A 144,179-nucleotide genomic window follows, 5' to 3' on the forward strand; every position below is an offset into this window, starting at 1 on the left:
TTCCACTGCAATAGTAAAAAGTAGGTGCCCCTCAGATGGAGAACAACTGGACAAACTGGACCATATTCGTATAGTGGAAGATTACTGTGCAGTAAGAAATGAGGACTATAAGGAACTCCAAGAAAAAGGGGCAAATGTACATGAGCTGTTGGGAGGGGAAGAAAGCAGAACCAGGACAACAGTGTCCACCATAACTCGCAAGTGCTAAATACTCCCCTGGATCGCTGGTGTTTCCATATCTAGCAGATGGAAGCGGTCCCTGCCTACCTGTCCTGGGTGATTCCCTCTGAGGCCTCCTGACCATCGGGATACCCCTGGAGCATGTGCTTTGTCCAATGCTTCTCTCTCAGACACACGACAAGCTCATCTCTGTTTTTTTTGATCGTGCATTTCTCCGATGGCCTCCTTTTCAACTTACACACAACAGCTACAATCATACAAATAAACACAGCACTGACAGATGTAAAAATAGATCATGTGTGACGCTGATCTTGATTACAGAAAAGAAATGGTGAAACAGACTTCTATTAGTAGAAGTGGTAAAGTCTGGGTACAGATAATTACATACACCGAGGACACAGTTGTGTTGGTCTTTGGTTTTGTTAAATTGGGGGGGTGGGTTGTTTTTGTTTAACTTTTTTATGACAGGATGTTCTGTGAAGTATTTGGGAAGTGACAAAAAGCACCCAGAAGACATTTTAAATAAATAAAAATAAAGGGCATTCAAACTTCTCATAAGTGGAGGGAAGGACTTCGCCAAGCACCAGGGCACTGGAATGGCCCCATCAGGAATAAAGCCTGAGGGCATGGATGGCATGGATCTTAGTTATTTCCCTTCACCGTGGCCGCCCCCTCCTCCACTGCCTGATTGAGCCAGCAGGCAGGGAGCAGCAGCCACATCTCTGTCACCAGGTATTAAGTTACAAGGAAAAATGAAAGGTAATTTCTCTAAGAAAGTTCATGCTGAGCCAGAACGCGTTAGGTCATAAAGAAATGATGCTTTACAAAATGTTTTTAAGAGAATGACATTCTTATTTGACCTGATTCAGTATGGACAGTGCCTGGCTTTGGCTCCCACACCCCTTCCCACTTGGATTTCTCATGGTTCCTGTTTCTCACACCCTTCCTTCTAGACCAATTGACCAGTAACTCTTCCTAGGCATGGCATCCCATCTCACCCATCTGCATAGGTGGTCTGTGTCACACATCCAGGCTGCCCTCTGTCTTCACGTAGACATGGTAGAATCTCTGGTTTCCCTGCATAGCTCTCCTCCCCAGGATTTTCCTAGTACTTCTCCAGTTCCTGCTGCCATCTACCTCTCACCATGATTTTATATCACTTTATACACTTTGTGTTTACTCACCAGGATACTTGGTATGTTCACACTCCCACTAGAAAGTAAATCCTTAAGCTTTTTGTCTTTAAATGTTCCCCCCACCCCTAGAATGGGGTGTTATACACAAAAACACACACACACAAACACACACACACACACACACAGCATTTGGTCCATGTTTGTGAATCTGAACAATGGTAGACAGAACTTTGGATCCAGTAGAATCCAGTAGAAAGTCCCTGCCGGTGGGGACTGCTCGCTCCTCTTCAGTCTCTGGCTTTCCTCTGGCTTTCCCCTTCCCCTATTTGCCTCTAAAAGGACTCAGGTCTTCCCAGTCCTAAAAGAAGCCTTCTCTTCATTCTCCCAGTGTATCTAGACACTCTCCACTTCTCACCTCCCCCACCTCAGCTCCCCCCTCTCCTCCCTTTCTACTGAATCTTCAGTCCCTACGATTGAGCTCCTGCCCTCAGGACCACCCCATTAAAACTGTTCCCTCTGTTTACTCTGAGGCTTGAAGGAAGCCACGTGGCAGAAATGTGGAGGGAGAGGCTTCCCGTGGAAATGGCCAAAGCTGGTAGATGGGAATGTGATGTCCAAGGGACAAGAAGAGGCCACCACGGCTGGATCAAAGAGTATGCAGAAGGGTCTTAGGCACATGAAGACTGGGAGGAGGGGAAGGGGACAGGCAGCCTAGGAAAGACTTAAAAAACCAAACCTGGGAGTTTACACTTGCTCCTAGAGGTAAGGGGCAGTCATTGTGGCACCCCCTGGCTGCCCCTTTGGGCCCTGTGCTCCGGGCAGGGCAGCCTCTTGTAACAGCTACATAATGATAGGTACCAACCCACCCCCCCTCCCCAGGACCTTGGGCCTGTGCCACTATCTTGCCCAATCCTGGCTATGCAGTCCATCCCTTCATCCCTTGTTCAGTTTTGACATCCATGCTAGGCCCTGCTTTGTCAATCAGCATTCTGAGTTTTGGCTCATGACCATCTCTTATCACCTTGGCTCTCTGGGACTCATCCCCCCTTCTCTGAATCCATGATGAACCCTCCCCAGTAGAGAGGAAGCAGCCCCTCCTCCCGTGGGCACCCATGGCCTGACTCTCCACCACCTCTTGCTAGCCTGTGGTTCCTTCCATCTTCACGGTGCCAGTGGGAGGCCATGGCAGCACCATCCTGGATGGGCCAGCTCTTCACAAGGAGTGGTGGGCAGCCCGGTCTTCTGCCTTCTCATGGACTATAGGCTTGGAAGGGCTTTGGAGACCATGTGGCCAAAGCCATCACCTGAGGGAAGGGGACCTCCTCGAGGTCACACGGCCAAGGGCTCCTTGACTCCGACTCCTGGGCTGCTGGGGCTCGATGAGGACTGGCATTTATAGAGCACTTTGTGGTCAGAAAGTGTTTTGCATTTGTTATCTTATCTGTTCCTCACAGCCCCAGGAGCAGGTGTTATCAATACCATCCCTTTTGCACAGAGTGGGGAAAGTGGCAGGTGGAGGTTAAGTTACTCTGCCAAGGTCACACAGCTAGCAAGTGGCTGAGATCACACTTAATTCAGGTCTTCCTGACTAAAAGCCAGAATTCTGGGCACTCTGACCTTACCATTTTACATGGACTTACTTGCTAAAGGTCTCAAAGGTAGTAAGAGGCAAGGTGGGATCTGGACTCAGGTGCCGAGTATGAGTTTAGCGAAAAAAAAATAAGTGGTGATTCTGACTCAGAGACCATCTGCCCTTGGCCACTTCCTACCCATGTGACCTTAGGTCAGTCATGCAATATCCCTCGCCCTCCTCAGCCCTGGGCCCCTGACCCCTGGTCCTGGTAGAGCCAACTGTGGCTCCCACACCCAGGTACCATTCAAGCAAGCTCACTTGGTTCTCCAACAAGGTGGGTCTCAAAGCTTCAACAGGAACCCTGTGCTTTTGCCTACCCCCATAGCTTCTCCCTAATTAAAACCCACCTGAAGCCCCATAGAGGGCCACTCACTGGCTGCCACCAGCAGCTGCTTTTCATCCCAGCCAAGGGAAGGAAAACAATTTGTAGCTTACCGGGCTCTCTCTTTCTTAGAAGAAAACTTAATAACATCCCTGAAGGGATTCCAATGCAAAATTATCTGCTTGGAGACCCATCGTTTCTTTCAAAATACAGCCAGCTGCCAGATTTGGTTAGCAGCAGCTCACCGGCCACCTCAGCCTCGGCCTTCTCCACGGCAGCCTCACAGGCATATTTTTATCCACACTGACACACCAGTTTTGACAGTCCAGTCTCTAATCACAGGCTCGGTGACATTCGTAAAGCTGGGCCATTGTGCCACTATTGAAAATGGCAATGCTGATTCATCCCAAGTTTGAATCTCATCACCAGATGGAAACACTTGCCCACAACAGCTAAGGATGGGCCATGGACACACAACAGCTGGTCCAGGCCCTGTCTCTTCAGAGCCCTCTGGATTTCAGAAATGCCACATTAGCATTTTATTGCTAAGCCAACGTATGATTTGTCAATCAGTGGATCAACACTGATTAAGCTTCTACTATATGCCAGGTACTGTGCTAAAAAAAAACGCCTTGGGAGAGATAAGACAGAACATGACAGAAGCTGAGCAACCCTGGAAAGGCCAAGACCTCCCACTGATGCATTGAGACAATGGATCACTGGGTTATTTGTTGAGATGTTGGCCAGGAGCCACTGAAATCCACCCAGAAGACAGGAGTTTGATTCCCCAACAGAGGAGATGCACTCCCATGAAGCAACTAAATTTGGGGGGAGAAATGATGAAGAGGAGGATAATCCCAAGCTTTTAAAGCTTAAAACATTAATATTTTGGGGACAAGCTGTAGGACAGTGACCTGGCCTGGGATCCAAAGGCTAATCCCTGACTCTGGAAAGTGAATTCTGTGTCCAGTGGAAGGCCAGAGAACAGGGTTATTCAGAGTAAGGACATCATGTTGAGGCCCAGGGAGGGTACAAGCCAGCAATTGGTGAAGCCAGTAATGCTAGGTGATGAATGGAAGCCATGCCAGTCAATGTCCTGCTCCCCTCCCCCGTAGTCTGAGCCTCATTCCAGGGCTGGAGTGGACGAGGAGGAAGTGCTTAGTGAACAAGGAAAGAGATGCTGGCATGGTGGGGGAGAAAATGCCACCTAATGTGCTCAGAGGAACAGAGCCTAGATCTTGGCTTGGCCACATAAAACTTGTGTGACCTTTGACAAATCCCATCTGCTCTCTGGGCTTGAATGTCCATACTCCTGAAATAAGGAGATTGCACCAGGTCGTCCCTAAGGTCCTATTCTAAATGGATCTGATCTTAGGAAAGGAACCAGGATTCCCTGAACAAGCATAGTCCAGAGACAGCTGACTTATCTCCTCATTCCCCATTCACACTCCTCTACCAGTGAACAAGGAAGGAGTCCCCCCACCATCTCCCCCAGACATGAATCAGCTGTCAGGAACATTCCATAGCTCAAAACAGGGCCCAAGTTGTAAAAGAGCTTTCTCTTTCTTAAGCCAACTTGTCAGAAGTCAACGTAGTATGGCACATACCACAGGAAGCAAAAGATGATCCTGTGACTCAAATACAAAAGGATGAACCATAAAATAAATTAAAAGAAAACAAGATCAGATATCTTTCACAACTATGGCGGGAGGAGAATTCTCAACTAACAAGGGATAGAGACGCTGATAAAAGATAAAAAAGACCATTTTGAGTACATTAAATTTTAAAAGCTTTTCCAGGAATAAAATCAATGAAGCTAGAATTAGAAGATAAACTATAGAATGGAAGAATATCATCAATTAAGTGCCTGAGATATCCAAAATGTATAGGAAATGGATAGAAAATATATAAACCAGGCAGGAGTCATTCCCCAATAAAGATATGGTCAAAGGCTACGAATAAACAGCTTTAAAAAGAAGATTCACAACATGTAAATGACAACATAGAAATACGCTCAAAATCTCTGATGTTTAAGAGAAACACAAATTAAAACAATTCTAAGATGTATTTATATTGCACCACAAAAGCAGGTAAAGCTAGCAAAATATGGGAACAGTCCAACCTTCCGATGCTTTGTGAGTGGAGCTATCCAGTACTCCAATAATTCTGGATAGCAAGTTGGAATTATCCAAAAATTCACTAAATTTCCCATAACTTCTGACTCAGTGGGTCTATCCCTGGGCATGTACCTGAAGAAAATCAAAGCTAGAAACCAAGGCTAATTCATACCAAAACCTTCATAGGAGCCTCTCTTGGAGGTAGCAAAGAACTGAGAAGAAGAAATTCTGATCATGCAATAAAGAAGCACTAGAAGAAAAAAAAAGCTATGGTTGTTAAAATGTAATTAAGTATTCTGTGAGAAAGGATGAATGTGGAAAGTCAGAGAAACATGGGAAGATTTGCAGGAACTGATACAGAGTGGAATTAGTACAACCAAAACAACAATCTCAAGACTCCAAGAGGGCTCTCAAAGTGTATACTGAAGCACACTCTAATGCCTTAAGTTTCACTAGATGCTCTTTGAAGTTTGGGATATCATACCATTGCAGCTAAATATATAAATCATGTTGTCTAATAACAATGTTACTCCACTTATGAAGTATGGCAAACGGAACATTCACATCATAAATAAAATTCGCCTATTCTGTATACACACAGACTTCAAATACCTCAGACGCTGAATTCTCAAAGAACTCAACAAAAAAAATGGTTGCTGTTATTGAAGGGAAACTCTGGTTGTATGACTATTCCAACTCTCCCACAGTGTTGGAAAATTAAATATCGATTATGTCATTATTCTTTATAGAAAATCATATTGTACATTAATGTGCCTGTTTTCCTATAGCCACTCCAACATTTGTTATTTTTCCTTCTTTGTCATCTTTTACAATTTGATGAGTATAATGAGGAACTTCAGAAGTGCTTTAATGAGAATTTCTGTAATTATTAGTGATTCGATGCATTTTATATGACTATTAATGACTTGTTTTTCTTCCTTTGAAAGTTGTCTGCTCATATCCTTTGACCATCAGTCAAATGGGGAATGAATTTTATTCTTATAAATTTAAATTGGTTCCTTCTATATCTTGGAAATTTAACCTTTATCAGAGAAACTTGCTGCAAATGTTTTTCCCCAGTTAACCATTTCTCTTTTAATTTTAGCTGCATTGATTTTATTTAAGCAAAATCTTTTTTTTAATTTTATGTAATCAAAACTCTTCATTTTACCTCCTTTGAAACTGTCTCTTGTTTGGCCATGAATTCTTCCCTTATCTACAGATCTGACAGGAGATTTCTTTTTTGCTCTTCTTATTGTCTATGGAACTGTGATAGAGCTGTGAATTTTGGAAAGCAATTTAAAACTGTGGCCAAAAAGTCAGCAAATTGTGCATACCCTTTGATCTAGAGATATCACTACCAAGTCTATACCTCAAAGAGGTCTAAGAGAGAGGGAAAGGACCTATATGTACAAAAATATACCAGCTCTTTATAGCAGCTTTTTTAAAAAGTACAAAAACCTGGAAACCAAGGGAGTGTCCATCTATTGGGCAATGGCTTTAATAAATCATTTTATATGAATATAATAGAATTGTATTGTATCAAAAGAAATGATGAAGGGGACAGTTTCAGAAAAATCTAGAGAGACTTGGATAAACTGATGCAGAGGAAAGTGAGCAAATGCAATAGAATGATTTATATAATAACCGCACTGTAAATATAAACAACCAGGAAGGATTTAACCATTCCAGACAATGAATGGTAAACCATGCTACTGCCTCTTGCTGGGGAGGAGATGGAGTAGAAGATGAAGTAGGAGATGCCCATTTTTGGACATGACCAATTCAGGATTTTCTTCTGTTTATCTGTTTGTATTAGTTACATAGGTTTTGTTTTTCCTTTTTTCTAACCAGTGAAGAGAGAGTGGGAGGGAGATAAAATAAGAAAAAAAGTATAATAATAGTTATAAAAAATAAAATGTGATGCCCTGGACAAAAGAAGTTTGAGAATCCAGGGGCCACAACTTTGTAAAAGAAAATGCTCCTAAAAGCCAGCCTGAAAGCAACTGAAAGCCTAGAGATGGCCCTAGAGAACAGACAATCCAGGAGACAACTGGGACAGAGTAGCATTCATTTATTTGTTTATGCAATTAACACAAATTCATCTCTCTCCTCCAGCTGAAAAAGGATGGGAAACAAAACCCTGTAAGTACTATGCAAAACCAAGCAGAACAAATGGTTGCATTGGCCATGCCCAAGGGCCATGTCTGGATCCTCACTCTGGTCCATTTCTTCTGTCAGGCGGGGGTAGCATCCTTAAGTCCTTGGGAGCTGTGGTTGATCATTACACTGAACAGAGTGCTTAAGTGTTTCAAAATTATTTCTTCACAACATTGTTGTTACTGTATAAACTGTTCTCCTAGCTCTCCTTGCTTTGTTTTAAATCAGTTCATCCAAATCTTCCCAAGAGGCTTCTCTGAAACCATGAGGGGTCATAGATGGGCAAATAGTAAACGGCTAATCAGTGCTTGCTGATTGACTGACTGACCTGAGTAGAAACAGAGGACGTTAAAGTTGGGAGTGATCCAGGCTTGGTATTTGGTGAGAGAAAGGACAAAGGGGCAAGTGATTTGAGACAGAAGGACAAGAAGGATGTCCCCTTTGAAAATGAAGGACAAACACCAGTACCACCAATACCAACATCTACACCAAGGACAACCGCACCAGCATCAGCATCAACACCACCATCACCAACAACACAACAACACCAACACCAACATCTACGCCAAGGACACCAACACCAGCATCAGCATCAACAACACCGCTACCAACACCAACACCAACACCAACAACAGCAATGCAGATGATAAGAGATGGTCAAAACCAAAGGGCAAGAAGGGAATGCACCCCACTTCTGGCGGCCTTCCCACAGGTCAGGATGGAGCAGTGGTATATATAACCAGGCCCCTACCTCCCAGTCTCCCAGGGATACCAACCAAGCGCCCACACCTCTCCCAATCCCAGCAGCTTATTTCCCTCTGAATCTTTCTCCATAAACCACCAAATCTACCAAAAGCTGCCTCAAGCAACAGCTTGCCTGACCCCCAGGCAGACCAGTCATGGTGGCACCAGAGCCAAGGTCTTCTCCCTGCCTTGTTTTCCCCAGCTGTTGTGTCAAAACAGAAAAACAATCTGGGCATCATCTGGAATGGCAGCCAACCAAGTATGTGCCACGTAGTCCCCAGCCTAATAAATAAATGGATTGATGTTTGCAGATGAGATAACTGAGGCTCAGAGAGTTGGAGCAACCTGCCCAAGATTACATAGGTTGTCCTTCTCTGGGGTAGGATTTGAACCCAGGTCCTTGGACTCCAGAGCAAGAGTGATTTCTGTTATAGCTGAATCAGAAAACACAGGATGAAGATGAAGGTGGGTCAATGCAGGAAAGTGTTTCTAAGGAACATGGGCAATAGCCTTCTCTGGGGGGTCCTGGGTGTACCAATGCTGGAGGGGCATCTCCTCTAATCTGTGGACATGTCCAGTAACAGAGGGCTTCTTTCTATTGAAAGATCATCTGTGGTTCTCATCCCCCACTTCAGACTTTCCTTTTTCCACTTGTCTAAAAAAAAAGCCCATTATATTATTTTTAAAAGGGGGGTGACCACTTGGCTCTTTGGCCAAGCAGGATAAGTCTAATCCACTTCCCAGTGATGCTCTTTCAAACAGTTGAAGACAATAAGAATGTGTGCCCCTAACCCTCCGGTCCCCCAGGCTAACCGCTACCCCCCCCCCCCCCCCGCCACCAGTTCCTTCTTCTGTTCTCTTCTGGCACAGGTCTAGGTACTTTCATCATCCTGCCTTGTTTCTTCTGGTCAGACTCTGGCTTCTCAGTGCTTGTTTCAAAAGCATGCTGCCCAGCCCTGGAGACCACAGCCCGTTTGCCTTCTGACCAGAGCAGAGTGACACGGGGAGATCACCTCCTTCCTGCTGGGCCTTATGCCCTCCTGAATGCAGCTCCAGATTCTGCTAGCTTCAGAGGCTGCAACACCTTTCAGGTCCTTTGAATTAGATTGCTCCCTGCTAAGACCCCCAGATCTGAAAGGATTATTTTAAAATAAGTCAATTCTCAAAGAAATGAAGGGGGGAGAAAACAACCTTCTACAAATAAGAATAATAACTTCGAATACAATTCTCTATAATCAAATGCCAGTGTTTTCATAGCACCTGAAAAACCATGATACCTTTGGATCCCAATTCAAACTGCAAGCCTGCAAACTGCAGGTGGACATATATCACTTAAATCATTCCATTCCCAGAGAATGGAAATCAGCTTATGTAGCACGAGGTGCCCTGAGCAGGCCAGGAGATGATGGAAGAAGCCAGCAGAGGGTTATGGTATAGATGAGGAACTGAGGAATGTCAGGCAGATGACGGACCCAGGAGGAAGGCAGGAAACTGAAAGGGAACCAGTGGTGGTTCTAGATGGGCCAGGGAGCCCAGCAGCAGTGCGCCCTCCTGTAACCAGTTCAGGGTTAATAACAACAACCATAACAACAAGAATAACAAGAAGGATGTTCACTGTCTTTTCTTCCCTTCCAGAAGCCTTAAAAGAAGACTCCAGATTCAAATTCTATCTATACTTCTTTGACCATCCCTAGAATGCAGTCTTGCTGAGAACAGGCAGCATCAGGCCATTTTGTGGGGGTGTCTTTGTATCCTGGTGCAGTATGTAGCACATGGCAGGCACTAAATGCTCCTTGAATCCATGGATGAATTCCACAGAACCTAGACTCAGAGCTGGAAGCAAGCTGACCCTAGAGGACAACTAGCATTAGCTCTCACTCTACAGATGAGAAACAAAGACCCAGCAAAGAATGAGTGACCCAGGTGTTAAGAAGCAATAGCCAGGATTCAAGAGCAGACCCTGTATCTTCAAATCTAGCACCCTTTCTGATATAAATATAGACATCTACATATGCATATGCATATGTAAATGCGAATACATTCAGGGAGGAGTTGAGGGCTGCTCACCCACTTTTGGTGTCCACTTTTACCTGACTCTCAACTGTGACTCCAAGAAGCTGCAGCACGTACAGTGGCCACATCCCAATAACCATCTTGGCAGATGGGCTAAACCAGGTTGAGGGTAACCAACAGGACTCAAGCCCATCAGTGAGTTAGGGGGCTGTCTACCCCAAGCATGTGAAGACTTCCCCCACGGAATGGGCAGATGAGAACAATTTGTTCCAACAGCCATGATGACAGCTGAAGCAGGAGCTGTGGAGCACTTAGAGCTTGGTCAGACATTGGAGATGCCAAGGTTATCCACTGCATCCTGAGCCATTGCCAGTCATCTTTGTCTAGGCACTGAACTTTGATGACTCTGGCAAAGAGAGTGAGGCTGATGACTTTGTGCAACTCTGCCCCACTTAAATCCAATACACTCGAAAGTCAGGACATCACTCCATGATGTCCTCTTCAAAAATGAAGGACAAACAACAAGATTTCAAGATTTAGTGTAAGCTTGGGGAACTTAAAAATAGATACCAGTGAAGTCCTCCCATCCCTAGTCACGTCCCATGGCATTCACCACCTCCTTCTCCCACTGCTTCCACCCAGCTACAAAGCAGAACTAACCAAACTAAAAAAAGAGACAAAAGACAGAGTTGTATTCTCCACATTGACTTAGATTGCAGAGTTGATGGGGAGCCGATTATGAAGGCATAGAGAATTTTGCTGCTCAGAGAGGGAAACCTCAGGACAATGGGCATTGGCGTGGTTTCTCAAGAACTATGTGTAGGTGGCCCTCATGGAAGACTTGGTATAGGCCATCTGTCAGAAAAATGTAAATGAATTCTTGGCAATGTCTATGCAAAGTGAAGGGATGGTTGAGCAATTATTCACTGAATTTAGTCCTTGCGGATGCCAAATTCAAATCATTCTGCCTCTGTCCTTGTCCTACTTTTCTTCTCCCTAAACACTCCAGGTCTCTGTCTCCATCCTGCACCTCCCAGAGCCTGCCCAAAGGAAGCCTTGCCACATCAGAAGTCAGCAGACATGTACAACAAAGGTAGCTTTTTTTTTGGCTTGGAGGTTTAAAAATAAACATTCCAAAAGCCACAGTGATCACAAAATTAAGAAGTCGTAGAGAACTTGGAAATCGTCTAGGTACCGTCATCGTATCATTTTACAGATGGGAAAACTGAGTATCATAGTGATGCGCCAAAGGTCAAATGAGTAAGAAGCTCAGGAGGATTGGAATGCGATAGAGTGATGTTTTTAAGAGTACCTCCTGCTTGGCACGGGACAGTGGAAGCCAAGAGATGCTGTGAGTGACAAGAACACAGCTATTTCATGAAGGGATCTCTCATAACCAGCCAACAAGCAGCTGCCCAAATAAAGGCAATCCAAGAGTGTTCTGTAAACATTTAAAAACTAGCTGGTGGTAGGAAGGGGGAGATGAAGTATCCTCAAAGCACACTTTGAAGTTTCACCCAAAGTATTCACACTGTCTCCTTCCCTCTCTTAAATTTAGACATTGAACAAAACAATCAAGCCTTGATGATTTCCTGAGGTGTGAGCGCTCCCGCTGAAAATTTAACAATGGGCTCTCACCAGCCCCAGATCTAGCGTACCCAGCCCCACAGTAATGTCACTACTCTGCAATGCCTTTCAGACCCTTCTCCTGACCTCAGGGCTGGTGTGGGTGGGTGGACTGTTTTGTTTTCCTTGTAAGTTATGTATGTCCACATCTCGAAGTGGCTATTCAGGGAGGGAGGCAATCTCCAAATCTCCTTCCTCTACCCTTGGACAAGGAAGATTTTGATTCCTGCTAGGAAGGGAAATGGGAGGTTGGGGCCAGAAGCCAACTACTGTTCTTTTCACAGAGAAGGAGGGATGCTGGGCCAAAGTCATATCCATCCACTCCCTTAAATATTGTAAATCTAGGGGAAGTGATTTCCATGTCCAAACTGTATTCCTGATCTCTACATATTAAAGGAGAGTTCCAAGCTATATATCCAAGGTTTGACTACCTTCCAACCAAATTCCATTTCCGCGATGAACACACATAGCAAATAAACCCATTTATCTATGTCAGTATCAAAATAAAAATCAGAGAAAGCTGACATTTGAAAATCTACACCAGACAATACAGAATGAATGGGCTCTATTGTCAGCAGGATATAACTGAGCTCGTCTAAGAAGGGGTCTCAGCTCTCCCCACAGAAGAAGTTCCCTTCAGTGTCAGAAACCTGGGGCAGGGGGGACCTGGAGACTGCCAGCTTCACTACATGTTGGCTTCTCCGAGACGTCTCTCTCCTCTGAACTCAAAAGAAGTCTGGAACAACCCGTCTCCTCTCTCAGAGGTGGAAGCCAGAAGAAATTCGATCTGTCTTTTCCCCAGCTCTCACCAATCCCTGTATTCAGGCAGCATAAACAAAACAAAAAGGGGGAAGGCCCATGAAAAGGGAGCAGAGCTAAGGAGTGAGCAGAGATGGAGAGACAAGCCCTGGGCTATTGTTAGAGCACAGAGGGGGAGGGCCAAGCCTGGGGAACGATATTTCTGTGGCTTCCCTAAAGCCACGAATGTCAGGAATGGTCCGATGCCCCTGGCTCTCACTGATCCAGAACCTCAGCAGCCTTTGAGTATGACCCCCCCACTTTCATACAGAGGAAGAAACTTGGGCCAGAACATTTAAGTGCCCAAGGTCTTTGTGGAACAAAAGTGAACTTGAGTCCTTATAAGGATCCAGTGGATGACCTTTTGTTAGAGCTCTCCACTCTGACCTGTCTGTTTTGGGTTATCAGCCCTGCACAGCATAGCTCAGTGTTGTTGAGATAGGCAAGCCCTGCTGCCATCACAGGGCAGTGATCCAGAGGGAAGATGGAGGTGTTGATTCTTCCCAAGTCATAAGAGCAGTGAGTTTGAGCTGGAAGAGAGCTGTAAAGTCATTTGGTCCAAACCCCTGAGGTCTCAGGAAGTTAAGTGACTAGTCCAAGGTCACACAAGAAAGAAGCTGAAGAACTGGGATTCAAACCATCACCCTCTGGCCAGGTCACATAATGCCCAAACCAGTGGAAAAGCACCAAGGAGCAAATCATGAAAAAGGAAAATGAAATCTTAAGGAAAAAGATCACTTTCTATCGTTCCCAACATCTGCTCTCTCACCCTGAAATATTTTGCACAAAACATATTTCACATAATCCATCTAATCAACAGAAACAAATGTTAAGCTGGTGACAAAAAAAGCAGAAAAGAACAAACCAGAGCATCCCTTCTGATCTCCCTCTGACCGCTCTGTAGGAGTCCTCAGCAAGGGGCAATAGCTGGGTTACCACATAGCTAATACAATTAAGAACACAGTATCGTTTTCATTAGTGGGAACTATTTTAAAGGGGATTATAGTTTAGTCATTTCAGAAATCACATCAGGACAAAATAAACAAAATTATGTGAAGCAACAACAAAATTGACATGGGTTTTTTTTTTAATATCTAGGAGGTGGTTGCCCTGCTATGCCCATGCCCTGGTCAGATTCCATCTGAAGTGTTATGTTTAGTTGTGGGGATGACATTGTAGGAAGGATCTTGATGGTCTGGAGAGAATCCAGAAGAGAGTAACCAGCGTTGGTGATGGGCAGTGAATCTGTGCTATCTGAGGATGGGGTGAAGAAACTGGGTGCCCTTAGCTGGAATAAGAGGAGATGGAGGTGGGGGTATGGCAGGAAGGCAATACTATGTATCTTGTATGTACTTCCCAATTCACATGTTATGTCCCCATTAGAATGTAAAGTTCTTGAGGGCAGAGATAGTCTTGGCTTTTCTCTGTGTCCCTAGAACCCATGTCAGTGTCTGGCACATGGTAAGCACTTAAATGCTTTTCAACTTGACACGGTGACTATCTTTAATCAGAGACTGGTCTTGTTTGCCTCCGCCCTACATAGAATAGAGAGGCAAAGTTGGATTTGAAGTAAGGAAGATTTTTTCTACAATCAGACCCGTGCTGGGTCATGGACTGCCTTGGGAGGTGGAAGGCTTCCTCCCTTTACTGGAGCTCTTCAAAGGAATGAGGGACGGCCACTTGGTCGGATACTATAGAGGTGATCCATCTTAGGTACCAGTTGAACCCAATGTTGGCTGAGGCCCTTTCCAGCTCTCAAATTATCTGATTCTGATGCTCATTAATGTTCTCCTCCAGTTCTCTTTGTGACTCTGGATCACAGGCTCTGGGAGGTTGGTTCTATCATGTTGGAAATGCTTTGGGTGTGACACATTGATAGTCTATATCCCTTGTCCCTAGACCAGCCCGGCTCAGTTCAGAGAGCTGAGAACAACAATGAGGTGGGCTGCAAGAGGATGAGACTCTTCCATGGCAGTTCTTGAGAATTTTCCAAGTCCTAGAAAAGGGAAGGGCTCTGATCTCTCTGAGGAGGCAGCATCCATGCCCACACAGATTCTGAAAGGACTCTAGTGTAGGGGGAAACATCCAACAGTGTAGTACAGTGGAAAATGAGCCCTGCTGACCCAGACATCACTGTCCTTTTTTTCTTTTTTTTTTAAATTAATTTCTTTATTTATTTTTAGTTTACCACACACGGCTCCACACAGTTTTGAGTTCCAGATCTACTCCCCCCCTCCCCCCTCCCTCCCCAAGACGGCATGGAATCCCATATAACTGTCATGTATAACTTTGCATTGAATTAACCTATGCACTAGTCAAGTTGTGGAGAAGAATCCCGACCAAAGGAATGAATCACGAGAAAGAAGAAACAGAACCAAAAAAAAAAAAAAAACCCAAAAACAAAGACAAGAGAAAAGCAAAAAAGGCGAGCATGTAGTGCGCCTCGATCCGCATTCAAACCCCAGAGCTCCTTCTCTGGATGAAGACAGCATTCTCCATCCTGAGTCCCCCGGAGTTGTCCCTGCCCCTTAGGTTGCTGAGAAGAGCGCAGCATGTCAGGGTCGGTCCTCACGGGATCCATACATCTGTGGCTGTGAACAACGCTCTCCTGGCCCTGCTCCGCTCACTCAGCATTATGTCGTGTAGGTTTTTCCAGGCCGCTACGAAGTCTGCATCATCCCCACTTCTTATGGCACAGCAGCACTCCATCACCTTCACACACCACAGCCTGTTCAGCCACTCCCCAATTGATGGGCATCCCCTTGATTCCCAAATCTTGGCTACCACAAAAAGAGCTGCTATAAATATCCCCGTACATATGGGTCCCTTTCCCGCTTGTGTGATTTCTTTGGGATACAACCCTAGAAGTGGTATTGCTGGGTCAAAGGGTATGAACATATCCATAGCCCCTTGGGCATAGCTCCAAACTGCTCTCCAAAATGGCTGGATCAGTTCACAACTCCACCAGCAATGCAACAATGTTCCAATTTCCCCACATCCTTTCCAGCATTTATCATTTTCCTGTTTTGTTATTTTAGCCAATCTGTCAGGAGAGATGTGGTATCTAAGAGTTGTTTTGATTTGCATTTCTCTAATCAGTAGTGATCCAGAGCATTTTTTCATATGCCTACAGATAGCTTTAATTTCTTCCTCTGAAAACTGCCTGTTCATATCCTTTGACCATTTCTCAATTGGGGAATGGCTTGTATTCCCATATATTTGGCTCAGCTCCCTGTATATTTTAGAAATGAGGCCTTTATCAGAGATACTAGTTGCAAAGATTTTCTCCCAATTTTCTGCTTCCCTCCTAATTCTTGTTGCATTGGCTTTTTTTGTACAAAAACATTTCAATTTGACATAATCAAAATTATCCATTTTGCATTTTGTAATGCTCTCTATCTCTTGTTGGGTCATGAATTCTTTACTTTTCCATAAATCTGATAAGTAAACTATTCCTTGCTTTCCCAAATTACTTATAGTATCAGCTTTTACTCCTAAATCATGAACCCATTTTGACTTTATTTTGGTATATGGTGTAAGATATTGGTCTATGCCCAGTTTTTGCCCTACCATTTTCCAATTTTCCCAACAGTTTTTGTGAAATAGTGAATTATTAGCCCAGAAGCTGGCCTCTTTGGGTTTATCAAAGAGTAGATTGCTAAACTTGTTGATTTCTCCTACCTGTGTACCTATCCTATTCCACTAATCCACACCCCTGTTTCTTAACCAGTACCAGGCAGTTTTGATGACTGCTGCTCTGTAGTACAGTTTAATATCTGGTGTGGCTAAGCCACCTTCTCTAGCATGTCTTTTCATTAATACCCTAGATACTCTAGACCTCTTGTTTTTCCAAATGAATTTTGTTATTATTTTGTCCAGCTCAGTAAAATAATTTTTTGGTAGTTCGATTGGTATGGCACTGAATAGATAGATTAATTTAGGTAAAATTGTCATTTTTATTATATTAGCTCAGCCTAACCATGGGCAACTGATATTTTTCCATTTATTTAGATCTGATTTTATTCGTGTGAAAAGTGTTTCATATTTGTGTTCATATAGGCCCTAGGTTTGTCTTGGCAAATAGACTCCCAAATATTTTATAGTGCCATCAGTAACTTTGAATGGAATTTCTCTTTCTATCTCTTGCTGTTGGGCTTTGTCAGTGATGTATAGGAATGCTGAGGATTTATGTGGGTTTATTTTATATCCTGCAACTTTGCTAAAGTTGTTTATTATTTCAAGTAGTTTTTTACTTGATTCTCTAGGATTCTCTAGATAAATCATTATATCATCTGCAAAAAGTGATAATTTAGTTTCTTTTTCTCCTATTCTAATTCCTTCAATTTCTTTTTCTTCTCTTATTGCTACAGCTAATGCTTCCAGTACCAAATTGAATAATAGGGGTGATAATGGACATCCTTGTTTCACCCCTGATCTTATTGGGAATGCATCTAGCTTATCCCCATTACAAATAATGCTTGTCGATGGTTTTAGGTAGATGCTATTTATAATTTTGAGGAAGGTTCCACTTATTCCTATGCTTTCTAGTGTTTTTAATAGGAATGCATGCTGTACTTTGTCAAAGGCTTTTTCTGCGTCTATTAAGATGATCATATGGTTTCTGCTAGTTTTGTTGTTGATATGGTCAATTATGCTAATAGTTTTCCTAATATTGAACCAGCCTTGCATTCCTGGAATAAATCCTACCTGGTCATAGTGTATTATTCTCGTGATGAGTTGCTGCAATCTTTTTGCTAATATTTTATTTAAAATTTTTGCATCAATATTCATTAGAGAAATTGGTCTATAATTTTCTTTCTCTGTTTTGACTCTACCTGGTTTGGGTATTAGTACCATATTTGTGTCATAAAAAGAATTTGGTAGGACTCCTTCTTCACCTATTTTCCCAAATAGTCTACAAAGTATTGGAATTAGTTGTTCTTTAAATGTTTGATAGAATTCACCTGTAAAACCATCTGGCCCTGGAGATTTTTTCCTAGGGAGTTCATTGATGGCATGCTCAATTTCTTTTTCTGATATGGGGTTATTAAGAAATTTCACTTCCTTCTCTGTTAGCCTGGGCAGTTTATGTTTTTGTAGATATTCATCCATATCCCTAAGGTTGTCAACTTTATGGGCATACAGTTGAGCAAAATAACTCCTAATTATTGTTTTGATTTCCTCTTCATTAGAGGTGACCTCACCCTTTTCATTTTTTATACTGGTAATTTGATTTTCTTCTTTCTTTTTTTTAATCAAATTGGCCAAAGGTTTGTCAATTTTATTGGTTTTTTCATAAAACCAGCTCTTTGTTTTATTTATTAATTCAATAGTTTTCTTGGTTTCAATTTTATTAATCTCTCCTTTGATTTTCAGTATTTCTAATTTGGTATTTAATTGGGGGTTTTCAATTTGCTCTTTTTCTAGCTTTTTCAGCTGTATGCCCAGATCATTGATCTCCTCTTTCCCTATTTTATTCATGTAGGCATTTAGAGATATAAAACTTCCCCTAAGAACTGCTTTTGCTGCATCCCATAAGTTTTGGTATGTTGTTTCATTATTTTCATTCTCTTGAATGAAGTTATTAATTGTTTCTCTGATTTGTTCTTTGGCCCACTCATTCTTTAGAATTAAATTATTTAGTTTCCAATTAGTTTTTATCTTATTTTTCCATGGTACTTTATTAAAAATGATTCTTATTGCATCATGATCTGAAAAGGATGCATTGACTACTTCTGCTTTTCTGCACTGGATTGTGAGGTTTTCATGCCCTAGTACATGGTCAATTTTTGAGTATGTGCCATGTACTTTTGAGAAAAAAGTATATTCCCTTTTATCCCCATTCAGTTTTCTCCAGAGGTCTATCATACGTGCCTTTTCTAAAATTCTGTTTACCTCCTTCACTTTTTTCTTATTTATTTTGAGGTTAGATTTATCAAGTTCAGAAAGGGGGAGGTTGAGGTCTCCCAATATTATAGTTTTGCTGTTTAATTCTTCCTGTAACTCCCTTAACCTCTCCTCTAAGAATGTGTATGCCTTACCACTTGGTGCATATATGTTAAGCAATGATATTGCTTCATTGTTTATGGTGCCTTTTAGCAGGATATAATGTCCTTCCTTATCTCTTTTAATTGAATCTATCTTTACTTTTGCTTTGTCTGAGATTAGGATTGCTACACCTGCTTTTTTTACTTTAGCTGAGGCACAATATATTTTACTCCAGCCTTTTACCTTTACCCTATGCGTATCCCCCTGTTTCAAATGCGTTTCTTGTAAACAGCATATTGTAGGATTGTGGTTTTTAATCCATTCTGCTATCTGCTTCTGTTTTGTGAGAATGTTCATCCCCTGCACGTTCAGGGTTATGATTTCTATCTGTGTCTTTTTCTCCATCCTAATTCCCCCTGTTTATGCTTTTATTTCTTCCTTTCCCCTTCTCCTCCTCAACAAAGTTTTGCTTTTGACCACCGCTTTCCTCAGTTACCCCTCCCTCTTTATTCCCCTCCCTTATCTTACCGTTACCCACTTGCTACTTCTCCTCCCCCTTCTGACCACCCCCCTCCCTTTTTCCCCCCTTACCCTCCCACTTCCCATAGGACAAGTTAGACTTCTAAACTTATCCGAGTATGTTATTCCCTTCTTGAACTAGATCAGATGACAGTAAAGCTCAAATACTGCTCTTCTCCTTCCCTTCTTTCCCTCTACTATAATATGTTTTTGTGCCACTTCATTTGGTGTAATTTACTCTTTTCTACTACCTCCTTACCGCTTCTCATAGCCCTCCCTTTATATCTCTTACTTATATTTTATATCTTTACATCAGTTAATTTATACAGGCATTCACAACCTATGTATATCCCTTTCAATTGTCATAATAGCTGTACCATTCACACGAATGACTTATATATGTGTGTGTGTGTATATATATATAAAACATACATCAGATGATATAATCCCACATAAAGATGAAAACAACCTAACCTTATTGGTTAATAAGGTTTGTGGGGTTTTTCCCCCTGGTTACCTTTTTATGTCTCTCTTGAGTTTTGTATTTGGAGATCAAATTTTCCATTGAGTTCTGGCCTTTTCATCAGGAAGGTCTGGAATTCCCTTATTTCATTGAATGTCCATCGCCTTACCTGTAAAGTTATGCTTAGTTTTGCTGGGTAGTTGATCCTTGGTTGTAGTCCCAGCTCCTTTGCCCTTCGGAATATCATATTCCAATTTCTCCTGTCTTTTAATGTGGAAGCTGAGAGATCCTGCGTGATCCTGACTGTAGTTCCACGATATTTGAATTGCTTCTTTTTAGCTGCTTGCAGTATTTTCTCCTTGAGTTTATAGCTCTGAAATTTGGCTATAATATTTCTTGGTGTTTTCAGTTTGGGATCTCTTTCAGGGGGTGATCGGTGAATTTTTTCAATGACTATTTTGCCCTCTGGTTTTAGGACCTCTGGGCAGTTGTCTTTGATAATTTCTTCTAAGATACTGTCAAGGCTCTTTTTTTCATCGTGGATTTCCGAAAGACCAATAACTCTCAAATTGTCTCTCCTGGATCTATTTTCCAGGCCAGTTGTTTTGCCAATCAGATATTTCACATTTTTTTCTATTTTTTCATTCTTTACGTTTTGTTTTATTACTTCTTGGTGCCTCATAGATTCATTAGCTTCCACTTGCTCAAGTCTAATTTTTAATGAGTTAGTGTTTACATTTTGCTTTTGAGCTTCCATTTTCAATTGGTTGATTTCGCCTCTCAGGGTGTCCTTTTCTCTCTCTAGATTCTGAATCTCCATAGCCATTTCGCCAATCTTATTCTTTAGGGACTTGATTTCATCAGTGGATTTTTTCTCCCTTTTTTCCATTTTTTCCATATTTTCTTTTAGCTCCCTAATTTGGTTTTTAAAATCCTCCTTTAGCTCTTCCAGCAGTGCTTTTTGGGCAGGAGACAAGTTCATATTAGCTTTTGAGGTATCTGATGTATCTACCATGTCATTGCTATCCTCTTCTATGTTGATATTTTGATCCTGCCTGTCTCCATAAAAAGAATCTATTGTCCTCAGTTTTTTTGTGTTCTTCTTCATGTTGGTTTGCCTTTTCCTGGCTTTACAACGAATTTCTATCTGTGGGTCTCAGGGCTTTCTGTCCCAGCTTTCTTATTCTGGGGGTTGTGAGTCTAGAATTATAACCTTCAGTTTCCTGAGGTGTGGGTGAGGGGTCTGGCTCCCTGGCGTCTCACTCCCTGTGGGTGCTCTCCAGCACTTGCTTTTCAGCAATGGTCTCAGCTGTTTGTTGTCTGAGCTGATGTCTGGCACTTCCCCTGGGGGAGCAAGGTTACGTCTGGGCTCCTGGCGTTGACCCCTGCAGACTCTGCCCCTCTGGGACTAATGAGCTTCTAGTATTTGTCCTGTGAGGCCCCACTACTCTCTCCTCTGTTTCAGTTCTCTTTTTTTTTTCCCCGAGGAATTCTCTGGGTGAGGTGGGGAGGGATTAGAGCCGTTTACCTGGCCATTGAGTCTTCCGGAAGTTCAAGAAGCCGAGTTCCTGGGTTTTGCAAGTGTCATGAGTGGGTGTTTTCACGGCCGGTGGCGTTGCGCTGCCTCTCGTCGCTCCCACAGACTGCCGTCCTGTGTTGGGAGGCCTGGGGATCTCCGCCGGTTTCGGGCGCCCAGCTTTCTCCCAGCCCGTCTCCCACGTGGATTTCCCGGCCAGCCGCTTCCGCCTTGGTCTGGAGCCGCTCCACACCGAGCACTCTCCGAGCCTGCAGGTTCGTTCCTCCGGCCTTTCAGACTCTCCCGGCTCGGAAATTTGCCCCACGCACACTGCTCGCGGTTTCTGATTCTTTCAAATCTGCTCAAATTCTCTTTTTTATGGGAATCTGACAGACCTTGTGAGAGAGCTCCGGTAAGACGCTGCCTTCATGCGGCCATCTTGGCTTCGCCCCCCACTGTCCTTTTTTCAAACATACCAAACCAGGATTTCACAGCTCCTAATTAATTTCCAGGGCTCACATAACCATTAATTTTTAATCAAAGCTGAATGGGTGTATGTGAGGGCTGGTGTTTTTTTTTTTCAATGAGCTCGGTGGAGGTTTTCTTCATTTTCATTTTTAAGACTATTATTTTTATTTGTTCTTTCATAACAAAGATGCTAGCTTTGACAGGATGGGCCAGATGCAGCCTGTGATCCTAGCTAATTAACTAGGGGTGATGGGGGCCCAGTTGTATATTTTTATCATTTTTTAAAATGCCAGTTTCACAGATAATTAGTCATTGACATAAGTGCGGGATTTGGGGCTTTACACACCTTGAGGTGTTATGCTCAGGAGGCATGTGCTGTTGAAAAGCAATCCTTCCTGATGCCCAAGGTGAAGTCTTTACAATCAATTCTGCATCTTTATGCTTATCAGTCTATGTTTACAGAGGTCCCCGGGGAACATGGTTATTCTGCAGCCAGGGAGCAAGCAAGGTACAAGTTCACAGGACTTTTTCAACATAAAAACCACCAGATGAAAACATGATTCCAACCTGGGCATAGAGGAGCCCCAGGCAAGGGATGCTTTAATTCAACATCTAACACAGCACAGCAAGAGAGAAGGAAGCCAATACTGGGCCACAGCCACTTGGAAAAGGATGCTCCGGGGAAACTGTTTCTGTAACTGAAGCAGATGTGCACCTGCAAATCGAGCAGAGGTGGTGCTGCGTTGTTGTGTTGTGGTGGTGGTGTGGTGTTGTGGCTGTTCAAGCTGCCTGGATCACATGCTTTGGTAGCTCTAAGCTAGATGTAGGGTTGGTTTAGAGAAAAGAGGTCGACATCTGTCACTGATGGACCTGGGTTCAAATCCAAGTTTTCCTAGTTACTGTGTGACTTTGCACAAGTCACTTGTCCCTTGGGTCCTCAGTTTCATTGGATGTGAAATTAGATTATCTCTCAGGTCCTGTTCTACTCTAGGATGAGACTGCAAACTTTAGAATATGAAGGATTTCTCTGGGATTTTTGCTAATTGTTTGATCTCCAATATTTAAAAGCATGTTCTGTGTCTGGTCCACTGGTTTGGCATGATTAGATGATCTTAGAGGTTCCCAGCAAAGGTGAGATGAGGCCTCAAGCCCCAGAATTACACTGACCAATCAATATGCTGCATACAGAAACCAATAGTTCATGGGGATGCAGTTTTGTGGGATGTGGACTACATCTCAAATGTTAAACTGTTCAGCCACCCAATCAGTATACATCATAAGTACAGTCTAATTCTTCATGATCTCGGCCAGGGCCAGCCTCTCTGGGTGACAGTTTCCTATTCTCTAAATTGAAGGGGTTACCATAGCTGATATAGCAGGTCGTTGCAATTCTAAAGCTAGGATCATATGAAGATACAATTCCACAAAGTCTCTGCAGACATTTCTCACTTTATAATCAAGCTTTACACTCCCAAGCCCCCTAAAATTCAGAAAAAATATTCTTCACCATATGACTCATGCAATTATATAATCACAGAATTTTAAAGTTGGAAAGGACCTTGGGGCCTTTGCTTCACTTCAATTCCACAAACCCTCATTAAGCCCTTTTTGATATTCTAGGCTCAGTGGCAGAGGTGGAGGATATAAGACCAAGAGAAATCGGTCCCTGCCTTCCAGGAGCTTCTTCTCTAGTCAGGGAGGGTGGCCATCAATAATGTAAATAGATACACATATGCAAAGTAATGGAAGACAGTTTCAAAATGAAGAATGCACTTAGCCTGGGGAAGGGGGAACATGAAGTCTTGACCCAAGGGCAGCTGAGCTGTGTTGGGAAGAAAGCCAAGAATTGTCAAAGTTGTGAATGAGGCAAATGTCAATGAGTCACATCAACCAGCATTGGCCAAGCACCTACTACGTGGCTAAAGATACAAAGAAGTGGAAACTGTCAGTGTTCTTAAGGAGCTTGGAGTCTATCGGGGGAGACAAGTGTGAAGAAACATGCTAAAAAGCAGAGAAATAGAAAGGAACAAGAGAGGGTGGAGCATCTGGGGGACAGTGGAGGTTTCATGTATGCGATGAAGTCAGAAGATGGGTGGGAAACTATTCCAGGCTCAGGGGACCTCAGAACGAAGCCCCCTGGCTACATCAAGGCAGACAGCCACCAGGCTTTGCTTGCAGACTCCCTTTCTCCTGAAGCAGCCCAATCCTCTTTTGAATAGCTCTGGTCTTTAAGAAGTTTTTCCCTCCCTAGCATGGTGTCTTGAAGGAACGAAGGACTTGAAAGTTTAGAAAATGAAAGAAAATGAAAAACTTGGCTTTGCAGCTCCCCAAGGACACTAACCAGGTTGGGCAGCATGGACAGAACACTTAAACCTCTCAAGGGCTTCGTTTCCCCATCTGTAAAATGACTGTTTTCTTGGAGCTCCCTTTCAGCTCTAAATCCAAGATCCTTTGACTCATTAGCCAGGGGCAATATTTCAGAGAGCTTTTCAAATCAGCTCCAACGGAGCTGTAGCCCAATGTCCAATCCAGAAATAGTTCGAGGAAACCGAGGTACCCCAAGGAGCACTGAACGGGAATCTTGTTCGAGGAGCCAGCAGCTTCTTAATTGACTTCAGGTTCTGATACAACCACCATACCTTGCAGGGAAGCTCGCTGAATTTTGCGTTCATTAGGATAAAGCAGACATTATTCCCAACCTCTCTCCATCAGGCATTTACAGCAGGGTCCTTATTATCCAGCACCAAACCCACGCAGTGGCAGCAGGTGAGAGTCAGGCAGTTGTGGGCTGCGCTACAGTAACTGCCCCATGTGATAGTGATTGCCCCCTCCACTGCCCCATCCCCACCCTCTCTGGACAGCAGAGAAGCTTCAAGAGATTTTCCCAAATGCGGGTGTTCACACCAGAGAGAGGGGCACAGCAAAGCTGTAGAATTGAATGGAGAGTTTAAAATTCCAGCCACAGTGGCCGACTTGCTGCTCCTCAAACACAGGACTCCATTTCTCACCTCCACACCTTTGCTTTGGCGGTCCCCCATGCCTTGAGTGCTCCCCCTCCTTGCCTCCATGTCCTGGCTTCCTTCAAGACAGCTTAGATTCCCCGCCCCCCGCCATGGCTGGCACTTTCCTTGGCTCTTCTCATCTGAGATTGCTCTCCACTTCCTCCAGGTGTATCTTGGCTGTATCTGGCCGTTTACCCATTGTCTCTCCCGTTAGAAGGTAAGCTCTTGGACCGCAGTTAACACATTTTTGCTTACCACAATGCCTGGGAAACAGTAAACGCTGCATGAATGCTTGTTAATACCCTGGCTTAACGACTCCATACAGGAGGCCATCAAGCCGTCCGTTTGTCTTTGGCACTGTCTCCATGCGAGGGCGGGGCTAGTGCGAGCTGTGAGGTCATATGTGTGGGAGAACATGTGTCCACTGGAGCTGTGACCGGTGCGCATCCGTGTGATTCTCCCGCAATGTTGTCGCGGTCTGCGCGAAGGCCGGTCTTCCTCCGACAGGAAGATTTCCTTTATCCGGAGGCTCGGAGCCTCAGGAAGGGGCTTGATGGGGGCGCTCCAAGAAAGGAACGTCGGCATCGAAGGGTTCTGCCCCAGGGACCCTGGAGGATCTAGATCAAGGCAGGAGCACGGCCTTCCTGGGGTTACCAGCCGGCGGGGGCACGGGAAAACAACAGCGGAACGACGCTCGCGTCTGGAGGACTTCAGACTCACAGGGTGCTTTCCTCTCAACGACCAGGAGTTGTGTAAGATTGTGGACCCCATTGAACAGACGAGGACACGGAGGCTAAGGACTTCTCTCTCATCTCCCAGCCGGCTGGTGACAGAGCTGAGCTTTAGACTCGGGTCTTGGGACTTCCCATCCAGGGCTCTGTTCACTGGAGCGTGCCACCGTGACCACCCACGGACAGCCCACGGGCATCGGGGAGCTATCAGGGAAGGCTTTCTTCAAGAGGGAGCATTTCAGCTGGACCTTGAAGGACGAAGAGAGCTTCAGTGAGCAGAGAGGGGAGTAGGAGGACATCTCAGGAAGCCAAAGGATTCAGAGGCAGCAGCAAAGATGGTTCAGACAAAAGGTAATTAGGCACGGGAAGGAAGGGAACAATCATTTATTGAGCACCTACTGTGTGCCAGGCGCTGTGCTGATTGCTTTACAAATATCATCCCCACTGATCCTCACAACAACCTGGGGGGTAGGGGTGGCCATTATCCCCATTTTATAGTTGAAGAAACTGAGGCAGACAGCAGTTAACAATGACTTGCCCAGGGTTGCATAACTAGTACATGTTTGAAGCTGGATTTGAACTCTGGTCTTCGTGACTCCAGGCCAAGGAGTCATTCCAAGGCCCGCTGAGCCATCTCTGCCTTCTGAGACTGGATGGCTCAGCTCTTGTGTAACAGAAGCCAGAGCCCACTCGGGCATTGAAAATGAGAGCACCGGGCACACAGTAAGGAATTCCTGGGTCTCAAACTCGCTTCTGACATTAGCCGGGTGACTCTGGGCAAGGGGCTGAAGCTCCCTGGTCCTCAGTCTCCTCGTCTGTAAAATGAGATGGGACTAAAGCGGTGAACTCCCCAGTGAGAAAGCCCTTCCACCAGTGCAGGTCAGCGCCCACTCCTGGCCTCACAGGGCTGCCTAGGCCCTGAGCGGAGCACAGGCTCCCCAAACAGGATGGGCCTGAGGGGAGGACCCCCCTCACCCTGCCCAGTTGTCACGGCCTGCTCTCTGCCCCCATACCTCCCCCCTCCTCATTGTAAAATGGAGATGACAGTGAATGGGGTCCCTCCCCTCCAGGGCTGCGCAGAGCCCATCTGCATGCTTGGCCAGCTATTGCTCTTTCTGGGCAGAAGGGAAGAGCATTAGGGTAGTGAGGGGAGCAGATGGTCAGCTGTAACCCCGAGAGGGAACTACAGAATCTCATAGAGAGGGCCTCACATGTCATCTGGTACAGCCCAGACCCACACAAAAACTCCCCTGTGACATCCTCTCTAAATGGAGCATCGGAGCTTAGAGCTAGATGGAGCTGGGAAGCCCAACGAGGGACAGGAATTTCTCCAAAATTGAACAGGGAGTGAGAGGGGGAGGGAGCTGAGCCCAAGGCCTCTCAGTTCAAACCCCGTACTCATTTCCACTACAGCAGCTCGCCTCAACGGGCACCACCTGCCTTCAGGAAGGTCCATTGGTGGGTCGTAGGTGGGTGCCCTTGAAAGCAGAGGAGCCTGGGGGAGACAGTAAGTGTGAGTATAGACCGGCACTTGATGTCCAAAAAGTCCAGCCATGGGGAGCTCAGATCACCCCCTCCCAGCCTGAGGCAAACTGACAAGAACAAGGCAGGGCCCTCGAGTTCCAGGGTGATTTAGGTCAAGGACCAGTACCAGGGTAGAGTCTTTGGCATGAGGCATGAAGATGTGGGGGTTGTGGTCCAATCGAGGGCTTGTTCTCAAGGAAGAAGGCAAGAGCCCAGTTGCTAGAACCAGGGTGCAAGTTCGAGGCAGAGCCAGGAGCCAGGGGCATTCTATACTGAGCTGCCTAAGCCCTGACTCTGTGAAGTCTTTGAGGGGTGCCTTAACTAGGGAGGCCCCGGGCCATCCAGGCCACCCCCTTTATTTTATAGATGAAAGGGGTGAGGCCCACAGAGCTCAGAGGATCACAGAGGCAGAGCTGTCATATTCAGGGTCATTGTAGATCCCACAGGCCATCTGACACATGCTGAAGTCACTTTGACACCTGAGTGGTAGATGGATTGAAACAAGGGAAGAAGAGGCAGGCAACTCTCACTGGGACTGCCAGCCCAGGAGCAGAGATTCTAGGAGAAGGGTGCTGCCCAGATGTGGGACAGTGTCAGATCTGCATACAAGTCAGCTAGACTGGAACTCGGAGCCTTGAAATGAGGAGTGTCTAAAAGCGGGAAGGTTCCCTTCAAACCTCCAGCACCTACGTTGGTCTCAGCTCCATCTGCTTCAGGCCCGGTGATGCATCTGGGCTAGAGGAGACCCGAGGTCCTAGGACTTTCCAGGCCTGGAGCCTCCAAAAGTTCCCTTCCAAAGACTCATGTCTCATCAGCATCTCTCATAGAGATCTCGGCTCTTGTACTTGGTGAACTTCCAAACGTCCCTTTAAAAAGAAACTCTGAGGGAAACTGAAAGGATTTCTGCTACATGTGGAAAGAAAGGGTCAGAATTCTCTTTTCCACTCTAGACATCTCCTTAAAGTCCATTCAGCTCCCACTTACCAAGCTCCTACTGTGTGCAGAGTGCTGCCTGGGGTTTGGGTTGGCTCTGCCTTCGTGGGGTGTACAGTCCAGCAAGGTGATGACACACACACAAACATCCCCAATCCCTCAGATCCCCATGATGACACCACGATGTTGCCATGTGCCATTGTCACAGTAAAGGTCATTGTAGGCTGGAAAGCTCCTCCCCACCATGGCTACCTTCAAAGTCAACCAACCTCTTCCTGGACAGTGCTCCAGTATCCTAGGTTGTCTCCTCTAGTAGAGTATAAGCTCTCTGAGGGCAGGGACTGCATTGGCTTCTGGATTTATCTTCCCTCCACTCAGTCTAATGCTTGGTATGCAGCAGACACCTAGCACATGCTTTTTCATTCATTCACTTAATATTGCAAGATAAGTTTATTTCAGAATGCTAGATGAGGTGCATGGCACATATTAGGTGCTTTATGGATGTTTACTGATTAATTGATTGATGAAATCTAGAGAGCCATTCCCAATTTCTCTTCACTCATGGCCTCACTCACCCCTGGCCTAGCACAAGGCTTCCTCCTTGTCTCTCAGGTTCAAGTCTCACCGTGCTCGGATTCATTCTCCACAGAACTGCCAAAGTGATTTTCCTTAAATGATCTGGCTGTGTCACTTTCTACTCATTACTCTTCAATGGCTCCCTATGGCTTCTAAAATGAAACATAACCTTCTCTGGCTTTTAAAGGTCTTCCCAACTTGGCCCCAGCTTCTCTTTCCAGCCTTATTATAAATTACTTCCTTCCTCTTCAGACTTCCTGTATGTCATGCATGGGGGGTGGGGTGTAATTTATATCTAAGCTTCTGACAGGGAAATCAGACTTCTATGGGCAGGGATATCATGATGAGAGTTTGAGGGGAGGCAGCATGAGCATTCTGCTTGCATCTAAAGTAGCAAAAGTAAATGGGGAATCAGCAGGATGGGAAGGACGGGGGAGTGCTATTCCCCAGTCTGTAGAGCAGAGCATCTGAGTGGGATCCCTGAGACCCTTTTGCTCCTTCCATGAGATCAAGGCTGTTTTCCTAACCATACTAAGATATTATTTACCTATTAGAATACTCCACACCCCCCTTTCCAACTACATATCTGTGAGGCTGGATTATTTTTCATATGCTTCAATAAAACAATATATCACAACCGATTGGAGGCAGAAGATAGTAGAATCCAGCTGGCTTCTATTAAGACATTACAAAGATTTGCAAAAATGTGTAAAATACCACTCCTCACTAATTTTTTATTTTGGAAAATGCAGATTTTCTATAAAATATGATTTATGTTAACATGTAAAGGTTTTTTTTGTTGTGTTCAGATGAATTAATAAACATTTTTAAATGATAAGTTTTAATTTTCATTACCGAAACAGATATATACATATATATATATATATATATATATATATATATATATATATATATATATATACATATATATATATACACCATGTAAACAAAACCTCTTGGGGGTCCTTGATTAATTTTAAGAGTATAAAGGGGTCTGAGGCCCAAAGCTGGAGGAGCTCTGCTCTGAAGGACTTGCCCCAAAGGTCAAAATGGCCCAGGGAGCTGCTGCTTTCCTTTCCCTTCCCTTCCCTTTGATGACAATGTCCATAGGAGGCAATGGGCTCTATTAAGTACTGGGGGATAGGGGTGGGGAAGGGAGAAAGGGCTTGGGGAGGGGTTGGTTAAGTGAGAGGGGCCCTTAGGATTAGAAACCTCTCACTCTAAGGAATGACCCTGGATGCAAAGGCAGGGGATTGGGGAAAAGTACACTGGAGGTTGGAAGGGGGGCCCGCAGTGATCTACCCCACCCACCCCCTCCAACTACTTCTCTTGGTTGAGAACTTAGCTGTTAGGCAGTGTTTTTTTTTCTTTCTAGCAGCCAAACAGTAGTGACTGAGGGCTTGGAGGAGATAGTTTACTCCTTCCTGCTTATCTTAGAAAAGGGGCAGCAGAATCAGTGCCAAGTGGTCCTACTGGGCCATAATATGGTTAAGGACTTCAGGGCACCCAAAGGCTCAGAGAAAATGCTTCAGTCACCTTAGGACCGAATTCCAGCAGCTTCTTGGTGGTACCACCATTTACTTTTATTGCTCCCAAATATATCCTTTTATAAAAAAGTCCTGCTTCTTAGCCAATTGAAGAGGATGGGAAGTGTGTGAAGTGTGTGAAGTGTGTGTGTGTGTGTGTGTGTGTGTGTGTAAGCACACAATGGCAAATGCCAGGACTCCAAAGGTATTTAGAGAGGATAGGTGACCTGGAGTTTGGGTCCCAGCTCCCTCGTGACCCATCTTTCCATCTTCCACATCTTTCTGCCTCTGTTTTTCTCATTTCCTTCCCTCATTCTCCGTATCTCTTTCCCTCTTACTCCCTTCTTTATTCACTCTCTTGTTTCACTCCTCTCTCTCTCTCTCTCTCTCTCTCTCTCTCTCTCTCTCTCTCTCTCTCTCTCTCTCTTTATTCTCATCCTTCTTTTCTCTCCTTTCTTTCTCTCCACAACATTCTTTTTCCCCCTTTCCTACTTTTCTTCTTTCTTGCTTCTTCTGATTCCTCCTCTTTCCTTATTGTCTCACATATCTCTCTCCTTCCCCCACTTATCCCTCTTTTTCTTCTCTTGTTGAGGATCATTGCACAAAACATACCCACAGTTGCCATTACTTGGAAGTTGGCAGGTTGGTAGGAGGGGGGACGAGGGGGGGGGTGCGGAGGTGTTCTGATTCTGTACATGTGTGGCTCATTGCTGAAGGGCTTACTCTTTAAGATGGCAGATGTACAGTCAGAAAAACTGAAGATGCAATGGATATTTGAAACAGAGACATGTCCACTCATCCATCTCTCTCAACTACCAATCTCTGGGGTGGATAGTATGCTCTTTGCATTGACTTTGCTGTACTGGGATAGCCTTTGCTACAATCTCTTAATCAATCAACAAGCACTTGTTAAGGACCCACTCAGTACTAGGCACTGTGCTAAATATAAAAGTGAAATGGTCCCTCCCTTCAAGGAGCTTACATTCTCCCTCCCCCTTTATTGTCTCTCCTCTTACCCTAAGGAAATAAAGTAGAGTTAGACACATTAGAAAGTTGTCTTGTCACCCACAATGGGGGTTGGTGACTAGGGCAGAAATTTAGTGTACCAGGAATGGCATGATTAAGACTTATGTAGAGTTTGGAGATGATGGTTCAAAAGGCTGCCATGGTCAATTATTTTGCCATGATAAATTATATTTTTGTTTTGCCTGTCCCCCAAAATCCACTGGATTCCCATCATTCAAACCCCTGTTTTGGTAAAAAATAGTTTTAAGTTTAGCTAAAGCTTCATGGGAAGGTCAATTTGCAATGCCCCAGATATCTGTTTTAATGTGATTATGTGTTATATAGTGCCTATGTTAATTCTGTCCTACATGCAGGCTTGGGCACATTCTTCATAAGCATGACCTAAGTGTCTTGCTTCACAATAACATCATTAATTCATTGTAATTAATCCCTATGATAAAGCTATAAATCCCTGCTATATCATTGTTTGGACATGTGCACATTTACATTATTATCTAATGTTGTTCTTATGAACCCCCATGGTGCTGGTTTTGCCATTGGTCAGATTCTTGCAGAACCAATTAGATAGCATATGTCTATATAGTAACAGCCCCAAGAAACAAATCTCTGTCTAAAATGGAGAACAGCAACAAAAAAAGTACAAAAGAGGTGAGAACTCAAAAAGCAAAACAGTCTTGAAGTTGAAGGAATGGGGATAAAAAGCTCTCTCTGCTCCCCTAAAGGCACAGCCTTGTTACAGGCCTGAACAAGTGACAATAGCAGCTAGCGTTTATAGTGTTACAAAGGATTTTTACATTCATCATCCTGCTCATTCCCCAGAATAGCCATAGGAAGCAATTATTCCAAGAATTATTGTCCCATTTTTCATATAAGGAAACCAAAGCTCACAGAGATTAAAAAGCCTAAATGATCCCCCCACTTAGTAAATAACCAGTCCTATACTACAACCCTGTCTTCTAGCTACAAGCCCAGTGTGCTTCCCATCACATCACATTGAGTCCAGTGTGAACTGGTGTTTGTTCAATCAAAAGTGAGTCAAAAAGAAAAGGTTAAATGTGTCCCTTTTGCTCTATTTAAGAAGACAGGGAACTATGCAATACATTTGAGAATGATTTGCTTTTAAAATGGCTGAAAATTTGAAAAGTTTCAGTGTTTTTCAAAGTATGAAACAATGCATGTCAGTTGCTTTCTACAACCAAAATATGGTGTTCAGGTGTGAACACATCTACTGAAGGAAAGACCCCTTACTCAACCAGGACAACTAGGAAAACTGGAAAGCAGTCTGACAGAAATTCGTTTTAGATCAGCATCTTACAGTAGACACCAGAGTACATTCCAAGTGGATATGTGACCTGAATATAAAAGAGTACAGTATCTCCTCTCCAGCCCCCTCCCCAAATAGAGAGGAGGTACCTTTCACAACTATAGCTGGGGGTGACGAGGGATTCTTAAACAGCCAAGAAGCGGGTGGTCATAAAAGACAAACTAGATCATTTAATTTACAGAAAATTGAAAAGCATTTGTAGGAACAAAATGCAGCTAAAACAAGAAAAGAAACTGTGCATTTAGGGTTAGTTGGAGAGAGCATTTAGGGTTAGAATCAGCAGGAAAAAGCTATCTTTGTACCTCTGATAAAGGAAAATGGCCAAGATGTTCTTCAGAAAGTCCTGTTCTGACTTGCCGTTGTTGCATGGAGTTAACCCTAACTAGCTTCTCGAAGGCTCGATGCGGTCCAATGGTGGTTGGACCACAAACTCTCACAGCTTCTACCATGCCAAAAAGGCTCAGAGGATAGTCCCAACAACAAGCTGAAGCTGCTCTTTGAGGACCCACCTAGCTAAGTGCCAAAAGGCTTATCACCTATGAGCTGGATGCTTGGTAATGAATTCTTTGCCAATGGCCACCCATGAGACAAAGGAAAATACACAATGATCCCTAGTTTTGCCATGGAAAGAAAACCCTTGCCTTTATACTGATGGTGGTAGAGAGACTGAAGGGGAGGGGCAGAGGGCCTAAGAATCACACACTTTTCAGATTGTCTATAACCACCTTAGCTGTTGGTCCTCAAATTGTGAGATGCTTGTCTAGTTGCCAGTGAACAGACATACTGCTGGAGGACCTGAAGCAGGTCAATCCTGACGTTCTTACTGGAAATGGAACCAGAAGATAGAATGTGCAACTAAGGGGAAGAGATATCATAGCCAAAGCAATAATGGCTTGAGACGTGCGCTCATTCACAAAACCTTTTGAAAAAGGATGGTGGGTGATTATAGGCAGCGACGTTTCATAAAACAGCAAGAAGAGGCAGAGAGTTAAGGTCGGCTTGTAAGTAGCTCAAAGAGACATTCAACCGGGCCAAGGTATCCCAAGGGCATTTGTGGATCACAATGGAAGGGAGACAGCGCAGAGAAGAAAAATGGAAAAGATCAGAACCCATTTGTAAACATGTGTCTTCACCATCGAGGACAACGGAGTCCCCACGTTCATTTGACCTTGTTTCTGCTTTAGTTCTTGCTCTCTTCTTAGGGAGGGGAAGTTTTCCTTACCTTGTCCTATTCTGTTTTTTTCTTCACATTTTTCTTTTAATAATCCACATATATTCAACCTTCTGCTATAAAAATATGCCCAATAAAGTGGGATTTTGTGAACAGATTCTCATTGAAGTATGATAGTGACTTTAAAAAACCCCTTTCTTATCCAGAGACTGCACGGTGAGGAAGTTATTTCAACAAACATTTATCGAGTGCCTGCTCTGTGTCAGATGGGGGCAGCTAGGTGGTGTACTGGGCCTGGAGTCGGGAAGATCTGAGTTCAAATATGGTATTAGACACCTGTGTGACCCTGGGCAAGTCACTTAATCCCTATTTGCCTCAGTTCCTCATCTGTAAAATGGGACACACTGGAGAAGATAATGGCAAACCACTCCAGTATCTTTGCCAAGAAAACCCCAGATGAGTCCATGGGGTCACGAAGAGCTGGACATGACTGAACAACATGTATCAGATGGTGATCTAGGTATGGCAATGCAAAAACAAAAATGAAACGATCCCTTATATTCTATCATCAGGGGAGGGGGACACAGAAGAGTAACCACAAGGTATCTCAAGGAAAGAACCGAAATTTCTGGGTAGCAGGGGATCAAGAAATGCTTCCTGTAGAAGGCAGCACCTGAGCCGGGAATTAAAGGAATCCAGGGGGAAGGGGGTATGTATCAGACCTAGGGTGCCACCTCTGCCAAGGCCTGGATGGAAAATTAAATGCAGGGTCCCCCCAATGCAGACACCAGGGTGAATTAACGAGGCTGACCTCAGTCTTTCACAAATGGGAATGACATGTCCATGAACATGGATGCTTTGTTTCCCCATGCTCTTCCTTGCGTCATCCCCCTGCACAGACCCATTGGAATGCCCAGAGGAAGCTGCAAACTCCAGGTGTGAGAACAATGTGACCCTAGAATGATGGGATCTCAATTTGGTTACTGGTTCTCCCAGTCAGGACCTGGCCGACCTTGAACTGGTCCTATCATTTCCATGCCTCGGCTTCACCAACTGTAAAATGAGCGAGTTGCACCAAATGATCTTGAAGGTAACTTCCAGTTCAAGATCTATGGGCCTAGGAAGACAGGAAATGGCATTTCTTTTTTTCTTAATCTTCATCCCTAGTGTTACTTCTATTTGAATTGTCTTAGGGAGATTCTGAAGATCACCTGGCAGGATAAGATACTAGACACTGAGGTCCTTTCTCGAGCTAAACTACTAGGCATTCAGACTCTATTGTAGAGAGCTCCAGTATGAAGGGCTGGCCACATTGTTTGAATGCCAAACGTACATTTGCCTAAAAGATAATTTTACAGAGAACTCACACAGGGCAAGTGTTCGCATGGTGGTCAGAAGAAGCGTTACAAGGACACTCTCAAGGTCTCTCTGAAGAACTTTGGAATTGATTTCGTGACATGGGAGACACCGGCACAGTACCGCTCAACATGGTGGGCCCACATCAGGGAAGGTGATCCGCTCTATGAGCGAAGCAGAAATGAGACAGCTCAAAGAAAACGCAAGATGCTCAATTTAGAGAATTCACCCCAAATGTTCACAAGGACTATTTTTACCTGAGCATTCCGAGCTCATATTGGTCTGATCAACCATGGTCAGGCATTCTGTACCTTGACTAACACAGTGATATCATCATTGTCCTCCTGGAAAAGGAGGGACAAGGGCCAGCCAGCATAACACCTGGGGCATTCTCCAGACTTCACCGCCATGCCCCGGGGGCTTTCTCCTTCTTCTCCAACCAAAGCCCCCTCTCCCATTGGTAAGTTCTTCCCAGAACCTCCATTCTGGACAAAGTTCAGATCAGGCATCCTTCACTCTCTGGGCATCACCACCTCACCCTGTCGAGGCACCTTCCCTCCTCCACCCTCTACTTTTTGTTTCTTGTATGTCTTGTTTTGTGACACCTCCCACCCCACCTCCCCACCCCATCCCCAATAAAATGCTCCTTGAGGGCAGGGTCTGGTTTTTTTTATACGTTTGTGTGATGCTGGTGCTTGGCATAGTGAGTGGCACACAGTAAGTGCTTCATAAATGCTAGTTACTTGCTCATAATCAGAGCTTAATAAATGCTTGTTGGAATGAGTCAAGCTGTAGGTCTTTCATTTTTATGCATGTCCATGAAAGTGGACTTAGAACATTTTACCTTTTGTTTTGCAGGGAGGACTAATCAGCTTCACCCAGGCTGCCCGCCCCAGGATCTGTGACAAAGATCCTCGCGTGGCCCAAGGCACCCAAGAGTTTTCCACCTTCTTTCTCCCTCTATTTCTTCAGTCTTCCTGGCATTTTTCTTATCATGATTTGACAGCCACAGGCCTGCGACTTTGCTCTCTATCTCTTCTTGCTCTGGAAGGAGACTGACAAACATTTCATCATTAAAGATCAGTTTCCAGAAAGTCAGATCCCTGTGTTACTGAGGAAAGTTCGCAGTTGGTGGCTTGAAAATAGCCTGTTAAATAATCACCATGGAAATAGCACGTGGAGGAGGAGGGATGGAAATTGGGAGCAGATGCGATCTTTGCAACCTTTCAAATCACTTTTAGTCTCTGCTTTGGAAGTAATAGCCACGCACATCCCAAGCTCATCCCAAGCCACTTCCCCACCAGTCTTATCTCTGGCGTGGATGACCGGTCATGCCCAGTGGCCCCAACCTCAGACCTCTGAAGCAATGATTTTCAGTGAGGGTGGCCAATATCCCAGCGATGGGGAGCTCAGTGAGATGAACGGCCAGGCTCTAAGGCCTTTGTCTCCACCTGGGCTCAGGCCTCCGGATAGTCCTTATCTCTTGGAAGGTCTGGCTGCTCGGCTAAGAGATAAGGCCTCTCCTAAGAGCTTCCCCACAGGCAGACATCCCTCGACATTCAGCAGAGGGACAAATTCTGTAATTCAAAGGCTGGTCCAAACAGCCAAGGATCCTCATCTTTCACCATCTCCATGGCCCGAATACAGCCAGTGTTCATGATTCTGCTCTCACTCCACACTGTACAGAACCAGTTGTCAGAGAGGAAAGACGTGCCTGCTCCGGGGCCATATACACATGGAATTCGTCCAGCTCACAAATCAAGTTTCCACTCCTCAAGGAGCCCTCTGCTTCCTGGGGAAAGCCTGTCACAGAGGAAGGGGAGCCAGCCTTGGAGACACAAAGGGCCTGAGTTTGATTCCCGCTCTGGGCTTATGGCCAGGTCATGCAACTTTGCTCTACTATGGGCAAATGACTTAACATCTCATCTTAACATCTGGAAAATGGGAATAATGATAATTTCTTTTATCTTACCTCACACAGGCTCTGGCAAGGCCCAAGTAAAGTCATGGAAAAAGGCTTTGGAAGCTGTAAAGCGCCATCTAAATGTCAGCTGTTTATTACCTGAGGAGATGCCTGGCACTCATCAGACAAGGGACCTCCACCAGTCACCAAGCCCTGTGAACTCAGAGAATAGTGGGATAAGGTGGTCTTCTTCTAGTGTCCAAGAGCCCAGACAGCTTGGGCCAGTCACTGCATTTCTGGGAGGGAGGCCCCAGAATCCTCTTCTGTGAAATAAGGGGATAGGAGATGGGTGGGTTTTAAAGACCCCTTGAAGGTCTCCATCCATGCTCTATGCTCAGTGTTCCAGGGGGAGACTTACAAGGAATTTTAATTCATCCTAAATTTTTAAAAATTACTTTAATTCATTTTTAAATGAACAACTACTAAGAAAAAACAAAAACAAAATACTTGTAACAAATGTGCATCATCAAGCATAAATTCCCCCATTGTCTGTGCCTCAAATGTGCTTCCCCTTCTGTACCTTGATTCCATGACCTCTCTATTGGAGTGGGCAGCAAGCCTCCTCATCAGTCCTCTGGCATCATGGTCAGTCATTGTGTTGATGAGAGTTCTTAAGTTTGAGCTGACCTATTCAGGTAGTCTCAGGTTCTAGGAGGCAGAGCTTGGGATCTTGGGATCACTGATTTGGAAGTGGGAGGAACCTTTGGGTTCACTCAGGCCAATCCTCTCCTTTGACAATCATAGAGAGGTGACAAGTCCTCAAGCCCCAAATCCATCATTCCTTCCATGGCACCATGTTGGAAGGAGCCAATGAAACAATTTATCCAGAGATCACTCTGCAAGCTCTAAAATGTTTGATCAGTTCACTGTGGGGGGGAAGAGTGAGAAGAGGAGGCGAAAGAAGAAGAGGGGGAGGAGGAAGAGGAGGAAGGAGAAGGAAGAGGAGGGGGAGGAAGAAGAGGAGGAAGGGGAAGGAAGAGGAGGGGGAGGAGGAAGAGGAGGATGAAGAAGAAGAGGAGGAGGAGGAAGATGAGAGGAGGAGGAAGAGGAGGAGGAGGAAGAGGAGGGGAGGAGGAAGAGGAGGAGGGAAGGAGGAAGAGGAGGAGGGAAGGAGGAAGAGGAGGAGGAGAGGAGGAAGGGGAGGAGGAAAAAGAAGAGGAGGAGGAGGAGGAGGGGAGGAGGAAGAAGAAGAGGAGGAAGAGGAGGGGGAGGAGGAAAGGGAAGGAAGAGGAGGGGGAAGGAGGAGGAAGAAGAAGAGGAGGAGGAGGAAGAAGAGGAGGGGTAGGAGGAAGAGGAGGAAGGGGAAGGAAGAGGAGGGGGAGGAGGAAGAGGAGGAAGGGGAAGGAAAAGGAGGGGGAGGAGGAAGAGGATGAAGAAGAAGAGGAGGAGGAGGAAGAGGAGGGGAGGAGGAAAAAGAAGAGGAGGAGGAGGAAGAGGAGGGGAGGAGGAAGAAGAGGAGGAGGAAGAGGAGGGGGAGGAGGAAAGGGTAGGAAGAGGAGGGGGGAGGAGGAGGAAGAAGAAGAGGAGGAAGAGGAGGAGGAGGAGGGGGAGAAGGAAAAAGATGAGGAGGAGGAGGAAGAGGAGGGGAGGAGGAAGAGGAGGAGGAAGAAGAAGAGGAGGAAGGGGGAGGAAGAGGAGAGAGAGAAGGAGAGTAGGTGAGAGACAACATGGAATGATGAAGAGAGTTCAAGTCCTGTCTCTGCCACCTCTTGGCTATGTGGCCCCCGGCACTCTCTAAGCTGTCACTGTGCAATAGTTGTCCAACAGTTGGGTAGCAGGAGTCTCCTAATCACCAAACCAACACCCAAAACCAACTAACCAATCAACCACTGGATAGAAGACAAAATCCCAAATTCCCTATTTAGTGTCTCCATTTTTGTGATTCCCTCATATGGGGGAAAGAGGGAAGGTGATATTTATGAAGTTCTAGGTACAGACATGCTTGGTGGGATGAGGCTTAGAACTGGGTGCCTGTGAGTGGCCCTGTTCCATTACAGACTGTCCTGAGACACCCAGATATAGAATCAAACAGCCAGAAATTCTGCCCCGATGATGCAGTCACCATGGCGCATTCAAAAAGCTACAATATAAGACCTGTCTTATAATGGTTTCTATTTTAATCAAAAGCAAGTCTTCAAGAAAATTTCTCTTCAGAGGACTTCTAATAACCAAATTTCCATTATACTTAACCACATAATGAGAGTTCTCTTTTTTTCTTTAATGAACAATTATATATTGTTGATGGGGATGGGCATTAATCTGGTTATGGCTCAGCAGAACAGGATATGATGAATCCACCAACTGAGGACTCTTCTCCCTTTGGAAGTACTTTACCAGCCTCATCTATGGGATCTAGTTTCCAAAAGTTAAGCAAGACAAGAAACTCCTTAATGAAATCTTACCCAAAGAACAGGGACCCAGGGATATAATGGAGCCACCCCAAACCAACTCTTGGAGCCAGTTGTTAAATTTTTATTGTGAGCTTTTTCACATGGGAAATCAGCAAATGATATAAATCAGGACTTGATTTATTGTTTTGTTGATTGTCTAAACTTAAGAAAGTGATAGAGAAGATATCCATAATACAGATTAAACTTAAAATTGTGTCAAGGGCACATAACTTTTTTTTTTCAGAGAGCCGGTTGTTAAACATTTCCTGGCATACTGCTAAGCACTTTGGAGCTTTATATCTTACATATGCTATATAGTATGCTATATATAGATATACATACATGTGTATATATGAGTGCATATGTATCATAAATGGAAGGGGAGGAGAGGGGAGGAGAGCAGGCATTTATTAAGCCCTTACTATTTGCCAGGCAATGTGCTAAACACTGGGGCTGCAAAGACAAGTCAGAAAGTCAGCCTGTGCTCTCAAAGAGCATACATTCTGATGAGGGAAGACAACCTTAAAAGGGGGCTGCACAGGGAAACTGGGGCAAGGGAGATAACTGCTGGCCAAGGAGTGAAGGAAGGAGCTGGGCATGGAGTGAGCTTGGCCTGGGCACCTCATGTCCTGTCAAATCCAGGCAGGGGATGAGTCAGCCGGGTAGAAGCAGCATAATCACATCCTCAACAATGAGCTCCTTGAGAATGTTGTTGCTGTTAAGCTGTAGTCAACTCTGTGTGACCCATTTTGGGGTTTTCTTGGCAAAGATATGGGAGCATTTGCCATTTCCTCCTCCAGAGTTCCCACCCTACAGTTGAGGAAACTGAGGCAAACAGGGTCAAGTGACTTGTCCAAGGTCACACAACTAGTAAGTGTCTGAGGCTGGATTGAACTCAAATCCTCTTGACTTCGGGCGCAGCACTCTATCCAATGCTGAATATGGCCAGCTTAGCTTATCTAGTTGTATCTCAGGCATTTAATAGTTTTCTTTGCATACAGTAGCATTTAATAAATGCTTTTTCATTCATTCTTTCATTGATTCATTCATTCATTTGCATTGACTCTAAGGCCATCTTTGTATCCACTATCTGCATGGCCTTCATTGAAAGTGCCAGCTCGTTATGATTATTGTAGACGGTGATAAGGCGCATAGTTCTTAGCACCCTTCATCCCTGTTTGCATCCCTGTTCCATCACTTCGGCAGGGCAGAACTGAGAGTCACTAGCATTTCTATTTCATGGGTCACCATGATGAAAGGATTCACTGCCTAGCAGCCAATCTGTGGGGAGCAAGCATCTCCATGCTTGGCTGGACTGGCCCTTGGACAGCAGGCCCAGTCTGGCCCCAGGCCTGAAGCCTTTCCTCCTTGGCAGAGCCAGAGGTCAACTCCACTGATGCTGTGCTCTGGGAGCCAGGGCACCTTCACAGCCCAGGAGACACAAGAGGAGGTGTGTGCAGAGGCAGAAATCTATGAAATGCTATCAATCATTGAACTCTTAGCTGCAAGAACACATGGAATGTGGGGACGTGTCTCAGATCTGTTACTATTTTATGTGGATTTTTAATAAATGACTGGAAGGAGGTCACAGGCCAGGAAAGAGGTGACTTTGTTCTGAGCTCTCTTCCAGGACGGTCAGAAATGCTACCGTTCCCTTCATTTGTCCTTACCTTCCTTCCTTCTTTCCTTCCTTCTCTCCTTCTCTCCCTCCTTCCTCCTCTCCTTCCTTCCTTCCCTCCTTCCTTCCTTCTTTCCTTCCTTTCCCCCTCTCTTCTTACCTTCTTCCTTCTTTCTTTCCCTTGAAGAGGATGTCCAGGGTCATTCCTGCAAATAGATGTTGTCTCAGTTGTCTCACTACATATCCCGTAGTGGTTCTGCAGATTTATCCTGCATTATGTAACCTCATGAATTTCTTTCCATATTCCCTTAGAGGATTCATATTTAATCATCCTTCAGCACCACAATCTTCTATTACATCCATATGCCACCATTTATTTAGCTATTCTACAGTTATTGGAATTAAAATGTTTTTGTTTGTTTTCATCGAGAGCGGCTTCAAACACTTTCGTACATATGGGTCATTTTGCTTTTGGGTTTTTAGGTTTTCAGGACAGAGTCGTTGAAATGGAATCCATCTAACAAGGTGTAAGAAGCGCTCCCTCTGGAGTGTGAGGGCATGGCTTAAAATAATGACTTTGTGACTTACTGCCTCGTGACCCTGGCTAAGTTGCCTGACTCCCTTGGATGTCAGTTTCCCCATCTGTAAAATGAGGAAGCCTGAGGACATGGCCGCTGGGGTCCCTTGAAGCTATAGATCTTTGAGGCCTTGAATCACTGCATCCAAAGGTGTCATCCCTGAAGAATTGCCTATTGACATACTCAGTGTAAGCTCCTCGAGGGCACGGCTGTTTTTCTGCTTTCCTTAGTACCCCCTGCTCTCCCCTCAGTACCCTGCTCCAGGAGCACTTAGTGAATATTTGTTAATCGATTGGCCAAATGAGTTCCAAAATATTCACAGCACCCTGGGAGCCCCCTCAGCAGTGTAACAGAACCCCTTTTCCCAACAGCGCCACCAACGTTGGGCTTTGCCTTTTCAAAGTAGATTTTTGCCATTCTAGCGGATGTAAACTAGATCTAGAGGATGTTATCCCTCCCCATTATAGTCAAAGGGCTGCAGAGGTAGGTTAGTGGCGCCGCCGTAAATAGGGCGTTAGACCTGGACCCAGGAAGATCTGAGTTCAAATCTAACCTAGGACATTTGCTAGCTGTGAGATGCTGGGGCAAAGTCATTTAACCCCTGTTTGCCTCAGTTTCCCCGCTGTAAAATGGGGATACTAACAGCAGTAGCTGCCTCTCAGGGTTGTTGTGAGAATCATTTGAGATCATATTTGCGCAGCGCTTTGCACACTTGACAACACTCTACAAGTGCCGGCTATTGTTATTAGCATTTCGTATCCTAGGCAGTCATCCATACTATTTTTCTCTTGATTCAGGGATCAGTGTTTATAATGTACTTTTTCCCCCAGATGTCCCAGGTTCTTCAGAACTCACCAGGGTAGACAGAGGCTTAATCATTATAACCCCATGACATATTGCCAGATTTCTCTCATTGGGATCGAGTCCTCTGATGGTGACATTTTGGTTCTTTAATCCCTGCTGTACTACGAGTAGTGTGTGTACCAGCTAGACAGGCGAGTCGGAAGGAGACGTCGGCTACAGCACTGAGTGCCAGGGCCAAACACTTACCTTCCCGAACCCAAAGTTGTCACTTGTAAAGTGACCTAACAATGAAGCCGGAACGGCTCCTTCACTCACTGGTCCCCTCCCTGAGTGTAAAACTCACATGACATCCTGGACACTGAAGCCCAAGCTTCGCCCAACCTTGGGAGTGCTCTCTAAATGTCAGCGATTAGCCTTCGTGCCTTGGGCAAGGTCAAGTTTGTTAAGCCGTTGGAAGGATGAACATTTCACCAGCCCTTCTCGGCGCTGCCAGCTAAGTGTGAATCATTCTGAACCTCAGCTGTAAAATGTATCTCATTTTTGACCGAGGGCTGAGGGGATTTCTTGGGACTCTTCTGATCTGCCTTGTAAAATGAAGCCGTTTCATAAAAGCCTAGAGAGGATTTCTCCTTTGCTGCAGGAGATATAATTCAGTTAACCCTTAATGAAGACTATACCAAAGCACTGGGCTTCTTCCCCTTCAGTGCTAGGAATGCCACCTTCACAGTTCTCTAACCAAGGAGTCATTTCCAAAGGCTGTCGGCTGAAACAAGAGCCTGAGAGCAGAAGTCACTGAAAGCCCCATGTTGTGGCAGCCGAAATAGAACTAATTCTTCCTCAGAAAATCCTGTGCCCGGCTCCCCAGGGAAGGATCATTGTGTTTGTCCTTCGCTCTCGAAGAAGACCATGGCATCAGGGAAATGATGACATGACTTGCGGTCCACTTTGATTTGAGTGAGCGAGGGCTGCGCAAGGTCACCAGCCTCACTTTCTCCTCCAGAGCCAAAGGCAAGCAGCGAAGGAAGCTTTTCGGTGAACAAACACATCGCAAGATTACCAGCACTATCAGTTTCTCTATCTGTAAAACACTTCTACTGTATGATCCACCTCCCGGGCTTGGTGGGGGAATATGGAGGTGTGTGCTGAAGTCCGCCGTGGCTGGAGGCATCGCTGCTGTTGTTCTACAGAGTGTGAAGCCGATCTCACTTTTGTTTGCTCCGCTCAGCACTTACCACAGGGCCAGACCCAGAACTGGAAACGGCCAGGACTGCTTCACGTCTTGGATCCGAGAATCTAGTACAGTACTGGGAACACAGCAAGGACTTAACAAGGCTCACCAAACCCAACTATGCTACGGCTGCTATTATTGATTATTATTGTGAATCTCACTGTAAGAATTCCCCAACAAAGTCTTCCTCCGATGCCTTGTCATAGTGTGGAAGACTCCTGGACTCTTAGCACAGACTCTGAAAACCAAGCAGGAGGCAGGCTGTCAGTTCTCTGGACCTTAGAAAGGGCATGGACTCTTGAGCTTGAGGGCCTGGGTTCAAATCCCACCTTTGGAACTTATTCCTTGTGGGATGTTCAGTAAATCATTTCCCTTCTCTGGGTTCTACTTTTCTCCATGCACAAGATAAACGCAATGAATCAAATGATCTCTGAGGTACTTCTGGTTGTAGCTCCAGGATCCTAGGACGAGTCTAAACTATTGTTTTGTTTTGTTTTGTTTTTTACTTATATTTTTATTTATCTTGTTAAATATTTCCCAATTATGGTTGGAAAAAACTAACATTCATTTTTAAAATTTTTTGAATTTCAAATTCTCTCCCTTCCTCCCATTTCTCTCCCACCTATGTAGAAGGCAAGCAATATGATATCAGTTGCACACACGCAGTCATGCAAAACATGTTTCCATATTAGCTATATTGCAAATGCACAGAGAGGAAGTGGGGAAAAATATGCCTCACTCTGTACTCAGAATTCATCCATTCTCTCTGGAGGTAGATCACATACTTCATCATGAGTCCTTTGGAATTGTCTTGGATCATTGCATTGCTGAGAATAGCTAAGTCATTCACAACTGATCATCGTACAATATTGCTGTTACTGCGTACGATGTTCTGCTCACTTCACTTTGCATCAGTTCATGCAAGTCTTTCCAGGTTTTTCTGAAACCATCCTGCTTGTCATTTTTTTATAGCACAATAATGTTGCAACATAGTCATATACCACACTTTGTTCAGCCATTCCCCAATGAATGGAGATCCCCTCCATCTCCAGTTCTTTGCCCCTACAAAAAGAGTGTCTGTAAACATTTTTCTACATATGGGTCCTTTTCCCTTTTCCTTGATTTCTTTGGGATGCAGACCTAGTAGTGGTATTGCTGGGCTCAAGGGAATGCATATTTTCATAGTCTTTTGGAAATAGTTCCAAACTGTTCTTCAGAATGATTGGATCAGTCCACAACTCCATTGACAGTGAATTAGTGTCCCTGTTTGTCTACCTCCTCTCCAGCATTTATCATTTTCCTTTTCTGTCATATTAGCCAATTTGATAGACGTGAGGTGGTACTTCAGAGTTATTTAATTATTCTCTAATCAATAGTGATCAGAGCGATTTTTCAAATGACTATAGATCGTTTTGATGTCTTCTTCTGAAAATGCCTCTCCATCTGCTTTGACATTTATTAACTGGGGCATGGCTCTTATTTTTATAAATTTGGCTCAGTTCCCTATATATTTCAAAACTGAGGCCTTCATCAGAGAAACTTGCCATAACTTCCCCCAGTTTCCTGCTCTCCTTCTCGTTTTGCCAGGCAAGCTATTGGGAAGAAGCTCAACAGCAACAAGTTGGCCCCCAGGGGATTCATGGCCCCACAGCTCAAGACCATGACCTTGATCTCTTGGACGCCTCCTCCAACCCCCCGGGCAGGGGAGGGGGCAGAACAAGAAGCAATGGGTGGCTGTGACAGAAAGTCAGAATTAGACTGGTTATGAGGGAAATCCTCCTATCCTGGTCAGCTGGGAAAGCTTCTGGAGGTAATGGGCTCCCCTCACTAAAACAAAGCCTTCAAGCAAAGCCGGGCAACTCTGGCTGAGTGTGTTCTAGAAGAAATAATCCCCCTGGTTGGACTCCTCAGAGGAGTGGAGCAGCCGTAATCTGCATAGGCAGCAGGGGTACCTGCCCCACCATAATTAGGGAGCCTTTAAGGAAAATGTCATTCCCTAGAAACTGTTTTTCATTTTCTCTATTCCCAAAAGAGCATTTTCCTTTTTTCTCTTTTGGGTTTGATTTGGTTTGTGTTTACATTTGGCACAGCCCTGGAGGACTCCCAGTGTGGGCATTCCTTCCATTTGGTGCACCTGCCTCTGTGAACTGGTTCAAGCTTGGGAATGATACCTGGGGCACTGAGAGGGTGAGTGATGGGCAAGTAGTCACAGAGTGATTCCCAGATTTAGAGCTGGAAAGCCCGCTAGAGGTCATCTGCTCCAGCCTCTGCACTGTTAGGTGAGGAAACTGAGGCTTGGAGATGGTCAGTGATTTGCTCACGCTCTGTCCAGGCAGTGAGTGCAGAACCAGGGCTCAATATAGGTCCCCCAGTTCTTCACGCACCTAGCTGTCTCTCTGCTACACTACAGATATGACACAGGGCTCAAATCCGACTCTTCCTAATCTCAAGGATGACCCTGTAAGTTATGCCATGCTACCTCTTGCCTTATACACAGTAGATGCTTCATAAATGCTTGGAGTACTCCCAAACCAATCAATTGGCAAGCATTTATGAAGGGCCTACTAGGTGCAGGCTCTCTGCTAAGCTCCAAAGTCAATGATTCATAACCGATTTCTAAAACCCAGATTGTCTCCTGTTCAGCCAGATTGAGGGTTCCTGCTGTCTTACAGAACCAGCAGCTTCTCTCATCCTAGAGAAGTAGCCTGACATGGTCAGAAAGCCTCCTTATTCTAGAACGAGAGGACCCAAGTTCAGATCTGCTTCCAATAAGTCCCTCCTCCTTTCCATGCCTCATTTTCTCCCGTGTATCACTCTGGGCTTAACATCAGCAGCTTCTGAAGTCCCTTTCAGGTCTGAATGGGTCATCCTCTGAGCTCTCATTCTTGCTCCCTCCATGGTCACTGCAGAACTCTGTTGAATCAAAGGACTCTAAGGGAATAGGTGGTCAGGGAATCCCACAAACCAACCCCTCCGCTGCCAGAACTACATTGAAAAGTACTGGCCATTTAAAATGTCAGAACAATGTGAGTCAAGGGCAGGAAACTTCACGTGGGCATCCCCCAGGGTGCAGGTGAGCTGAGGTTGGGCAGAGAGCATCAGGGAGAGAGGGCAAGCCTGCTGGGTCAGCTTTCCTCTGGTTCTGTTCTGGCTCTTTTTTCGGGAATGTCTATTTTGAGATTTCTCTCAGGTGTCTGTGCACTTGTGGTGCTTGGCGAGGGAGAGTTGGGGATGTCAACAGCTCTCAAGGAGACTGTTACTTCCCGGAGGAGACTCACACAAAGGGAAGGCAGAGAGTGGCAGTTCATTTTAGCAGGAGGGAGGCAGACAGGCAGGAAGCCAGCCAGCCAGCCTGACTGGACTCCACAGCCCTGCAGTGTTGGCAAAGAGGCTGGAAACGCCCAAGGGGCTGCCCCAAAAGCTCTGAGGACTGGGCCCCAGCTGCTGGTCCAAGGCCCTAGGCCCTCCAAGCCATTCTCTGGCCCCACAGAGGACTTGGGGACATTGATATTTCAATGAAATCGTCCTAATTTGGGCCATCTTCAGGGGCAACCCAACACAGAGCAAACAGCCACTGTCTGCTCCTAGTAGATGCCCATTATACAGTCTAAGCTATGGAGAATGGAGCTGCCTTTGACCCTCAGAGATCGCACCCCTCAGCCACAGATGAGATCTTCCTGGCCATTCAATACAAACTCCTCATTTTACATTCTGGGATTTCTCTGAGCTCCTGAGGCCTCTTTGTCCTGAAACCACCAACAGCCTCCCTGCCTTATGTAAGAAAAAGTCACTAAGTTGTTCCTGTCCTGCTCCTGAGAGCCAACTGCTATGGGCCTACACCCAAAGAGTTCAAAGGAGTTCATGGAGGCATAAAAAGCAAAAGTGGAATGGCGATTGTTCTCCCTCCAAGGTTTCAGGAAAGAGAAGAGGAGAATCTGGAAACCCGAGGCGGTCAGTTTGACTTCTCTTCCTGGTGAAAGGCCAGGAGGTGTTAGATGTTAGAGAAGGAGGAGAAAAGGCAGCCAAGATGCCAAAGGGGCTTCAAGAGCAGGTCAAAGCTTTGAGAACAATCACACAAAGCCAATGGCACTAGCTTTTTTGCAAGATCACTAGCCTGGTCAGGTGGGGGATTTTAGTGAAATAGTTGACAGATTCTCTTGTGGTGTTCTTGTGAGAAAGGTAAGGGGAGGTAAGGGCTGGACAATAGTACAACTAGATGGATTTGGAAAGCATGGGATTGTCAGGTGAGTGACTATCCCTTATTGGTTTAATATCAGCTTGGAAGGGGTCTCCAGCAGAGTGCTTGGCCCTGTATGCTGGACATTTTTATAGGTGGCTTAGATGAGGGCACAGTCATTATGAGCATGGCTTGGAGCTGACTGGGAAGTGGTAGATGGCCTGCTCCCAGGCAAGATGTGAGCAGATGATCCAAACCAAGAGTTACCAATAGTCACTGGATGACAGAATCCAGACCTAAAAAGATATCTACAGGCTAGAATACTGGCTGGAATCTAATAATATGAAATTACATAAGGGAAAACATAAAATGTTACACTGGGTTCCCTGTCCTCAAAAGTCATGAGCAATAGTTTGCATTCATATGGCATGTTTTAAAATTTGCAAATTATTTTATAAATGGAATTCATCCACTACAAGATAGAAAAGGTGAGGTTAGCAGATTATCTGAAAAAAAGATTTGTGAGTCTTAGTAGACTTCAAACTCAATATGAGTCGAAACAGCTCATGTGATCTTTGGTTGCATTGAGAGGCATTTATTGTGTTAAGAAAAAGAGGGAGGAAATAGTCCCATTGTGCTTGCTCGGGTCAGACCATATCTGGAGTCTTGCACTGGGTACTGGGCACATTTTAGGATAAATAAGCCAGAGAGCCTCCATTTAAGTGGGATGGTGACTTTGATGATGGATCTCATGATTATACAGCTCTATAAACCAGTTGAATGCCCTGGGGTTGCTTAGCCCAGAGAAGAGAAATCTTGAGGACACAGTAATTATCTTCCAGTGTTCTGGGGCCCCCACAGATATAATGCTCTTTAACTTATGAAAGTGATAACCTTAAATAACCTCCATACTAGAGCATCCACTTATTTCAGAGAGAACTTGCTGCCTTCCCTGCCCATCCAGATGCATGTGCTATGGCAAACAAGTGTGCCTCAATCCCTTGCCTCTGTGAGCCCCTCATGGCTGCACAGTGGGAACTCCTTAGATCTGCTGAAGCCCAGAAACATCAATGCAGATCTCATCTGCATGTTTTAAAAGGGATTGAAGAGCCTTTTCAGAATCCAAAAAACTAATTTATTCCAAGCCAGCCTGTAGCAATTCACTGGGGTCCACGTGTTCAACCTGAAAGCATTTAGGCATTTAGAAATATTTTCCCCCATTGGTACAAAGGGGCTTCAATGGCCTTCCTCTGGGATGTCAAAGCCATGGGGAGATGGAGATAGCCTCGTGAGTAGTAAGCACAGAATGGCCACTTTTATTTTATTTTGCTGATTAAAAAAAGGTTTGAATGTTCATCTATTACCATATATGTATATGTACATGTGTGTCCAGGTGTGTGTTCATATGTCAATGTGTAAGGCATGTGTTGCCCTTTTGGGTTATGTCTATGTCCAAGTTAGTTTGTCTAAACGTGGCTTGAAAGAGACATTCATAGAGATCTCCAGAATCTCATCAAGGGAGACTGATTTTGGCCCGAAGGAGAGCAAGAGACTAGGCCCATGGGGCTTGCTGCTAAACTCACCTCAGAGAAGGGTATCAGGCTAGAATGAGATCTATCTGCTAAATATGCCTAGTCTAGAGGAACTAAATGTGGATTCAAGAGACTGTTTTGATCAATGTCCCACAGTGGGGAGGAGTGCCCCAGGCTCTATCTGAGGGCTGGACCCCATTCTAACACAATGCCAATCACACAAAACATATAACAAATGTTGAATAGCCGATAAACTCATTGATCTGAGCCAATAGCAAACAGAGATCAGAAAAACCCTGTGGATAAGAACACACTAGATCATATAGAGAGTGAATAAGCTTTGACACTGGAAGAGAGATATTTCGGGTCAACAGAAAGAGACACCCTTCTCCCCGGAAGAAAATCCCCCCAGTTCTCTCATGCAGCAAACTCAAGATAGAGACATCCCTGAGAAAAGCCTAGAACTGTGTATGTGTGTGGGGGGTGGGGTGGGGTTATGTGTGTATGAGTGTGTATCTATGAGTGTATGTGTATGTGTGTGTATCTGTGAGTGTGTCAGTGTGTGTGTGTGTATCTGTGAGTATGTCAGTGAGTATGTGTGTATCTGTGAGTATGTGTGTGCGTGTGTGTGCATGTCTGTGAGTATGCATGTTATGTGTGAGTGTGTGTGTGTGAGTGCATGCCCTTTCTTGAAGCCAGAAAGCCATGAAGCCATAAAGGAGCTGTTCTCTTTTCAGAAGGTGCCAACTCCCCTCCTCACACAGGCAGGAGGGTCAAGCTCTATCTTGATACTATACCAATTACACATGGACACAAATGTACTTTGTTTCCACAATCTGGCTAGCAGCTTCTGTGGGGGTGTAAGATCCACCCACAGCCAGCACCCAGAAAGCTGCCGGCGCGCTGGGAAAGTACAGGTTCTTTTGATCTGCTTTAATAAGGAAAACAAGGTTGAAGGGGTTGACAAGCTTACTTTAATCCAGCATACAGACAGCATTCACTTAGTTCAGGGGGAAAAGCCAGCACACTGAACTTCAGAGCAAAATACAAACAAATTACAAACATCAACAGACAGACCCAATACAATTCATAGTTACCAACATCTAGGTTCAGCCTGAAATCTCAGAACAAGGGCTGGCCCAGAGTTACGCACGTGCCACCGCTGCTGTGGGGAAGAGCTCCAAGGAAGAGACAGCCAACCCTTGGTTTTTATATCTTTTTACAGCTTATATCTTTACATACAGCTACTAATGAAGATGTAGATTGAGACGCAGGTCTTAGATGATACAAAAGGACAATGCAGTGGGCCCAGAATTAAACAGATGAGCAGGCAGCATCGCCTTTAGGAAACAGCAACCTATGTTTTGCATGACTTCACATGTATGGTGGACATTGTATTGCTTGCCTTCTCAGTGGGTGAGGGAGGAACTGTAAGGAGGGAGAGAATTTGGAACTGAAAACTTTAAAGGTGAATGTCTATGGAATATTGCTGTGTTATAAGAAATGATGAACTGGTTAGTTTTAGAAAAACATGGAAAGATTTGCATGAAATAATGAAGAGAGAAATGATCAGAACCAAGAGAATAGCATACACAGTAACAGCAATATTGTTCTAAGAAGTCATTCTGAGTCTTATAAATACTCAAATCAGCTACAAAGCACCTGTGAAGAAAAATGCTGTGCACCTCCAAAGAAAGAACTGATAAATAGAAGCATGTACAGTATGGTTTATATATAATGTATGTTTATAGGTATATATATATATATATATATATATATACATACATACATACACACATATACATATATTTAAATACATTGTTGTGTCTAATAGAAGCATCTCTATGGCACGGTGGGAAGGGAGCGAGACAAAGAATAAAAAGTGTGCACCAGAGAACAGAAGAAAACAGAAGGAAGCACAGAAAAGCAGGGCAGCTTTGAAAATGATGTATAGTAGCAAAATAGAAATTCATGTTTTGTATTAAATCCTCTGTTCTTTTTTTGTCTTTTTGAATTTAAGTTCAAAATTATTTTAAATTTTATCTTAAAAAATTAAGGGAATGTTGAAAAATTAAAATAAAAAAGAAGCAACAAACCTATTTTAGTGATGAGCAACATGATATGGTGGGGAAAAGAGCTGGATCTGGCACCAGAAAAACTAAATTCACCTACCTTTGCTGATCCTTGTTCCCTCCATGAGAGGAGGCTGATGGCATTCAAAACCTCTTCTTCAGCTGGAGGCTTAGCTTGACTTCTACCTGAGGTATCTGTCAATGGCTTCAGCATTGGTTGATGATGGTTTGTTGAGAACAAAACGGAAGTGTCCATCCCATCTCTCCAGGATCATGTCCTCATCACTAATCAATGTAGCTCCTTCAGCACTGAGTACTTGATAGGCAACATAGGTCTTTGGCCCATAAATAGCCTTCAGAGCATCATAAAAGTACTTTGGATTGTTACCGTCGGCATAAACCTGAATTTCTTCTGCCTTCTTACTGAGCCAAGAATCCTGCATCTCTCTAAGCTTCGCTTGCACTTTACTTTTTGATGGTATTAAATGATGCCTTCTTAGAGAAGGATGAACTATCCCACTGGTAAACCCTGTGGAATTCTCATTTTTCATTTAGCAGCTTCTGAATTTCCTCATCATTTTTGTCAAACCAGTCTTGGTGTTCACAAGTGTTCTGGTTCAGATGAGCAAATGTAGTGCTGATTCTATTCCAGCTGAGATTCACGAGGTGGGGGGTCCACTGCTCATGCAAAAGCCGACTGAAATTTTCCAGGTTATTTGGCAAGAGGAAGTTATCCCTCAGGAGATCAAAGATGTCTCCATTGTACTTCTCTATAAAGACAAGGGAAATAGGTCATCATGTGACAATTGTGGGGGGAGTTCCTCTTTCTCAGTCATTGCTGGAAAGATTCTTGCCAGAGTCCTCTTTAACAGGCTAATCCTTCACCTGGAAGAGGGTCATCTACCCAAGAATCAATATAGCTTCAGATTGGGCCGAGCAACAGTCGATCTGGTGTTTGCTGCCCAGCAACTCCAGGAGAAATGCCAGGAGCAGAACACAGGGCTGGACACTACATTTGTGCATCTGACCAGGGGCTTTGATACTGTCAGTTGTGAGGGCTTGTGGAAGATCAGGACAATATCAGTTTGCCTGGAGAAGTTAATCGGTAGTGCATGTCAATTCCATGACAGCATGCATGCCTGGGATCTGGATAATGGGCGATGTTCTTGTGCTTTCCCAGTCACCTGTGGAGCGAAGCAAGGCTGTGTGCTTGCTCCCATGCTTTTTAGAGTGATGTTTTCAGCCCTGTTGTCAGATGCCTTCAATGAGGACAAAAAACGGCAGCAGGGTCAGCGACCAACTTACTGTAAATTATGTAATCTGAGAAGGCTACAAGCCAAGACTAAAGTGGAAGAAGAGTTGGTGTTTGACTTTTTGTTTGCAGATGATTGTGCCCTCAGTGCAGCCTCTGAGGCTGAGATGCAACAGAATGTGGATTGATTCTCTGCTGCCTGTGCTAATTTTGGCCTAACAATTAACACCAAGAAAACAGTTCCACTAGCCAGTACCACACCATCCATATGTGGAACCATTGGTTACAGCAAATGGAGAGATTTTGAATTCTGTAGATAAGTTCCCTTACCTTGGTAGTATACTTCCCAGGGATGTACCCATTGATAACGAGGTTGACGCACTCATTGCCAGAGCTAGCTCAGTGTTTGGGAGGCTCAGAAGGAAAGTGGGGGAGAGAAGAGGTATTAGGCTGCCTACCAAACTGAAGGCCCACTGAGCCATTGTGCTGACCTCATTTTTCTATACCTGTGATACCTTGGACAGTATACCACTTGCATGCCAGGAAACTGAATCCCTTCCATTTAAATTGTCTTAGGAAGATTCTGAAGATCACCTGGCAAGATAAGATACCAGACACTGAGGACGTTTCTTGAGCTAGACTGCCAAGCATTCAAACTGTACTGCAGAGAACATAACTGGGCCAGCCACATTGTCGGAATGTCAAACGGGCACTTGCCTAGAAGACCATTTTATGGAGAACTCACAAAGGTTAAGTGCTCACATGAAGGACAGAAGAAGCAATACAAGGACACTTTCAAGGTCTCTCCGAAGAACTTTGGAATCAATTATGTGACATGGGAGGCACTGGTAAAGGACCCCCCAGCATGGTGCCCTCATCAAAGGAGGTGCTGTGCTCTATGAGAAAAGCAGAATTGCAGTAGCACTAAAGAAATGTGAGATGTACAAATCTAGAGACATCTCCATCCCAAATGTTCACATGGACTATTAGTGTATGACCTGTGGTAGAGCATTCCAAGCTCATATTGGTCTTATCCACCACAGTTGGACATACTGCACTTCGACCCCAACACAGAAATGTCATTTTGGTCCTGTTGGAGAATGAAGGACAACCAACCAACCTTCATGACCCTGGACAAGGCATTGCCCACTCCCTCCAGACCCTAGCTTCCTCATAAAGGGGCTGGGCCTTTCCTGATCTAACCAATTGCTGGTGTCTCCCCACCACCCACCCAAAGAAGATGAACTTTTGTGTGTTCTGTATAGACTTCTATAGGTGGCTACGGTCTCGCTCTCTGAAGGCAGGAACTCTTTTCTTCTTGTCCCGGCATCCCCAGTGGCCAGCACCAGGTTTGGAACATGGCCGGTACTTGGAAAGAGTTCCTTGACTGGCCATTGAGTAACTAGATGATTCCCAACAACCCCTCCTGTTCTTCATCAATGATCCTCCGAATGGCCCCAACAGCTTCCAGAAGAAGAGCCCGTCACGTCAATGCCATTGTTCTTCTCCCAGTATTTTAGAGCTCTGGCGCATGGAAACTTTCAGTCTCCAAGGAATTAAAAATGGGCATCACCGAGGGGCGATGGAGACAAATCAGAGAGCTTGAGAGTTGGAGGGGACCGGGGTAGCCACCTTGTCAGGTCCTGACCAAAAGGAACCTCCACCATCCCATGCCTGACAAGGGAGCACCCAGCCTCTACTAGGAGATCTCCCAGTAGGGGAGCCCATCAGTGCTCTAGGCAGGGGCTCTACTTTTAGAAAGTTCTAATTGTTAAGAAGTTTCTCCTAACAGCAAAACTAAGCACCTCCTTGATTTCTTCATTCATTGAAGAAAAGTGAGTGTGAGCAGGCTTGCCATGCATAATAAGGAACTGGAGGAGAAAGTGTCATCAGAAAAAAAAAAAACATCAATGATCAACACAGAAATGTGCTATGATGGGAGATGGAAATGATGCCTGGATGTCCCCCATGCTTGACGGGAATCTTCATGATGTTGGGAGAAAATGAGGAAGGTGTCTAGAATGTTGAACGAATCCCTTGTGGTGATCTTATGGAAGGGCAGAGGCAGGAGTGCCCGAGATGGATATGATCTCTGTCATTACAGGGAACAATCAGCCCCAGGGATGAGATCTCAGATCCGTGTTCCGGTGAATTTAGTCCACGGTCACAGTCCTTTCTGGACATCCTGCCCCACACCAATACCTAGTGACCCTTTCTTTTTTGGTACCCAAAGGAAAACTCAATGCTACCTTCTATAAAGTGCACAGAAACACGTGAGACACCCTTTTCCAGAAGCTGTGAGGCGAGTCAGCAGAGGTTTGGGGGAAACTGAATCTTGACCTGTTGTAACCTTCTGGGCATCTCTGTCACACATGACCTCCAAAGACAAGCATCCTTGCCAAAGTTTTAGATTCCAGAGGCTGATACCTTTGACAGAAGTGAAATGCAGAAGCTGTTTCAACTCTGGTTTTAATTAGCTAAGTGATTATCCGGGGATGCGGGTTGAGGCCGAGGAGAGAATGCTTTTGTTTACAAACACAGTTCAAAGATGAACGCAGTCTTGCCCTCTTTCTTTTAGCCCACAGCCAGAAAGGTGGAGGGCGAAGTGCAGGAAAAGGGATGGCCTTGGTGTGTGACTTAAATCGCCATCTCCAGAAGCTCATAATAATAAATCAAAATGACCATTCCTCATGCTGCTCAAGCCGACTCCCTCAAAGCCCCCTTTTCTGTAAGATCACAGATCTGGAGCTAGAATGGATTTCAGAGGTCGTGTCTTCCAACCGCCATTTTGCACGGAGGAAAACGAGGCCCCAAGGGCATAAGGGACCTTTCCAAGGTCACACAGACGATGAGTGTCCCAGATGGAAACTGAACCTAGGTCCTGATTCCAAAAACAGGGCTTCTCTTCTCGGTATGTGCTGCCTCTTACTTACAGCCTTCCCGACCTCCCCAAATGAAAGTGTTCTTCCTCCTCTAAATGTCCCTAGATCACATATCTGCTCTTCTCCTCGGCTCCTATCCTGACCCGTGCAGTATCACACTGAAATATGGCCATGTCATATCGCTGCGCTTGGAAGCGACGCCCATCAAAGGCAAGGAGGGACCACCCTGTTTGTAGTCTTTGTGTCTGTGGTGTCTTCCCCATCCTCCAATAGACAGCGTTTTCATTGCAATGAGAGGCCACTACACTAGCCCATCCATAAGGAGCCCCCCAAGGGCCCTTCCCAACCTGCTGGAGGCTTTCCTTGATCTTTCCTGAAGAGCTGAGTATGATGACCATCCATCAATGGCTCTCCCTGGGCCATCAGCCCATTAGAACCACACTCGGCGTGGGACCAGGTGCTGACCTAGGCTGTCAGTACTTCCTTCCCGTGAAGGAAAGCTTCCTTCCCACGGTGCAGTCCTTCTGCCCCTTCCCCCGCCCCGTGCTTCTCTGTGTCGGAACTTCTCCGGCTCTTTGGGTCCCCTGGCCGGGGCACCCAGAGCTCCCTCCCCTCAATTCTCAGATTCTCCTCCTGGAGCAAGTCGGCTCCCGCCCCCGGCCCCCACCTTTGCCCAGAGTTAAGCCATCCCTGGTTATCACTCCACGTCTCGTCTTCTTTTTGAATCACACTTTGGCAGGTACCTCCCAGGAGCTGGGCAAATTGAGTCATGAAAGATCCCTTGGGAAAGCCCGCTCCACAGCTTAGAGAGAAGGGGGCTGAGAGTCTTAGCCCCTCAGAGTCATGCTGGGCAGCCTGGAGCTGAAGAAGGAATCCCCCAACGACCCAGGCTGGGGCATGGGTCACGCAGCCCCAGGCGTGTTCTGAAAGCCCGGGGCCGAGGGGACCCAGACTGGCCGGGCGTCCCGGCTGGTCAAGACAGTGAACAGTAAGCACTCGGCACGCTCTAATCAGCCAACCCTCCCAACACCCTGCACGGTGGGTGCCATTATCCCTATTTTACAGAGGGGAAAACCGAGTCCGAGAGAGGCTAGTGACTTGAGCAGGATCAAACAACTAGTCAGTGTCTACGGTGGGATTCAAATTCAGGTCTCGCTGTCCGTCCCGGTGTCACCAAACTGACTTGGAGGAGGATTGTATGTAATGCTCTAGACCAGCCTAAGATCATGGCTCTGGGAACGTCTCTTGAGGACTTGCTGCTCAGGCATTTTTCGGTCCCATCCCACTCTCAGTGAACCTGTTGGGGATCTTCTTGGCAGAGACACTGGAGCATTTGCCATTTCCTTCTCTGGCTCAGTTTATAGATGGAGAAACTAAGGCAGACAGGGTTGAGTGACTTGCCCAGGGTCACACAGCTAGTAAGTGTCGGAGGTCAAATCTGAATTCAGGAAGATGAGAGTCTCTGGCTCCAGGCCCCCTGCTCTGTGCACTATGGTGCCACCTAGCTGCCCCTTTGTAAGACAGTCTCTGTCAGAAAACAAAAACAAACCAAAAAGCCTCTGTGTGCTGGGCGTGCAGCTGCCCATCCTTGAGGAGAATGGATGATTTCATTTAGAGTCAATAAGCATGTATTAAGTACTTACTACATACCAGGAACTTTGCTAGAAGTCAAATATAAGGACAATAGTGAAAACAGGCCTTGGTGGACACCTCGTACACCTTGAAAAGTCAACACCAGCTAATTTGAGGAGAGAGGGATGAGGAAGGGATTCCCAGAGGGTGTCCCCCGAGCATTTAGGGTGAAGGAACACAGGGTGTATGAAAGTCCTTCAAGGGCAGGTGGGAGCCAGGTGGGGAAGATTCCAAACACAAACCTTTCTCAGCAGACTCATCCTTGGCCACAGTATTCTGGGCAGTCACGTGGAAGATGAAGGTTGTCCTGTTGAGGGGTCCTGATGGAGCTTCTTCCTCCCCAGCTCATCAGACCATCTTCGGGCTCCATCAGCCTCGTGTCCAGCTCTGGACACTTGGAAGTCCCACCTGAGCTACGTCCAGGTGTGAACGTTCAGAGCGTGCTTCTGTTGGAAGGTGAGCATCTTCTTCAAGCAAAACCCATCTCTGGCTCACCACCAAAGCTTCTGTCAAACTATTCTGGTCCCTGCTGAAAGCCTTCAAGTAGCCCCTAGCTCCCTCCCTCCATCCTTGTGGCCGGATCAAAAGTAAACACTTAGGAGATCATGTTTTTTCCAACCAGCAGGATGAAGAAGAAGAAGAAACAGACTGTTTACAAAAGAGAAAGACAACCCGAGGAAGCCCTTCAGTGGCTGCCTTTTCAAAGCTCTCAAGGGTCAGGGCCCCTCCCGGGGGCCCCAAGCTTTGGACCTCATAAGTGGCTGACCGTGTCAACATTGCTGATGGTGCAATCTGGTATCACGAAGACCAAGGAGAGTCAATGGCAGAGTTTGCAAGGGCCTCGTAGCATGCGTGCTTGAGAGCACAAGGTGCTCTGGAAATGCCGAGAGCAAGGCAGGAAATGAAAACTAACTATGTCAACCCACGTTTCCCATCACCCCTCTATCACTAGAAGGGGAGCAGAGGAGGCCTGCCCCTTCAAAGGCACTGCACACATATGCACATGGACACAGACCTGCCTAATCTCACACACACACACACACAAACATCCCAAAAAGGCCATGTGTCCTTCACTAAGCCTCTGCCCATTGCTTGGTAAGTATAAAGGACCATCCACTAAAAGGCATCAGTCCATGCCATAAGTGCCCAGGATGCTCTTGGAAGATTAAGTGCATTAGGGGCATAAAGTCATAAAAATATAGCATGGTTTATTGTATTGAGCACTGAACTTGGAATCAAGAACTTGGTTCCAGTCCTGCCTCAGATACATATTAGACAGGGGTGCGTGTGTGTGCGTGTGTGTGCATGTGTGTGTGTGCATTGTGTGTCTGTGTCTGTGTGCATGTGCGCTTGTGCATCCATGTGTGTGCATGTGCGTCTGCATATGTGTGTGTGCATTGTGTGTGTCGAACCTGGGCCAGTAATTGAATCTGTCTGGACTTCAGTTTCTTCAACAGCAAAGTAAGGAGTTTAGATGAAATCATCTCTAAGGTCCCCAGAGTCAGAGGTGGAAAGCCCCCTCAAGGCACTCGGGTCCAATGCTTCCATTCTACAAATGAACAAGCTAAGGCATCCCCAGCACCCAGCATGGCGGCTGGTGCCTGGGGACACTTGGTACATGTTTACTGATTGGCCGCCCAGTATCACTCAGGCAGTAATCAACACAAGTGGCATTTGAACCCAGGTCCTCTGCCTCCCAATCTGGTATTCTTAGCACCGGAGGTGGCCCACAACACGTCGAAGTGTTGCTAGAACCAGACTAAGATGAAACTAGGAAAGATTTAACAAAATAAATAAAAATACAACATTAATTTTAACAAAATGCCAAAGTTAATTTAAGAAAAATTAAAAACACAAAATATAAAAATGAAACCTAGAGAATACTCCAGTTGAAAACTAAGTCAATCTGCAACCCACCCAGAGCCTCTGCTTCCACTCTGCCCCTCATCACCTGAAAAGAAACAACTGAGGAAAAGGCATCTCTAGTCAGAGAACCAAACAATTAATGCTGTTCTGAACCTGGAGCAAAAGGGGAGGTCGTGGGCTCACACTGGAGGTCTCCAAGCTGGGTGATGCAACAGGGAGGAGTGTTCAAAGACAGGATGGACAAAATGACTTCTGAGGGCGTAGCAATAACAATAATTAATAGGAATAGTTAATAGATTGAATTTCTATCCCACTTTACAAAGATTTTCTCATTTGGTCTTCACGACAACTCTTGGAGGTGGGCGCTATCATCATTCCAATTTTATGGTGGGGAAAATGAGGCAGAGGTGAAGTGACATGGCCAGGGTCACGAAGCCAGGAGGTTTCTGAGAGAGGATTTGAGTACAGGTCTTCCTCCTAATTGCAGATAGTTTATGGGGTACCAGACTTGAAGTGAGGAAGACCTGAGCCCAAATTCTTCTTCACCCTTTTACTAGTTGTGTCATCCTGGTAAAGTCACTTAACTTCTCTTGCCTCAGTTTCTATTACCTGCAAAATAAGAAATTGGAATCAATGTATTCTAAAGTCCTTTCTTCCTCTGACATTTGCTGGCTAGATGACTCTCCCCTGCAAGTTGGAGACCCTAATGGTGCCTACCTCACTGAGATGTGGTGAGTGTACAGGTGCTGTGTAAACCCTAGGGCTCCACGTGTGCAGGCTTTTCTGATATGACCTGCAATGATGGCCAAGGATTATTGTTTCCCAGAATGCTTCATTGGAGGCCAGGATCACTCTCTCCAGCCATGGGACACGAAGAATAAACTATCAAGGCTGCTCTAGGATTCCCCTCTTTGAATATACACTGACTCTGATGCTATGCTCCCTTGGGCATGGGGGGAAACGGTCATTTTTATGTGAAGGGAACATCTCAGCTTGACATGCAGGATGACAATCTTCTGCTATCTCTTGCCCAAGTCCCATTTTCCCCGGATAAAGAGAGAAATGTTCAGTCCAGATTCCCTGCAATAGCTTCATCCTTAAAGAATCTCTTCTCTATAGATATTTCATTCTCAGAGGTCTTCACAATAGGAATTCAAAATGATTGTTTTTTGGGCTTCCTTTGATCCAAAAATTTATACAAGGCAAGTTCCATATCTCTTACCACAAAACACCACAAATATCCTTATGCCTCAACCAAATCTCCAGTATAAACACCTCCCTCTAAAATCCAGCTGTACCAATTTGGGATTACGGCAGATCAGCCATCCATTAATTTACCCTTAGAGATGCCCCTCAGTAATAGCCTTGCATCCTATGAAGCAGTGTATTGAGCATGGTTAATGCACATTTGCTTACCATTTTCATTCTGTTAGTAAGATGTGGGTCTTCTTTTACAGAGCACCTTTCCAAGTTTGGAGTTGGATCCTGAAAGTAGAACTCAGCAACCTTAGGACCCAACCTGTATGAATGCCTGGGGCTTCTTTCAAAGGATCCAAGCCAACATCCAAGCAGCAAGAAATCCTGTTAGTTCAATATTCCTGCTCATTGTCTAGAACAGGTTAGGTGGAGGTCTGATAATCCAGAGACATTGGGGAGAGAAACAACACACTTCCCCATCCTCCACTGAATCACCACTTATAAAATGCAGCCAAATGGGAGGATTAAAACTAACTGAAACATCCAGAGAAGAGCTAGGGAGATTTTCCAAATGGAGACAATAAATTCTGAATTGAAGCCTGTCAATCATACTGCTCCAAAGTTATCTAGCTGTGACAGATGGTGAGTTTGGCTAGAAGGTCAAAAACTCAATACAGTTTTCCAAATACATGTAGAATCTGACCAGAATGCCATGTCTCATTATCCTATATCAGTGCTCCTCACCTTTCCCTAGTCACCATTCTGGAAAGCCCTTTTGAATGGCCCCCAATTCCATGTGGTGCTTGAGGAAGACCATTTCCCCAAATGGAAGCTTTCATCAAAATGAATTTATCATTTCCCTTTCGACTGGGTCAAGCGCAATGATGCCACCATGGCAAGTAGCAAACCTTCTTTAAAGAGATCCCCACTATTAAGCACATGTGGTATCTTGAAGGTTAATTCTAAACAAAGAAATAAGTGATATTTAATCTGCCATGGCTTTCTACAGTGCTCAAGTTAGGTAAAGTGGCCACCTCTAAGAAGACTGTTTTCATTTCTGTGTTCACTTAATTAACCGGTACGTGTTGTTACAATCATCCTGTGGTTTTCTCAAGGTGGATATTCCCTTCATTGATGCAGTGATCCCTCTCCCTCTCTCTCCCTCCCTCCCTTCTTCCTCTTCTTCTCTCTCTACTTCTTTTTCTCCTCCTCCTCCTCCTCCTCCTCCTCCTCCTCCTCCTCCTCCTCCTCCTCCTCCTCCTCCTCCTCCTCCTCCTCCTCCTCTCCTCCTCTCTCTTCTTCTTCTTCTTCTTCTTCTTCTTCTTCTTCTTCTTCTCTCTTTCTCTCTCTGTCTCTGCCTCTCTCTCTCTCTCTCTCTCTCTCTCTCTCTCTCTCTCTCTCTCTCTCTCTCTCTCTCTCTTTCTCTCTCTCTCCTCTCTCTCTCCCCTTCCCTTCCTCTTCCCATTGTGCCACCAAAATCTAGGTAAACCATATTTACATGTTGAGGCAGTATGAGGCAGCTGAGAGAGCACAGAACGTCAGACTTCTTCTTCTTAGCTGTGTGACCCTGGGCAAAGTCCTTTAATTTCTTCATGCCTCAGTGTCCTCCTGTGCAGAATGGGCAGGGTGCAACAGATGAGTCCTTTCTAGCTCTGAATTTGGGTTCTCAGCCCTCTAGCCTTCCTCTGGTCCTATCTTCAGGAGGACACAAAGGCAGCCTGGCCTGACCTTTCATCGATGAGGCCAGGCCAGCAATCTGGGATCACAGCTTCTTCACTGCATGTTTTTATCCAGGTCATTGTGACAGATTCTGGAATCTTGCCAGGAACTGAAGCTAAACACAGCCATTTGCAAGCTTTACTCTTCCCTTTTTTGAAAGTCTTGGACATTTTCCCTTTTAAAATCATGCAGGATCTATTGGAACCTGGGCTGCTGAATTTAATTATTTCTGATTCTTCCTTATCTAGCGTGTTCTATCAACCGAGTCTTGTTTTTTTTTAAACCAACACCAATGGTTTGAGGGCTGCCTTACACTAAGTTTGGCATCCTTTCTCATTATTTCCCTTGGGATTTTAGATCTCTGTTATTATTTTGTCTGGAGCTATGAAGTGTCCCTTTGGCGTTTGTTTGGCATAGCCCTAAATCTAGATGACAATTCCAACGTGTTTCATTTTTGCCATCTTGGCCCACAGCCCCAAGCGGTGGAGCCGCCTGCAGGGATTCCTGTTGTCTTCTTCTTTAACTTGGCATTTCATCCTAGTTTCTATACAAATATTGACCTCACTCTGGTCATACATCATATTGTCATTTTGAACAGGACAAACCTTTCCATTACTGCCTCCTGAACTTTGTTATTGCTACATAGACATGCCCTTGACCTTTGTGGTTTGACTTTGCACCTACAACTTTGCTAAAGCTGTACATTTTCTTAATTAGTTTACTGTTGCCCTATGAGTTTCTAAATCAACAAGCTACTATAGTCAGAGCCATACCCTAACCTCAAGTAGGATGGGCTAGTTTTTCTCTACAAGGTACTGAAATGGTCCCTGAGATTTGATTGGCTCAGGGGAAGACACAAGGTTCATGCTGTTGACATCATGTTTTGACTGCCTGGGTGCAAGTCACCACAAGGACTCCCAAGCTTTGAGGCATGCCTTGGGCAGATCATGAGAGGCAGCTCAGGCAGGGGAGCTGGGCTCAGTTGATCAACTCATGCTGTGTTTGGTGCACATCATTGCTGAACGTCATGCCCCTGCTATGGCCAAGGTGAATGACCTGTGAGTTTATTTCACCCCAATATCAAACTCAACTATAAAGGACTGGACTGAGCCAGAGCTTGCCTGGAACAGCCTCCATGGCATCCTCCAATAGGAAGAGTCTACAACCATCAATCTGACCTAATCCCCCACACCAGAGGCCATCTCCCATCTCTGTGCTTTGGCACTGGCTCACTCTCTCTCTCTTAGAACACCCTGGTTTCCTCTAAGCTCAGCTGAGATTCCCTTTGTTCAGGAAACATCTCCTGGTCCCCCAGTTGCTGGAGCATTTCCCTCCAAGGTTTCCTTCCATCGATTCTGGGTTTAACTTGTGGATGGTGAGTTTTGCTACTCGGTCCCCCCATAAATGCCTTGGGGCATTGTTCTTGGCTTTCTTTGGATCTCTGGCATGTAGCACATCGCCTGGCACATTGTAAGTGCAGTGAACACTGGCTGAGTGATTCCTCAGCCAAACTTCTCAAAGGGGGTATCCCTAACTGATGCCTTCACTTCCGACTTCCTTGCCTCACTTCTCTACCCTTTGCAGTCTGTCTTCTAACCCCACAGGTCCCGGGAACACTCCCTCTACAGAGGTATCAAGGATGTTTTCTCAGTCTTCCTCCTTCTCGACCTTTCTGCGGGATTTTACACGTTGAATCCCCTCTCTCCTTGGATACTCTCTCCCCTGGTCTTTTCACGATGTCCCTTTGTTCTTCACTTACTATCTAAACATGCCTCCTCAGGTCCTTCCCTATTGACTGACTGAATGAAGAATGAAGCATTAATTAAGCAATTACTGTGTACAAAGCACTATGCTCATCACCAGGAATGCAAATAGAAAAGTCAGATGATCCTCGATCTCCAGAAGTTCCCATTCCAGAGGAGGAGATCACAGCCAGGGAAGGGTTCAGCCACAAGTCAGGTGGGAAAGTCCCATGGTGCTAGGAGGTTGCAAAGCAGATGGCCATGCCTCCTTTTTGATGTTATTAATGTCCATCGGTAAAATTTAGTTCCCTGGGTGGGAAGGGCTGGCGCCTGCTTTGAGAAGTTGCTGCCCCAGGGATGGGTGTGAGGGCTGAGCTGGAAGCAGCCCTGGTGGGTCTGGGAGGTCCTGACACATTGTGGGGGTTCAGCATCCATACTGTACACCCCCCTAAATGCGGGTCTTCCCCAAGGCTCTGTCATGGGCCCTCCCCTCTTCACTCTATACATTCTCTATCTTAGTGACCTCATTGCGTTCTATGGAGTAATTATCATCTTTAGTCAAATGATTCTCAAATCCCGATATCCAACCCTAGACTCTCCCTGAGCTCCCGTCATAAATACCAATCGCTGAGCAGATGTTTTCAAACTTGAGGTACTGTTGGCATCTCCAAATGAAAATGATCAGACCTCACTTCATTATCCTTCCCCACAAACCTCCCCATCTCTCCCAGATTTCCCTATTTCTTTCAGGACATCACCATCCACCATCATGCCGGCTTACACCATGGTGTAAGCCTCTAGGTCCTCTGTCTTAATGGATGATGAAAACCTCAAGATCCATAGGATTTCATTCTTTAGTTCCTCTGGTAGTGTTCCCATTCACTGGACAAGGATCTCAAGCTTAGAGTGTCAGAAGTTAACATTTATAGATGATCTAGAAACACGGCATCCCTGGAACCATCTGCCTCCTCGTTGAACACTGTTTCCATCACTGCAGAAAAGGCAGGGCCCTGCGATAGTAATGGCCAAGAGCTCACAATATACATTTTAAAAGCGCTTAAAGCTTTGAAAAAATATGTTATTATCTCTTGATTCTCACAAGTCTTGTGAGGCAGGTGCTACTATTACTCCAATTTTATCACTGAAGAAACTGAGTCCTAAATGAGCTGCCCAGAGTGGGCAGGGAGGGTTTGAACTCAGGCTTCCGTGACCACAAGTTGGGCACTCTATCCACCGTGCCTTGGCTAAGGGCATGGGACTCATCTAATGCAATCTGGTTCTGGGGCCGTTCTCAAAGCTTTTCAGGATGGAATATGTCAGAGCTTTCACTCCATTAGTCTAGCCTTCCAGACCCCCGGGGTCCACTCCATGATCCCCTAAGTAGGATTGTAAAGAGGGTTTTTTTCCCCTAATAGAGATTTAATCCCCTTTAAATAAAATACTTAGCATGAGTCACCTGCCTCTGCTCATTCTGAGCGTCAGCCCTCCTGGCATCTCTATACAAACACACAAGGTATAGGAATAAACCTGTGAAATATGGACGTGAATGTGGAGAGGAGCAAACATGATCACATAGGCATCCCAGAGGCTTGTTGGGGTGTGATTGATGACCAGCCACAGACACAGAGGAGTATTGCGGGTGCCCTCCCTCCGAGATGGCTCCAATGCAGCCGGAGGAGAGGTGTGTTTGGAAGGAGGTGTCTCACGCTGGCCGCCCCATTAGACTTTGAGCCCCTTGGGAGCAGAGGCTATCTGTGCCTTTCCTTGTATCCTCAGAGCTCAGCATAGTGTCCAGCACATAGCAGGTCCTAAATACATTCTTGCTGATTTGACTGGTTTGTTCAAGAAAAACAGAACAAGTAGAAGGGGAGGTAAGTGAACGTGGTACATCAAGACTATATTTACCTGAGCGGGAATCTATGAATCTGACTTGGGAAGGAAACAAGCCTTTACCAAGAGCCTGCTGCACACCAGGCAGTGTGCTAAGGACTTTATCTAGTGCAATGCTCACCACAGCCCTGGGAAGCAGGTGCTATCAACATCTCCATTTTATGGTTCAGGAAGCTGAGGCTGAGAGTGGTTAAGTGATCTGCCCAGGGTCATGCAAGTGTCTGAGGGTAGATTTGAACTCCTGACTCCAGCCCTGGCTCTATCCACTGTGCCACCTTGATGCTGAAGGATGTGGGAGGGCATCTGAATAAGGGACAAAGGAAGGAGAAATAGAAAGGATATGGTGGTGGGAGCATGATACAGGCCCCCAAGTGAGATGAAGGATTTGTATGCTGGGTTCTTGACATAGGTCCCCAAACTGGCAGAATGAAGTTGTGCTGTGAGATGTTCACTTTCTGCATGTTCAGAAGTTTCACATCAGCTGAAAGTGGGCAGCTCAGAGCATGCTGGGTCCCTTTTTATCCTTTTGTCTTTCAGAGCTGCGCTTCTGGTCTTGATCTTGGCCCAAAAGGAAGAATTTGTGGACAAAGCAAAAATAAACTAAAAACAAACCCCAAAGTGGAGCTACGGAAACAGACCACTTTAGAGCTAACTGCCTTGATGAGAAAGAACTGCAGACACAGCCTGACATCTATTCCAAACTCAGGTGGTTTCCAATGGAGGCTGGACACAAAAAGAGAAGTGGATTCCCAAGGGAGAGATGAGGAGGTCTTCAGGGTTAAATTGGAGGAGAGCAGCTGACAGTGGGTTTGGATGAAAAAGGAGAGGGCACGGAGTGATGGACACCACTTAACATAATTCCTGCACATTGTAAGTGTGCTTGCCTAGTGATTCATTAGTTCATCGATGACTTCATTTTCAAAAGGTGTGTAGGGAAGTAAAGGACATACACAAAGGAGTGTGGCATGGTCATGAAAGGGTTGTGTTAAGAAGGTCAAAGCTCTGGATAAGCATCCTTAATCTGAGCCTCATTATCTTCTTCTGAAAAATGGACATTCTAATGCTTATACTATATATCTTTCACTGTTGTTGGGAAGACCAAAAGAGTGCTACAAACATGTAAGCTATTAATTTTATTGTAAATCCTACAAAAAAAAACTTAAACGAGCATTTTAATTCTTAGGACTTAACTGTTAGGATCAAGAGGAGGATGAAGAAAGGGCTAGGACCTAACCTTTGGGGATGAGAAAGCCTTTACCTCCATATATACCTTTTAATAATGAAGTCATTGATCAATTAACCAATAAACAACCGTTCATGACAATGAGTAATAGAGAGAAGGAAAAACCATACAGCTCCGGCTTTGCTTCGGTTTGACCTGTCAAGAAAAATGATCCCAAGATGGGAAAGAGCAGGACAAAAAGAGTAAACAGGGAGTTCGAACTCAAGCTGAGAGAATCGCTGCTAAGAGAACTCTAGCTGTGCTCAATGGGCCCAAGACGTGCAGCCCAGATCAAACACACTCTTCCCAAGTTACTTGGATTGTTGGTGTCATAGACAAACTTCTGGTCTTGGTGGATGGGGGAAGTCAAATGCTCAGTGGAAACCCAGGTAGTTTGAAGTATTCATCTTTGCTCCCTTTATGAAAACAGGGACAAATTTGCCCAAATTATAGACAAGCAAGCTAGTAAAATTCTAGAAGAGATGATTAAAATGTCAACTTTTGAGCATTTAAAAAGTTAAGAGGCAGCATGATATGATGAAGATAGAACTGGCCTCAGAGCCAGGAGATCTGGATTCAGGTTCTTCCTCTGACCTGCCCAGCTGTGTGACCCTGGGCAAGTCACCTAACCTCTTAGGGCTAAGCAACTCTCCAAGATTCTAAGTTGCAGAAAAGTTGCTGACTGGCAATAGTAGAGAGGGCTGTGCACTGGGAGCTCCTTTTACAATAAAACCTGGTCCCTATTCTAAAAGAGCCATCAGTGAACACTATTGGCCAACAGGTCACTAAGAACAAGACATCCCAGATTTACCTTTTTTTCTCTTTTTGGCAGGAGGATGAAAGATGGAGGAGATGGATGGATGGATGGATGGATGGGCGTGTGGATGAATGGATGGATGGATGGATGGGCGTGTGGATGGATGGATGGATGAATGGATGGGCATGTGGATGGATGTATGGATGAATGGATGGATGGATGGATGGATGGATGGATGGATGGATGGGTGGATAGCGTTTACATAGTTCTTTAAAGTTTGTATAGCTCTTTACAGATGTTAGCTGATGCGCTCTTCACAACCCCATGAAGTAAACACTACTGTTATTATCCCGATATTACAGATGAGAAAAGAGGGAGGTTAAAGATTTGTCCAAGGTCACACACCTCCTATGACATCCCCGTGGACAAGATGGAGACAAGCGGCCTGCATGACAGTGCAAGTGGGTAACCAGGAGGTGAGCAGGTGGTGCAGTGGATAGAGCACTGGATTTGGAAGTCAGGGCGATCTAAGTTGGAATGCTGCCTCAGCCACACACTCGTTACTTGTGTGACTCTAGATAGGTCTTTTAACGTCTCGCTGTTTCACTTTCTCCATCTGTAAAATAAAGATAATCGTTGCACATTATGTCCAGGGTTGTTATGAGGATCAAAGGAGATGACCCGGGTCAAGAGCTTCGCAAACCTGAAAAGGGCTAACAAATGAGCGCTATCATGGTTCCCAATGATTCCCTGCCAATCTGGAGAGGACTGATCTAAAGTGCAATGCCGTTATCGATGAAGTTTGTATAATCAGCACAGGATCCTTATCAACTTAATACAGTAAGCTCCTCCAAGGCGCTGGGAACAAAACCAGAAACAAAAGTATCGAGGAGCAGCTCCGCTCCGGGATGCTGGTTGGAAGCCCTATAAGCCCCAGAAGGCAGTATCAGTTGGAACGCCACTCATTTGGAGATTGAGCCTAAGGTCCTCCCTCCTTTGGGGAAAGGTACCTCTCCAACTTGGGGCCTGCACAGGAAGGGATGGTCACAGCTGTTTGCTTTTTAAATTGAGGGGAGTTTTCAGTGTGTGAAGGCGGGAGCAGTCCAGTGATCTTGGGAAGGGCTTATCACAGTGTTCTAAGAGGAAATCTTCCCTAGAATGATCTGGCATTCAGCATCTACAAAAGGTGGGGGATGGGGGAACAGGAACTGGGGAGAGCTGATTCATGGGAAACAGAAACGTGAGAAGAATGTCAACAGGACGCTTAGTCAGCCTCTCTGGAGGGGCACCAAGAGTGTCAGGAGCGGGCAGCAGTAATGAACAGCCCACCCAATGCACAGGTGACTGTGAGGAAGTCACCAGACTGCCCCTCCCCAGTGCCGGAGAGCAGAAGTGGGGTCCAGAGAAACCTGGACAGGCTGGGGAGGTGGGATGAAATGGACAGGACACAACTGAATGGGGGAGAGTGAAGCCCAGCCCTCAGCCTCAAAATCACCCACATAACTACAGTATGGGGAACAGTAGATCCCTCCAACGCTCCAAGGGCCGCCATGAAGGCAGTGGAAGACCTAGTCGACTTGGACCTGGAGACGAGATCTAGAAGCAGGCAGCTGAAGCCCCAGAGAAGGAGCCCATGGCGTGATGAAAAGAAAAGGCTTCCTATCTATCAGAGCTACAGAAAACCAGAGGCAAGAAACGCCTCATATCAGGAGAACTGCAGAATCGCGTCCACGCTTCCTGGCGCTGTCCTCGCCGGAAAGAGCCCTAAGGATACTGGAGGCCTTTCCTACCTTCTCCCCCTTCTACTCAATTAACATAACTAACATCATTACTAACCAGCTGATTGGTGTCCTGGTGCCTTTAGGGGTGAGAAGGCCTCTTTGACTGAGTTACAAACTCGATCGATCAAAAGTGTAAATTCGGAATTAACAACCTAGTTAATCAGGATAGGGAGTGCCTTGCTTAGACCCCACAAGTGAGATCAGAAAGGTATGGGATTGGCTGAAAAGTCCCGCCCACCTTTCTGGACCCGTGGTTGTGAAGGGAGATTCCCAGCAGGAACAATCCAGTCCCAGCTTCCAGAATCAAGCCCTGAGTCACTTTGGAAAGACAGGTGCGTCCTCCCCGTGCCAGAGAGCAGAGTAGAGAAAGCAAGAAAAGGGAACAAGCATTTACACAGCACCTACTGCATGCCAGGCGCTGAGCTAAGTCCTTCTTTACACAGATGATCTCGTCGGGTCCTCACACCAACCCGGCAGGGTAGGTGCTATCATCATCCCCATGTTGAGGTAGCTTAGGCAATCAAAGGCGCAGTCTTACACCCAAGACCGCAAGCTAGGAACTGTCTGAGGCCACATTTGAACTCAGGCCTTCTTCACTCCGGATCCATTGAACTGTCTACTGTCGCCCTCTTGGTCTTTTTCTTCTGTTGTTTACTCTGACTCTCTTAATTTCCTTTTTCTTTTTTTCCATTTTCTTTGTTTATTTTTATTACTGAAACTTAAATACACAATAAGAAAAGAAAAAGAAATATAAACTTAAATATATAATAAGAAAAGGGGGGAGCATTTAGGTCATGTGCCGAGCAGAAGGTAAGAGAGGATTCAAAGTAGCCCTTCCCCCTAGGATTCTCTGTGTACTTGTGCGAAAGGGTTGTCTGCCTGCGCTGGAAGCCTCTCTCAATGCCTCCTCCTTCAAGTGCCTTCTTTCCCTCATGGATTTCCTCTTTATCCTGTATCCGGCTTGTTTGTACACAGTGTGCGCTTCTGCAGGGCAGGGACCTTCTTTGGCCTTTGTGTTTCTCCAGCATTTAGCAAATGCCTGGCTTAAAAAATATTTATTGACTTACTGACTTCCGTACTTTTGGGCTGATCTTTTGGTACTGACTGGTTCTAACTATATAATCCTGGTAACTAAACTAACTAAAAACTCTACCTAAAAGCCACTTAACTCTGGCTGGGTAACTGGTCAGTCACTCAAGCACCACAGACCTCAGTTTCTTCATCTCTAAAATGGGAGGATTGGACTGCTTGGCCCTGGAAGTCATTTCCAGGTTGAAATCTAGGGTTCAATGGCTAAGTCAGCAATCAGTCTGTCACTGATAGCCCTAGAGAGATGCCTGGGGGCACTGAGAAGCTAAGGATTTGCCCATAGTCACCCAGCTGGCATGCCATCCATCAAAGGCAGGATTTGAACCTGGCTTCTCTTGACGCCAGAACGGACATCTATCTACTAGGTAATGTGTCTGACTTTACTCCTGGTCTGTGAGTGGTAAATGCCTGTCGAGTCTAACTGAATTCCTGGAGGGTAACCCATCGCTGTTATTGACCTGAATGTGATGGCCAAGTTGTGAGCTCCCAGGAGGCCTGGCTCCTCCTTCCTTTACAGACAAGCCACTGCTTTTAACCAAGCGACGCAATTGCCATGAAGGATGTGGGTCTGCACTGATGTGAAGTCCCATGTACAAGAAACGTTCAGCACATCAGGAGTCTTTGTCTTTTGGAAAAAAGCAAACCAATAAATAAAACTTCCCTCCCTGACAAACACTAAGTACAGATTTAAGGGCTTTGTGGATGGGTGGGGCATCATGAAGCCCGACAGAAGTGCCATGAAGTGTGTCACCACGGACACCAAATGCAAGTATCCAATCCCCAGCGACCCGATGGATCACAGAGACCCCAGCAGCAGAGCTCCCCACCACCCTCTCCCTCATTCCTGAGGACATTCACATTGTATTTGCCTACGAGAGGCAGAGATCCCCTGTCCCCCCTCCCACCACCATTGCCTGGGAGCTGGAGGCTCCATCAGCCTTGACGACCTCATAGGTCTGAATCTGGGTGGGAAAGTGCCCTGGGTGTAAGGGCTATAAGAATGGAGCAGCTACTTTGCAATCTTGAATTCAGCCGCCTTTTAAAGCCAGAATGAAAGAGATGCTTGCCTTTCCCAGACATCAGCAAGAGGTGATGAAATCGATTTGGGCAGGAAGAATTAGAACTACAGCCGCGCAATAAGGGGTTTCAGAGGATTTGTATCTCCGAGGCTGAACTAATAACCATAGGGGTTAAGGTAAAACTCCTCCTTCGGAAGGAACTCGTTCACCCTTCAGATAAAGCATGGCATCAGTATTTCCCATCAACTAACAAAAATAGTTTTCTATGGTGCTTAATATGAGAAAGCAAAAAGTCAGTAATTAAAGAGGAAGATTGCTCAAGAGCTCAAGACTTATGGCTAGAGGTGTAACTGAGGTGAGATGATCGAAGCTTTGACTCAGGTTGCCCAAATTGGATTGAGCATAAATGCAAAAATGAACAGACATAAAAGCATTTATTAAGCCCCTACTATGTTCTAAGCACTGGTATATAAATACAAATGAAAAGACAATCTCTGCCCATGGGCAGCTTACATTCTAATGAGAAAGAGAACACACACGTACGAGAATGATGGCCAAGAAGAAGCACTAGGACCCAGAAGTTGAGCAGATGGGAAGTAGGGCCAGAGGGGAGCAGATTGACACACCCTATCCAGGAACAATGACAGAGAAGAACTGATGTTGGAGGAGAAGTCTGGGGAGTAACCTTTAGTCCATTCCCTCCCTGGAGCCTCACACCCCGCTCCTGGAGGAAGAGGCCACCCAGCTCCCGCCCACAGAGGCCTCCCTGGCTTTCCGGACTTGGCCTAAAGCCGTCCAGTGAAGGATTGGCCTTGCAATGAGCTGGAGGCTCGTTCTAAGAAGGCCCCACCAGCCCAAGGCCAGTCACTGCTCCTCTTGGGAGAGAGCTCCGTCTGCCTGGGGGTGCTTCCTTATGCTGTTTTCCTTTACACTCACCTCTCCCGTTTCTGTTCATGGCTCCTGTTTCTGCCTTTGGGGCCAAATATGAACAGTTTCATCTCTCTTCCCAGCAATGCATCTTGCAATACTCGAGGACAGCCGTCATGGCCATCGCATTCGGCTCAATAATAGCGATGGGTGACCCTCCAGGAATCCAGTTAGACTCAACAGACGTTTACCGCTCACGGACATGAGACACAAGACCTAGTGGATAGAGGGCCAGTTCTGGAGGCAAGAGAAGTCGGGTTCAAATCCTGCCTTTGATGGACAGACAGCCTGCCAGCTGAGTGACTAGAAGCAAATTGCTCGGTTTCTCTTTTCTAAGATAAACATCCCCAGTTCCTTCTTCGGACCCCCAGAGGGCACAAACAAAGGCCCTTCTCCCTTCTGGGCAGCCCTCAGACACTGCCTGATATCCTCCCTAAAGTGGGGTGCCCAGAACTGTGGCCTGGCCAGAGCAGAGGAGATGCAGCCTCACCTTCCCCGGCTGCTCTTCTCTCCGGGGGCCTGAGACATCTCTGCTTTTGTCAGGGTGTTGAGCTAAGCATTCGTTACAGAGTCCTGGGCTTTTAGGATGAATCTATATTTAGCCATTCGGTGGTGGTGGTTGCTGTTCAGTTGTTTCCCAGTTGTATCTGACTCTCTGTGACCCCATTCAGGGTTTTCTTGGCCAAGATACTGGAGTAGCTTGCTATTTCCTTCTTCATCCCATTTCACAGATGAGAAAAGTGAGGCAAACAAGGTTAGGTGACTCGCCCAGGGTCAACCAGCTAGGAAGTGTCTGAGGTTGGATTTTAAGTCAACAAGCTGAGTCTTCCTGACTCCAGGCCCAGAGCTCTGCCCACTGAGCCACCCAACTGCCCAGTTAGCCATAACACTTCCACTTTCAGCTTATGAGCCTGATTTTTTTAACTCAAGTGGAATAGTTTGTATTTATCCATATTTGATTTCCTTGTATTAGATTCAACTCGAGACATCACTAATGATACATGTGCAGAATCATGCATAAGATGGAGATGATTGGCCGTAGAGTTCAGGACCCCTGAAAATATTTACTGCTACTGCTGCTGCTGCTTCTACCGTTACGACTACTGCTACAAACAATAATAAAAATAAATAGCGCCTTTATAGCCTCTTAAGATTTGCAAAGAGCTTTATACATGTTCTCTCATTTGAGCCTTACAACAGGTCTGTAAGATAGTTACTACTATGAGCTCCATTTTACAGATGAGAACACTGAGGTTCGGAGAAGTTAAGCAACTTGGCCAGGATCGCACAGCTAGTGAGTAACCGAAGCCAGAGTCAAGGTCTAGAGCTCGCTCCCCCGAGCAACCTGGCTGCCTCTTAAGGTTCGGCTCCTGGCATTTCCCTGTCCTATCTTCTTCAGCAGACTTCTACACAGATCTCTTATACCATAAATATGTTGGTGAACATTCCAGGGAAGCAGGGAGAGGGAAGAGGAGAGATTTAAAAGGCCACCTTTGTCCGGGCGTGGTTGGCCCTGGGTCCCTCTTGGAGAATGCCAACGTGGAAAGAGGAGATGCTTAGAAGGCAGCTTTCAGGAGCTGAAGTTTTCGATGACATGAGTCGTAGTAACAAGTGGGGTCTGATTCTCAGCCACTGCTGCTGATCATGAAAGACAAACTAAACCCTCTATCTTCCTTTTCAGTTTAAATGAGCCATCATCACCTCCATTCTTTTTGGAGATACTTTGGAAGGCTGCCAAAGTAGAAGGCAGTGGCTCTCAATACAAGCAGGTAAGGGGCCCTGGGACATGCCAAGGCCAGTGACTTTCACCCTCTAATCTATACCCTGATTGGGGAACAAAATCCAAGGAAGCCACGGCACCAACCTCCTGCTTCCTAATGCTAACAAAAGAAAGAATTATGTTGTCAGGCATGAAGGGTCTCTAAAGGAATGAATTCTGGTCTCATCACTAAGCAGGTAAGCATGAGGGCAATCGTGTACCTCGCCATATCTCTTCTGTAGCCGGGGGAGCCGGCAGCACTGGCCTGTACCAATTTCAGCATAAATGCCTTATCTGAAGAATGTCAACTCCCATTTGTGCAGCATTTCCTTAGGTTATTAGCTCATGACAGGGCAAAGGGACAATCCCTGTTCTATCTCCAGCCACAGATACCCATTTTTGAGAGAGTTGCTGGGTGAACCTGGCTGAGAAAGGACACGCTGAAGGAACCTGCCTGGAAAAGCAGAGAAACATGACAAGGTCACCCAGAGTTTAAAAAGAGGGCTAGGAAGCTGGAGATGGAGGCAACCCTGAGGAGTTATTTGGTGTGATTAATAACACTTTACCTATGTATTATATAGAACCATCCATCCAACAGAGCATAGCTATATCTCTTGAGGGACCACTTCAAAATATTCAAAGAAGAATCAAATCTTGGCAACATTTATGCTTTAGCCAAAGACAAAAACAAAGCAAACAAAAACCACTGGACACTGAAAGAACTGGGGACAGTTGCTGGGTCACTGTCCTAAGGAGATAATAGTCCTACCATACTGTGTCTCATTCAAGCCATAGGATTATGTCCAGTTCTGGGTACTCAACGAGCGTTTATGAATTGCCTACTACGTGCCAGGCACTGCCATAAATGCTGGGGATACAAACAAAGGCAAAAGACAGGCTCTGCTCTAAGGAGCTCATAATCTGACGGGGCAACAACACAGCTGTCACCACATACAAACAAGATGTGTACAGGAAATGTTAGGGACTGTCTCCTAAGAAAGGCATCAAGATTAAGGAAGTCTGAGAAAGGCTTCTTGAAGAAGATTGGACTTAGCTGAGACTTGAAGGCAGCCAGGGAAGCTAAGAGACAGTGATAAGGAGGCAGAGTGTTCCAGGCATGGGGCACAGCCAGGGGAAAAGCTTGGAGTCAGGAGATGGAGGGTCACATGTTAGGAACAGCAGGAAGCCAGTATCACCAGGTGAGAATATGTGGAAAGGACTGAATGGTAAGAAGACTGGAAAGGGAAGAAGGAGCTAGATCTTGGAGGTCTTTAAAAACCAGTAAGATTTTGTATTTGTTTCTGGAGGTAGTAAGGACTTAGTGGAGTGAACTGAAAGGGGGAGGAGAGAGGTTTGTGTTTTAAGTTCAGTTTGACAAGTCAGAGAGACCAATGAGCAGAGGATTGCAATAGTCCAGGCAGGAGAGGACACTCTTCCAAAGGGAGGGATGACAGGACATGACAAGCGACTGGACAGGGGTGTGGGACAGCGAGGAGTCCAGGGTAACACACCTCAGTTACAAGCCTGGGTGACTGGGAAGATGACATTACCCTTGACAGTAATAGGGAAGATAGGAAAAGAGGAGGGTTTAGTGGAAGGATCCAGTTTTGGATATGTTGAGTTTAATGTCTATAAGACATCAAGATGTCTGATGGACAGTTGGAGTAAGGCAGCTAGAAGCTGGGAGAGAGGTTAGAGCTCAACCAGATCTGATGGCCATCATCATGGAGATGATCATTGGAACCACGGGAGCTGAGGAGATCACCAAGTGAAGTAGGATGGAGGGAGAGGAGAAGAGGGCCCTGGGGGACATGTGCAGTTAGCAGGCAGGACCTCAGTAAAGTTGCAGAAGGAGAACCAGTGGAGGACAGTGTCATTAAACTCTTCAGAAGAGAGTATCAGGAGGAAAGTGTCAAAGACTGCCAGAGGTCAAGAACAATGAAGACTGGGAAAAGGCCATTAGATGTTACAGTTAAGTGATCACTGGTGATCTTGAACAGAGTAGATTTGGTTGAATGATGGAGTCCAAAGCCCATGGCAAAGAGAGTGAGAAGAAAGGAAGAGGAGGAACCCATTGCAGATGGCCTTCTCAAAGAATTTAGCCACAAAAGGGTAGAGAAATACAGATGAGTAGTTAATGAGGAGGGACAGATCAAATGATGGATTTTGGGAATGGGAAAATGTGGGCATGTTTATAGGCAGTACAGTGGGAAAGCAGCCAATGGGGAGGTGTATTATGAGGGCAGAGTTTATAATTTCAAAGAGGATCATATATATGTCTGAAAGGTTCAGAACCGCCGGATATAAGGAATCTTCAAAGTAGGAGGCAGAAGAATCAAAGCATATATTTAGGCTCCACAGTAACCAACCCACAAACCAGCATCCCCATTTTGATATTTTGATCAAAAGCTTCCAGGCCCAATAAGTCCGCCTCACAAGAGTAACCAGGAGGCCACAGAGAAGCATGATGGTATAAAGCAAAATCATATACATGCTTCCCCTCTATGGTAAAAAGATTACCCACTGGCCTCAAGTCCTTGTTCAGCACCCCTCAGTCCTTATGTAGGTCAGCTCTGCTACCGGCAGCTCCTGCTTCAGCTTTGGCTGTAGCTGTAGCAGCCTCTGGCTCCAATGGAAGCTGTTTTTAACCATCCGGCTTCTGCGGGGTGGGTGGGGGGGCCCGGGGTGTAAGGTACTCCAGGGAAAGCACAGGTTCTTTCGATCTGCTTAAGCAAGGGAAGCAAGGTGAAGGGGCCGACAAGCTTGCTCCAATCCAACATACAAACAGCATTCAGTTAGTTCAGGGGGAAAAGCCAAACTATTCAAGGGCACTTGTTGACTAAGTGCTAAGGAGCCCATTTTTGGTTACCAACACAGGAGGGATGGATGGAAGATAGAGGAGGGAGGACAGAGGAGGTAATTCATAGAAGACAAGAGAGAATGGGGTCCCATGGGCATGTAAAAGGATTTTCTTTGGCAAGGACATGTAAGAGCAGGATGCAGAAACAGAAAGAGGTGGAAGGCATCTGAGTGCTGTGAGATGAGGAACAGGGGAGAAGTACTAACTTCTGTAAAGGGCATTGATAAGCCAGAGAGCTCCAGAGGAAGAACACCATGATGGGAAGGAGTTATCTGATCCCACAACATGCTAGTCCATAGTGCTCGCCTCCCCAAATCACCCTCATCTCTTTCATATGTGCTCTGAATAGACCTGTATTATGGACACATGTTGTCTCCCTCCACTAGACTGGAAGCTCCTTGGGGGTAGGGACCACTTCAGTTTTGTCTGTGTATCTCCAGGGCCTGACACATGGCAAAGGTGCTTAATGATGACAACTGAATCCTTCATAAAAATATAAGCCCTTGAGGGCAGGGCCAGTTTTTTATTTGTATCTTTATATCCCTAGTGTCTCACACACTGCCTGCGTGTGACAGGTGTTTAACCTGCCAAACACTGAGTCTGAAAGGGCACCGCCTTCTTGGTGCTTACTAGGACAGCTTACTGCTGAGCAGAAGCTACAAAAAGAGAAGGTGACGGGCTCCACCTGGTGGGAGCCTAGAGCTCTCTGTGGGACAAGCAGAGGAGCCACCTGTTGGAAGCTGCACCTGGTCCATGACTCTGAGTAACTGATGGACCACAGAACTCCACGGGCAAGGGCACTCATGTGGTGGGACGGTGCCCTGCAGGGTCAAGAATGGGGGAGAGCCTTTCACTGCCAGCCTTGCCATTTCTAGTCCATGGGATCTTCAGCAAGCCACTTAACTTCTCCCTAAGCTTTGGTTTCCTCATCTGTAACATAAGAATGTTGGACCAGGTGACCCCTGAGGTCCTTCTAGCTCACATTTATGATCCTGGCTCTACATTTTCTGTGGACTCTTATAAGAGCCCTATTTGTTTTGTTAAAATGCCTTTTAAAAACCCCCAACTTTCTTATTCTTATTTGTAAACTGTGCATCTAAAAAGGAAGTAACAGCCCACAAGATGGCATCCTCTAGTGAAGTTCTCAGATCTTCTGGGAGGAGTCAACAAGTCAAAAAATGGGGAAAATCTTCCCAAAATGTGACCAGGTTCTCATGAGAACCTCTGATACAAGGGTGTGCTTAAAATGGAACCAGCATGGTGCAGTGAATAGAGTACTGGGCTGAGGGTCAATGAGACTCACTCAACTCCTATCCCTGAGGCTTTCCAGTCATGTGACTTTGGGCAAGTCACTTAACTTGTCTAAGCTTCAGTTCCCTCATCTGTAAAAACCAGGGATGATAATACTTCTAAAGCTAGCTGCTTCACAGGACTGTCAAGTGTCACTCATGTGAAAGACTGTATATGAAGCAATTTCCAGCTTTAAAGCTCCATAGATATCAGTTATTATTATAATTAAAGGGCTCCCAGCCGAGGTGTGAGGGAGCCGCTCCTCCATGAAGATGAAGAAAGGATCCTTGCTTTGGGCATGGAATGGACCCATCCTCTTCGATCTCCTCCAGCCCTGTGGTCCACCGAGTCTGTGCCTCATGAAGAAATTGACCACCAGAGACGTTCTTCTGCCTGAGTCTGTCCAGGAAGCAAGCCACGGACCAGGCTGTGAAATGGCATGAGTTTTGCCTGCGTGGAGACAGAGAGGGCTTCAGCAAGAATGGAACAGGGGAACATGTGTTCCACATCTTGATTAAATTGCAACATTGAATGCTCTGGAGAGGCCAGCGTCCTGACAGCCCTAATAATGAGCCATCTGTTGGAGTGATTATGCAATAATACAAAGGCTGCCTCCAGAAGCCCATTGGTTTCCAAACCATGGCCCGGGAGCGAAGCCTTTGTGGTCCACAAGCCCCCCCCCCCCGCCGGTTGCTCCCCCCATTCCTTCCTTTAGCCCTAGGCCTCTCCTTCCATCTCTAACTGAAGGCACTGATTTAGGGAAACTGGGTTAACACTGGCTGATTAGGAAGGGAAGGAAAAGGAAAGGGAAGAAGCAAGGCGGGAACCATCAGGGAATAAGTAATGAAATTTCTTCTTGAAATGAGATGAACAGACCACTCAATCCAAAGAGACCAAGGCAGATATGATCCCCATTTCAATATAAACATCCTTGTGGCCTCTCTCATTATTTTTCCTAGCTGTAAGCCTGAAGGAAATCTGAATGGAAATCACGTAAGTCCAGGGCAGAAAAGTAGGGTTCTTTCAAAGGCCAATGATGACGCCGTGACCCAGACATTTACCATTGTCGTGGCAGAACAAAGAACAAGCTTCACTGCAAAAATCTACGAATGTCATTTTGCCCAAAGTGCAGGTGACTGGTCTTGGAAAGAAGATGAGAGGGCACATTTTGAGGAAGTCAATTGCTATCTGTATCTGGGTTTCTGCTCAGTGAGGGGAGTCACCCTCCTAATTTTTCTGTGCCTTTAATACCCCCACTTCTGATCCAGTGGAAGCCACCCTGGAGTGGACCATCTTCATTTCCCTTTCCCACCTCTCCTCCCCCTACCCCAACAGTAGCAGATAATGAATCCTGTTTTGCATACGTTGAATTTGGAAGGACTACCAGCCATGCAGACTGAAATGCCCAAACAGGCCATTAGTAATTCAGGGCTGGAGCTCAGGAGAGACACCACGCTGTACATATTGATCTGGGATCGTTGGCAGAGAGATGGTAATTGAACCCATGGGAGCCGATGAGATCACAGAGTGAAAAAGAGAAGAGAGAAAGCAGGAGGAGCTAGGACAAAGCCTTCTTCCAGGCCCAGGCAGCCCCACATGGAGCCCCATAGGCTTCTCTCAACCTAGGGGTTCCTGGAAAGGCCCAGTCCTTAACTCCATAACTGCTACTCTTACGAATGCGCAAAGGAGCATCCACACTCCCCAGCTCATGTTCACCTCACACATTAGATGAACGTTCAAGAACTCTGGGCTCAGAACACAAAGCCCAGGAGAAGGACTTGGGGTCCAGGGCAGACGGGGCCTCCACCCAACTGGTTCTTTTCTGCTCAGTTTCTTGTGAGGAGCCATCAGGGACTTCCAATTGCTGCAGTCAGTTCACTCTGGTGGAATGATAACAATCATTGGCAGCTGGTGGCCTAGTGGATAGAGCACTGATCCTGGAGTCAGGAAGACCTGTGCGCAAATTCAGCCTCAGCCTACTAGCCGTACGACTACAGGAAAGACATTCTTTCTGACTCGGTTTCTCATCTGTAATATGGGACAATAACAGCATCTGCCTCCCAGGTTTGTTGTGAGGATGGAATGAGGGAATATTCATAAAGTGCTTAGCTCAGTGGCGGACAGTTCTTTGGTCCTCATGGCCTCTTCTTTATGTCATTTCTACTGATACAATCATTGACGTTTTAGTTGAGTCCGACTCTTTGTGTCCCCAAGGACTTGTCCATGGGCTTTTCTTGGCAGCGAGACTGGAGTGTTTTACCATTCCTTTCTCCAGTTCATTTTACACCCGAAGAACTGAGGCAAATAAGGGATGAGGGCCTTGCACAGGGTCACACAGTTAGTGAGTGTCTGAGGCCAGATTTGGACTTGAGTCTTCCTGACTCCGAGCCCAGTGCTCCATCCACTGCACAACACAGCTGCCCAACACCGACAAGGACACTGTAGCCCCTCTGCCCCCTATCATTACAGACCCTGTATTCTGAACCTTAACTTTCAATCCCTATTGTTGGGCCACAGAATGCTAGCTCTGCAAGGGACCTCAGGGACCACCTAGTCCAACCCACCCATTTCACAGAGGGAAAGTGACAGCCCAGGGTCCTGTGGGCAATGCAGGAGGCAGCATCTAGAGCCAAGCCCACTGACCTCAGTTACAGAATACTCGCCACTCCCAGCCTTGCATCCCCAGCTAATGCCTTCTCTGGAGGCAGCAGACGCAGGAAGGTCACTCGAAGGGGAGGGGGATAAGAAACTTCTGGATCCAGAGTGATGATGGTGAGCTGATGAGCTCATGCCCCTCCCCTCATGCTCCCAGTAGTGAACTGGGGTGAGAGCCTGGAAAACATCCCCCTTCCACACCACAAAGAGGAAGGAGAGGGTGTCTTTGAAGGTTAGCGCTTGCGGCATCCACCCACTCCCATCCCTTCTGGATTAGCTCCACCGGGGGGAGGAAGCCTGGGACTGCTCTGAGCTGGAAGATGGCCTGGTTTCCTTGGCAACCGTATCTCCAGGACCTCATCCCTAGGTCTGGTCCCAGGCGCCACCTGGTGGTCAGTTGCCATTCCTGCACCTGATGCTTTGGAAGAAGGGTGTATCGAAAGAAGACAGAGTAATTCTGGGATGGCAGCGATCGCAGCGGAGGGGAGGGGATGGCAGCGAGGGAAGTGGAAGGGAGCAGATGGCCAAGAAGGAAGATCTCAGAAACCACCCGTTTGGTCGGGCCCCTCATTCTTCTGGACCCCAGGCTCTAAGCCCGGAGGCAGAAACCTTGGCTGAAAGGCGCCTCCGAAGTCCTCTAGTCCGAAAGGACGCTGACGCCCACTCATTTCGTGCGAAAGGTCACACGGGGAATGAGAGGCAGGTTGGGAATTGAACCCCAGGCGCGGAATAACAGATCAGGACCTTCTACTCCTGCGCACTCCTAGTGTCCAGGGCTAACGGGGAGCAGTCTCCGTGGGAACATCCTGGTGCTGGCCACGGGGCACGGATGTCCCCAGCATCCTGGAACAGAGCTTCGCCGGCTGAAGAACTTCCTCCTGGGGGGATCCTGGAGCACTGTTAGGGCTGAGAGAGGAAGAGGGGACCCTGGGGGACCTTAGAGGAGGATTTTCTCCCAGTTCCACAATGCTCTGCATGGAAGAAGCGTGGAGAGGGAGCACGGGTCTGCAGTTCCCAAGGGGGTGTTTAAGATTGTCAAGTCCTAGCCTCAGGGCTCACACCGAGGCAGGGAAGGAAAGCGAGCAGTTGTGATGGGAGACCTGGAGAAATACCCGCTGCGATGGTGATCGTACTTCGCCAGTTACCTGTGCAAAGTTCTTAACCTAGCATCCGTAAACTTTTTAAAATAATTTAGTAACTATTTTGCAGTATTGCTAATGTCCTCTGTAAGCTACATAATGTTGTTTCATGCGTGATTCTGAGGAGTCCATAGGTTTGACCAGATTGCCCAAGGGACCCAAGACACAAAAACCAGTCAAGAACTCCTGGTCAGAAGAGAGTCAGTACATGCTCAGGTAGACACAGAATGTTTGGGAAGTGGTAGGAAAATCAAGGAGGAATCAATCAATAAGCATTTATTAAGTTCCTACTGTGTACATAAACTCTCAAGTTTAGAGTCGTAAGGCCCCTCGGAGGCCACCAAATCCCAACCCTACCCCCACCATTTTAAAGATGGGGGAACAAAGGCCCACAGAGATAAAGTGATTGCCTAAGGTGATGCACCAGGGCTAAGAAACACACAGAGAAACAAACACCACGCAGCCCCTGCCCTGTCCTTATGGGGTGTCCATTTGTGGTGTGAGCAACAACATGTACATCTGTCAGAATGCACAGAGCACACGAATGATGCAGCTGGTCTGGGACCAGGACCAGCCCCAGAAAACGGGCCTCATGGGACACAAAGCAACTCCTAAAGACAAGCTTTCCTAAAAGCAACTCCTAGGACCCATGTGGTTGGAGGGGAGTCCTCAAGAGAGAGGCCTGTGGGAAAGAGGCCCCAGGACACTCCCACCCCCCAGCACCCCAGGGAGAAGTCGGCATTGTCCTATGAACCGATACAGCCCCAAAAGCAATCAGTTTGGGTTTTATTTTGTTTTTTTTTAAATGAGAATTTTTCATCCAAAACACACATCCACATCCACCAGATGACAAACACATGTGCTTAAGAGCTTTGGTGTGACTTGAGGAGGGAGGATGGGCCAAAGGTCCCAGGGGAAGCCAGCAGTGTTAGGGGTTCCCCCTCCCCCTCACATGACAGGTCACTTCCCAAGGAGAGAGAAGGTTATAAGGATTTATGTGGCATTTACTATGGCCAGGCACTTGACCTTTATCTCGTTCCCTCCCCTGCCTCTTGTTTGCCTCCCCATTCCCCAAACTGGGCCTCACAAAAGACTGTGAGCATCAGGTCAGACAGTAATGAGGAGGATTTCTCCTTTTTGTCTCTCTATTTTTCCTCTCTCTCCCAAAGGGGCTGGCTCAGGACGAAGCGTGGGCTTCAGGTCTGTGTCCCTCAGAAGAGCATAAAAGTTAATTCACAGACGGACCATTAGTGTCATCACAACCATTTACATTTATACAGCATTTTGTGAGCGACAGCGTTTTCCCCGAACAAACGTTTTCAGGTGGATAGCATAAGTGTTACCTACACTAGTATCTCCACTTTGCAGGTGAGGAAGCTGAGATTCAGGTCCAGTACCTCACTCAGGGTCATACAGTTGATAATGTCACGGGGAAATGGTCAACGAGGGAGCACTTTGGAGCACTGAGCAGCCCACCTGCAAGCCTGCTGGGCTCGTTTCTGGGCACAGGGAGGAGGGAGCCCTTCCCCTACTTGGTGCCTGCACAGGGATCCTCTGAGGGTTCCCCATGGCTTTCAGAAGGCTGCTGGAATGCTTCCCAGATGGCTCCTGAGACAGGGTGAGTGTGCATAAAACAAGCTCTGAATACTTAAAAATCTCTCTCCTGGTGGTTAAGAGAAAAAGAGGAAGGAGGGATTCTGTGAGCCCCTTCAGGTGGAGGAAGAGGTCGTGGTAGGCATTGTAGAGCTCCCCACCCAGGCTCACCTGAAGAATGGGGGCTTGGAGACACCAGCTCTTCTCTCTCTCAGCTCTACCATCCCTGAAGTAGAAGGTCTGATGCTGGCCTCTAGGGTCAAGGCTGGAAAGGCACCAGAAGAGAGAAGGGGGAAGGAGGCCACCTAGCATAAGCATGCAAACGAGCACACATTATTGTATCCACACCTTAAAATGCCTGGTGTTCGTGAACTTACAGAAAGTATAAAGAAATTAGGCTCTCCTCCCTATGTCGCTTAGCCTCTCTGAGCCCGTTTCCTCATCTGTAAAGGTGAAGGGTTAGGACTAGATGGCCTCTTGGCTCCCCCGATAGTCCTGTTTCACATTGAGTTTCATGGGGATACATGTTTGCAGCAAGGCCTAGCTGGTTTAATCAATGCCACGGAGCTGGATGGAACTCTAGAGGCCACCTAATCCAACCTTCTCATGTAACATGTGAGGAAACCAATCACTCACAATTACAAAACATGTAAATGCCAGAAATAAGACTAGAACCCAAGTTTCCTGATTCCCAGTCCATCCTTCTTACCCAGCTCCCCAAAAGGTTTGTTCTCTTAGCCAGATAATACCAGGAGATGGTAAGATGAGTAAAATCAAGAGTTAATAAGGTGTTGCCATTTAGCCAAAGCATTTCCTCATGCATAGTATGGAACCAAATTATCACAACATATTTCACTGCTGGTCATCATCATAGCACATTCCTGTGTCATTGGTATCCAAATAACTGAGCCAGAAAACAGTCTGAGGACCTGAGCTATATGCCCTTCCTTTCCTCCTGTGTCTCAACTGAAGGTTCAGATATGACTGCCAACTCTTGCTTCATACATCTGTCTCAACATTCTGCTGTCTCTGTACCATCAATCTTTATGGCACTGAGAGTGGATGGGGTCTCAGCCAGGGAGAAATCACATCCATAAGGAAAGAAGAATGCAGAAACATATGGAGAAAATAAAATCCCTCCCAAAGATGGACAGAACACGATCTCATTCACCAGGGGATATCCTCTGACATGAAAACAAATCTCTAGTCTTGAAAATGCAGCTGGAGGTTCAGACTTACCAACTTTTTGTTCCACATAACGGGTCCCAATTTTATAGCTTAAGTCTGGCCGAAAAGGCCAGAATAACCACTATTTTCATGCTATTTTTTTATTTACTAGAGTTTAGAAACTCCTTGGTCACTGATCCATTCAACAACCCAGGACCAAGTTCTCAATTCCCTTCCACCCAACGAGTGTTCAGTAAGCACATCCTTTTTCAGGATCCTGCACTAGGTACTTGGGGGAGGGAAGAGGAGAGATGAAGATCACATAGAAATGCCATCCTCAGCCTCCTATCCATGTAGAAGACCTAACATGCTAACTGCTTTGGACAGCAGACCTAGCTCCAGCCTGCAACAGGACCCATAGGACCCATAGGACCCAGAGCCAGCCTCGCCTGCCTGCACCTTCCCTGATGGAGAAGCTCCCTCTTACTAAAGCTGATTTGTTTCCCCTAAGGACTGGTTGTATCAGTGCCACAGCCAGCAGTCAGGTGCCCTCCGTGGCTGCTCTTCAGCTCTCCCCTTTGCCCGAGACACCCTTCTTCCCAAGTCCTCCTGACCCATTGGGCCAGACCCAGCCCAAATGCAACAATGTCCATGAAGCATCCTCTCATCCCTACCACCCCTTCCACCCCCAAGTGGACAGTTCACTCCAACTCCCAAATTCCAACAGTCTCCTTTTGTACCCCTCATTATATTCTGGCTTCATTACATTACTCATCACTCATCACTCATTCTGTTCTAGCCTTAATTATAGACATTTGTAGACATCTCTCATCTCTCCCACCGGACTATAAATGAGGGCAGAGATTATTTCTAACCTTATCTTTTTAGCTCCCATAGCACCAAGTACCCTAAACATACAGAATGAAGAGAATGAACCAAAGATTTCATCAGCATGGGGAATCCCAGTGCACAAGCTTCCTCCACTGATATACAAGGCAGCCCGTTTATGACTTGATTAGCTAAGTCTCAGGTTAATTGTCTGAGGCAGTTAGAGGTTAAATAATTTTCACAGGGTCTTGCAGAGAGAAAGTGTCAGAAGTATAGTTCAAACTCCGATCTTTCTTACTGGCTCCAATCCAGCACTCTGATCACCAGACCGAGCTGCTTCTGTGCCCACCCCAAACATAGGAAGTGTTTAATAAATACTGATGGGCTGGTTGATTGGCTGAATGAATCAGTGGGTCCTTAATGGGAGTGCTGAACCTAGAGTCAGAGGCTTGGACCTGCTTTTCAACATAGTTACTTATCGCCTTCTAAACTGGAGTGAATTCCTCAGGGCCACCAAAGTTGGAGCTGGATGGTGACCAGAAGGGTCAACTGGTCCCATTTCCTTGCCCTATCTTACATATGAGGAAACAGGGGAACCCTAGGTCTGTACTTGCCAAGGTCACCCAGGAAATGGTGGAGTGGGGACTCAAGGCAAGGCATGTGCACTTTCTGAGCCTCAGCTGCCTCATCTGTGGAGGGAGGGCGTCAGGCTTGAGGACTGCTGACATCCTCTCTGGCTCCATGGTCTCATGAGCCTAAGACCCAGTGACTCCAACTCTAAACTTCTGTATGTCCCACATTGTTCACACTGTAGGGATTCGATCAATGTCTGTCAGAGGCTAATCTGGGCAATTCCGCTCAATCCACTTCTTCCACCTCAGCAGAATCACCTTAGCGCTTTATCTCTCATTTAGGTCAATGAGGACAAAGAATCATTTCTTCTTTCAGAGCTTTAGTTCCCCATTTGTCAAATGAACTCTGAGGTCCCTCCCAGCTCTAAATCCAGAGAGTGAGTGAATGGATGAATGAACAAATGCATGAAAGAATCTCTGGTGCCTCCCAAAAGTTTCACACTCCCTTGTTCTCCAATAGCTTTGATATGTTACCTTTCTTTCCTTTTTAAAATATGCACTGAGGTGTCCTCTTTTTACATTCTGTTCAATTCTGGAGCTTCTCTTCTTCCTTCCTCCTTCCTCCCCAACTAGACTGTAAGCTCCTTGAAGCCAAGGATAGGGTCATCCTCGAGACCTTCCAAAATGCTGGGCTTACCCAAGGGAGGGCTCAGAACTCTGACCTTCTGCCAGTCTGCTGGACTTGGGATCAGAATTCCTGGGTTTGGTGGATCTCCTTCTCCACCCACTTCCCCCTCCTGTGGTTCTGAGGGAGTCAGACTCTCTGAGCCTCAGCTCCTCATCTGACAAAGACAGGCCTGGACCAGATGGCCCCTAGCTTCTCCTTTAGCTCTAAGATGCTCCTATTAGCCCGAGATCCCGCCCCAACCAGGGTTTGCATACTTTCAAAGCTGCTGGAATCATATCCAGGCTAAGAGGGATTTGATTAATCCCACTCATATGGAAAAATAGCCTGCGATAGTGGTTGGAATGCTAGACTTTGACTCAAGAAGACCCAGGTTCAAATCTTACTCCAACACTTAATGACTGTCTACCACTCACTCTCTCTAATCTTGTAAGATGGAGATAATGTGGCCCCTAATAGTTAGCTCCAGACTGGATCAGGGTCAGATACAGAAAGTACTTTGCAGACTTTAAAGGCGATATGTCAAGGTTTTTAAATTGCTTCAGAGGATGTAATCCCATCATGCCCAGAGAGACGACTTTTTTTTTTGCTTTTCATCTAGGAGTTTACATTCTTTTTTTTTTTATTTTTAGTTTATAACACACGGTTCTACATAATTTTGAGTTCCAGATTTTCTCCCCTCCCTCCCCCCTCCCTCCCCAAGACGGCATGGAATCTCATATAACTACCACGTATAACTTCGCATTGAATTAATTTATACACTAGTCAAGTTGTAGAGAAGAATTATGACCAATGGAATGAATCATGAGAAAGAAGAAACAGAACCAAAAAAAAAAACACAACCCAAAAACAAAAACAAAAGAGCGGAAAAAAAAGGGGGGAGAAAAAGGCAAGCATGAAGTGTGCCTCAATCTGCATTCAAACTTCACGGTTCTTTCTCTGGATGTAGATAGCATTCTCCATCGTGAGTCCCTTGGAGTTGTCCTTGCACCTTGTGTTGCTGAGAAGAGGGAAGTATGTCAGGGTTGGTCCTCACGGAATCCATATATCTGTGGTTGTGTACAATGTTCTCCTGGCTCTGCTCCGCTCACTCAGCATTATGTCGTGTAGGTTTTTCCAGGTTGTTACGAAGTCTGTATCATCCCCATTTCTTATAGCACAATAGTATTCCATTACCTTCATATACCACAGCTTGTTCAGCCATTCCCCAATTGATGGGCATCACCTTGATTTCCAATTCTTTGCTACTACAAAAAAAGCCGCTGTAAATATTTTTGTACATATGGATCCTTTTCCCACTTGTGTGATCTCTTTGGGATACAACCCTGGAAGTGGTATTGCTGGGTCAAAGGGTATGAACATTTTTATGGCCCTTTGGGAGTAGTTCCAAATTACAGAGAGGCAACTTCTCCCAGACACTGAGTGACTGACACTAAGCCGATCACTTCATGTCTGATACCCAGGCAGATGATCAGCCACAGCTCTGCATTGGGGGAAAGTCCATGTGCCCCCAAAGTGGGGGAGGGGGAGTCACTGTGCTAGCAGCCCCTGACCCCAGGAAGTTCGAATTCCACAAGCTACATTCTATCTGAGCAGCAGAAAACCAAAAAATGGGCCTGAGAATGACAAAGCAGGCTTCCTGAGAGCAGTGCAGCTTCTGGAGACCCTGGGATGGGAAGATCTGCAGGGCTTATTAATTAACACTAGGGAAAAATCAGTGTGAAGGTTCTGAGATTACTGTAAATTGTTTATTACAGAATGCATAATTTATATCGTGGTTTACCTTTTACAAGCCTCTCTCCCTTATAACGACCCTGCAGGGTAGATAATCAATCACTAAGCATTTATTAGGCAAATATAATTATCCCCATTTTGCAGGTGAAAAGTAAGTGGCTTACCAAAATTCACATGGGTACAAGTAGCAGAGACAAGGCCCAAACTGAGGATCTTCTGACTCCGGTTCCCAAGGTTCTCCCCACCCACCCAGGCTGGAGCAGCCTCAAGAACAAGTTCCCTCTGGTTCTGTCCTTATGTTTGGTTAGATTGTGAGCTCGTGGAGGAAAGCCACTGTCTTTGCATCTTTTCATATCCCCAACACTTAGAGTTGCACCTGGCACACAGTAGGCACTTAATAAATGCTTATGGACTAGCTGACCAGCTGCCATTTGCATCCACTCTCCCCTTCCCTAGCTTACACCTTTCCAATCTTCTCATACTTTTACCAGCAACTCCCTCCCCACAACGCATGCATTCTACAGTCCAGTAGCCCTAGCCTCCAGGCTATTCCATGACCAAGACCCTCCATCCCTCCAGATTTGGCCATCTTCTCTGGCCAGCTCCATGCCTGGAATGCTCTCCCTCCATGTCTCCACCTCCTAGCTTCCCTGCTTTCCTTCAGGTCTCAGCTAAAATCTCACCTTCTACAGGAAATCTTTCAATTCATGTCTTCTCTGGGGTTCTCTCCAATTGATCCTGAGTATATTTGGTTTATACACAACCGTTTGCATGTTATCTGCTCTTAGATAGTGAGCTCACTGAGAGCAGGGCCAGTTTTTGGCTCTCCTTGCATTTCCTGCACTTAGCTCAGTGCCTGGCACACAGTAGGCACTTAACCAATGCTTGTTGCCTCTTGACTGACTGACTGCCCCTGTGAAGTCAATGAGTCTAAGGACAATTGGTCGGGAGTGGAGTCCAGCATCTCAGAGGGTTGGGGGAGAGGGTGGATTCATGGCTTCCCAAAGCCTGACCCTACCCTGGCCTCTGCCCAGAGCCTCCCTAAGGTTTGTAACTGAGACAAGTCAGAGAATTCACACTGTTCCAAAAGCTGGCTGAACAAGCATTTCCTTTTTATCCCCCAATCCCTGGCTTTTCCATGACTCAGGAAGTTTGGTGGTTCCATAGGCTCTTCTGCACACTCTGTATGGAGAGTTCCCCTGATGAGGCTGATGAGATCTTGGCTTGACTTTCTTCTTCTTCTCTTGGAGAAGACAAATTTTAAAAGTCTCCATCATTTTAGGAACACCGTAAATGTCATCTTCTCATTTCAGAAACAGCTCCTCTTTCTCTTCAATCTTTTTCTCCCTCTGACATGCTTTCATATGCCTTGCTCATTCCCGATGGCCTAGATCATTCAAACAGCTGATTAGAAAAAGAGGTCACCTTCACTGTTGGGGGAAAAAACCCCACTAGAGGCCAAAGCAAGTTGAGAAATAACCAAAAGGCTAATAATATACTTCTGGGCTTCTCAACAGGGAGGGGGAAAGAGAAGCATCAGAAATGGAAAATCCCAGCATGGTCCATGATTGGAGAAACCTAAATACCTATGTACAAAGAAAACCCACATGTATTTTTATCTCAGTCCTTCCAGATGAAGCCAGTATAATTATCCCCATTTTGCAGGTGAGAAAACTGGGTTCCCTAGAGAATAAATGGCTTGCCTCAATTCACACAGGTAGTAAAAAGCAAAGACAAGATTCAAACATGAATTCAAGCACTCAAAAATGGAAACAGATAAAAAAAGATGCCCTAAAAAGACTCCCTAAAGGAAATTGCTATTGTAAAAGGCTTTCCATTTTGGATCAGTCTTGAATACCTTGAGGACGTTGGGAATTTGGGGATATCCTTGATTGGATTCCCTGGGAACTCTCCTCATGAGGGCTTTGAGCTCCATGATGTCTGACTCTGCACCCAACAGGTCCCAATAAAGGGGCTGACTGAGCATCTGGCCCTGGGCCAGTCAGCCTATACTGCCCATGGCACCCCCATCCCGACAGTGTTGACAGCATTGAGAGCATTGAATGAGAACGTACTTGTAAGACTTAGCACTGCTCCTGGCATACAGTAAGTGCCATATAAACGCTTATTCCCTCTCTCTCACTACTAGAGTTTTACCTGACTGATGTCCAGCCTCAAGTTGTCTCTTTGCCGAGACCACCCCATGACTCTCTCCAGATCTCCTATGTATACAGTGGTTGCACATGGCCCCCTATCTGAGACTGTGAGCACCTTGTGAGGGGGTCTGTTCGTGCCTTTCCTGTCATCCCTCACCTCTGCCCCATGTCTGGCACACAGAACATGTCTAATACATGCTTGGGGTTTGGCCAATTGACTGTTGTAGTTCTGGCCCTGTAACCAGAATGGACTTTGTTTTCTTTGAATGACTCAACTTAGCTCATGGAGCTTCCCTAGACACTGGGGCTTGCTCTTCTGGGGCAGGAGGCCCAGCGACCATGCCAGGAATCAGAGAACTTCCTGTGTGATAAGTCATGGGGCTGGCTGAGGGGAGGTGTGTTAACCTGGTCTACGCTAGGGGGAGGGGCCAAGTCAAGAACTAATCGGCCTTGGTCGTTCAGGCGGCGCTTGATGATGTCAAAAACTCTATAAGAGGGGAGAGGACAGCTTGAAGATCCTCCTTTCCTTTTCCGGTTGGAGCCAGAGACGCCTACAGCCGAAGCTGAGCTGCCGGTAGCAGAGCTGACTAGAGGCTAGTGGGTAATCTTCTTACCGTGGAGGGGAAGCATGTATACGATTTTGCCTTATACCATCTCGCTTCTCTGTGGCCTCCTGGTTACCCTTGTGAGGTGGACTTATTGGGCCTGGAAACTTTTGATGAAAATATCAAAATGGGGATGCTGGTTTGTGGGCTTGTTACTGTGGAGTGTAAATACATGCTTTAGTTCTCCTGCCTTCTGCCTAGAGAATTCCTTATATCCTGCAGTTCCGGACCTTTTAGGCACATATGAGATTCTCTTTGAAATCATAAATTCTGCCTTCGTAATATAGGCCCCCAGGGCCAGGGTTACCAAGTCCGACTGCCCGCATCGCTGGTAATCAGCAGCCTGTTCTCGGCACTGCCTCTGCACCAACCCTTCTCAGAAATGCTTCATGATCATCCTGGTAGTTTCCCATGCAATAGCACCAAAGGGAGGCTGGGGAGCTGCCCTGAATAAATGCCAACCCTAGCCACATCCTTAAGTAGTGGGATTATGATGTCACTGTCAAGGGTCCCTGGAAGCCTGTAGAGAAGGGGCTGTCCTGAAAGGTTGGAGAATGAAGAACAAGGCCCAAGGAGGAGAAGAAGACAGAGTTGGCCAGTGAGCTCACCTTGGAGCCCTCAAACATTTCTGGATGAGACACTAAAGGGATAATTAAGGAACAGCTAGAAAAGGAATGGGGGCAGGGGTCAAAGGCCCACAGGCTTCATCCAAAATGGGTCTAGCCAGACTGTTTCCTCTCCTGTGGTAGTTGGGAAAATGCCATCTATCTAGTTTACCCAGAAGTTTGTTTCCACAATCCGGCTAGCAGCTTCTGTGGGGGTATAAGATCCACCCACAGCCAGCACCCAGAAAGCTGCCAGCATGCTGGGAAAGCACAGGTTCTTTTGATCTGCTTTAATAAGGAAAGCAAGGTTAAAGGGGTTGACAAGTTTACTTTAATCCAGCATACAGACAGCATTCACTTAGTTCAGGGGAAAAAGCCAGCACCAAGAACTTCAAAATAAAATACAAACAAATTACAAACATCAACAGACAGACCCAATACAATTCATAGTTACCAACATCCAGGTTCAGCCCGGGAGCTCAGAGCAAGGGCTGGCCCAGAGTTACGCACTCGCCACCACTGCTGTGGCAAAGAGCTCCAAAGAACAAACAGCCAACCCCTGGTTTTTATATCTTTTTCAGCGTCAGGGTTGAGTCATACATGTGACTCACCTACGTGACCTAGAATCATCACAGAGAGGTGGACTTAAACCCATGTGGTCTAAAAGCCTCTGCTCTCCCAGACATGTAAACTAGCCCCTCCCTGGAGTCAGCCCCACCTTGGGCCCCACCTTAGCTGCCAATCCACACCCACTAAGGTTTTCCGCCTAATAGGGGTTTGGGCCTGGGGCTTAGCACCTAGTAAGACTCAAAGACACTGAATTAATCAAAGGAAACAAAGGCCAAACTCTTCAAGGGCACTTGTTGAACTAAGTGCTAAGGAGCCCATTTTGATTACCAACACAAAGTTAGGGAGACATTTAACCAAACTTGCCATGCTTGTAGAGAAGACAGAGAGATGGGGACTAAGATGATGTCATTAGGTGGATTTGAACTTGGTAAAACAGCTAGATTGGAGGGATGGGTTCAATGGCCCACCAGCAGAAGACTCCAGCAGGCTGTCCTAGGACCCTGTGCTGCTAAATGCTCTTATCGATGACTTGGGGGATGCTCGTTACATCTACCAATGAGGAAAAGCTGGCAGGAGCAGTGACCATGCTGGAGGCCAGGGTCAGTTGAGTTTTGGGGTTAGGGTCAAGGTCAGGCTTGAGCATTTGGGCAGAATTGCATAAGATGGAACTCCACGAGGATTGATGGGAGGGTCTAGGATGGGGTGGAGTTGGGGGACCCAGTCACACATCAGTGTGTGAGAAAAGGAGCTGGACATTTTTCTGAACCACAAAGCTCAGCACGAGTCAGCCTGATGATGGGAAACTGAGAAACCATCGATGCTCTGAAGCCGTATCAAGAGAGTCCATTTGAGCTCGGGATGAGGAGCTGACAGTCCTTCTGGGCTCTGTCCAGAGCACATCGAGCATACTGTGGGCGAGGACATTGGATTGGAGGGCACCCAGAGACCGGCAGCCCGGCTAGCAAAGGACCTCGAGCCTGTGACTCTGAAGACAGCTTAAAGGAGCTGAGGCTGCATCTCCAGAAGCTCACACGGACAGGATAACTGAGGAGCTGGCCCCTTCTCATTCCCCTTGGCGCCAGAGGCCAGGGCCTGGAACAGGGGACTGGAGTACAAAGACACGCAGCTTGGCTTACTAGAGAATGTCCTTGGAATTGGTATTCTAATAACAATACCGTAACTAGGGCAATCAAAGGGGAGGGGCCTGCCTTACCCGCTGGTCTTCACGCAGAGCTGGGTGACCCCTTGCCTGCCATGTTATAGCTAGGATTCCTTTCTGGTGTGGGTTGGACTGCACTGCAGCAAATGTCCTTCTGGTTCTAACTGGGATTCCGTGAATTCCTTTGTCCGAAGGCTGAGCCAGTGCCTATCACACGATGCGACACTCTCCTACATAATCTAATGAATTATTTTAACTTCCCTGTCCACTGGCTTGGAATAGATGGGCTCCCCAGGCTGTGGACACACCCTGGATTTTATGCAGCTTCATTCAAGCTTCAGCTTCTGTGTCTCCTCCTTCAGCAAGCCTTTCCTGATCCCCTCAGCATCTCAAACTTTCTCCTTTCTCCTCCTCAGATTATCATATACATAGTTATTTGTGTGAAGGCTGTCGTCAGCCCCCACTACCATTACAATGTAAGTGCCTTAAAGGGCATCTATCCCCATTGCCCCACAGGGTTGTCATGCAGTGGACATGATAAATGCTTGTTAGATTTGTATTGGGGTGGGTTGAGGGAGCAGGGAAGCCAGCTTCAGTATGCAGAAGATAGATAAGCTGTGCACACAGTAGGCACTAAATAAATGCTTGTTGCTTACAAACTTGCTTGATAGTTGACAAAGATCTCTGCACAAGAAAAAAACCTTTGTTGGTCATCTCTTCCTTTGTGTCTAATGCCAAAAGTCTTTTTTAAGGAATCTTCAAGTTTACATAGGCATTGATTTTCAAAATAAAAATGTGATTAGAAATTTTTTAAAAATTAAATGCTTGTTGAACTGGATTGGGCTGGCTTGGAAAAGTAGAGCCATGAAAGACTGTATGTTCACCGTCCTGGGACCAGTATAGTTAAATTAGAATAAAATTCATCACCACGTTAGCAACTCTGTTTTTTTTCTTTTCTTTTAAATTTATTTTTAATTTTAGTTTAAAATATTCAGTTCTACAAGTTTTGGAGTTCCAAATTTTTTCTCCCTCCCTCTCCTCCCCCCTGCCCCGCAAGAGAGCATGTAATCCAGCATAAGTTCTACATATACCTTCCCATTAAACTTATTTACATAATAGTCAAGTTGAAAAGAAGAGTCATAACCAATGGAATGAATTATGAGAAAGAAGAAATGAAACCAAAAAAGAAGGAAGATCAAAAAAGGAGAGAGAGCAAATTGTTTGCCTCAATCTGCATTCAGACTCCGTAATTCTTTCTGTGGATGTGTATAGCTTTTTCCATCATGAATCTTTGGGAGCTGTCTTTGAACCTTGCATTGATGAGAAAAGCCAAATCTCAAGTTAACCACTCTTTTGGGGGGGGCGTGGCTTATGCCTTTTTTTAAAGTTATTTTTAATTATTTAATATTTTTCGTTTTCAACATTGATTTCTACAAGATTTTGAGATACAAACTTTTCCCCATTTCTACCCTCCCCCCACCCCAAAACGTCATGAATTCTGATTGCCCCTTTCTCCAGTCTGCCCTCCCTTATGTCACCCCATTCCCCCACACACACCTTATGCCCTTTCCCCTTACTTTCTTGTAGGACAAGATAGATTTCTATACCCCATTGCCTGTATATCTTATTTCCCAGTTGCATGTAAAACCAACTTTTTTTGAACATTTGTTTTTAGAACTTTGAGTTCCAATTCTCTCCCTTCTTCCCTCCCCACCCACCCTCCTTGAGAAGGCAAGCAAGGCCACACATGTATCATTATATAAAGCACTGCAATAATACTCATGTTGTGAAAGACCAACTATATTTCCCTCCATCCTATCTTGTCCCCCTTTATTCAATTTTCTCCCTTGACCTTGTCCCTTCTCAAAAGTGTTTGCTTTTGATTACCTCCTCCCCCAATCTGACCTCCCTTCTGTCATCCCTCCCTCTTCTCCCCTTCCCCCTACTTTCATGTGGGGTAAGATACCCGATTGAATGCGTTATTCTCTCTTTAGGTCAAATCTGATGAGAGCAATATTCACTCATTCCCCCTCACCTGCCCCCTCTTCCCTTCCAATATAACTGCTTTTTCTTGTCACTTTTATGTGAGATAATTTAGCCCTTCTATCTCTCTCCTTCTCCTTCTCCCAATATATTTCTCTATCGTCCCTTAATTTTATTTTTTTAGATACTATTCCTTCATATTCAACTCACCCTGTGGCTTCTGTATGTAGGAATGTGAACAAAAAGGTTCAACTTTAGTAAGTCCCTTGTGGTTTCCCTTTCCTGATTACCTTTTCATGCTTCTCTTGATTCTTGTATTTGAAAGTCAAATTTTCTATTCAGTCTGGTCTTTTCATCAAAAATGCTTGAAAGTCCTCTACTGTACTGAAAATCCATATTTTGCCTTGAAGTATTATACTCAGTTTTACTGGGTAGGTAATTCTTGGTTTTAGTCCTAGCTCCATTGACCTCTGGAATATTATATTCCAGTCCCTTTGGTCCCTTAATGTAGAAGCTGCTAGGTCTTGTAATATCCTGATTGTGTTTCCACAATACTCAAATTGTTTCTTTCTGGGTACTTGCAGTATTTTCTCCTTGATCTGGGAGCTCTGGAATTTGGCGACAATATTCCTAGGAGTTTTCTTTTGGGATCTTTTTCAAGAGGTGATTGGTGGATTCTTTCAATTTCTATTTTACCCTCTGGCTCTAGAATATCAGGGAAGTTTGCCTTGATAATTTCTTGGAAGACATTGTCGAGGCTCTTTTTTTGATCATGACTTTCAGGTAGTCCAATAATTTTAAAATTATCTCTTCTGGATCTATTCTCTGGGTCAGTGGTTTTTCCAATGAGATATTTCACATTGTCTTCCGTTTTTTTCATTCTTTTGGGTCTGTTTTATAATTTCTTGATTTCTCATAAAGTCACTAGCTTCCACTTGCTCCATTCTAATTTTTAAGGTGGTATTTTCTTCAGTGGTCTTTTGGACCTCCTTTTCCAATTGGCTAATCCTTTTAAGGCATTCTTTTCCTCAGTCGCTTTTTGGAGCTCATTTGCCATTTGGGTTGGTTATTTTTAAGGTGTTATTTTCTTCAGTATTTTTTGGGTCTCCTTTAGCAAGTCGTTGACTTGTTTTCATGATTTTTTTGCATCACTCTCATTTCTCTTCCCAATTTTTCCTCTACTTCTCTTACTTGATTTTCCAAATCCTTTTTGAGCTTTTCCATGGCCTGAGACCAATTCATATTTTTTGGAGGCTTTTGATGTAGGCTCTTTGACTTTGTTGACATCTTCTGGCTGTATGTTTTGATCTTCTTTGTCACCAAAAAAAGATTCTATAGTCTGAGTCCGAGTCCTTTTATGCTGCTTGCTTGTTTTCCCAGCCAGTTACTTGACTTTTGAGCTTTTGGTCAGGGTATGACTGTTTTCAGAGTGGAGAGTGCTCTGTCTCAAGCTTCAGAGGGTTTGCACTGCTGTTTTCAGAGCTTCTTCTATTCTGAGGTGGCACGATGCTCCTCTCCTGGCCTGTGCTTCAGTTTGTGAGTGCAACTACTCCTTTCTGCTGTGTGACTACCAGGAAGACTCCCTCTCCACAGTCACCACAAGCTCTGCCACACCAGCATTCCTCCTCCCCCAAGAACCACCAACCAGGACCAGGACCCAGATCCAAGCAGGGCAAAGCAAGAGAACCCTGCCTCTGAGCCAGCAAAGCGTTCCCTGCACTTCTGCTCTGATCAGCCACTTGATTCCTCCCAGTGTGTGTGCCCTGGGCTCTGGGAGCAGTGCTAGAGCTTCCTGCTACTGCCGCTGGGCCACCTCCACCACCCCTGAGGTTGGGGCCAGACCATACCCTTCTTTCCCCAGATCCAGCAGTTTTCCCACTGACCTGCTCTATTGTCTTTGGCATTTGTGGGTTGAGAAGTCTGGTAATTGCCACAGCTCAGTGATTCAGGGCCCTGAGGCCCACTCCACCTGACTCGCAGTCTGGTCTGGCCTGGCCTGGCCCATGCTGGGCTGCACTCCCACTCCCAGCACGATGCAATAGACCCTTCCCAGCAACCATCCAGGCCATCTTGGGCTGGAGACGTATTTCCCTCTGTTATTTGGTGAGTTCTGTAGCTCTAGAATTTGTTTAGTCATTTTTACAGGTGTTTGGAGGGGTTTGGGCGAGAGCTTAAGTGAGTCCCTATTTTCAAGCAGTTGTCTTGGCTCTGCCCACAGGTTAGCAACATCTTGGAGGTCAAAGAGGGGCTATGGTCTTCACTGGTGATAAGGGGCTCACAGAGACAAAATCTCAGGTCTCTGAAGTGTTGGTGGAAACTGTTGGTAATATTACCCTTAGGCCTATGAAAGGGGGAAAAATGATTCCTCTTACCCAATACCTGAATGCTGTCTGCTACATCTCTCTCACACATAAACACTTAAAGTTTCATTTTCTAAATGTTTTGCCCCAAACCCAACGACCATGATTTCTTCTGAGCAATTTCCCACTGTGAAGACAATGTGCTTTGATGAGATGAGAATCTAAGACATGGAACTCAACATGAATCAATATCTGTCTAACCCTCAGACGGCTACAACCCAATCAATGAAACCCTAATCAGTTGTTGTCTGGTGTACTGGCAATCAAAATGGGCTCTTAGCACTTAATTCAACCAAGTGCCCTTGAAGAGTTTGGCCTTTGCTTCCTTGATTAAATTGGGAGTCCTTGATGACCTCCTTGCCTCAAGAGAAAGCCTAGTTTACATGGGTTTGAGTGACCTGTTTGTGATATCAGAGGTTTTTAGACCATGTGGGTTTAACTGGCATTTTTGTGATGATTTTAGGTCACGTGTGACTCACCTTTGACCCTGAACAAGATACATAAACACAGAGGTTGGCTTTCTCTTTTGGAGCTCTGAGCCTCAGCAGGAGTGGCCCATGACCCTGGGCCAGCCGTTGTCAAGCTCCTGGCTGAACTCAGATGGAGATGGTTCCTTGGTAACTATGAATCATATTTGGTCTGTTCATAAATGTATGTTGGTAATTTGTATTTGCTCTGAAGTTCAGGGTGCTGGCTTTTCCCCCTGAGCTGAGTGAATGATATTTGTATGTTGGATTAAAGTAAGATTGTTAACCCCTTAACGTTGCTTTCCTTAGTAAAGCAGATCAGAAGAACCTGGGCTTGCAATGCTCTGTGTGCTGGCTGTTGTCGGTTTTACACAGCCACAGTAGCTGCTAGCAAGATTGTTGCAACAAATGGTGTAGTCTACAGGATCTGCATTTTAAAAGGAAAGTATGGTGTTTTGGGGTACTGGGGTGGTTGAATGTTTCCCAGTTTTTGGATTGCTCTTTGTACTTGGGGTGGCTATGGTTCTATGGAGGCCCAGGAGCAGCAAAGGCCTGAAGGAAAACCTGCCAGTGGAAGTGGGAGATAATCTGGGAGATAATCCCTCCTTCCCTCTCCCCACAGTACTAGCACTCTGGAAGAGACAGTCCAGAGCAAAAGCAGGAGAAAAAGCCCAAGCAAGGGCTTGAGCTGATAAGGCTAACTTCGGAGGACTGTGCTGAAAGGGTGAATGTTTTGAGACTATATTATATGAGGAGTTTTGGAACAGGACTTCATACAGACGAGAGACAAATTAGAGAATGGTGTTCATGCAGATTTGGCAGGAGCAGTTAGTGAGGACAAAGAAGAAGTGGATGGTGGCTGCTGACATATTGACCTAGACAGAGCAGAAGACTGCTTGCATAAGAACTCTGGGAAGGTGAGAGTGGTGAGCTGCCTTCCAGCCGACTTTGGTGAGGTGAACGCAAAGGTGGGGAACCACCTACATCAAGATTCCAGCAGAAGCCAGGTGAGGCCAGCAGGAGTTGAAGGACCAGGAACCCAGGGGCTTGGAATTCAGTCCTGGGGCAAGATGGAAACTTTGCAGCAAGGAGATAAGTGTGCCTTTTTTCGGCTTCCCCCGGGCCTGTTTGGGACCCAGGAGGGAGCTGTGGATTTGTTTATGGTGGGGTGGGGGAAGTGCCTTGGACCCCCAGGGACCCCTAATCAGTTGTTGTCTGGCCCACAGGCTGCAATGAAGCAGTGGTCTCATGAGGAAACACCTTCTGTGTGGGGAAGGTTAAGCACAAGTCAGGGTTTTAAGAGGGCAAACTTGGCCCCTCTTAAAACCCAAGGTCAGACTAGGGTTTGGGGTGTATTATCTGTACAAAGCTCTGCTTTTTAGAGGGGCTGCTAGGGAGCACTTCAGTGGATAGAACGCTGAGCTTGAAATCAGGAAGACTCATCTTCATGAGTTCAAATCTGGCCTCACACTGGCTGTGTGACCCTGGGCAAGTCACTTAACCCCATATGCCTCAGTTTCCTCATCTGTAAAATGAGCTGGAGAGGGCAACTGCAAACCATTTCAGTATCTCTGCTAAGAAAACCCGAAGCAACAACAACCACAACAACCACTCAAGGGAAATTCCACAACTCTGTGCTCTTCACAGAATTATAGAATCAGATTTAAAGCTAAAAAGGAGTCATCTTATCTGCCCTCCTTACGTCAAAGATGAGGAACAGAGCCCAGGGAGGTTCACTACCTCGTCCAGGTCCCATATAGTAGGGGCAAAGCTAGGATTGGAGCCTCGGTTTTCTAGCTCCAGAGCCAGCTGGCTCCTCTGTCACCTGTCTCTGTCCCACTTGTCGGGGGTCATGCTCTTCTGGTCAGATGCTGCATCTCCATTGCATAGCACTATGGTGGCATCAGAGTTCACCACATAAGCATCATTCCACCACAGACCGGACTTGACTCTTGACAACAGAAGAGAAATAAAACCACGCCCCCGGCACAACCTCTAGGTGGGGTGCCACCCACAAGTCCTCTCCAAAGCCATCGCCAAGTGTATCCATGGGCACAGCTCAAACTTGAGTATCCCCAGAACCCATTCCAGCTGCTTCAATTCGGAGCTGCCAGTGGGAGTTAACCAGCCAGCTCCCAATTCTGTCTCACTTACAGCCTTCTGAAGGGTCCCTGTCCAATCAGTCAGTTGAGAGGCCTTGAGCAGACACTGACCATCTGAGTTCAGATGCCATTTGCTTTGCCCCAGCCACACCTTCAGCCTCTCCTACCACCCCGTGAACCCATGAAAGCTGCTGGGGCTGAAACAATGGCCTTCTGGCCTCCCTGCCACTCTCTCTCCTCCAAAGCTCAAATCCTGGATGCACCTTGGCCCAATCCCCACTTCTCTGCTCTTTGGCAATCCCACCTTCCTTAACAGCCAAAGTTTACTGGGCACACCCCGCTTTGGGGCAGGGCTAACAACAGCCAGCTGGGGCACAGATACCACCTCCTGTGGAAACTGAGGAGGAGAGCTTAAGTAATACGTCTAGGGTCACAAAACAAGTGAGTGCTAGGAAGCAAGGTTTGAGCTCAGGCCTTTCTGACCCCAAGCCTCACCCTCTATTCACTGTCATCAAGCTGCTCCCAGAACAGTCTGGGGTAGCAGGTAATACAAGAGCTATCAGCTCCATCTTAAACAATTAAACATTTCTCATTTACACTTTAATGTGTTCAACACTCTGGGTTAGGAAGTTGGGAAGATCCAATATTTGCTCAACAGGGGTCAGATACCAGAAGAGCTGTAGGGCTTAGCACTTACGTAAGCATACTGTAGGTGCTTCATGAATACGTGTTGATTGGTGAGTGGAGCTGTTGCCACAGCCAGATGCTGGCAGTTGTGAAGATGACCTCAGTAGCCCCTGACACCCAGCAGAAATGAAATAAGGACAGAAAGGGCTTTTTGCTGATGGTAACAGAATTTTATGACCACCTCATTTTCTGTGTGGTCGAGTGGAAAACTGACCCTGGGACAGGCAGACAACAGATGCCCTGTTCATCAGCTCTGTCCCCAGCACAAAGCCTCCTCTCCCTGACAGTGTAAAGCAGAAAGCCACGTGTGCAATATGTCAGTGGCACTAAATGACCAGGGAGGCTGCAAAGACAATTGCGCTTATCTCAAACTTGACACAGACCATGTTTCACTATTGGCTTCCAGATAAGTTCCTAATCTACTTTCTTTTCCATTTCTAGAGTGGCATCATTTCAGAAGGAGTTGGGGGAGCTCGCCATTTTATCAGTATCTGACCTACTGGTGAACTCAACTATGGAAAGACAAAGAGTCCAACAGAGTGGGATTCTATTCAAACCTGCCCAATGGCTCCCAAACCATAAATGGTGAATAAAGCTCTTAAAAAACTGGGACATTTCCCATTTTCACTGAATTCAAAGGGAAATTCAAATACCCTAAAAAATTCCTGAGTTTGACTCCCTATTCCTTCCAGTAACAAGTTAGACCAACAGCTAGCTCTCCCCTGAACACCCACTGTGGAAGTTACTTAGAATGAGTCCTTCTGACTGGGGGCAGGGGGAAGGTTAGGGAACTATATCCAGAGAGAGACAGCTTGAGTGGTTGCCGACTGACTGACTGACCGATGGATAAATGTCCATTTCTTCCCCGAACCTCTAACTTAGTCATGGCAGGATCAGGGAAAGGGATTTGGGGTTTGCTCCCCTTATAACAGAACATGAACTTTCCTTGTCTGCCTCAGCACCAAACTGCCAAACCCCTCATATCTGGGGGCCAGCAGGGGTACAGCTGCTACTGTCCACATGGTATATACTTCCTAGCAGGAGTGGGGCCATGCTTACCCAGGACAAAAAGAGGTGGGGACCCACCAAATGAGGAATGTGTGTCCCCTTGTAGCCTTCACATAGGAATGGCTATGACCTCATGTTTGTATATTAGTCAAGGAATATTTGTACATTAATCAATAAAGCTCTAGTTAGCTCAAGACAGTGCAGCCAGGTCTCTGTTCCTTGAGATCCTAAACCTAACTACCATACACCATGTATTCTCATAACATGTCAAGTCAAATCAACAAGCATCGACTAATTAGACATCTACTATGTGCTGGCTGGGAACCAAGACAAGTGCAAGTGAACCAATTAAAAAAGGAAAAAAAACATTCTATTCAACTCTGATTTTGAATTACTTTTCTTCTGACCAACCTAACAGTCTTTGAATTCACTTCACCTTAGAGTTAGGGTGTAAAAATTCCTTTAAATTCCCATCATGATCCTGGTCACTAACTGGGTCTGTGCAAATCAACTCAGAAATGTCACTTAGCAAGACTGAGGTGGCAGAGAGGAGTTAACAAGGGTTTTTGTTCTGTTTTGCTGCTGAAAACAAGACTGGTTTGTTTGGTCCACCCCACCTTGATTTGAGCTATAAGCTATGACCCTAGAAGTGAGAGGTTTTAATTAATGGAAAAGAGTAGAAGGTCCCCAAGGCAAGAGAAGAAGGAGGGGTGGGAAGGGACATCGAGGGGGAGACTGAAGGAAAGACACAGGCAAGATTAAAATTAATTTGAGGGTGCCAAGAAAGAGGAAGGGGGCATCGACTGAGAGTTGTCATCAACTGAGGGAAGGCAGCAGCAGGTCTCTCCCAGCCCCTGCCCAGCCTGACTTGGCACCTCATGGAAGCCATAGGTCCCCAGGAAGCTCCTAATAACAGTTTTATTCATTCTTTCAATGACCACCTGTAGCCAGAATGGACTTTGTTTTCTTTGAATGACTCAGCTCGCCTCGTTGAGCTTCCCTGGACGCTGGGGCTTGCTCTTCTGGGGCAGGACCAGAGCTTCCTGTGTGATGAGTCGTGGCGCTGGCTGAGGGGAGGTGTGTTAACGTGGTCTACGCTGGGGGAGGGGCCAAGTCAAGAACCAATCGGCCCTGGTCGTTCAGGTGGCGCTTGATGATGTCAAAAACTCTATAAGAGGGGAGAGGACAGCTTGAAGATCCTCCTTTCCTTTTCCGGTTGGAGCCAGAGACGCCTACAGCCAAAGCTGAGCTGCCGGTAGCAGAGCTGACTAGAGGCTAGTGGGTAATCTTCTTACCGTAGAGGGGAAGCATGTATACGATTTTGCCTTATACCATCTCGCTTCTCTGTGGCCTCCTAGTTACCTTTGTGAGGCGGACTTATTGGGCCTGGAAGCTTTTGATGAAAATATCAAAATGGGGACGCTGGTTTGTGGGCTTGTTATTGTGGAGTGTAAATACATGCTTTAGTTCTCCTGCCTTCTGCCTAGAGAATTCCTCATATCCTGCAGTTCCGGACCTTTTAGGCACATATGAGATTCTCTTTGAAATCATAAATTCTGCCTTCCTAATATACCACCACTGCCCCCAATGTAGCTTTCCTTAGACCCCCAGCCCTGCCTGGTCTGATCTTCTCCCATTATGCCCCGCAATATCTCACCTTCCTAAAAGATCAAATCAGCCCTAAAACTCCCTCCACCCCCCACCCCTGCCCCAAGGGTGCCTGCCTCCCTCCCTCTGACTGGAGAGGGCTGTGAGTGAACAGTGATGGACAGTGGTGGACAGCTCCTCCCAGATCCTCCATTTAGGGAGGGCACCCAGGGCAGCCATTTCATCATGCACCACCCCACCCACCCACTCCCTTTGGGGAATTTTTATGTACTGTTTCTTTCTTTAGATTGTGAACTTCTTGAGGGTTAGGGTTAAGACTGTCCTTTCTTTTCCTTGTAACCCCAGTACTTAACACAGTGCCTGGCACATAGTAGGAGCTTCATAAATGTTTGTGACCAAACTATTCAAACTTGAGGAGAGAGAGTCAGTCGGCTGGGACCAAAGGTCCCCAGAATTCCCTTCCAGACCCATCACTATGGTCCTTTGAACCCCCTATGCAAAACCTATTTGCCTACCTCTTGCCCCGGCCCCATGACCCCAACGTGTCCCTGCAGAGAGGCTGCAAAGCACAGCCGAATGAAGAGAGACCTTCCCACCGTCCTTTGAAGCCCAGCTCACATACACCATGTCCTCCATGAAAGCTTCCCAGTCCTCCCACCTCAAAATGACCCTGGGACATGCATGCTGTCATTATTCCCATTTCACAAATGAGAAAACTGAAGCAAAGGTTAAGGGATTGGCCCAGGGTCTCACAGGTAGTAAGTTCCTGAGTCAGGACATGACTCCAAGTTCAATGGGCCAACTAGCTGCCTCTCTGCAGATGGGCCAGATCCCCTCGTTAGCCTGGCGAGAGCCAGGATAACACTTTATTTGAACTCAGCATCCTTCCCAGTACCCAGAACAGTGGATGGAATGGATGTATTTGACCAAGAAGAAGCAGGAAAGGCGGACGTGTCCTTTCCTTCTTCCCCCCTTCCCCACTCCTGCCTTTATCTAGGGAGAGATGGAGCCAAGCCACATTTGCAGGCAACATGAAAAGCCTTCTGACGTCTTTCACCCTGAGTCTGTCTCTCAAAGACACGTCAAGGACGACCCGTGAGCTTGATGGAGACACAGCCCGCACCCATGGCTCTGTAGGTTCCAGGTACCCCGGGGGAATGCCAGGGGGCCGATGGCCCAGGGAAAGATTCCAGGCTGAGGAAGCCCAGCTCAAAGCCAGGAAGCAGCCCCAGCCGGGTCACTGGGCACTCACACCAGGAAACCAGCCCAGAGCTGAAAGCTTCCAAGGCTGTGCGTGAGAAGACCAGGAGCCAGCCCATGCCCACTCTTCATCATCCTTCTTTCCCGATGCTTGGCAAATATAATCCCTCCTCCCACAAGAACAAATCAATTGACAAGATGAACTATATGAGACAATTTCATTTCAGCTCAATTAATACTTCAGGAGTGCCCAGAGGCAGGAGGCATTGTGCCCATGGCTCTGTGAGAGGATCCGCCCCCCACCTCTGCCCCTGCCAGAGGCCTCCCCATCCCACTGCTTTCTCCCCTACTCCTCCCTAAGACCCCTGCCCCACTTTGGAAAGCCTCCACCCCAGTGGCTTCCTCCCTCCCCTGACAGCTCTGCAACAGAAAACCATTTTCTTTCTTTTTTTTGAGAGTTTTTATTTTTAGTTTACAACACTCTGTTCTACATAATTTTGATTTCCAGGTTTTCTTCCCCACCTCCCTCCCCAAGATGGCATGGAATCTTGTATATCTTCTATGTATAACACGCTAGTCAAATTGTGAAGAAGAATTATGACCAATGGAATGAATCATGAGAAAAAGGAAATGGAACCAAAAAAAAAAAACACAAACACAAAAACAAAATGGAAAAAAAGGGGGAAAAAAGGTGAGCATAAAGTGTGCCTCAATCTGCATTCAGACTTCATAGTTCTTTCTCTGGATGTAGATAGCATTCTCCATCGTGAGTCCTTTGGAATTGTCTCTGCACCTTGTATTGCTGAGAAGAGCAAAGTCTGTCAGGGTTAGTCGTCACAGAATCCATATGTCTGTGGTTGTATATAATGTTCTCCTGGCTTTGCTCCGCTCACTCAGCATTATATCATGTAGGTTTTTCCAGGTTGTTATGAAGTCCGTATCATCCCCATTTCTTATAGCACAACAGTATTCCATTACCTTCATATACCACAACTTGTTCAGCCATTCCCCAATTGATGGGCACCCCCCTGATTTCCAATTATTAGCTACCACAAAAAGAGCTGGTATGAATATTTTTGTACATATGGGCCCTGTTCCCACTTGTGTGATCTCTGGGATACAATCCTAGAAGTGGTATTGCTGGGTCAAAAGGTATGAACATTTTTGTAGCCCTTTGGGCATAGTTGCAAATTGCTCTCCAGAATGGCTGGATCAGTTCACAACTCCACCAGCAATGTGATGATGTTCCAATTTTCCCACATCCTCTCCAGCATTTATCATTTTCCTGTTTTGTCACTTTAGCCAATCTGACAGGAGACATGTATTACCTAAGAGTTGTTTTGATTTGCATTTCCCTAATCAATAGTGATTTCAAGCATTTTTTCATATGCCTATACATAGCTTTAATTTCTTCCTCTGCAAACTGCTTGTTCATATCCTTTGACCATTTCTCAATTGGGGAATGACTTGTATTCCTATAAATTTGGCTCAGTTCCCTGTATGTTTTAGAGATGAGGCCTTTATCAGATACACTGGTTGTAAAGATTTTCTTCCAATTTTCTGCTTCCCTCCTAATCTTTGTTGCATTGGCTTTTGTTAATACAAAAACATTTAACATAATCAAAATTATCCATTTTGCATTTTGTAATCCTCTCTATCTCTTGTTGGGTCATGAATTCTTTCCTTTTCCATAAATCTGATAAGTAAAATTCCTTGCTCTCCCAAATTACTTATAGTATCAGCCTTTACTCCTAAATCATGAACCCATTTTGACTTTATTTTGGTGTATGGTGTAAGATATTGGTCTATGCCCAGTTTCTACCCTACCATTTTCCAATTTTCCCAGCAGTTTTTGTGAAATAGTGAATTCTTAGCCCAGAAGCTGGCCTCTTTGGGTTTATCGAAGAGTAGATTGCTATAGTTGTTGACTTCTCCATCTTGTATTCCTATCCTATTCCACTGATCCACAACTCTGCTTCTTAGCCAGTACCGGGTGGTTTTGATGACTTCTGCTCTATAGTACAGTTTAATATCTGGTATGGCTAGGTCACCTTCTCTAGAATTTCTTTTCATTAATACCCTAGATATTCCAGACCTCTTGTTCTTCCATATGAATTTTGTTATTATTTTATCCAGCCTTGTAAAATAATTTTTGGTAGTTTGATTGGTATGGCACTGAAGAGATAGATTAATTTAGGAAAAATTGTCATTTTTATTATGTTAGCTTGGCCTAACCATGAGCAACTGATATTTTTCCATTTATTTAGGTCTGACTTTATTCATGTGAAAAGTGTTTCATGGTTATGTTCATATAGGCCCTGCGTTTGTCTTGGCAAATAGACTCCCAAATATTTTATAATGTCTACAGGAACTTTGAATGGAATTTCTCTTTCTATCTCTTGCTGTTGGGCTTTGTTTTTAATGTTTAGGAATGCTGAGGATTTATGTGGGGTTATTTTATATCCTGCAACTTTGCTAAAGTTGTTTATTATTTCAAGTAGTTTTTTACTTGATTCTCTAGTATTCTCTAAGGAAATCATCATATCATCTGCAGAAAGTGATAATTTAGTTTCTTCTTTGTCTGTTCTAATTCCTTCAATTTCTTTTTCTTCTCCTATTGCTACAGCTAACATTTTTAGTACCAAATTGAATAGTAGTGTTGATCTTATTGGGAATACATCTAACTTATCCCCATTACAAATAATGCTTGTTGATGGTTTTAGGTAGATGCTATTTATAATTTTAAGGAAGGTTCCATTTATTCCCATGTTTTCTAGTGTTTTTAATAGGAATGGGTGTTGTATTTTGTCAAAGGCTTTTTCTGCATCTATTGAGATGATCATATGATTTCTGCCAGTTTTGTTGTTGATACGATCAATTATACTGAAAGTTTTCCTAATATTGAACCAGCCTTGCATTCTTGGAATAAATCCTACCTGGTCATAGTGTATTATTCTCATGATAAGTTGCTGCAATCTTTTTGCTAATATTTTATTTAAGATTTTTGCATCAATATTCATTAGGGAAATTGGTTGGTCTATAATTTTCTTTCTCTGTTTTAACTCATCCTGGTTTAGGTATTAGTACCATATTTGTGTTGTAAAAAAAATTGGTAGGACTCCTTCTTCACCTGTTTTCCCAAAAAGTCTATAAAGTATAGGAATTAATTGTTCTTTAAATGTTTGATAGAATTCAAATGTAAAACCATCTGGCCATGCAGATTTTTTCCTAGGGAGTTCAATGATGGCTTGCTCAATTTCTTTTTCTGAGATGGGGTTATTTAGAAATTATATTTCTTCTTCTGATAACCTGGGCAATTTACATTTCTGTAGATATTAATCCATATCCCTAAGGTTGTCAAATTTATGGGCATACAATTGGGCAAAATAATTCCTAATTATTGTTTTGATTTCCTCTTCCTTAGAGGTGAATTCACCCTTTTCATTTTTGATATTGGTAATTTCATTTTATTCTTTCTTTTTTTAATCAAATTGACCAAAGGTTTATCAATTTTATTGGTATTTTCATAAAACCAGCTCTTTGTTTTATTTATTAATTCAATAGTTATCTTGGTTTCAATTTTATTAATCTCTCCTTTGATTTGCAATATTTCTAATTTGGTATTTAATTGAGGATTTTCAATTTGTTCTTTTTCTAACTTTTTCAGTTGTATGCCCAATTCATTGATCTCCTTTTTCTCTATTTTATTCAGGTAAGCATTTAGAGATATAAAACTTCCCCTAAGGACTGCTCTTGCTGCAATGCATAAGTTTTGGTATGTTGTCTCATTATCGTCATTCTCTTGAATGAAGCTATTAATTGTTTCTAGGATTTGTTCTTTGGACCACTCATTCTTTAGAATTAGATTATTTAGTTTCCAATTAATTTTTAGCTTATTTTTACCTGGTTCTTTATTACAAATAATTTTTATTGCATCATGGTCTGAAAAGTATGCTTTGACTACTTCTGCCTTTCTGCACTGGATTGTAAGGCTTTTATGCGCTAGTACATGGTCAACTTTTGAGTATGTGCCATGTACCACTGAGAAGAAAGTATATTCCTTTTTATCCCCATTCAGTTTTCTCCAGAGGTCTATCACATCTGCCTTTTCTAAAATTCTGTTCACTTCCTTAACTTCTTTCTTATTTATTTTGAGGTTAGATTTATCAAGTTCAGAGAGGGGAAGGTTGAGGTCTCCCATTATTATGGTTTTGCTGTCTATTTCTTCCTGTAACTCCCTTAACCTCTCCTCTAATAATTTGCATGCCATACCACTTGGTGCACATATGTTAAACAATGACATTGCTTCATTGTTTATGGTGCCTTTTAGCAGGATGTAGTGTCCTTCCTTATCTCTTTTAATTAAATCTATCTTTACTTTTGCTTTGTCTGAGATTAGGATTGCAACACCTGCTTTTTTACTTTAGCTGAAGCGCAATATATTTTACTTCAGCCTTTTACCTTTACCCTGTGTGTATCCCCCTGTTTCAACTGTGTTTGTTGTAAACAGCATATTGTAGGATTATGGTTTTTAATCCATTCTGCTATCTGCTTCTGTTTTATGGGAGAGTTCGCCCCATTCACATTCACAGTTATAATTTCTATGTGTCTTTTTCTCCATCCTATTTCCCCCTTGTTTATGCTTTTATTTCTCCCTTTCCCTTTCCACTCCTCAACAGAGTTTTGCCTTTGACCAAAGTTTGCCCAACTCAAGAACCAATCGGCCCTAATCATTCAGGCAGTGCTTGATGGTGTCAAAAAGTCTACAAGAGGAGAGAAGACAGCTTGAAGAGCCTTTTTTGTCCTTTCCATTGGAGCCAGAGACGCCTACAGCCGAAGCTGAAGCAGGAGCTTCCGGTAGCAGAGCTGACCCACGTGTGGACCGAGGAGTGCTGAGCAAGGACTTGACGCCAGTGGGTAATCTTCTTCCTGTAGAGGGGAAGCACGTATATGATTTTGCTTTATACCATCATGCTTCTCTGTGGCCTCCTGGTTACTCTTGTGAGGCAGACTTATTGGGCCTGGAAGCTTTTGATCAAAATATCAAAATGGGGACGCTGGTTCGTGGGTCTGTTACTGTGGAGTTTAAATACATGCTTTAATTCTTCTGCCTTCTACCTAGAGAATTCCTTATATCCTGCAGTTCCGAACCTTTCAGGCATATATGTGATTCTCTTTGAAATCATAAATTCTGCCTCCATAATACACTTTGTAATTCTGAAATTTGGCTATAATATTTCTTGGTGTTTTCAATTTGGGATCTCTTTCAGGGGATAATCAGTGGATTCTTTCAATGACTATTTTACCCTCTGGTTCTAGGACCTCTGGGAAGTTATCTTTGATAATTTCTTTGAAGATACTGTCAAGGCTCTTTTTTTCATCATAGATTTCTGGTAGACCAATAATTCTTAAATTGTCTCTCTTGGATCTATTTTCCAGGTCAGTTGTTTCTCCAAACAGATATTTCACATTTTTTTCTATTTTTTCATTCTTTACATTTTGTTTTACTACTTCTTGATGCCGCATAGAGTCATTAGCTTCCACTTGCTCAATTCTAATTTTTAATGAGTTGCTGTCTTTATTTTGCTTTTGAGTATCCTTTTTCAATTGGCTGATTTTACCTCTCAGGGTGTCATTTTCTCTATTCAGATTCTGAATCTCCATAGCCATTTTTGCCAATCTTATTCTTTAAGGATTTGATTTCATCAGTGGATTTTTTCCATTTTTTCTTTTACCTCCCTAATTTAGTTTTTAAAATCCTCCTTTAGCTCTTCCAGTAATGCTTTTTGGGCTTGAGACCACTTATCATTCCCTTTTGAGGTATCAGATGTGGGTATAGTGTCATTGCTAACCTCTTCCAAATTGGTATTTTGATCATGCCTGTCTCCATAAAAAGAATCAACAATCCTCAATTTTTTTGTGTGTTTTTCTTCATGTTGGTTAGCTTTTTCCTGGCTTTACAGTGAATTTCTGCTTTTGCGACTCAGGGCTCTCTGTCCCAGGTTTCTTCTTCTGGGGATTGTGAGTCTAGTTACTGGCTTTGTGTATTATAGCCTTCAGTTTCCTGAGGTGTGGGGGAGGGCCCTGGCTTCCTGAGGTCTCCTCTTCCCCTGGGGTTGCTCTCCAGCACTGTTGCTCTTCAGCAATGGTCGCAGCTGTTTGTTGTTTGTGCTGTTGTCTACCACTTCCCCTGAGGATGCAAGGCTATGTCTGGGTTCTTGGTGTTGACCCCTGCTGGTTCTGCCCCTCTGGGACTCAGGAACTCCCACTGCTCAGCCACTGAATCCCCACTTCTGTCTCCTGTATTCCAGCATTTTTCCCCGAGGAATTCTCTGGGTCGGGGGGTGGGGAGGGATTAGAACCATTTACCTGGCCATTATGTCTCCCGGAAGTTCAAGAAGACGCGTTTCATACCTTTGGGCTGCAAGCCTCAGGAGTTGATGTATGGTGGCTGGTGGAACTGCACTGCTGCCTCTCATCCCTTCCACAGACTCCCATCGAGAGACCTGGGGATCTCCACCGGTTTCAGGCACCCAACTTTCTCCCAGACTGTCTCGCTGGTTGGTTTCAGCAGCTGCTTCTGCTTTTGTGCTATCATAAGCAGCTCTGCATGCCAAGGGCTCTCCCAGCCTACAGATTCATCCTGTCAGCCTTTCAGACTCTCCTGGCTTGGAAATTTGCCCCACTCAGACTGCTAGTGGCTTCTAACTCTCTCAAATCTGCTCAGATTCACTTTTTTATGTGTATCTGACAGAGCTTGTGAGAGAGCTCTGGTAAGATGCTGTTTTCATGTGGCCATCTTGGCTCCGCCCCCCCCCAAAAAAACATTTTCAAATCATGGAAATGGAGATGTATTACTGAGACACCTAATGTACAACTGACAGACTCAATGAGAACCAACCATTCACAAAGCTCTGTAGGAGGTGCTGCAGGGAGTGGAGTTCTGGGCCTGCAGACAGGAAAACCTGAGTTCAAATCTGGCTTCAGACACTTACTAGCTGTGTGACCCTGGGCAAGTCACTTAACCCTTTTGGCCTCAGTTCTTCATTTGTAAAATGGGCTGGAGAAGGAAATGGTAAATCACTCCAGTACCTTGGCCAAGAAAACCCCAAATGGGTCCACGGAGAGTCAGACACAACTCAAATCACTGAACAACAACGACAAAAAGTGAGGATAATGACAGCCCCTGCCTGCCGCGGCTGCTGGGATCAAATGATGTCATAAATGCCTGGTGCTTCTGATGGGGTGTTTGGGTGCTTGTGCTTGGACTCTAATTCGAACGCCTCTGCTTGGGTGCCTGTACCTAAACCCCAATTCCAAAACCACATCCAATTCTAAAATCACATCTCTCTCGAGCCTCAAAATACTGTCTCTCTAGCTCAAGGGCAGCACGCCCCAGCAACACACTTATCTCTACTCCTTTCACAGTAGGCAGCTGTGCCTATATATTGACAGTTGTTTGTGCACTGGGTCATGACAGTATTCACTACTTACTGACCTTACTGATATGTATTCTAGATATAGTCAAATGTAGACTCTCTTACATTTATTTTGTCTAACAAGACATTTGATGAGAGCCACCAAGATAAACCCAGTCAGCCCTAACCATTAGTTAACTTAGTGCCTTTACACAGTCAAAACCATTCCTCCTGGTAGCACCCCTCCTTGGGCTATTTCCCAGTGAACTCTGGATAACACACCTATGCAGTAGATACAAAAAGTGCATGCTCCTTTAAGAACTGACCACCCCTTAGCCACTCCCTAATCCCACCCCAAAACACCTAATTGACATGTTTCACCCCTAAATCTCTTATAAAAACTTTCCCGCACCCGTGTAAGGTTGCAAGTTCCCTAAGAACTCTTGCCCACTATAAAGCATAAAAAATCTTTGCCACCTTGACTTAAAGAATGCTTGAGATCGTGAATTCATTCCAGAGGGGCCCTGACCCTGTCCAGTATTCGGATCCTTGAGGGGCACTCCCCCTCAAGGACCCTCTCTGGGAACTCCAGTCCTGGGAACTTTAGTTTTGGGTTCCCTGAGTTTTTCTCCCTCAACACTTTATGCTGGACTTGGAATTAGCAGAGACCAGGATTCGATCCTGCACCTAACCCACACTACCTGGGGGCCCTGGGTAAATCCCACAGTAGGTTGGAGTCTGGCTCCCCCGTCCTTGAGGAGGCACTTGTAGTTGGTGCTGCCACAGCCTGCTGTCAATGCCTTGGGCTGTTCTGGCACCACCCTGGCACAGCCAGGTGCACACACGTCATCCTGAGGGGTTCTCAGGGTCCTGAGGGCTCTGGGCAGAGCTCTATTCCCTGGCAGGGGCTCCCACCTCATTTTAGGGGCCAACATAATATGAGCTTTTACAAAGGCGTACTTACTTTAAAGACACCCACTTCCCTGACACCTCAGGAGCAGAGTTCTTGTCTCCCAGACAGGGGATCAAAAGCTCAAAGCTGAGCTCAGTCCTATACAGTATTGGTTCTCCAAGTTCAAGCCGCAAACCTTTGATCTAGCGTCGCTTCCTCCAGGGGACTTCAGTGCCAGGCGCACCACAGCCAGGTCCCCAGGGCACCAATTCCCACCGTGGAGATTCTACCCCTCGTACTTAGGACAGAAAAAAAAAATGAGGAAAAAATGTTCAAAATTCCAGGACCTTTTCTTGGAGTAGGTGGCCTCGGGGAGGAGGGTCCGGGGAACCCCGGCCCTGCCCTCTTGACTACACCTGGTCACCGGCTGGAAGCGAAGGGGCAGTTCTTCACCTGCTGGCAGCAATTCAGGGTCGCTACATCTTCCCCTCCCTCTCCGCCCGGACAGATTAAAGTCATTAGCGCTGATTGGCACGTATATCACCAAGCATTGGCACATCTCTGGGCCTCTGTTCTCCCCAAATACTTCAGATTTTACATTAGATTTACAGTGGGCCTTTGAGGGAAAAGGCCCTTCAAGGACAAATGAGTCATAACATGATTATTATTTCTTTTGACAATAGTTATTAAAACATGGGAAGCCAGGGACACCGTCAATTTCTCATTTTGGTTGACCTTGCAGTTTTTTTTAATAGCATCAGCAGGAATAAAGCATATCTCTGTCAAAAGTAATATTATTTTTGGTGAAGGGATATGTTGGTGAAATTATTGGTCTGGTTGGTTACTTTGTCTTTATATCATGAAACCAAGAAGAGAGAAATTAATATTGGTCAAATTCATTCTCTTTTTAACTAAGTGTCAGAATTCTGGCTAAGAAGGACTCTGGGAGGACAAATATTCATGCTACCCCAACTGCTCATGATGGTCCAAGTTTATCAGATGTTTCATCTTCTTTATGGACTGAATGCCAAGCTTCCCAGATTTTCTATCCAAGGGTCCCAGAAGCAGAAAGGATAACACAGAATTAATTATCCTGGCTTCACATTCTTGCTTGTGTGTTTTTATTTCTTTGTTTATTTGGAAGAAGTTACAGACCTGGTGATTTTAAAATATATCTTGGTTTTATTATGAAATCAGTCCCCTCATAGCTGGCTCCGTGTGGTCTCAGGGATTTCATGTGTCTTCTCTCTCTCTTCTTGGCTCGTTTTGTATACAGATACTTCAGGTCCCTTACCGGGTGTGAGGGGCTTTCCAGGAAGAAGGAAAGTTTCTCTGAGGGTATTGGTTCCATAACTAACTCTTCCACAGGCAGAATGATGTTTTCCCACATCAGAAAAGAGGCATTAGGGTTCATAAGATAGTCTTCAGTAAAAGGCAGTAAGAGCAGAGAGGTAAAATACTACGGAAGTAACTGAAGTGACATCCTCGCAAAACGCATTGGGGTGGAGGGGATGAATAATGCTGTTTCTGGACTGTGCGCACAGAAATCAGGTGGGATGGGTTTCATTCCTCTGTGGGGCAGAGTAGAAAGAACATGGACCTTGGAGTCAGGCAGGAAGCACCATCGCCCGCTGGCTGAGATCACCAAGAAAGCATAGAACTTCTCAGGCCTGTTTCCTCATGTGTAAACATTGGGGTGTGACTGATCGAACCAGGTTGAGGTGATGAGTTGCTGACCTCCCTGGTCCCTGTACGCTGCACCCGTGTCCACTACAGCTTTCAAGTTGCATGTTGCCATGGAGACCTGCATAGGCAGATCCAGAAGATTTAGGAGAATCCAGGTAGTGGGGCTGGCCTCACACATTCAGCATTTGGACAATGGGACAAGCATTTATTAAGCACCTACTATATGCCAAACATTATGGAAAGTGATAGGGGATACAAGGACAAAAGCAAAAACAGCATCTCCATGCAGGGAGTCTATACTCTCATGGAATAAGCATTTATATAGTGCCTACTGTGTGCTCTTGGGTGAGTGTGAGGCTTCTTAAGGATTTGTTCATCGACTTCAAAACCAGCTGCCATGTGGCCAAGACCAAGAGTCAGACAAGAAACTGAGAAGAGCCAAAGCAGGAGCAGACCAGGTGTCCTAAGCAGGGGAGATGAGCAAGGAGTTGGGGACAGAGGCATCAGGAACCAGGCCTGAGGGTGAGAGAGGAAGCAAGAAGCAGGAGCTGCATAATGGATGCTGGCACCATGTTGGGAACACATTCAGTCTGGCTGCTGGATTTCCCCTTTAGATGCCCATGATTGGCTCTTCCAGATGCATGCCCAGGGCCGGCCCCACTCCAGCATCAGTCATTCCTTCTGGAATTTCATCTGGCTGAGCAAGAACCTCCACCTCCTGGCTTCCCAGGCTTCTTTCTTTTTTAAAAATTATTTATTTATTTCTAGTTTACAACATTCAGTTCCACAAGCTTTTTTCTCCCCTTCCCTCCCCTCCCCAAGACATCATGCAATCTGGTACAGGCTCTGTGTATGCATTCACATTAAACATATTTTCACATTAGTCATGTTGCAAAGAAGAATTATAACTAATGGATAAACCACGAGAAAGAAGAAACAAAAAAAGAGAGAGAGCAAATAGTCTGCTTCGATCTGCATTCAGACTCTATAATTCTTTCTCTGGACATGCAGAGCCTTTTCCATCATGAGTCCTTTGGAGATGTCTTAGAACCTTGCATTGCTGAGAACAGCCGAGTCTAGCAAAGTTAGTCATCACACAATGTGGCTGTAACTGTGTACAATGTCCTCGTGGCTCCGTTCCCCTCACTCAGCATCAGTTCATGTAAATCTTTCCAGGTTTTTCTGAAGTCCTTCTGCTCATCACTTCCTATAGCATGATAGTATTCCATTACATTCATATACCACAGCTTGTTCAGCCATTCCCCAGTGGATGGGCATCCTCTCAGTTTCCAATTCTTTGCCACCACAAAAAGAGCTGCTATAAATATTTTTGTACATGTGGGTCCTTTTCCCATTTGTATGATTTCTTTGGGATACAGCCCTAGAAGTGGTATTGCTGAGTTAAAAGATATGCACATTTTATAGCCCTTTGGGTATAGTTTCAAATTGCTCTCCAAATTGGTTGGTTCAGTTCACAATTCCACCAACAATTCATTAGTGTTCCAATTTTTCCACATCTTCTTTAGCATTTATAATTTTCCTGTTTTGTCATGTTAGCCAATCTGACAGGTGAGATGTGGTACTTAAGAGTTGCTTTGATTTACATTTCTCTAATCAATAGTGATCTAAAACATTTTTTTTCATATGACTATAGATAGCTCCAGTTTTCTTCCTCTGAAAACTGCCTGTTCATATCCTTTGACTACTTATCAATTGGGGATTGATATGGATTCTTATAAATTTGACTCAGTTCTCTATATATTTTAGAAATGAGACCTTTATCAGAGACACTGGTTGTAAAACTTCTTTCCCAGTTTCCTGCTTCCCTCTTAATCTTGGTTGTACTGGCTTTGTTTGTGCAAAAACTTTTCAATTTAATGTAATCAAAATTATCCATTTTGCATTTCATAATATTCTCTATCTCCTGTTTGGTTATAAATTCCTCCATTCTCCATAAATCTGACAGATAAACTATTCCTTGCTCTCCCAGATTGCTTATAATATCTAAATTGTGAACCCACCAGGCTTCTTTCAAGACTCGATTCCAACACCACCTTGTAGAGAAGGCTTTCCCCAGTCCCTCAAGCCCCTAGTGCATTCCTCTTTGAGATTTCCTTCCATTTATACCCTGTACATATCATGTGTATTTCTAATAATTTATACATTGTACCTCCCTCACCCCAATCAGAATATGAACTTCTTTAGGGCAAAGACAATATTTGTGCCTTTCTTTGTATCCCCAGAGCACAGCACAGTGCCTGGCACATGGTAAGCACGTAATAGATGCTTGTTGACTGACTAATTATGACTAATCCTTCATGTGGGTCTCCAATGATGAAGATCAGTATCTATAATTGAATGTTTCCTGGGGCTTGGGAGGTATGTTTGGCTGTGGGTCCCAGAGCAAGACCTACCTCTTCCCAAGGCTAGCTCTCAGCCCACTGCTCCAACTCTTAGTTAAGATTGCTTAGAAAGCCACCATATTAGGCATTGATACCATTCCCCTTAAGAAACTGAAATGTTTGCTTTCATATATGAGATTTTCTATTCCTAGTTCAAGATTTGTGTGTTTTTTCCTCATTGTACACATATTTTTAAGGGAACCAGGGGAAGCTTCTATGGGCCCCCTTTGAAAGGATTGGCTCCAACAAAAATCCCCCACCTGTCACTGATGCTGTTTTTTTAACTTGTTCTGGGACTGGAGTCTCCATCTCCCTCTCTGAAATGGTAAGAACAGAGACATCACAGGAACCAATTAGGTTGAGCATCCTCATGGTGCCTTTGGAATGTCTGTCATCTTCATCCATCTCTCAATTTCACAGTGCCTTGTGGACCTAGACCATGGCAAGTCACTGAATGAAAAGGTGATGTAACTGTCATCCCTCATCAGGCAGGACTTGTACTTCTGCTGCATGTTTGCCTCAGATTGTGACTGTTAATCATGTCAATTAGGCTTTCCTTTAGGTGTGTACGTGTGTGTATGTATGTATAGATAGATAGATATGTGTGTACGTGTATATATGGACATACATATAGATACACCCATATAAACACACACACACACATAACTCTATATACACATATGTGTAGGCAGCAGGTTTAGCCATATATCAAGCAAGGTTTATATTTTACTAAAATCTCTCCACGTGGTCCTGATTGTCACAGTACTGAGACCATAGCGGGGGAGGAAATCCTTTCCCCAGTGACTTGCTCTCAGAAATCCAGGCATCAGAATCCTCTAACTGCTGCAGGACTATGATGAGGATCTGGCTCATATAAAGTATTTCAGGATGAGAAGAGGAAGTGGAAGGCACAGGCTGTTTCCAGAGCTTGTTGCTATATCTTTGTTCCTTGGAACTGAATCGTCAGCATTGGGAGGAGGAGGATGGGGACGAGGTCTAAGATATCTGAGACATCTTCCCTAGGAGGCTTTTTGAGTAAATGTCTATTTTTAATCAGCAATTTTTCAAAAGCAAGAATTCATGCTCATCGTCATAATGTTCTGGCAAACCTTTGCATCAAAGGAATACTCTCACCCTCCACAAGTACCTGTATTTTTAAGGCTGGTTCTCCCTCCATTGCCCAGGCTAGAAGTACCCCAGCCAGGTACGAGCTCGACCCCGCTGCTGGTCATTGTGGCAGCTCTGACCTGACCATTTCCTCCCTGGGTCACTTTGCTCGCCCCTAGGCGGCCCGAGGCTCCCCCACTCCTAGTGCTCACTTACTGGTGCAGATACCTGATTGACTTAGCTCAGAACTCCTGCGCTCCTGAGATCAACAAGCCTCAGTGTACCGAGGAGAAGGGATCTGGGGCCAGAACCATCTACTTTTAAGGAGCAGCTTTCAGACCTGAGGTCTTCACTGTGCCCAAAGGATCACCCCACCTGCGACACAGGCAGATTGGGGTTAGTTCACTTGACTGGGGCTCCTGGGGAGCTTCTTTCTCCAAGGACACAGAAGGAGCTCATACCTGGTGGCTGCTGCCAGCGTGTTCTCAATAAAGGAAGGAACCAAGAGAAGAGGCTTCAATCACCGATCTTTGGTTTTCTTAGAGATCCTCTGGTTCAAGCTTCTCCTTTTACAGATGAGTAACTGAGGCCCAGAGAGGGGATGGGTCTTCTCCAAGGTCATACATTCTACAAGTCACAGCAGGGCAGGGATTTGAATCTGATCCTCTGGCCTCAAGTTCAGGGCTCTTTCTACTTGCCTTTTACTCACAGGGGAAAATACAAGAATAGCAGAATTATGAATAAACAAGGACAGTCAACATGACATCACAAAATTAAAACCGGGCCTGCATTGAAGTGGACAAAGCTGGCAGACTAGGCAGCAGCTGCCATTTTCCCCAGAAATCTCTTGAGGTCTGAAGAAAATGATTCTGATCAGTCAACTTCGGGCTGCAAATAAAGGTTTCATAGCTTTGGGGCTGGTTCTGGTTTCAACATGGTTCAGTTTGGTTTTGAAGCAGAGGCAGGATAGCCTACAAGCCAGAAGATCTGGGTTCGAGTGCCATCTCTGGAACATCCTGGTTGTCACTGAGCCTCTGGTGCCCCTGTGAAATGCTTTCAAACTGTGGTAGAAGGGGGCATATCCACACTGGGAGTTTCCCACACCGGTGAAACCACAGGTCTCAACCAAGAAAACTGGTTTGTATGCCCTGTACAAGGGTCTCCCGTCCTTCAAAAGCTCTCCCTACATCCCACCCTCCCTGTCAGCTGCTTTGATTGTTAGTTTTTGTCATTTATTTTTTAATGTCTTTCTCCTCCTTTTCTGGGAGATCTGCACCCATCTCCTCCCTCTTTCCCCTGTCACTCTCTTCTGAGCCATCTGGATCTGGCTCTGACCTCATAACTCAACTAAAACTGTTCTCTCTAAATTTGCCAATGGTCTCTTAATTCCCAAATCTAAGGCTCTGTCAAGAGTGACTCAATAAATGTTGGCTCGCTAGAGTTTCTCAGCTGGATTAGTGCTCAGGTCTCACAACAGCTTGACTCCTTCCTAGTAGTTTTTATTTTCAATTTTTAACATTTTTATTTAAAGTTTTGAGTTCCAAATTCAATCCCTCCCTCCCCTCCCCCTTCCCCAAGATGGTAAGCAAAAATAGGTTATACATGTGCAATCATGTAAAACATTTCCATATTAGTCGTTTTGTACAAGAAGACTCGAATAAGAGAAAAAAAAAGAAAGAAAGGAAATGAAAAATAGCATGCCTCAGTCTGTATTCAATCAATATCAGTTCTTTCTCTTGAGGCAGATAGCGCGCTTCATCATTAGTGTTTTGGGATTGTCTTGGATACATTGTATTGTTGAGAATAGCTTAATCATTCACAATTCTTCATTGTGCAATATCGCTGGTAGAGCATACAATGTCCTGGTTCTGTTCACTTCACTCTGCATCAGTTCATGTAAGTCTTTCCAGGCTTTTCTGAAATCATCCTGCTTGTCATTTCTTATAGCGCAATAATATTCCATCACGATCAAATACCACAGCTTGTTTACCATTCCTTACTTGATGGGCATCCCTTTGATTTCCAATTCTCAGCCATCACAAAAAGAACTGTTATAAATATTTTATACAAATACTTCCCTTTTTTGATGTCTTTGGGATACAAACCTAGCACTGGTATTGCTAGATCAAAGAGCATGCACAGCTTTAGAGCCCTTTGGGCATAGTTCCAAATTGCTCTCCAGAATGGTTAGATCAGTCCACAACTCTATCAACCGTGTATTAGTGTCCAAGTTTTCCCACATCCCTTCCAATATCCAACATTTTCCTTTTTTGTCATATTAACTACTCCGATCAGTGTGAGGTAGTACCACAGAATTATTTTAATTTGCATTTCTTTAATCAATAGTGATTTAGAGCCTTTTCCATATGATTATAAATAGCTTTGATTTCTTTCTCCGAAAATGCTTTTTCATATACTTTGACCATTAATCAATTGGGGAATGACTTGTAGTTTTATCAGTTTGACTCAGTTCTCTATATATTTGAGAAATAATACCTTTATCAAAGATAATTGTTGTGAAGATTGTCCCCAGTTTTCAGCTTTCCTTATAATTTTGGTTATATTGGTTGTGTTTATGCTAAAACTTTGTAAGTTTTAGATAATCAAAATTATCTATTCTACATTTTGTAATGCCCTCTAGATCTTCTTCGGTCCTAAATTCTTCCCTAATCCATAAGTCTCACAGATAAACTATTCCACACTCCCTTAATCTGCTTATGGTATTGTCCTTTATCTGTAAATCATGCACCCATTTTGACTTTATCTTGATATACTGTGTAAGATGTTGGTCTATGCCTAGTTTCTGCCACACTGTTTTCAGTTTTCCCAGTAGTTTTTGTCAAATACTGAGTTTTTGTTCCAGAAGCGTCTTCCTAGTATTTGGAGCCCTTTTTTCATCCTTGGAGAGGAGACTTGCCAGCTAACTTGATGAAAGTCTCACATCTCCTTTGTGTATGTTTTCAGGCATGAAGGGAAGAGGAAAGAACATCCTGATGACAATCTCCTCTTTTCCTGCATCTTGGTTCAACAAGCTCTCCCTCCCCCCCACCCCGATCATTATGGGTAAGTGACTTGTCCAGGGTCACACAGCTGATAAGTGTCTGAGGCCAGATTTGAACTCAGATCCTCCTAACTCCAGGCCCAGAGCTCTGTGCACTATGGTGCTTCCTAGCTAGCCCTCGACAAGGTTCCTCTTGCTCCTCCCTCTCATCAGTTCTTTTCCTGAGGGAGCAGGTGGCGCCCTGCAGTGGGTGTGGTTCATTGACAGGCAGCTGGGGATTCTGTTTGAAGCTTAGTTCAGTTTCCCATTCAACCAGTATTTATTATAAGCTGTAAAATCAAACATTTTTCTCATCTTTCTTAGCTTCTAAGTAAACTAAAATAAAGTACTTCAAACAATTCAAAAGTGCTCTTTTTTCCATTTTTTCTTTACTTATTTTTTACTAGGGCAAAAAAAATGGGGGAAGCAAAGGTGATGTCACGTATAATAGGGAAACAACCTTGGAGAGTAGAAGACCTGAACCCAAGTCCTACTCTTGACCTATCCTCACTGTGTGACCCTGGGTGGGTCACTAAACCTCCAAGGGCCCCCTGGCAATATTCTAAGGCTTTACATTATGGATAACTTATAGATAGGACAGGCAGAGAGGATTTTCTGCTCTTCATCAAGGATGGAAATTTCCAGACCAGGAGTCCCCATACCAGGAAACAAGAACAAAACGCATGTCCTAACTTCTCGGCCACCCACCAGCCAGCCCACAATGGGGCACCCTGCCCCCAGTGCCTCCGGCTGTGGGGCACTCCAGCATGGATCTCCTCTGGGACACAGCTAATTCTGTGCCCCACGTCTCCCCCATCTTGTTTTCTCTGGTCCATTTCTACTTCTCAGGCAGCAGAGGCTGGAAAGATGAAGTCCAGAAGCCCGACTGGGACTGATGGAGAAGAGCGTTTGTTACAGGATTCTCCTCACACCATCGCCTTCATCAGTCTGCGGTCCTTCCAGGGGAGTACTAGGGAGGGTCTAACTTAATTCAATCTCTCGTTAAGCTCCCTGGGTGGTTGTTTTTCCTTTCATTGGTTCTGGCTATTTTATGGAGAGAAGCCACCCATCCTCTTCCTCCTCCTCTCTGTGGTTTTGTAAACAATCTTATATTCTAAACTGGTGCGAGCCTTGAATGCCATAGTTTCCTACATGGTAAGAGGAGAGTGTCTGCTGCTCGAGGCAGGTCCTGGGTCCTTCTGGTCTCCTTGGTGGGTGACTGATCTACATGGAATCCCATCGTTCCAAGAGGATATGCCATCCCTGGCTACACACACACACACACACACACACACACTCACACACACACATACACACTCACACACACTCACACACACACTCTCACACACTCTCACACACACACATACACTCAGCTAATGCCTTCCTTCTACCTTCTCTTTGAACTGTGTGTGTGTATATATATAGATGTGTACACACATATATACGTGTGAGATGTACAGTTATCTCTCCCATTAAAATATAAGATCCCTGAGGTCAAGGACAATGTTTCTGCCTTTCTTTTCCCAGTGTTTGGCAAACAGTAGGTACTTAATTAATGCTTGCTAACTAACACCAAAGTTCTTTTGGCAGTGGTGACAGACTCATGTCAATGTCTGTTATCTTTTTCTTACCATTCAGCTATCCTCCAACATGCCTCTCATGCATTTGGGGGGAGGGGCGGTGAGGCAATAGGAATTAAGTGATTTGCCCAAGGTCACACAACTTGTAAGTGTCAAGTGTCTGAGGCCATATTTGAACTCAGGCCCTCTCGACTCCAGGGCTAGCACTCTATTCATGCCTCTCATACATTTGTAAAAGTTACCTACAATCAGGAGGGGGAAGAGCTTCCAGGAATTGGAACTTTGTTCAGTCATCTTCAGATTACTGATATTAAGAATATAAAGCAAGAGGCCTAGGGTGGCCAAAGGCGCTTGTCACTGTCATGAAGGATGACCAGTGAGTCTGGCCTGCCCCCTCAGCCCAACATCTGTGAATACCAAACCTCCTCCATCTCTTGGCTGCCTTCTTTCCCACAAGATCTTTCCTGATACCACCCACCATGTACACATCCCCTTGTGTTTCTTTATCTGTGTACACTTATGTGTGTATATGTGCACACACCCCCATAGCATGTTAGCTCCTTCAGGGAAGGGACTGTTTCATTTCTTTTTGGTGTACCCAGTGCCTAGTACTGTGTCTGACATGTAAATGCTTATTGACAGATTGACCAAAAAGTGCAAACAGCTGTGGACATACAAGATATATGCAGTCTAAAAAGCACAAGTAATCTCTGAAGGAAGGCATGGCATGGGGGAAGGCTTTTTGCAGAAGCTGGGGTTTGAGATGAGTCTTGGAAGAAGGCTGGGAGGTCAAGAGGCAGAGATGAGGACAGAGAGCTGTCCAGCCTAGGCAGCTGAAGAACTGCAAGAAAGCCCAGGGGCACTGGATCAGCTTCCCAGGGGAGAGAAAATACATCTACTGGGGTTCCCCTAGATTGGAAGTTCTTAATCTGTGGTCAGTAAATTTGATTTACACATATTTTGATAAATTGTATTTCAATACATTGGTTTCTTTTGGAATGCTTTGTGTTTTATTTTATACATTTAAAATATAAGTCTGAGATGAAATCTGTAGGTTTCCCCACACTGCCCAAGGGGTACACGACACAAGAATGCCTGGTCTGGGCTAATGAGCCTTGTCACCACCTGGCTGGACTGGTATTGAGGTGGTCCTTTGCCATTCCCCCACCCCAAAAGAAAAAAACAATCACCCTGCTGGAGGAGCTGAGGAAATAGCTAGACAGAAAGTCATACCCCAAGGGGAAGAATAGCTTAACCCTATGAAAGCGGGGAGAGGGCTGGAATAAGATCAATCAGTCAAGAAGCTCTTATTAAGGGCTTACTGTATGCTAGACACTGCTGGATACTGGGGATGTGAGTATAGAGAAAGGAGCTTCCCAACTCATGGGTGCTGACGTTCTAAGAAAGGAATCTAAAGTCCCCACTTAAGGGCAAATAGCACACATGTAAATAAGTGTGTCCAATCCCTCCCTCCCTGCTTCCCAGCTCAGTGAACCAAACAGAACAGGGGAATCCCCATTCCCAAAGACAGCCCTTCAGATACGTGAAGACAGCTGCCATAACTCTCCTCAGTCTTGTCTTCTTCAGGGTAAAGATAGCAGTTCCCTCAACTAATTCTGTGATTGTCTTTCTCTGGATATCTTCAGGTTTCAATGTCCTTCCTAAACCATGGCACCTGGAACTGAACACAGCACTCTGTGTTGAGGTCTGACCAGGCAGAGGACAGTGAGGCTCTCACCTCCACATTCCTGGGGGCTCTTCCCCCTCTTAATGCAGCCCAAGATTACACGAGCTTTTTGGCTGATGTCACCCAGCCAACTCATGCTTGTCAGCTCATTCTCAGATTCACTAAACACTCCAGTTTAAAAAGACACACAAAACCTTACTGTGTAATCAGTCAGGTGACTACCTCCACCATCTTATAGATGAGCAGTTGCTTTCTGGGGGACTCACAACTTTCCACTTGTCTCTTCTAAATTCCATACTACTAGATTCAGTACAATATTGTAGCCCATCAAAGTCTTTTGGGATCCTGACTCACTCATCCAATGTAGGGATTTTCCTACCATCTACAAATGTGATGAACATGCCACCCATCCCTTCATCCAAATCATTGAAAAAATGTTAAGCAGCACAAGACCCAGCCCAGATGTGGGGTTCTCCATTGGAACCCTCTGTCCAGGTGTTCACAGAATCTTTAATACCTTCTCTCGGAATCTAGACATTCGATGAATACTAAATTTTTCTAGTTGTACTATCAGTGAAGGACACATCTCTCCAACATTTCCAAAAGAATAATGGGGCATTTTAACAAATGCTTACCTAAAATCTGGATATACTTCAAGTACAGTAGTCTTGTGGTCTATCAATTTAGTTTCCATGTCAAAAACTAAAAAGGAAATATGATTAGCCTACCATGACTTGTTCTTGCTGAAGCCATGCTGACTGGTGTGATTGTTGCTTCCTTTCCTGTATGTTTACTAACTATCTCTTTTATCACATGTTCCCAACAGATTATTATACTAAATATATCTCACTAATTAAGAATGATTGAGAATGGGGCCAGTTTCAATTTCTAAAAAGTTCAAATGATAATTTTTAGTAAATTCCATCTTATTACTTTTGAGTTCATATGGAAACAAACTAGGCTAACAAATCAATGAATAACAAAATAAATGGGGTCCTATGTTTATGGACATGTAAGAATGATTTGCAATTAATACATTCATTGTGGTAGTCTATCCAAAATCCTAACAGTTAGGGAAAACACACTAATCCTTCTCAGAAAAATCTAAATTGGAATATTTCCAGAAGTTCCAAATTTTGGAGCTTGGTGGCATATTTCACAACATTCCCTTTCACAGAATCCACATTCTAGCCTCAGTAGGTTAAAAGCTTTTCTCCAGAGTCTTTCCAGTGGAGAGTGGTTCTCTTCCTCCACAGATTTTTCCAGAGTGCTCGGTCTGGTCTTAGCAATACCCTCCCTATGGACAGACATACTCTTCTTTTACCCATATTCCACAAGTCTAGTTAGGTTTGGGTCTTTTGGTTGTGGATACAGCACCCCGCCATTGTCTCAGCCAATGGTACCCCATCATTGACACAGAATTTCTTTGAAATCAGAGGTGTAAATTTATTAAGCAGAGGATGAAAATGGCTGATAATCCCATTATGGAAATTTAAGCTCACAGGTAAACATACACATCACGGCTCATCAAAATGAGCATAAGCTACGTATCAGGAACTCAGCTTTAAAATGGTCTAAGAGTGAGTCACACCACTTTCAGTCCGAGAGAGAAGATGCATGCACAGTAGACACATAAATAGGACTAAGGTCCACGAGAAAGGAAAGAAATATACACCGAGAGATTGAGCATCTTTGAGAGGAAGGTGAAGGCTGAACTTCCCAATGCCCTACAGGCTACCCAGGAGACATCTTTTCACACCAAAAGAATATCTTGGGATCAATAATCAACAAGCATCTAGTGAGCACCTACTATGTGCCAGGTACTATGCTAGGCAGTGAGGATACCTTCAAAGACCTTACATTCTTTGGGTGAAGACACACATTTACTTATCAGAAAATTAAAAATATGTAATAAATATTTGAGGGGGGGGACGTGGGAGATCGTGAATGGCCTCATGCAGGAGACAGCATCTGAGCCATACCTGGAAGAGAACTAGAGACTCTAAGAGGCATAACTGAGAAGGAATGTGCATGCCGGGCACACACCTGTTATGGCCAGGGATGAAAGATTCGTGAAGAGCCAATGGTGTTGGGAATGTGGATGTGGGGCAGAGAGAGCAGGACCTCCAGACCATCTGTGCTTGGGCATGGGTGCGCTGAGGCTCTGAGCAGAAAGCCTTCTTCACTTCTTTCTGAGCCAGACAGAGAGAACAAACACATGAAAGAAAATCATTTTCACAAAACAAGATGCAGCTTCAGGGAGAGAAAAAACAAACAACATCAAATCATCCTTCTCAAAACAAGTGACAACAGTGAGATAAAGCTCACCCTTAAAAAGCACGACAACCTATCTCTGCCTTTCAGCATATGGGCTTTTCTTTTAAAAAAAAATTCTGAACCTAAACACCAAAAAAGAACATTTCCAAACACAGTCAAGCACAAATGAGTGTTTTATGAGTCTCCATTCCACAATGCGTGCTTGAAAAAATGTATAAAATGAATTCCCCAGCGGCTTTCAAACCTGCCCTGCTTCTCCATGCTTCCTTCAGAACCTCTGTCCACTTTATTTTTCAAATATATGGATCTTTCAAACGGCAGAATACAGAGATATTTTTTCCCTGTGGTCAAGATATCTAGAATCATTCTCTTCTGACATATCTCTTTGTGGTTCAACATCTCTGACCTTGAAAATATTGGTGTGTTATTGACTTGTTTCTTCTCCACGTGTTCTTCACACAAGTTCATTACAGAACCCTTTGGTTCTATATACAGTATCCTCTTCAAAGATGATCCCAACTTTGACTTGAGGGTGGGAGTGGGGAGGAACACCTCCCTCGAGGGAGGGGACCCTCGAGATGCACACTGTATTCTGCCAAGCTTGTGGTTAGAAATAACAAGCTGATTTTGCAAAGTTTTTCTCAGCCTGGAGATCATGCATGTTGTATTATGCACCTGAAGAAGTTCCATACAAATGTAAACTATTATTACTGAATGACCAACGATGCTGAAGAAAGAAGCTTAGGAAACACAAGTGGGGTTTTAGCCTTTGGCGGGTTCTTTGCAGGTTCCCAAAACAGGGAAGAGCCCTTTTCTTGAAAGGTTAGACTAGAAGTCTAAAATTGGCAGGTCCCGTGCTCTGGCAGATATACCATGTTCAGGTCCTCTTAAGGATAACGTGGGACCAGAGAAGCTTAAAATTAATTTTCTATTTTATTACAATAGAAAATAGATCTTAATCCAAACTAGGAAGAGGAAAATAATTGACAGCATCATTTGGCATGAAAGGGTGGCTCATTGATATTTAACAGGCTTCTGGATTCCATTTTGTAAAAGAAGGAATTCCGCCCCCTTTGAAAAGCAAAGTCCTTAGAAGGCCAGCTTGTAACGGATGCAATTCTGCACAATTACCTTTGCCTGTCTATAACCAAGATTGATGAAAAAGTCCATGATGGGGAAAGTGCCAAGGTTACCAGCGTATGAAAAGATCGAGTTAGCACAGGAATCCCTCTGGACATCAGCTCTTATAATCAGCAGTCATTGATTCTTCCTGGGGGACAGGACACCTGCTGAAACTCCGATGCAGAACAACCACCAAGTTTTTAAAAAAAGACTTTTGTACATGCATGTACGTATACATGTATACACATAGGCACATACACATACATGTACCCATGCACACACCATGCACGTGAAAGACAGACCCAGCTCGAGCCCTCCCTCTTTCCTACAGCTGTCTCAGATTCAATTTATCCCACAACAATATCCACCTCGTTCTAGGTTTCAACGATGCTGTGGCTGCTTAGATGCAGGGGTGGGGAACCCGCGGTCTTGAGGATTTTTTACAGAACAAATCTTTAGATTCAATTAAAAGGCCACACTCAAGGACCTAGAGGGCCATATGTGTCCTCAAGGCCGCAAGTTCCCCACCTCTGCCTTGCAATGATCTAGTAGCACTATCAGATTTACCCTAGATCAAAAAAGGCCTCCAAGATCCTCCAAGCCAGAGATTGGGTCTTCCCTCTACTTCTCTCAAGTCCCACACAGCACTTAACACAGCGCTGTGCCCACAGCGGAGCTTCCCAAACATACTGAATGGATGAATGAAGATAGCGAAGCCCATGCAGCTGATAGCAGGATAATGTAGTCTATTAAATACAATGTAGCTTGAGAGGGAGGACACCTGCAAGTGGAGGGATCTGGAAGGGCTTCACGGAGAGGGTGGTATTTCAGGTGTGTCGAAGGACGAGGCATTTCATGAGGCGCAGGTGAAGAGGAAGTGTCTTCCACATAGTGGGAACAGCCTGTGCCAAGGTGGGAGATGGAGGACCCTGTGTGAGGAAGAGAGGTGGCCAGTTTGGCTGGAGTTCGGAGTGGAAGATGGAGTCAGGTACACTGAGGCCAGGAAACTAGTTTGGGGCAGGTTGTAAAGGGATGCAGAAGTCAGAGGGGTTTCTGTTCTATCCTGGAGGTGACTGGGAACCACTGGAGTAGTTGGAGTAGGTGGAGCCATGGTCAGATCTGTGCGGCAGGCATGTGTAGTGATTGGAAAAGGCAAGACAAAGAGACCAGTTGGGACTATTGAAACGATGCCGGTGAGGGACCACGGGAGCCAGAACTACGGTGGAAGCCCTGTGAAGAGAGAGAGCAAAATGCACCCATTTTTGAAGTAGAAATGACAAGATTTGGCAACTAATTGGCTCTGTCAAGTGAGGGACAGTGAGCCTGAGAAGTAGAGGATGATCCCCACGTTGTGAATATTGGAGACTGAAAGGATGGCTGTACCTGCATTAAAAACGGTGAAGCTGGAAAAATGGGAAGTTTGGGGGCCAGAAGATGAGTTCTACATCCGGTCAGTCAATAGGCGTTTATTAAGTACCTAATGTGCCAGGCCATGGACCAAGTTCAGGTAAGAGAACAAGTACCTGGACCTGAAGGAATCGTGTCCCTCCCCTTTCCCTAAGGCAGGAGACCAGGGTGGAGATTTGTGGAAGTGACCTTTCTCCCTTCCCTGAAAGGGAGGACTGTGGTGCTCCAAGGAATGGTGTTTCTCCTCTTCGAGTAAGAAGTTGGAGACCACATCAGAGACGCACAACAATGTGTGTAACGTCTTCAAGAAGTATCCATGACCATTTGTTCACTGTCTGCCAACTGCCGGAACCACCCAAGTGACACCTCACATTTACACGGCGGCTAGAAACGAATGGGCAGCTATGTCCAGGGCTTTGCAAACTTAAAACGCTATACAAACGGTATGGTTGTTGTTACCAGGGCTGGCAGAGCAAACCTTGATTTTACGTGAAATTCTAGGTCAAGACTGTCTTGAGAGCCGCCAAGTTACGCCATGACCCTCCTTCAGCCCAATACTTAGATAGGACATCTATGTGTTCCTGCCCCTCAGAACCAACTTTCACGTTCAACAGAAGCACTCCAGAAGGGGGTGCTTGCTGGAATCTGAGAAAAAGATTAGAAGGGTGTTATTGTACTTGTTCTGAAATCATATTTAAAAGGTGGATTATAAAACAGGCCGCTTAGGCGGCACAATGTTGAATGTTGAGTCAGGAAGAGCCGAGTTCAAACCTGCCTCAGACACTTCCTGGCTGTGGGACCTGGGCCAGTCACTTGGCTGATCTAAGACTCAGTTTCCTCATTTGTAAGAGGAAAACAATAAGAGCGCTTATCTCACAGGATTGTTGTGAGGATTAAATGAGATCACCTGCGCAAAGCTCTGTGCGAACCTGAAAATGCCACATGATTACCGGCTGTTATTACTAAAAGAAAATGTGTAGAACTGAAAACAAAAAGGGAAATGAAAACTATAGAAGGAAAATTTACAATATTCTCCTCTGACAAGAAAAACCCAAAGCCACTGTGCCTGATTTTGACCCCAAATCTAAGATTCACATATTAAACCAGAAAAGATCAGAGGTAATGTAAATAATCCTTTCAGGGATTACTTTTCCAGCTAAATTTTCCAAACCAACTGCGTAAGTCATAAGGATAAACAAGGAACCATTAAATCTAAGAAAAACATCACTAAATCTAAATGCATCACCGTTGTTCAGCCAACAATCAGCATTCTCAAGTTAAGTCAATTTTGTTAGACAAATCTGCATGTGAATGAAGACTCTCATCTTGGTGGGGAAGCATGAGTCAATTCTATTTAATAAACTTATTAAGCATCTACTATGTGCAAGACGCTGTTCTAGGTGCTGAAAGTACAAAGACAAATATAAAACATTGGCTTCCTCCATTCTGGTGGGAAGGAAACAAGGATGAGGATATGGCAGTGGGTCAGTGCACTGGCCACCAATGCCCCAGATCAAATCCAGCCTAGGCGCATGACCCCACGCTACTCACTTTTCCTCTCTATCCCTCACTTTTCTCCTCTGTAAAATGAGGATAAGAGCACTGACCTGCCAAAGTTGTTCTTGAAGACCAAAGGAGACGATATTTAAGTATTTGGTAAATCTCCAATGTGCAGAGTCTAGTTATCATTAGGAAATACTTCTCTAAAAAACAAAGTGACAGAAGGCCAGTTTCTTCTACTTCCCCTTCTTCTATTGTTTGTATATTGAAATGTTTGTGCATATTGATGATGGCTAAGTTAAAAACAGGCATTTTGAAACCATGCCTCTTCCCCCCCTCACCCCAACCCACAACAGAGTCTGCTAAAGAGACCACTCAAAATGCAACCATTATCTTTGAGACGGGTGATTTCTGAACACAGGTTTTAGTAGATCGATATCTGAAGATCTCTGCTCCAAACGTGGTCATTTATTAGTTCCCTGGCACCAGGGAATGCTAAGTGAGTTACACTATCTCACATAGAAGCAATTAGTTGTTGGCATTGGGTCCGTTTTAACCAATTGTGTGTTTTTTATATTACAACACAGAAACAATGAATGCTTTGGATTCCCAGAGCACAGTGAAAGAGGCAGAAATTTATTGAGAACAGTGAGGGCAGGAAAGATGTAGAACAGCTAGTGTGCATACAGCCATGAGATGTGGAGGCATTTGGCCACCTAAGACTCTCTCATAATGATACGTCTATGAGAAAGGGTGAAAAAATCCCTTTGGGGGAAATTGTTTTCATTTGTATATGTTAGGGGGGCGGAGCCAAGATGGCAGCTGGTAAGCACGGACTAGAGTGAGCTCCGTACCCGAGTCCCTCCAAAAACCTATAAAAATGGCTCTGAACCAATTCTAGAATGGCAGAACCCACAGAACAGCAGAGGGAAGCAGGGCTCCAGCCCAGGACAGCCTGGATGGTCTCTGGGTGAGGTCTATTCCACACGGAGCTGGGAGCTGGGAGCTGGGAGCTGGGAGCTGGGAGCTGGGAGCTGGGAACGGAGTGGAGCAGAGCCCAGCCTGAGCAGCGTGGACCATCCAGACCAGAAGCCGGGCGGAGGGGGCCCTAGCGCCCTGAATATGTGAGCTGCGGCAGTTACCAGACCCCTCGACCCACAAACACCAAAGACTGCAGAGAAGCTTAGTGGGAAAAGCTGCGGGAGTGGAAGGAGTTCGCGGTTCGGCTTCCAGCCCCGGGGGGCAGCGGAGGTGGGGCAGCTACAGCTGTTGTTACTTCCGGCTCCAGGCCCACCTGGTGGGAGGAATTAAGTGGCGGATCAGAGCAGGAGTGCAACAGCCTGCTGAAGATCTAAGCCCAGTCTGGACTGGGGGTCCTTGGGGAAGGAGGAGTGCGGCTCTGACAGAGCTGGCACCTCCCCCCCAAACGTAGAACATAGAACTCGTTAGTCTACAAGCAGTCATACCCCACTGAAAAACTCAAGGGTCAAGTTAGTTGGTTGGGAATATAGCCAGGCAGCAAAAACACGCCCAGATTCAGTCTCAGACTTTGGATTCTTTCTTTGGTGACAAAGAAGACCAAAACATACAGCCTAAAGAACACAACAAAGTCATAGAACCTACAACAAAAGCCTCCAAGAAAAACATGAACTGGCCCCAGGCCATAGAAGAACTCAAAAAGGATTTGGAAAAGCAAGTTAGAGAAGTAGAGGAAAAATTGGGAAGAGAAATGAGAAGGATGCGAGAAAACCATGAAAAACAAGTCAATGACTTGCTAAAGGAGACCCAAAAAAATACTGAAAAATACACCGAAGAAAACAACACCTTAAAAAACAGACTAACTCAAATGGCAAAAGAGCTCCAAAAAGCCAATGAGGAGAAGAATGCCTTGAAAGGCAGAATTAGCCAAATGGAAAAGGAGATCCAAAAGACCACTGAAGAAAATACCACTTTAAAAATTAGATTGGAGCAAGTGGAAGCTAGTGACTTTATGAGAAATCAGGATATTATAAAACAGAACCAGAGGAATGAAAAAATGGAAGACAATGTGAAATATCTCCGTGGAAAAACCACTGACCTGGAAAATAGATCCAGGAGAGATAATTTAAAAATTATTGGACTACCTGAAAGCCATGATCAAAAAAAGAGCCTAGATACCATCTTTCAGGAAATTATCAAGGAGAATTGCCCTGATATTCTAGAGCCACAGGGCAAAATAGAAATTGAAAGAATCCATCGATCGCCTCCTCAAGTAGATCCCAAAAAGAAATCTCCTAGGAATATTGTTGCCAAATTCCAGAGCTCCCAGATCAAGAAGAAAATACTGCAAGCAGCCAGAAAGAAACAATTTGAGTATTGTGGAAACCCAATCAGAATAACCCAAGATCTGGCAGCTTCTACATTAAGAGATCGAAGGGCTTGGAATGCGATATTCCGGAGGTCAATGGAGCTAGGATTAAAACCTAGAATCACCTACCCAGCAAAACTGAGTATCATGTTCCAAGGCAAAATATGGAGTTTCAATAAAATAGAGGACTTTCAAGCTTTCTCAGTGAAAAGAGCAGAACTGAATAGAAAATTTGACTTTCAAACACAAGAATCAAGAGAAGCATGAAAAGGTAATCATTTGTATATATTATTTTTTCATTGATTTGAAAGCCATGTAATACAGTGGTTGCCCTAGGACCCCGAAGATTCTGAAGCTTTTGCTCAGATGGTGTGTTTTTCCTCATATCAAAGTGTTTGTTGGTCTTTGATTTTTTTCTTCTTGGTAATTGACACAGCTTTAGCCGGTGGGGATTTTGAAGAAGAAACCCTGGGCTGTTGTTGTTCTGTGTTTGTTTATCTATCAAATTAAGTACTGTCTTCAGCACTCAGAGGCAAAAGCAGACACGATCTTTGAAATGAAAATAGTCTGAACTTTTTAAAAAGCATTTATTTCTCTTCCAGCTTCAGATGTGTCCATTCAAAACCAGTGTGAATAGCCCAGCACCCCAGGAGAGATGGGAGGGAGGCCACTGCCAAGCTCGGGACCATTCCCATCCTCCATGTCTTCCATGTTGAAATATTCTCTAACATGAGCTTCAGCAAGTAAAAACTAGTCCATTTTCAAAAAGAATGAAAATGAAAGCTGTGTGCTGTTAGCATAAGTAATTCTGTGGTGTTGTGGTTGCTGGGCCGGTAGTGGGGAAGGAAGAAGTTGAAGGGTTTCTTTATGGGAGGGGAGAGGGAGTGTGAGGACTGGTTAAGGGAATGAACCAGGGATCTTAGTTGGGAGAAGATTCTGGGGAACACAAAAGCTGTGTTCAAATAACTGAAGGCTATAACATGGAGGGGTAAAAGTTGACCTGTTCTGTTTAACACCCAAAAGGGCAAAACCAGGAGCAATTGGTGGAAGCTGCAAAGAAGGAAATTTAGGTTTGATCTCAGGAAAATTTCTTAACAATTAAGAGCTGCCCAAGATGACAGCAGGCTCCTCCAGGTGTGGTGGATTGGCTTCCATGGAGGTATTCAAGTTCAGGCTGGACAAGCATTTACTAAGCATCTAGTAGAAATTCCTTCAGGCTATGAATTGAACCAGCTGGCCATTGACATCCTTCCAACTCTGCAACTAGGGCTGGGTGGTCGGGGCATTTGCTCAGGCTGCTAAACTTCACTAAATGCTTTCAGTTCTTGTACTCCTTCAGCAGGTAGAACCAAGTTCACAAGTGAACTCCCTGCCTCCAATCTTCCCCCACTCCATCCTGTCCTCCACACAGCCACCACAGTGATGTTCCTAAAGTGCAGGGCACAGGTCATGATTCTCTCCTACTTAGTAAAGTCCAGTGGTTTCCTATCACCTCTAAGATCAAAAACGAGCTCCTTTGTCGGCATTCAAAGTCCTTAGAACCTGTCCCTGAGCTATCTTCCAAGATGTATGACTTCCTCCCCCTGATGCACTTCACAATCCAATCAAACTGCTCTCTTCATTTTTCCCACATGGCACCCCAACTCTGCACTTCCTTGGATTCAACTTTTGGAATCTTTAGTTGTTGTCAAGACCGAGCTCAGGCAACAGCTTCCAAAAGAAGCCTCTTTCCTGTCTCTTTGTTGCTAGTGTCTGCCCCCCCCCCATCATGTTGTATTTATTTTGTATATATAAGATACTTGTCCAGGTTGTCTGCCCAATGGAATGTAAGCTCCCTCAGGGCAAGGACTGGTCTACAATTTTCTCACATTCCCAGCAGCTAGAACATTGTAGGCCCTTCAGAAATGCCTACTGATGGACTGACTTGACCTTGCCCATCACTGGGGATACTGATTTAAGTCCTGGTCACACAGACAGTATCTGCTGGGGTCGGTCCTTGATCCCAAGCCATACTGACTCTCAGAACGCCTCTCCATACGCTCCACCATGCTGCCTTCCAATAATTAGGACTTACTTTTTAAGTAAGCCACTAAGATGTCCTTTCAAGCTCAACTAATGAGATTCAACGTACAAAAGTTTTGAAGATGTTCTTAGGATGAACATAAAGAGGGGCCGCAGGGCCAAGCAGGGAGGGACCCGGCTCTTGGTCCACCCCAACCACCCATGTCATGCGGCCTGAGCCTCTGGAGCATCCTGGAGAAGCCCATGGAGCCTTCTCAGAATCTTGTTTTCAAATGCATAAAACACAGAGGATTACAAAGGAAACCAGTCATTTTGAAATATCATCATCAGAATATTAAAAGTTCACAGACTCCAGGTTAAAACAGCAAAATTCTATAAGAAGAATATTAGTCAACAGACGGAGATTAAGTGCCTTCTATGTGCCAGGCACTGCACTAAAGCCCCGGGGATACAAAAAGGGGCCAAAGACAATCCCTACCTTCAAGAAGCTCCCACTCTAGTGGAGGAGGCAACATGGAAACCAAGCAGGCTATGAACTAGATGAACAGGAAATGATGAACAAAGATGAGGCACCAGGATTCAGAGGGGTCAGGAGGGCTTCCTGAAGGAGGCAGGTTTTTAGCTGAGACTTTGAAGGACTCCAGGGAGGTCAGTGGTCAGAGCATCCAGGCCTATGGGATGGCCAGAGAGAATGTCCAGAGCCAAGAGAGGGAGGGTCTTGTTGGTGGAACAGCTGGAGGCTGGTGGGTCACTGGGTTATAGAGTATGTGGAGCGGAGTGAGGTATAAGGAGTCTGGAGAGGGGAGGTAGGAGGAGGCGGGTTAGACAGGGCTTTGGAGGCCAAACAGAGAACTTTGTCTTGGATCCTGGAAGTGACAGGGAGTTGTGGAGTGGGCAGGGAGTGGCATGATGGGACCTGCATTTTGGTGTGGCCTCTACCCAGGATCAGTAGAATGTCCCTCATTGTCAGAGGCCTCCATCAACAGACTGAAAGGCTTTGTGTTCAGTTAAGGAAAACTGGCACCAGAAGTGACACGGCTGCCTCCGTGGGAGATGCCTGCATCAGTTAAGGAGGCCGCAGATGGGTCTCTTCATTCACTATTCCAGGCTCTTTGGAGCTAAGTTCATTCCCTGGTCTTCCTTTGTGCTTTCTGACAATCCCAAAGGCCAGGACGACCTTAATGATCTTTCCTTTATTGGCCACAATTATGACATAAGCTTTGAAGTGCAGGACAGTGGTATTAACACAGAGATCCATTATATGTGTGCTTAAGTCACTGCCAGGCTTTATGAAGTGCCAAGGAGGCCACTGGATGGAAAAAGGGAGGCATGGGGTCAAATGTCACCTCTGGCCCCTGGCAGCCATGTAACCTGGGGCAAGTCATTCCTCCTTCGCTGATTCTGTGGCACAAAGAAAGTCCTAGAGACACTGTGGCCCTTCACTGGTGGGATTCCCTTGACCGATGGAATCTCAATCACAAAGATATGGTTTAAATTGAGACCTCTGTGAAGACCTGTTTTACATCATCTTCCAAGCCCGACCAGCCCATGCCTTCCCAGACCACCTCTCCGGCTTCCTCCTCAGGCAGCTGGCAAAGCTACCACCCCCACGGCCTCTTCCCCTGATTGGTGAGCTCTGTCCCTAACTTACAAATGAGGAAATGCCTGCTGTGTGCTAGACAACTGTGTGGACTCACTATAGCCAACTGTTAAATGTTTAGGAATTTTTTGAGTCAGTTGTTAGATACAGCCATTATTAAAATTCAGATGAAGTAAATTTACAACCAAATATATTATATTAAAACAAAGTTAACCAATACTGAATAGGCATCCTTTCCTAATTATTTTATTATTGCCCGTGTTCTGGAGGTTATTCCTATTGCGTCTGTATGGAGAAAATTCTCTCATGGCCCACTACGGGGCACCTCTTCCCAACTCCATATTTGGTGATGTCACAGCCATATTGGGAGTGTTTGTACCACTGAGATCAGCAAACAATACAAATCAGGACTTGAGTTACTGCTCTGTGATTCTAGGCCGGGTCAGCAAACTATCCCAGCAGAGCCAAATCCAACACACTCTCTGCTTCTGTTTGATCTCCAGCTAAGAACTGTTGCTTTATCAATTTTGAAATACAATTCAGATTTGTCCCATCCTTTGTAGTGTGATGACTCCTGGTCTAGACTTAAGGAAGAGATGGAGAAAAGTTAATCCTGTGATTAAATTAAAAAGTGGGCCATGTCTAGAGCTGCTACATTGGGAGTAACATTTTTAAATGGTGGGAACGCTTTTCCAGTTTTCAAAAATTATTATCTCAGCAAAAGCACTGCTCATGTCACTGATGAGTGAAAGAAGCTCCTCCATGGAGCCTGGTTATTTTGCTTTCACCTTACTTGTTACCATAAATGAAAATAGCAGCCAACATTTGTGTTGAAACCACCCTAGCTCATCAGTGACACAAATAACTTCTTTGCTGAATTGGGTTGTAATCAAGTGTTTATTCGTAGTTGGGTTTTGTCACCCTATTGCTTGCAATAGAATTACAAAAATTGAGAGGGGATTTTGTAAGCAATGGCAATACCCCTGAAGTTTTGGGTGTAAACTGAAACACAGGATAAGCGTTCTAGCCAAACATTTATTTCTGAAATTATATAAAGAAATAATTAGCAGAATTTTTTTACACTAACCTTCAATCAATATATGAATTTTATTAAGGTTAACATACAATTCTATTTCAGATTCTGTTCCCTAAAATGCCAGTGAGCTATGAAAGTTTTTTTAATATGAAGAAAATGAAAAGACACAGAAAATAGTAACAGGAATAAGAATAATCACGGCGCACTGAGGCCAACAGAATCAAATTTCAAATCTTGTGAGTGACCATTCACCAAAGAAGAGCCAGCAGGTTTGTCCAAGAAGGAAATAGACCGCACGTTGCTTCTGGGTTATTGAAATTAAAGCAAGCAGAACAGCAGAAATTACAGAAGGTGAATTAGGATGTCAGGACAGTTCCACAGCTCAGCATTTAGGAGCACCGGCCGAAAATCACATCCACGTATTCACGCGTGGTTAGTAATAAAACGATTAATCAAGCTTTTCTGTGGAAAAAACTTATGTAAGGGAACTCAATGTTACTAAATGAAGGCCATACTAAAATACGAGATTTGTTCAAAGAATTGGGTAATGACTCAGTTTCCAATTTAGTACATAAACTAAATAAAAATATCAGTGCTACTTAGTCAAATGTGAGAGGCCTTTATCTGATATTGAGGGGCAATAGAATTATAAGAGAAAAGCGGAGGACACAGAAGTGATTGGTTACATGCACAGAATAGCAGAATATTCACAAAAGAAATTAAGATGAGATATTTAAGAATATGATAGAAAGCAATACTGAAACCTCTTTCAAAATTGATGAGGAATCTACAGTGAATTTCTCCAGCATGCGCAGCTCAATCAGCTCCTGCACTGGGAATATTATTTGTTGCTTTCACAGAATTAGTGGCAACCATGACAGAGTGTATCTTCAATACATTATTGTATAGTTTAAATAATTGTGGCTCTATTAATATTGGAAAGCAAACTGAATTGCGTTTTGTTGTGATGGTGCTGACACAACGCTGGGAAGAAAGTCTGCAGAAGCTACAGAATCCTCAGGAAATGTTCCTAAAACGCTCCTTCAGACATCATTTGGCCTTGTTTAAATGATCAATCGCAATTATCACTTGGTGAATTCAATATTTGAAATAAAACAAGTCAATTATTTCAAATGTCTCTGGATCTAATAAAAATCACACCAAGATAGAAAATGTGGCTTAAAAAATTTGAAATGGAAATTACTGAAATGGATCAAGCACCGGCACAAGACAAGTGGCGGAGAGTTCGTGAGTTGCCGCTGCCGTAGGGATGTTTCAACAATCTGGCCAGCAGCTGCTGTGGGGGTGAAAGATCAACACGAGCCCAACCACAAGGACGCTGCCAGCACAGGTTCTTTATCTGCTTTACTAAGGAAAGTCATGTTGAGGGGTTAACAGTCTTATTTCAATCCAACTTACAAATATCATCCACTTAGTTCAGGGGAAAAATCCAGCACCCTGAACTTCAGAGCAAATACAAACGAGTTACAAACATACACAACATAAACAAACCAGATCACAATTCATAGTGACCAAGAAACCATCCACATTTGGGTTCACGAGCCGGGGAGCTCTTAACAACCGGCTTACCCAGAGTCACGCACCACTCCTCCAGCGGCTCAGAGCCCCCAAGGGAGAACACCAACCTCTGGGTTTATATATCTCGTTCAAGGTCAAATGTGAGTCACACATAGGACTCACCCACGTGACCTAAAATTGTCACAAAAATGCGACTTAAACCCACGCTGTCTAAAGGTCTCTGAGGTCACAAACATGTCACTCAAATCCGTGTAAACTAGGCTTTCCCTTGAGGCAAGGAGGTCACCAAGGACTCCTAATTTAATCAAGGAAACAAAGGCCGAACTCTTCAAGGGCGCTTGATTGAATAAGTGCTAAAAGCCCACCTTAATTACCAATACAAGGGACCACATAGTCTATACCACATACGCATTTATTTTTATCATTCTTCTTATTCTGGTCTGACAAAGTGATTAGCCAAAATTAATTTCTTATAACACCTTGCTTTAATGACTGACATTGTTGAAGAACTTTCATTTCTTCTGACTGTATTATAGTCTAGATCAACTTACATTCAGAAAGTAATGAAAATTAATCAAATGTTATCATAAGAGCTTTGGAAAAATTAAAGATTAGTATTGGAAAAAAGCAAATCTCAAGCTAAAGATTTGATTGAGTTGGATAAATTTAAAGATATTCCATTTGATAAAAATAATAAATTTAATGCTTTCCCCAGGAATAAATGTATGTTGCTTAGAAAATATAATTCAACACACAAACTTAGGTCTTTTATTGGGCAGAAACCATGATGGAAGCATTTTTAATTACGTCAATTTATTTGAACCACGCTGTTGGCATATGAAGAAAAGACTTCACCATGGATAGCTGACTAAAAAAATGGTGCCATTTAAGTGAAAATTTAAAACTTGAAATTGATTTGAATGATGTGGAACTTTATAGATAATAAAGTGGAACAAAATTAGGATTGTTATAAGAGCTGTCCAAAGAAGTTTCAGTTTAATGAATGTAATTTGTATGAGGGTGAGAAATAGTTTAAATATAGATTACATATCCGATTTAAAAACAATAGATTTGTTGGAGAAAGAGCAGGTTGGCACGGAAGTCCATTTGTAAAATCATAGCTCAATTATGACCGTAGGTTGGTTATACATCCAACAGTTTGGCAAAGTCACCCAAAGTCCATGAGCCGTGGTGAATTCACCCTAAAGGGCATCACATGTTTTATCATTATTTGTAAATTACATGCTACACATCCTTTACCTCAATAAACTCTTACCTTATGTACATACATATGCATGCTTTTTTTAAACAGACCCATTATTAGACATTTACTGGCACATCAGCAGGAAGTGCCCACACCCGCCACAACTCTCTTCAAACCTGGACCAGCCCATGACTCCCCCGACTCCTTCTCTACCTCGTCCCCAAGTGGGCCCCTTTCTGCCAGCTGTCTACCTGATATAGTCTTTCTTACACATTTCTCTATATTGCAAATTTCGTCTACTCAGAACTGCACGTCTGACGTACTCAGTTCAACACACATTTATGGAGCCTCTGAGCACCTACTGCGTGTGTGCCAGGCACAAAGACAAAAGTCTGGGACAAAAGCCCATAGTCTGGGATTCAGGACACGGGACACAAGGCAGGGCAAGGGTACGACATGTACCCAAAGAATCCAAGGGAGAGACCCCAATCTGGCTGGGGCAGGTGGGGGCAGGAGGGGAGTGAAGCTGCATACAAGGTAGGCCCTCTGCTGGGCATCAGCCCGAGCCAGAGACCTCACCCAGTACACTCTGGACCTGAGCATGGAGGGAGACATGGTTTGCTCTGCAGGGGGACAGCAAGCAGACAGACCCTTTGGCTACACAGAGAGCGCATGGAGGGCAGTGACGGCAGATAGATGGAAAAGCTATGTCACTTTGCTCCTCTGTGTGACACCCCATTAAACACCTGTGACCAGTGATCACATCTTCCCTGGGTCTTCTTCTCTAGGCTTAACACCCCCAGGCACTTGATGCAGTCAGGGCCCTCCTCTCCTCCAGGGTTCCTCCTTTGGTGGCCCTCTCCTCTCCAGTAATCCTCCTCCCCTCTGATGGTCCTCCTCCCTGATGGTGGCCCTCTCCTCTCCAGTAATCCTCCTCCCCTCTGATGGTCCTCCTCCCTGATGGTGGCCCTCTCCTCTCCAGTAATCCTCCTTCCCTCCAGTAATCCACTTCCCCTCCAGTAATCTTCCTCCCATCCAGTGATCCTCCTCCCCGCCGGTGACCCTCTCCTCTCCAGTAATCCTCCTCCCTTCTGATGGTCCTCCTCCCTGCCAGTGGTCCTTCTCTCCACACTCTCTCTTCTTACCATGTCCTTCATGGGCGCCCGAAGAGGCACAACGGTTATTTCTGGAGCCTAGCCTCTCTTACTGCAGACTAATGTTGCATTAGCCTTTGTGCGGCCTCATCGCCTTGCTGACCCATATTGAGTTTAAAGTCTATTAAGCCCCTTCCCTACAGACTCTGTTCAGACAAACAGCCGTGCGTCCCCCATCCACCCTGATTTTTTAACTCATGTGTGAGACTTTACATCAATTTATTCCTATTGAATTTCATCTAATTAGATTCAATCCAATACTTTAGCACTTTTCTATCCACCAGTCTAATTACTTCAAAGGAGGAATCTTTCCCAGGCTTATTGGGGAGAGGGGGCAGGGCACTCCTTCAGGATGATAAAGACTGATAAGGGCTTCCCCAAAGGCTTCAGAGCAGAATCATTTTTAAATGTTTTCTTAACAGTTATAAAAGGGGACCATGGGAGGCTTCGCTTCCACATTGTTCAAGGAGAAAATCGGAGAGGGAGAAGGATTTTCACCTTAGCAGCTGCCTCTGAACATGGGAATGGGGGAGGAGGAGGGAACTTGCTGGCCCTTCTCCCCCCAGTGTATGGGAAGTAGCCGGGTGATCAGGACTCACTTTTGAGGGTCCCACGATGTCAGCACAGAGTCAGTGAGGACCCTCGATGCCTCTGGCTCTTAGAGAGCCATACTTTGCCATAGTTCTGAGATATGAAAAGCAGAGCCAGAAAAAGGGAGTGATGAGACCCCAGCCCAGCAGTACCTTTGTCTCATCCCAGGGGAAGCATTTTGACCAGCACTTACAAGTCCTAAGTTCCCTGAAGCCCAAGGCCCTCCCAGTGCACTCAAGACTAGAAACCTAGGATGGCTTAGACTTCCCTTCAGAGAAGTCCACGAACTGTTCTGGGAGCCCTAGGCTGCTTGGCCTTGGGGGAGAATGTGCAACGTGGTCCTGCGCAGCTAACTGCAGCCCATAATATGATTCCTAACGGCTCCTTCATGGAACCACTCAGCAATGCCAGGTGGAGCAGCTTGTCCAAGTCTTCGTTTTGGGGGGCTTTGCCCAGACTTGGCTGGGTCTGGGATCTCATCCATCACTCCTTGCAACACCCAGCCATTGTGTCTCAGCTTGTCAGTTTTGTCCAGGTCTTCTTGTAAACCCCCAGCAGGGGTCTCTTGACATTGAGGAGGCAGTCTGGACCAGTCCCTTGCTACCCACCCACTCCATCATTTATTTTGGTCCCACCCTCTTCTGATTATTTCTTTCCTGCTCCCACTCTCAGGCAATTCTTCCAGTTTCATTAACAGCAAGGATGTCAAGATACAGATGATCCAGCTTCTCAAATCCTGGGTCTCATCACTGCAAATATCTCATATTGAACGAGTGTGATTAGGCTTAGCCACAGGGCAGCTCGATGGTGCAGTAAATAGAGTGCTGGGCCTGGAATCAAGAAGATTCATTCTCTTCAGCTCAAATCTGGCCCCAGATGCTTACTAGCCATGTGGCCCTAGAGAAGTCACTTCATTGTGTTTGCCTCAGTTTCCTCATCTGGAAATGAGCTGGAGAAGGAAATGGCAAACTACTCCAGTATCTCTGCTAAGAAAACCTCAAATGGGGTCACAGAGAGTCAGACATGACTGAAAAACAAATAAAACACCTAGATGGAATTAGCCTATTATTCTTGGGCTGCCTAGAAGGGGTAGAGCTACCAGGAATAGGGAGATGTGAACCTCTCATGACCTCTGGGTGCCATGTTTGGGTGTCATGGTTTAAGAACTTTGATAAGCCAGAGAGTGTCTGGAGGCAAACAGCCAGCATGGTGAAGGGCTGTGAGATTATGACATGGGAGGGTTGACGGATCTGGGTACATCTGCCCAGAGAAGACAAAAGTTCAAGTTTCTGACGACTGTCAGAGATCGAACTAGATATGTTCTGTTGCTATTTGAACCACAATTTCTGGGTGGTAGTTTTAAGGAAGTCAGCAGAGCCAACGTGAGGAAAATCCGGAAGAGGAATGGGATGTCCTCTCCTCAAAGGCCTTCAAACATCTGGGACGCCACCTTGTGAATGTCATAGTTGAGATCCTTTGTTTAGGGGTTAGATTAGATTGCAATTCTCAAGTTCTGTGACTGTACATTTTGGACAAGAAGTCTTATAATGTAGTTTAGAAGACTAAAAACACACAATATAAGACTTA

The sequence above is a fragment of the Trichosurus vulpecula genome, chromosome 4, assembly GCF_011100635.1.
Source record: "Trichosurus vulpecula isolate mTriVul1 chromosome 4, mTriVul1.pri, whole genome shotgun sequence".
In the NCBI taxonomy this organism is placed as follows: domain Eukaryota; kingdom Metazoa; phylum Chordata; class Mammalia; order Diprotodontia; family Phalangeridae; genus Trichosurus; species Trichosurus vulpecula.